The 133,226-nt window shown below is 41.7% G+C and overlaps 6 protein-coding genes across 7 annotated transcripts; 5 read left to right on the top strand and 1 right to left on the bottom strand.

Annotated features, from left to right (window-relative positions):
• Positions 1-5,993: 5,993 nt before the first annotated feature.
• LOC124259739 lies at positions 5,994-45,267 on the bottom strand. Of its 2 annotated transcripts, none has more exons than XM_046693929.1 (3): positions 44,958-45,267; positions 14,982-15,191; positions 5,994-7,816 (listed from the first exon to the last, which is right to left on the bottom strand). In XM_046693929.1, the coding sequence occupies exon 3, from the start codon at positions 7,787-7,789 to the stop codon at positions 6,500-6,502; it is 1,290 nt and encodes a 429-aa protein (XP_046549885.1). In that variant the 5' UTR covers positions 7,790-7,816; positions 14,982-15,191; positions 44,958-45,267; the 3' UTR covers positions 5,994-6,499. The 2 variants fall into 2 exon arrangements, with proteins under 2 accessions (XP_046549885.1, XP_046549886.1); XM_046693930.1 differs by lacking the exon at positions 44,958-45,267 and adding an exon at positions 38,052-38,134.
• Positions 45,268-68,534: 23,267 nt separating this feature from the next.
• On the top strand, positions 68,535-91,456 carry LOC124259724 (cys-loop ligand-gated ion channel-like). Its single transcript, XM_046693911.1, has 7 exons — positions 68,535-68,555; positions 72,129-72,323; positions 72,846-73,103; positions 87,890-88,045; positions 88,845-89,024; positions 89,520-89,567; positions 91,261-91,456. Exons 1-7 carry the CDS (start codon positions 68,535-68,537, stop codon positions 91,351-91,353), a joined length of 951 nt encoding a protein of 316 aa, XP_046549867.1. The 3' UTR covers positions 91,354-91,456.
• A 6,831-nt stretch (positions 91,457-98,287) lies between these two features.
• On the top strand, positions 98,288-108,826 carry LOC124259723 (cys-loop ligand-gated ion channel-like). Its single transcript, XM_046693910.1, has 9 exons — positions 98,288-98,346; positions 100,793-100,868; positions 104,797-104,925; positions 105,274-105,462; positions 105,602-105,859; positions 106,018-106,173; positions 106,928-107,107; positions 107,526-107,573; positions 108,146-108,826. The coding sequence occupies exons 1-9, from the start codon at positions 98,288-98,290 to the stop codon at positions 108,233-108,235; spliced, it is 1,185 nt and encodes a 394-aa protein (XP_046549866.1). The 3' UTR covers positions 108,236-108,826.
• A 3,154-nt stretch (positions 108,827-111,980) lies between these two features.
• Positions 111,981-117,624, top strand: LOC124259722 (cys-loop ligand-gated ion channel-like). Its single transcript, XM_046693909.1, has 7 exons — positions 111,981-111,989; positions 113,319-113,444; positions 114,062-114,256; positions 114,400-114,657; positions 115,054-115,209; positions 116,645-116,824; positions 117,535-117,624. Exons 1-7 carry the CDS (start codon positions 111,981-111,983, stop codon positions 117,622-117,624), a joined length of 1,014 nt encoding a protein of 337 aa, XP_046549865.1.
• Positions 117,625-119,495: 1,871 nt separating this feature from the next.
• On the top strand, positions 119,496-122,980 carry LOC124259727 (tubulin-specific chaperone A-like). Its single transcript, XM_046693915.1, has 4 exons — positions 119,496-119,699; positions 120,837-120,942; positions 121,493-121,579; positions 122,805-122,980. Exons 1-4 carry the CDS (start codon positions 119,578-119,580, stop codon positions 122,886-122,888), a joined length of 399 nt encoding a protein of 132 aa, XP_046549871.1. The 5' UTR covers positions 119,496-119,577; the 3' UTR covers positions 122,889-122,980.
• A 6,928-nt stretch (positions 122,981-129,908) lies between these two features.
• LOC124259721 lies at positions 129,909-132,485 on the top strand. The gene is made up of 2 exons (XM_046693908.1): positions 129,909-129,934; positions 131,930-132,485. The coding sequence occupies exons 1-2, from the start codon at positions 129,909-129,911 to the stop codon at positions 132,483-132,485; spliced, it is 582 nt and encodes a 193-aa protein (XP_046549864.1).
• The last annotated feature ends 741 nt before the right edge of the window (positions 132,486-133,226 follow it).

The raw sequence follows: 133,226 nt of genomic DNA, 5'->3' as shown, positions 1-133,226 counted from the left end.
GTGAAAGAAAGCTCTGATGAACACTGCCGTTGGTGATAATAAACGTTGATATAGATTAGTTACGAAACTGTTGCTGAAGATGTTGTCATTTCGTGACCGTACAAAGTGGGGATTACTTCAATCATGCAGGGTAGGCAGGGGCTAATGCAGCTTGTTTAGATATGTGTGTGTGTGTGTGTGTGTGTGCGCGCGCGCGTGCGCGTGCGTGCATGCGTGTGTGCGTGCGTGCGTGCATTTTTAGAAAGGTGTGTGTGTGTGTGTGCGCGCATTTCATTTTGACGAGTTTCAATGGTCATCATTCCATCAACTTTCAGGACAAAAAGCGCGCGCGCACGCACGCACGCACACACACACACACACACACACACACACACACACACACGACCCCTCTGTCTGGGATCCGCCTATGGTAGGCCATGGTTATAATGGTTATCATTCCATTCTTCACTAAGGATTAACCTAAACTGTTTGTGTGCACGAACCAACCAACCAATAAATAAATCAGTCAATGATAACAAGGAATGTAGGCCATACTTTTAATGGTTATCGTTCCGTTCTTTCCTAAGGATCAAGCTTAATATATAACTTTCCATGCCTGGCGTTTACCCATAATGCAGCTATCATCAAATGGACAGGAGCGGTGGGGTAGCCAAGTGGTTAAAGCGTTCGCTCGTCACGCCGTAGATTCGGGTTCGATTCCCCACATGGGTACAATGTGTGATGCCCATTTCTGGTGTCCCTCGCCGTGATATTGCTGGAATATTGCTAAAAATGGCGTAAAACCAAACTCACTCACTCACAAAAAGTGGACAGGTAAACGAAAACACTCATCCTCAATGGTGGATGCATGTGGTATTCTTCTTTGGGTATGATTTACCATGTCACTTCACAGGAAATGACACATGCTCTATCATTACGTATTTTCTGACTGACAGTTAGAACAACTCTCATTTGGCCATTAATATTAATGATTGTAGTGTTTCATCACGTAACGCATAGCCAGTGTCCTAAAATTGAACAAATATTTTGTAAAACTACTGTACTGGTATACACATGCTATGTCATAACCGTGTATATACAACTAGAAACACACCAATCACACAACGGTATAATGTTGACAGGGAAGCTCTATCAGGGATTATAACAGATGTGCAAACGATCGCTGGGCTTTTGAACGAATGACTCACAAATGTGATTGAGCTCACAGCCATTTTACGTTCGCTTCGTTAGATTCGTCAACTCACAACACTGTTGTACAAAACTGTATGTGTGGACTGGTTCCGTTCTTAGAGTATGGTCTCCCTGTCGTGATACGGAATTGGATGAAGGGATTGTATTAGAAGTAAGGGTCTTCTGTAAGCTTCTTGCAGATACATCTCAAATTTGCAGCACAGTGTCGGGCCGAAATAACGAAGTCAAAGTATGAGATCCTAGTCTATCAGGGCTTTGTCTCTCCTTTATACTCAATCTCACCAAGCGTCCTCTCAACGGAACTCACTTGTCACCGCTCGCATCTTTCCGTAACTTACTACAAGAGGTGGTTACATTGTGAGCACAATACTCATGATATTGCTCAGACAATGATAACATGAGGATGTATTTCTTTGCCATCAACACTGACAGACGCTTCAGTGACAACAATCCACTTTTCACAGCAACAGTCATATGGAAAAACAAACAATGTTTCACTAATTACTGTATTTTGCCCAGCAACTCACTTAATAAGTACACAACTCCCGTGAAGAACGCGATGTAGTCGATTTGAACGTAAACTCTTACGTACGGTTCGTAAGTTACTCGTTCAGGTAACAGAGTATTAAATATACAGATATGTAACAAGCCATGGATGCTTTTATGTGTCAAATGTGGACTTAATAGTTATAACAGACAAGTATGTCATTTTGTATGTTCGTTTGCCGTTTTATTAATGCCGTATTCAACAATATGTAAATATCGGAACAGACGATGCTGTGACTGACATCATCGACATCGATCTACGTATACGTAGTCGGCATACGATGACATGTGTAAACCAAGTCAGCGAGCCTGACCACCCGATCCCGTTAGTCGCCTCTGAAGGCTGGGCTGTTGAAGGCCAATTCTAACCCGGATTTTCCACTGGTCGTATATTAAAGTAATCAACTGTTAATCAATAATTAATAATGAATATTCAATGTTCATCATATCTTTCTGACTAACTTACTTTCACATGTTATATTTGGAATTACACTTTCTCAGTAAATAAATTCCCTGACATTGTCAAAGCGGTATCTTGAAATAGAAATTTAAGTTGACCAGTGGTCAGAAGAAGGATCAGCTTGGATAAAACGACTTTTTGACGGAGGATGATTTCTGAAGCAGCGCCAATAATTAATTGCAATCGTAGACTTCCAATTCTTCACGGCACGTGACGGTTTTAGTTATATATGCGTCAATGCAGTGTCGTCAAATCGACCTGAGACAACAAAGCACAAAAGTTCCAAATTTCCAGGCGGTAACGTAAATTATAGTAACGTAACGTAATGAATAATGTTATGGCAAGATGAATAAATACAGAATGCTTGGTAATGTATAACAACATACCGCCGGGCCCCAAATGTTATGAAGACTGTTACTGTCATACTAGATGAGTTATAAATATGATTACAAAATATCTCTACTGATGTCGATGTTCCATTGTAAGAAAAATCAATGTTAAAAAGGGTCACATGCAACCAAAAAATCAAACATAATTAAAACACAATATCACTTCTTCAACAATAATATGCAAATTATGAAAAACAAATAAACGCCGCGATAATCCCAAATCAAAAATGTACAGAATGCAGCCGGGATACCGAACCCAGTCACTGGGTGTGCATTAACTGTGGTTCATTGCTAGATTTTGAGAGATGTTAGGTTTTTGTAAATACATGCTCATTTTTGTGTAACGTTGCAATCAACAGACATTAACATGTCATGCAAATTTCATACCCGAATTACATATGTGACAGAGACCGAACTGTAAAATCAATGCGTAAGATATCGAGAAAAATATTGATGAACAGGCCAATCAGGTGTCAGAAAAATTATCTTGTGGGACATCTGTGACTGATGATGGTATCACAATTTACTGAAAAGCTGTAAACAAACATTATGAAAATAAAGCAACGTAACGTAAATTACCTCTGACTCTACCGACATAATCTAAAACGTGGGTTTTTTCATCGGGTTGAATTTTGGTTGGTGTACCACCGACATGCTAATATGGGCAGAATTTAACCCAAACTGTAAACGTACGCACTCTACCGACATAGCAAAATGCCATACCAACAGAACCAGATGTTTGCTTCTGACGCTGCAATATAACTTACTGCAGTCTTAATGAAGGTTGATACTTATTGTAAATTTAGTGTTATTTAGAATACCTGCACAGATACACCTAGATTTAATATTAAATTTGAAAGCACCGACAGCCAAAATGTCGGCGACAGCAATTGTCCCAGTTAACTGAGAATTAGTGAGATCTGCTCGGGCAACCGTCTTTGCACGGTGGATTAAATAAAATAGTCAATTAAGTCAAACAAACAAATTTTACTACACAGCTTCAATACTTCTTTTCTCGGAGGGTTTTCCTACACCAATGCTTAGACTTGTCATAGATCAAGTGCTGAAACTTGAAACAACTGAAACTTCCTCTCAGTTAAGCGGCTAACAGATCGAGTATTGGGGTCGTGCCCTAATCTGAAGTACGGTAATCCGATGTTTTCATAGCAATTCGCTTTCACGGCACTTCTAGCAGAACTTTGGTTTTCGCTTTACCGGGAATAGGGAATATTGAAATTTCGCTTTCCCGGGCCTACACCGATTGAATCGGGCTGTGTTTGATTATTGGTGGGGACAGGGCCAATTTTGACCAAGGCACCCGAAACGTTTATTATTTATTACACGTTCTTTCGTCCAACCAACGTGTTCTGTTGACAGTCATTTTGCACCAAGAACTTTCTTCTTTTGGTCTACCTTTTATCAGTCGAGGGTCACAGGGTCACCGTTCGACTTAAGCGTTACCAGCAAACGATGTTGTAGATCTTTCACAGCAATAGATTACAAGCTCATTCCTTACTGACTGAAATATTAGGGGAAGAAAAAGTGGTCTCAAGGCTATGACTATCGTAAACATATCAGTCTAAGTATACTTAGGCTCAGTATTATTCTTTACACTGCTATACTGAGTCTAACAAAACCTAGTAGAAAGTCGCGTCAGCTAACCTTTTGGGACTGACCAATCAGAACACAGCTTACCAAATCGCGAAAGTTAACATTCGCACATACCGTTTAAAACCTTTACCTCAAAAACTCGAACCATTCCGAATGCTATTTTCCGCACGATCGCTTCCGAGTGATACACGCAATGAGTAAACAGTCGCTGAAAATAGCGTTTTCGTCAATATTCAAGGATGTCATCTTGCTAAAATATAAGCAAATAGTAACCATATCATTAGAAACCCATAAGCGTATATAGTGAAGGTCAAATAGCTGTTTTATGCGGATTTTCGTTTGTTGTTAACAAGTAGTCGTTGTCTGATTGGTTAAATCCGTTCGGCCGTCTCGCGTTTGATTAGGAGGTCATATGTCACTCAAAGGTTAGCTGACGCGACCTTCTACTAGGTTTTGTTAGATTCAGTATAGCAGTGTAACGAATAATACTGAGCCTGCGTTTACTTAGACTGGTAAACATATATATTCTTGAGTATCGCAACGCTGATATAACTTTATGGAACGTTTCCTGGAATACATACAAGTGTTAACACAGTACCTATGTAATCGCTCAACCCTATCTCGAAATATCCTGTTTTTGTCTGTTGACATCAAAACTGATTGCTCCCAACATAAAATAACACTAAGTTGCTCAAAGATATATGTTAGATTATGATATAGTAATTTAGTATGTGTTAAGAAAACAAACATGTTTTCTTTTCGAAATCTGGTAAATTTGAAGATTTTGCCTGTCAATGATAGAACATAGTCTCTACAGTTCTCCCGAGGTAGAGAAGAGAGGAAAGACACCCAGTACACCCGTCAATGGATAGATCAGATATTGCAGAGAAGAGTGAGTGAGTGAGTTGTATTTTTTTACGCCGCTTTTAGCAATATTCCAGCAATATCACGGCGGGAGACACCAGAAAAGGGCTTCACACATTGTACCCATGTGGAGAATCGAACTCAGGTCTTCGGCATGACTAGCGAACGCTTTAACTATTAGGCTACCCCACCGCTCCTGTTGCAGAGAAGATGTCGAGGAACAAACACTCATCCCGTTGCAGTCCTAACGGTGGTCTGTTTGGACTGACTGACTGACTGACTGAGTTTGGTTTTACGCCGCTTTTAGCAATATTCCAGCAACATAACGGCGGGGGACACCAGAAATGGGCTTCACACATTGTACCCATGTGGGGATTCGAACCCGGGTCTTCGGCGTGACGAGCCAACGCTTTAACCACTAGGCTACCCCACCGCCCCGGTCTGTTTGGAACCCAAGCAGATATAGTCATAGTAAGTATGGGTGACGTTGTCATGTATGGGTTACAGACACACTCAGACTGATCCATAACACGTGACAGACATTACACACGTTGTAGTGTGATGTCTTGGTCTTTGATGTTTCCACTACGTCCATTTTGACGTGAAAACAGTGACTGTTTGTGTAGACGCCCAAGGAGCGGGCAGTGTACAGATTCCGAAGGGAACAGTGCCTGAACACTCGCTATCTCACTTGTTTGACTCAGTATTGATCCCTTTGGATCCCAGTGAGTCGATGATAACGCCGGTGTATGCGCCCACTGGAAATAACAACATGAGGGACAACCCAGTACACCCGTGTAATGTCACCACCTATAGGGAGCTCGGCAACAGTTAATATCACGGTTTGCTGCTTCTGTGGCAAAGCATGCGCACAGCACGGGCAAAAGCACTTCCGATTGAAATATTAAATATTAATATTAACAATGACAATCTATTTATATAGCGCTTTATTCCCTGCTTGTGCAGAAACGAAGTCCAAAAAACTTGAATTACCATTTCTCTGTGTTCAAACATAAAATATAATAAATTTTCTAATATATTAAGCGGCATGAACTACTGGACAAATACGTATTACCTGAACACAATTTAATTGTGTGCAATGAATTCCATTTATTGGTGTTATTAAAGTATATATAAGTACAGGAATGACGCATGTTGCATAGTACAAAAGTACATATAGGAGATAACATTCCTCTCGACTTTTGGAGAGATACTGACAACCTAAACTTCACTTATCTCATCACACCAATAATTGTGTTTAACAGGCAAAACTTCAGAAACTACCCCCTACAATCAACAGCCGAATCTAGATCTTTGTCGCTCACTCACAAATGCTGACATTTGCGCTATAACTTCGTGATTCGTCACTGTGTTTAGCCCATTTGCAATGTCCGGACCATGTTAAAGGCTGCATTCTGCTGAACCCCTCACCCCTCCTTCACAACTCAGCGGACGCCGTGAGTGAGTCTTGCTCAGCTTTGCGTAAAACCTCGAACAGCAGCATCTGGTCTTTAGCTAAAGTCTGGATCCCGGAGAGGTCTATTAGCTCCTCTGGTACACGAAGATACCGACACTTGTTCATGTCTGTCCATAAATTGAATAAACGCCGACGATAATCTGCTTCGGGAAGAAAAGTGGGCGTCTGGTCGAAATCCACTTTCATCTGTCTTCTCTTAGTGAGCCGTTTTCCATTTTTGGCTGAACTTACCCTCTCACTTACAATGAGACTTTTCAAAGATTCGGCTTTAGTGATCGCCACCTCGTCCATCTCCCCAAGGGAACTCGTTCGTCTCAGATAATCGTCTATTTTCTGAAGGAACTCCTCTTTCCGGAGCTCGAGCTCCTCAGTTCTGGCCAGCTCCTCCTCCAAAAGCTCCTGTCTCCGTTCTTCATACAGATCATCCCCCAAGTTGGAGTCTATTGAATCATCAGATGGGTACATGGATTTCAACTCCCGACTCTGACGGCGGTTGATAGAAGCTGAGGGGACACGTGCATCCTTTTCTGCCTGAGAGTGAGAAGAAAAGGGGGAATGTGTGTGCCCGTGAGAAACGCTGTTACATGACGCACCAGTCGTGGGTCGGGACACAAGCTTAGTCTTGTCAAAACCTACACATGACGATGTCGCGGGTCTTTTATTCACCTCATCGCCTTTTGTTTCGTGAGCGCTTGATTGTCCGATTGTGAAAGCACTGAAAGGTCTCAGCTTGTCATTATTAGGAATCACGTCTACAGACATTCTCCGCCTTGTGACCTCAGAGGCTGGGGCATCGATGAACACTCCGGTAACTGAGTTACTCCTACACAGACCAGGTAGAGTTGGAGTAGGGTGAGTGGTTCCTTCATTGCGCCCTGTGAGACGAGGATGGGCACTAGATGCTCGGTCTCGTAAAGGCCTCTGAAATTTAAGCCTCCTCGATGCTGCTGCGATTTTTAAAGCTCCACTGATGTTCACCGAGTTGTACGCCGGTCGCAGTTTGCCGTCTGCTTCAAGCTGTCGTAGATCTGAAATTTCGTCAGCTGATAGGTTGGACTTGATCCTGGATACCTTGTCCTTCAGACGCCGGTAGTTGACTTTGATGATTCTATGGTCAAGGTCGAGGAGTTTGAGGGAGTATGTTTTCTCCAAAGTCAGGGTTTGTAGGGATTTTTCGAGACATCGCTGTTCCTTCATGTTGAAGGTCACGGCCGCTACCTCTTTATCGCTCCCGTACTTCCGGCCAGACATAATACTTGTTGTTACTTAGCGAGACACCTGCAAAACGATATATATCTTATTAAAAGTGGTTACTTCAAATACACACCAAGAACAACAACAACAACAACAACGCACACACAAACACACACGTGTACATGCACGCACGCACACACACATACACTCGTAAAAATACACATATATGATGAAGTTTGATGATGGTACTCGAAGGAGTGTAATGTGTCATGGTACCGGACGTCGTGTCACGGTACTCGGTGGTATGTTACTCGACTGTGTACGATGGTACTCGACTGTGTGTCACGGTACTCGACTGTGTGTCACGGTACTCGACTGTGTGTCATGGTACTCGCTTGTGTGTCACGGTACTCGACTGTGTGTCACGGTACTCGATTGTGTGTCACGGTACTCGACTGTGTGTCATGATACTCGACTGTGTGTCATGATACTCGACCGTGTGTCATGGTACTCGACTGTGTGTCACGGTGCTCGACTATGTGTCATGGTACTCGACTGTGTGTCATGGTACTCGACTGTGTGTCATGGTACTCGACCGTGTGTCATGGTACTCAACTGTGTGTCACGGTGCTCGACTATGTCATGGTCATGGTACTCAACTCGACTGTGTCATGGTACTCGATTGTGTGTCATGGTACTGGATTGTGTGTCATGGTACTCGATTGTGTGTCATGGTACTCGACTGTGTGTCATGGTACTCGACTGTGTGTCATGGTACTCGATTGTGTGTCATGGTACTCGACTGTGTGTCATGGTACTCGATTGTGTGTCATGGTACTCGGATTGTGTGTCACGGTACTCGATTGTGTGTCACTGGTACTGACTGTGTGTCACGGTACTCGACTGTGTGTCATGGTACTCGATTGTGTGTCATGGTACTCAACTGTGTGTCAAGGTACTCTGTGAGTCATGTGTCATGGTACTACTCGATTGTGTGTCATGGTACTCGATTGTGTGTCATGGTACTCGACTATTTGTCATGGTACTCGACTGTGTGCCATGGTCCTCGACTGTGTGTCATGGTACCCGACGTGTGTCATGGTACTCGTCGGTGTGTCATAGTAGCTGATGGAGTGGAGAGTTCCTCGTGATATCATCCAATCAAAAGTATGCTTTGTCTATTCCAATTTCGATGTGTTATGGTTATAGGTCGCTGGTAGCAACACTGCGATAAAACACACAACCTGAAGTTACAAACCAGCACATCGATGTGTCACGGTTATAGGTCGCTGGTAGCAACACTGCGATAAAACGTCACGAAATACTGACACTAAAGACAAGTACGTAAAATCAGAAAGTTCATGTCATAACGGTAGCATGGAATCACCCCTCTACTGTTACAGAGTTCACGATAGTTTGTCACATAGTGAATTCTCTTGAAGAAACAAGAAACCCTTGACGTAATATGATTATATAGCAACGTAATGAAAATACAGTATAAACATAGCACAGTGTTATTGAGACAAAAGCAAGAATTATTTACCATGAAGCAGCCACACTGCCATCTTACAACGTCCAAGGTATCAGCGCCCTGTGATTCTTACCCTAATGCAATGCAGTTACTGGAGTAACTTAATCCAAATGCTACACCAGACTACAGGTGGCTAAAAGAAAGCATTGACCCTTCAGCTTATGTGATTCCACTTGAAGAGAAATGGCCATTTTGCATGTAAAGAAAACATACCATTACAATGGGCAAATATTTACCCCACCACTTCCATTCTGCCTGGGGTGTTCCCAATGCTGTAGCTGTGTTCTGGTTACCCCGAGTTAATAGTATTGTTACATGCCTATAGAGGGCTGGTACGTTCGGTCGATAGAGATCATTTACTTGGTTCGTTCTGCGCATTCGTTCTTCGCCACATCAGCGCTATTTGTAGCTCAGCGACTGTCGTAAGTAGACAATTACGATGTTCGTAGTGAAATGAAGCCTCGCTTAATGTCGACAGCCTGTAAATGATCGACAAACTTGTGATTTACCAGACCTGACGTGACAATATGAGGTGAGGTGAAATGGGGTTTAACGTCATACTTAAGAATATTTCGTTCATAAGGCGACGTGCATGCGTGTATATGTGTGGCTGCTTGTACTAGCCCAGACTTAAGATGGTTTTATAGTGCCAGCTCACTGAGATACCATGCCGCAGTGAAGCATGAATACCCTACTCAGACACATTATACTAACTCCGAGCCGACCAGTCCTTGTTATATCCATTAATGACGAGCGCCAAGCAGGGACCAACAAATACCATATTTTAACGTCTTTTGGTATGGCGCGGCCGGGGATCGATCCCGCGGCCTTCATCACTCTGGGCCGACGCTCTAACTACTACACCACGGAGGCAGTCGAGTGATACTGGTATGTGGTGATAGTAGTAGTAGTAGTAGTAGTAGTAGTAGTAGTAGTAGTAGTAGTAGTAGTAGTAGAAGTCAGTCAAGTTTATTCCGTATATTAGGCCACATGGCCCATAGTACAATTGTATTGTAAGGTACACAATCGTTGTCAGTAGTAGTAGTAGTAGTATTAGTAGTAGTAGTAGTAGTAGTAGTAGTGTATAGGATGGGTCAGGGTGTGGATTTGGATGGAATGGTGTGGAATTGAGGGGTCGGGGCAGTGGGAGATCGGATGGCACAGATGATGGGATGGAAGTGAGATGGGATTAGAAGGAGACATGATGTGGGGTGGAATAGGATGGGACAAACTGGGATATGTGCGGCAGTTATGTGACATCCAGCATACATATGTAATCAGGAATACTCGCAGGAACGCGGGCAGCAGTAGATCCCCGGATTGAGTGTGGCTATACCGTTTCAGGTGCATGGCGGCCATAATCTGTGTGTTATTGATAATATAGCATAGGTTTGATACGCTTTTCCTTGATTTATTCGGACAGGTAGTGGAAACACGTAGTGGGCTTAATAAACATCGGTATCTGCAGCTCAGGTAATCTGTTGGGCAATTATTTCACCCTGGACTTGTACCACGGTAGTTAATACTTGCAATTATATTGTACTATTATATACATGTATTGTACTTTAAATATCCCTTTATGAAATCATCAGCTTAACGTATACTGAATCAGATCACGGTGTTGATAGACATTTAGAAATCGCTGTGAAATTACGGACTGAATACGAATGTGGATTATCAATGTGCTTTTTGATCTGTGGTTAATGGTCTTACAACAACGCCAGCCAGATTGATATGTAAACTAAGTCGAAGAGATCCAGGGGTAAATCAGTTGACCAGGTCATTTGCATATAGTTTAGAAAACAATTGTATTCTTTTCATCAGTATACATATCATTTATTAGTTGTCTATTTTCAAGTTATTACTTTCACAACAAAAATGACCCCCTTTTTTAGAGCTTAAACAATTTGTCAAATAAATTATTGATCGCATACACAGGTGATCATCTAGGCTATACCTGCTATAGCTTAGGATTTCATTAGGCTCTTAAGGAAGAGTGAGTGAGTTTAGTTTTACGCCGCACTCAGCAATATCTCAGCTATATGGCGGCGGTCTGTAAATAATCGAGTCTGGGCAAGACAATCCAGTGATCAACAGCATGAACATCGATCTACGCAATTGGGATACGATGACATGTGTCAACCCATTCAGCGAGCCTGACCATCCGATTCCCGTTGGTTGCCTCTTACGACAAGCATGGGTGACTGAAGATCAATTCTAACCCGGATCTTCACGGGTCCGCAAAAGGAAGAATAGTGGTAACAATAATATGAATGGGTAATTGAAAATTAGCCGTGACACCAGGTGTTCTCAAAAAGGGTAAGTATGTCCTTCCACTCCCCACTCCTATAATTTACTTTGAAAAAGGGTCATTTTTTGTTTGTTACCTGCCGCGGTAAGCCGAGCCAGTCGACCAGCCAGGGACTCCTTTAGAAGTGCACTGTATAGGATGCCAATGTGATTACAGTTTGTGTATCATGCAAGAGATACAGATTGCATCTATTTGCAATATACACATCAGCAGAAAGTGGACATTGCATCAATCTCTTACACAAGGGTTAATATCGCAACGCATTTGTTTGGAAGATAAACGCTGTGAAGTACAAAGTGCACCAAAGCGTCTGTGACTGACGCTGCGATTTATGGAGATATTATGACTACCAATGGCCTGTCGATATAAGCCGGCAAAAATCCATCCATCAATTACGAGGCGGCCACTTTGTACTGTCTGTGCAGTTGGGTGGTATTTGTGTCTGGGATCTCAACATCTGTCAGGTACTTAAGTACTTAAACCGCTTACAGGTAGGACGAATTGATTTGCACTTGTAGAGATACTGCTATCTTTTCGTTTATGAATAATGTGAAATAGTGTGTGCACACATTTGAAGTACCTGTATAATAAGTTGATAAATGTAAGATAAACCTCTCTGTCATCGTTCAGTACAGATTGTAAAATAATTGCTCACATGGTATACAGTTGCATCCCGATATGTTTCATCTTTTCCTTTTATTATTTGCAGATGATATTGTTCTCATCTCGAGTACTATCATTGGCCTACAGAAGCAAATTAACGAACTAGAAAACTACTGTAAAATATCATGCCTAAGTGTAAATATGGATAAAACGAAAGTAGTTGTTTTTAAAAAAGGGGGAAATGATCAAAAAGGGAAAAATGGTTTTATAGGAAGTACTATAGAGACTACCACTTCATATAAATACCTTGGTGTATACTTCACTAATCATCTTTCATGGCTGGTACATGCAAAATATGCATCTATTCAAGCACTAAGGTATTGACAGGTATATTGAGAAATATAAAAATACTTGGGGATTTAAACTTTACGTCCTTTTTTAGAATATTTGATGTTAAAATCAAACCAATTCTACTGTATGGTGCGGAAATATGGGGATTTAAATACTTTGATTCCATAGAAAAGGTACATTTATTTGCTTGCAAGAAATGTCTCGGGGTAAAGATGAGCACATCAAATGTTACGGTATATGGGGAATGTGGCAGATACCCGCTCATCTTATCTTCACAAATCAGGGCTATCAAATATTGGATAAAGGTTATTAAGTATTCCATCCTACCGTTTACCAAAGAATGCTATAATATGATGTTACTATATGACAAAGAAGGTAAAAAGAATTGGGCAACACATGTTAAACACCTACTATTTTCTACAGGATTTAATCATTTATGGTAGAACAAAGCGTTGAATGTTCGTCATTGTTTCTAAATGCATTCACTCAAAGATTAAAAGATATTTACCAGCAGAAATGGTTGGAAACAATTCATTACCTACAAAATGTAATTATTATTCAATCTTTAAAACACACATTTATACTGAACGTTATTTATCATGTGTTAATGTTAAGAAATATAGAATAGCTTTAGCTCGTTTCCGTTGTTCATCTCATGATTTATTAATTGAAAGAGGTAGGTTTATGAATATCAAAAGAGAGGATAGAATATGTAGATGTTGTAATAATGATCTTAAAGAAGATCAGCATGTAATACTATAAGTAAAAAATATATTAAAGAACTCTATTTGTCCATCCATCAATTGATAAATTTTCGTCTCTATTGAATTCTTCAAATGAAAGTGTAATTAAAAATGTTGCGGTTTTTATTTATCAAGCCGTGTCGATAAGAAATTTGTATATATGAAATGTACTATAGGCCTGAAATAAAGAAAAAGTCATCGTTTGATCTTAAATGCGCTATCTTCAATATGTTTATACTTGCTAAACTTATAACTCTATGTGATCAATTATCACGCTAGACACGTTGTATAGCAATAAAAGAGTAATTATATTTATATTAAATGATATGGTGTTTATTGTTCTTTATACCATCATCTAAATCATCAACCCGACAACAAATTGAATGTACGGAACTATGATGACGTAAAACGTTATCTCTTAGTCTGACCAGCCATATCCCACAAACGGATACAGTCAATTATATCTAGCAGGTTACATGCTTCCTTATTCTTATTGTAGGTATGGTCCAAACGTTCGTACGTACCAGCCCCTATCGAGGATGTGTGAAGGAAGACACGTGTCAGTACTCAGCTGTCTATGTTTGGCAGTAGCGGCACACAATACAAAGTTATCATAGATATCTTGCTGAAAAATGGAGACCTTGACATTTATAGAAATGTCTTCTGCACAATTTCACAACTCAAATTAATCATTGTGTCCGATATTCAATACAGTAATTGAAAAAAAACAACGGACTGAATACAAGTATTGTTTATCCATACCTATCGATTCAACTGACAGCTCAATCACAATACTACACGCGTGCGTTGTTTTATCTGCTGCAGATATCTGCCTTTGTCTCTCGATGTGCACAGACACATGTATGAATAAAGTTTTGAGTAATTGTCAGTTTTGGAGACGACTTAACCTTACAATTCAGAATTTATTCATTTCGGGTCATCGAGTTCTATCAAATTTACGACTTCTGTTGTCTCGAGTTTGATTTACGACAATATGTCACGAACGGATTACGACATACAGGTGTGGCAGGCACTCAAGAGTGGTAGGCAGTATGGTGGGTTACTAGATTCTGTTTTAGCAAACCTTGCAGATAAAACGGGGACCATCTCCTTAATCGTGTACTCTGCTTACCCTGACAATGGACGTATGTTAACACACAACCACATTGTAAATTCCTACAGTGCAGACCTAGCAAATGGATTTTCAGATTACTCTTTACAGACGCCTTAAGCCGCGGGATTTACAGGGGCCTTAATGGCAGGGACATTTTATATACATAATCAAACATGGTTTTCATATTGAGACACAGAAGATACACCAGAAATCCTCACGAACGTATACTACACAACTACTGAGATATTACAAAACATAACGATATATGGAAATATGTTCAGTGTCATCCAAAACGCAGCAAAGAGCCTACTGTTCAATGAAAGTAAAATAACAAATTTAGTGAGTGAGTGAGTTTGATTTTACGCCGCTTTTAGCAACATTCCAGCAATATCACGGTGGGGGACACCAGAAATGGGCTTCACATATTTTGCCCATGTGGGGAATCGATCCCGGGTCTTCGGCGTGACGAGCGAACGCTTTAACCACAAGGCTACCCCACCGCCCCAATTACAAATTTAAATTCACCTGTGCAGAATATTAAGTTAATGACCTTCAGTGTTCGACATAGACTATTTTGGCAATGGTTTCAACCATACCTTCACAACGCCATGACAAGGTTTTTCGGGAACGTGCGAAGTCCGATTCAGGCCACCATTGAAGCAGACGGTTTGGATGTGGTTTTTCCCAAACCCTAATAACTTCTCAGCCAGGATACAACTTTACAAACTTTAAACTGTCTCCTGTAGAACACAAGTCAGAGCAACCTCAACTCAGCCCTCGCTTTCCGGGACCCTTTCCTCATGGCGCTGAAACGAGAATGGTTCTATTTCTTATTTGTGTAGTCTATCTGGATCCGTGACCTACAGCAGATACGTAATGTACTAGGTCAAATGTCGAAACGGATCCCTTATGGATTACAGGGCTTTATAGGTATGTCAACATTGCTACACGCTACTGGGAAGACAGATAAAGACTACAATTCGTACAAACATTTATTCACAACAGAATGCATTTCAGTGACCTATCCGATGAACAATATTTTGAAAAGGTAGCATGCAATCTGATTTCTTGTTATTCTTTTAGCTTCCATTGTCTTTGACGACTGGTGCCACGAAACTACCCATTCACCCGCATAGACTCTGGGATTCGTGGGTACCATCCACGCCCTTGGTAACTGAGCATTCATTCATCCATGGCATTCTCCGAATCTATCGGACTACTTCCTAAGGAGAGATATCGCGGGGGTCTGGAGGAGGCATTGGAGTGTGATGAGACGGAACTAGATTTGCTTGTTGATCAGTGTCCATGTCGGTAGTGTTGACAGAATCGGACATCTGATAGTTTGGGAATGTATTGTATATTCTCAATCATTTGTCCTTATAATCTTTAAATTGACTTTCGTGACCTTTTCAGGTCACATAAGACAGTGCCAGTCTCTGTAAGTGTCCTGCTACAAATAGACAACCTGATATGACAAGAACAAAGACTCTATACGAAAACCGTCAACTGGTGTGGCTTTTGCCTCAGTATTAATGTTTGGTACATGTCGATAGAATGTATGCAGAAATAAGGAGATGAAAATTATGGAGAAATATGTATTTGCAGTGTTGAGAAGAAGCAAAACCCGGAAGTCCTTAGCCAGGATGAAGCTCAGGTCCAGTCACTTCCCACTCAAAACCGTCACTATATGATTTTGCATCGAAATTGCATTATGAAAAGTAGATTGTGATGCGAATTAAAAGAGATGTCCAACACCTTGTCAATAAATGACCAGCGTGGCCGATCCTTACTGTCGACATCATACCTCTGGTTCTGACTTAAAGGTTCATCTATGATGCGACTCACAATGTGTAGAGTGCATCATGGAAAATGATGAACAATACATTGTTAAAAATAGTCCAGTACACAGATGTTGTTGGTCCGTATCATTTAAAGGGCCACTGATCCAGAGCGATTAATGTTTCCAGCCAACAGTCTAATTACGAAACCTAGCTGCAAACTGGTCAACCCCTGCTCCCTCGACCGCGACGAACACGGGGACTGGGCTACTGTCCACCTCGGCAGAATTTCTTCAACCTAATCAGTGGGACATTAGGAAGGGTGGATGCCCATCAGATGCCGTTATTTGAAAATATCCCCTACAGTTCTTGTCTGATTGTAATAAGTATCCCAGCAGTGTAGGCTTTTTCAGATTTTCAAATGTTTGGATGGTATAGTGACTGATCCAATTTCATCCTATTTCTGTGTTTTTACCTCAATATTTAATCATGTAACAATATGATGTCTATTACGTATGCTATGATATCAAAAACACACATTTGATATATTTGAATCCAAAACTAAACAACCCCACTTTGCCATTGCTAAAAAAATCTGAAATTTACTTAGGTAAATACAATCTTTAATTATAAGTACAGAGCAAATGCTTATATATATTTCTTATGTAACAATGAATTTCGATCCGTTCGTATCCTCAAAACAGTGTCGGACCATACGTTTTTTTTCAGACAATCAAACTTGCATGCAATACAGCGATTACTACTCTCATGCTGTAACCCTTGTTTGGTAGTAAACCTACACATGTTATTTGTCATCGTTCACTTGATGGTCAGTTAATGAGTTTATAACGGGTATAACACCACAAAGGTTGGCATTTATTGTGTCTGGAGTAAATACTCATCATTATAAATTGAGGTCTGATGTGGCAAATGTATTACATCTTATGTAATATGCGCATGGCAGTGCAGCAAGAGGAATAATCAGCTGAGTTACAAAACAAACATCGATCAAAAGATTAACCGACAACACGCTGATTGATTAATTTTTTTTATCCTGCACAGCGGATTTGACAAAAGGTAGTGTTTATGTATGTAATTTACTCATCTATACTGAATACACCCTGTCGTAAAGTCTCTTTGTAGGCTAACTAAATTACTTTTTAAAGCATGGCGGACATCATGCAATTAGTTGCCAGGCGTGCTATCTTGGGTGACCAATGGGATACACCAATGTGAAAAACCTGAAACGATAGATCACCTTTTCGCATATTAGACTGTTAAAAGACACATGACATGGAACAGGATACTTTGTCAGCTGCAGATGAATGGCATCTCATTCCTTTATGTGGATACTGATGGATACATTCCCCGAACAAGGTAATAGCCTGATATTGTTGCTATAACTTAATAGCCTGTTTTAATTTTAATATTTGCATTTTGTTTTAATTTTTTTGTTATGACATTCAACAGAATATTTTTTTTGCCGTGAAGTGAAATGACACAGACAACTTACACTAGGTCGCACTTAGGGCGTGTGTGTGAAATATTATACACGTTGGCAATCTATAAGATGTCTAGATATAACAGTCATGTTATATATTCACTAAGTATAAGCAGACCGTGTGCATTTTATTAAGTTTCAAAATGCATACAAATATGATAATAAACTAATTAGGATTCTAAGACAAAATATAAAGACGTACATTGACTTCGTTATTTCAGTCCTAACATTTTTTACCACTGGCAGATGGTTAAACTTAAATGTTTTCATTTGTTATCAAAATAATGCCATTTAATACAACATTCAGATTGACTAGAAGTGAACCCAAGCTCACTACTCTCCTCAAGACTCCCCATGTACTTAGTTAGCCTTACTTTCAAACAATGCTATTATATCAGGCTTCTCACCAAATTCAAGTTCAAACTATTTCTTAAATCAAATTCTACATCCATTTACGGTAACATTTTTATAAAGTCAACATTACTATGAAATCAAAATATTACATCAAAACCAGCATTTTTATCAAAGTGAATTTGTTTCTTATAAGAAACCAAATTATTCATCACAGTCTACATAATTTTACAACAAAATCAAGATTATCGAGTAAAAAAGATTTCATCTTTGTTGATCAGTCTATACTCATACTATCAATTGCGCATGAGGGTGGCGCAGCAGAGGTAACGAACCAGTCATGAATTCTGGGATATCATCCGGGTACTCACAGGAGAAAAACAATAACAAAAGCAGCAACCAGTCCACGGACATTGCTCTGGATCACTGGCCCTTTAATCATGTTCAATTTATTGCTTGTAATTTGGAAATGACAGACATCTCACGACTAAGAACTGTTTGCAATGGTCAGAGGATGGAAAGAAAGTAAACGTAAAGAATTGTTATAGTTCCCGAAATAGTGTGTATGCACAGAAAAAGATATAACAGAAGGCATGGACTACGGATGTCAGCGCTTACAGTGGTATGCATGGAATAACGACAACAAGTCACAATTGTCTCTAACCCTTCCTCGCCATAACCCTTTCTTGCCATACGTTAACGTATTGATGTTTGTATTCGTGTTGTATACCTGTTTCAGATGTTTGTATTCGTGTTGTATACCTGTTTCAGATGTTGGTATTCGTGTTGTATACCTGTTTCAGATGTTGGTATTCTTGTTGTATACCTGTTTCAGATGTTGGTATTCGTGTTGTATACCTGTTTCAGATGTTGGTATTCTTGTTGTATACCTGTTTCAGATGTTGGTATTCTTGTTGTATACCTGTTTCAGATGTTGATATTCTTGTTGTATACCTGTTTCAGATGTTGGTATTCTTGTTGTATACCTGTTTCAGATGTTGGTATTCTTGTTGTATACCTGTTTCAGATGTTGGTATTCGTGTTGTATACCTGTTTCAGATGTTGGTATTCTTGTTGTATACCTGTTTCAGATGTTGGTATTCTTGTTGTATACCTGTTTCAGATGTTGGTATTCTTGTTGTATACCTGTTTCAGATGTTGGTATTCTTGTTGTATACCTGTTTCAGATGTTGATATTCTTGTTGTATACCTGTTTCAAATGTTGGTATTCTTGTTGTATACCTGTTTCAGATGTTGGTATTGTGGTAGAGTTTAAGTCTGTACATAGTGATTATGTTTTATCATTTTGCTGTTTTACTTTAACATGTTTAAAATAATGTCATTTGTATATTTCAGGCAATACAGTAATTAATAACTATTTATTGTATTAATTTCAGATATATGAACCAGTCATCTTCACTGATTTATGAATAATCAAATCTCTTATTTCAGGCTGCATAAGATATTTAAGCAGTTGCAAATAAACTAGTATCATTAAAAGCTCATTTCTTTTGTTAAGTACTTTCATTGGGTAAGTCCACTTCAGTGTCGGGTAGATCAGCTAGCAATCAAAGTATAAGCCCAGGTATTTTAATGATTGGCTAATTTTGAATTAGGTGTCCCACTTTCAAACCCTTTGTTTTCCACATATGCATTCTTGTCACTGGCACTTACAACTTGCACTTGGACACTTGGAGAGACACAGGACCAGAAATTAAAAGGGTTAGTTACTATTATGTTCTTTTAATGCCATTGTAATGTATAAATCACTTCATGTAAACATATCTATATCAGGTTAATGCTGTGTTAAAAATGTCACATATACTTTGTGTGTGTGTGTGTGTATGTTGAGTGTATGTATATAAGAAATACCATATCTGATTGTATGTGTGGTTTTGGTTATCTGGCAGTAATTTGTATTGTTTATTACTGAATTGATAATAGTTTAGATGAAATATTTAGGTGTGTAAATAGATTCGTACTCATGGTATGCTTTATATCATGAACAGGTTCATACAAGATTATCTTGAATACGGACAACAACACCCCGTGGAATCACAGGGTACATATGTTTATATATATTTGTATAGTATAATTAATTGAATATAACATCATGCATGTCATGCCATATCCGTATTGCATGTGTAACTTCAACGACCGCAATATGTCAAGATTATATAAAGTAGAGATGTCTGTATCACTTATGATTATGTAGAATTGTTGCCTTTATATGTCAGATTGTGAGATGAAATGTATTCTTATTATCTCATTCCTTGTTACAGGGTGTCAGTTTGTCATCAGTTTGTCATCAGTTTGTCATCAGCAAATAAACAGTTCTCACACCCTAGCCTGTGTTATCGTGACCTCCACAAGACACTTTGATGGCTATTACAATGGAGCCCCCAGTGAGGAGCTGTTGAAGACTGATGTTGGAGTGAGTGACAAGCCCAGTGATCAACTGACAATCCAAGTGATCCAGTGAGAGACTGCATATGCACGTCAATACGTGGTAACTATAAACTGAACAATATGATCAACTTGCACCAAGATTGATTCAATCATGGACTGATTCCAAAGCTAGCTTAGAAGCAATTGCTGTATTTTGCCTCATCACACGAGCGTGTATTCCATTGCCGGCATATTTTCAGGTATCTAATTTCAGTGGATGCATCCAATATTCTGTGAAATTTCAAATGGTTTTCCCTGTTACTTAGTAACTGACTTTACACTGCAGTGTTATTCCTGTTGTAACAATTATTCTGTATTTTCAACTTTAACTGTTTATTTTGCCATTATTTAGTTGAATCACTTACTGAAGGTCAGCTGAATTTGTTTATTTATTAGTGATGACCACATGTACCTTGATAGACACCAGTTAGTGCTGCGTGGTATTTCGTTGTGATGTGTGGGTGTGGTGTGCTTTGTGTTTTATGAAGCTTCAATAGAATTTAAACCTTTGCTTAATCAATAAAGTGTGTAGGCGTTACTCTTTGGCGTTATGCATTAATTATACCCAAATTAGGTTATCAATAAACTTATATTGACTGTTTGACTGACTTACTATGTTCCATCACCCTGCACTCACGGCACATTGCACATACCCATGCACCCCAGGGTATAGCTTGTGGATTCAGTAGTGTCCTACTTGTGTTGTCGTCAGCATTACTGCAAATCAACATTGGTTTGTTTTCATCTCTCATTGATGATTCGTGATTGAACCTTATCTTCTCCCGAACTTTCGTATAAATTTGGTTGTCACATGTTCATATTCTTTCCAGGTGATCAACTCAGATGAACCCGCTGCTTCACTTTGTATATCACGACTGCTTCGTTGCCATTCATGTCGTTTTCAGCTGTTAGTGCCTCCTTCACAACTCTACTCTTGCCCTCGTGCATTTGACTTTTCAATAGTCAACCATATACTTAGTCATTTAGTCACAAACATTACAACAGCGCTGGCGCCACATTGCACTATCTCTTTCTCTTTTTCGCCTTCGGGTTTGTGTTTTTAGAAACACGTTTTTCTTTGGCTTCACTTACTCTAACCAATATGGAACTCAGTAAAGAGGACTTGGGTAACATGGTTCAATTGTTTAGAAAAATGGGGATGCATCCTAAAGATGATACTCCAGAGGATTTAAAGGCTTGGATACATGGAATGTCGCAGCAAGAAGGCACTTCTATCAAGATGGAAGACCCAGGCGATACATCACCACCACCTACAAGCCACAGTAATCCGACATCAGTGTCATACCAGCATTTTCCCAGACTGCCATTCTTCAGTGGAGAACATGGAAAGGACACAGAGTATGACCTTTGGAGATATGAGGTGGATTGCCTGCTAGAGAGTAAGACATACAGCCCAGATGTAGTATTGCAAGCCATTCGTAAATCCTTTAAAGGAGAAGCAGCCTTAGTTTCTATGAAGTTAGGTCACAAAGCAACTATAGCTGAGTTGTTGTCAAAACTAAGGAGCGCCTTTGGAACACTACGTAGTAGTTCATCCTTGCTATCCGAGTTCTACAGTACCAGTCAGCGGGATGATGAGGATGTGGCAGCATGGAGTTGTAGGTTGGAGAGGCTATTGTTCCAGCTTACTGAACTGAAGCATATCTCAAGAGAGGAACAGGATGAGATGCTGAGGTCACGACTTTGGGATGGTTTACACTCGTCTCTTAAGAGTCTAGCTGGCTACAAATATGATGCCATATCCAATTTTGATGACTTAAGACTATGCCTTCGAGAACTGGAATTTGATCTGCACCACGGGAAACAAGACAAATCCAAGAGCAAACCCAAGTCGGCAACACTGAAGATGGCCTCGACTGTTGAAACTGCAAAAGATCAAGACTTTTTTGGAACTAAAGGGCATGATGAAGGATTTGAAAGCAGATATTTCCAAGATTAAAGAACAACAGACAGAGATGTCCGCTCATGTATACCAGAGTCAGTCATTTATACCACCAACTATAGAGGGCTATGAAGACAGGCAGCCCCAGAGTTATTCATGGAGAGGAAGAGGCAGAAATCCCAGACGTGGACACGGTAATCAGTTTGGACAACATGCTTCTTGGAGTGAAGAACAGTCACGGGATGTCCAACAAGGTGCAGCTGCACCTCAGTATCAGTACCCAAGCTCACAGATGTCTCAGCCTTCAGGAAGATGTACCTCAGCACAGTGGAAAAGCACACAGCCTCAGGGAAGCACACCTATTTGCTACAGATGTGGGTACCCGGGCCATTTAGCTTATGGTTGTCGTGTTTTATTGGATCATCAGAGGCGACCTTTAAACTTGCCAGGGCCTATGGGGAGGGGTTACCATTAGGCACTTGTCAACGCCCCATACACAGGCAACCACCACAAGGACTAGTAGGAACTTCAAATGAAGTCGAAGTTTACATTGAGGACATTCCTGTTCGTGCCCTTCTTGATACAGGAGCAACTGTTTCAATACTTTCTCAATCTTTTTATGAGAAACATCTTTCTCATATCGCATTAGAGTCTTTTGATGAATTATTAGATATTGAATGTGCTGGAGGTGAGCAACTCCAATATCAGGGATTTATAGAGGTCTCAGTTAGGACTCCTGGAGGTGGCATTAACGAGGACCCTGTGCCTTGTCTTTTCCTTGTGGTATCTGATACCAGATACAATGGTAAGGTGCCAGCCTTATTAGGTACAAATGTGTTATCACATCTTCTTGAAGTATGCAAAAACCAAAATGGAGATAGGTTTTTTACAGAAAGCCAATTTGCATACCCCTTGGTACTTGGCATTCCGAAGTATTGTTTTACATGAGAAGGAATTAGTGAGAAACCATGGGAAACTTGCCTTGATTAGGAGTGCAGAACATCAGAGTGTCGTCATTCCTAGTAACAGTACCACAGTTATCAAGGGTCAACTCAATAAAGGATTGGCATACCCTCAGGTTTGTGCACTGCTACAACCAACCAATTGTTCAGCAGTACCTCAGGATCTTGACATTGCCCCTACTATTGTTAAATACAATCCTCAAGGACAAGATACAATAGAAGTGCACATTTCAAATGTCACTACCAAGGCTGTTATCATTCCAACTCGAGCTATTTTGTGTGAGCTGCAACCAGTCACCATTCAAGATTTACCACCCGGACGCCCTGTAGACTCTGACCTATTGCTAAATCAGATTGAGATGGACAAGGAAGGCCTAACACGTGATCAGATTGCCGAGGGAATAGACACCATACTTAAATTCAAGGACATCTTTTCTAAATCAGATTATGACTTAGGTCACTCAACACAAGTCCGGCATCGCATTGATCTTGATGACATCGCCCCTTTTAAGCAGAGACATCGTCGTATCCCACCAGCTATGTTTGATGAAGTAAGAAGTCATCTACAGGATTTGCTATCTGCAGGTGTAATACGACCCTCACATAGTCCATGGGCATCCAATGTAGTCCTTGCTAAGAAGAAAAATGGTCAGCTAAGGATGTGCATTGACTTTAGACAATTGAATCGTCGAACCATTAAGGATTCTTATGCACTGCCCAGGATTGAGGTAATGCTCGACTGTTTAGGCGGTATGACCTATTTTTCTGTCCTTGACATGAAGAGTGGCTACCATCAGGTGGAACTTGAGGAAGATCACAAGCAAAGAACTGCCTTTACAGTAGGTCCATTAGGGTTTTTCGAGTACAACCGGATGCCCTTTGGCTTGTCCAATGCTCCAGCAACCTATCAGCGACTAATGGAGAAGTGTTTGGAAGGCTTGCATTTGAATATATGTCTCGTCTACATAGATGACTTGATCATTTTCTCCAGGACATATGAGGAACATGTCGAGAGGCTTAAACTTGTCTTCCAGCGGCTGCAGGAATGTGGACTTAAGCTCGCCCCACAAAAATGTAAATTTTTCAAGAGGAAAGTGAAATATGTCGGGTACATCGTTTCTGCACATGGTATCGAAGCTGATCCTGAGAAGATTACCAAAATTCGCGACTGGCCTATGCCAACTACACCAGAACAAGTTCGACAATTTCTGGGGATTTGCAGGCTATTATCGAAAGTTTGTCAAGGATTTTTCAAAAATTGCCAAACCCCTATCTGAACTACTTCCAAGCACCACTTCCAAGAAATCAAGAGTCCAAAAGCTTGCCAAAAAGGACTGGACATGGGGACAATTGCAGGACAGAGCTTTCAATGAATTAAAGATGAGATTATCAACACCACCAGTACTTGGTTACGCTGATTTCTCCAAGCCTTTCGAACTTCATACTGACGCTAGTACCCAAGGTCTCGGTGCGGTTCTATACCAGGAACAGGAAGGTCATTTGAAGGTCATTGCTTATGCAAGTAGGGGGTTGAACCGTTCAGAGAGGAACTATTCAGCGCACAAACTTGAGTTTTTGTGTCTGAAGTGGGCTATCTCTGATAAGTTCCACGACTACCTGTATGGTAATGATTTTGTTGTAGTGACCGATAATAATCCGCTGACATATGTACTAACTACAGCTCGGCTTGATGCTACAGGACATCACTGGCTGGCAGCCTTGGCCAGCTACAACTTTAGTATCAAATACAGACCCGGAAAGGAGAATGTGGATGCTGACACTTTGTCACGGTTACCTGCAAAAGGAGACAACACAGAGGTGGATCAAATTACAGCAGATTCTATACGTGCTATCTGTGGAATGATCAATGTAAACAGCATGGTAGAAAGTCTTTGTATGTCCACGGATGTAATACAGGAGAAGGAAATCAACATTGACGAAGAGCAGTGTAACATGAATGCCAAGGATTGGAGCCATGCACAGGCCAGAGACCCTTGCCTTGCAACTATCATAGAGGGATTGGAGAACCGGATCAAGCCAGACAGAAAGTTATATATAGGGAACTCGGAGATGACAATATTGTTGAAGAACTTCGACCACTTCAGAATCCATAAGAGTGTTCTCTACCGTGTTGTCAAACAAGATGGAGTTGAACAGAAGCGACTTGTTCTCCCTTCAAGGTGTCGAGCTGCAGCTTTAAGGAGTCTTCACAAAAATGTTGGACACCCAGGCAGAGACAGGACGCTTTCACTACTCAAGGAAAGATTTTACTGGCCTGGTATGAACAAGGATGTTGAAGTTCACATAGAATCTTGTGGCAGATGTATGAAACGCAAGTCCTCTACTTCAGTTCGTGCACCTCTAGTTAGCATCACAACATCTCAGCCACTCGAACTAGTATGTATGGATTTCTTGGCACTAGAACCCTCCACAGGTGGTCAGCAATATGTTCTTGTGGTAACTGATCATTTTACTCATTATGCACAGGCATACCCATCAAAGAACACCTTCTGCAAGAACCACAGCAGAGTTATTCTTCAACAATTTTGTGGTTCACTATGGTTTGCCCAAAAGGATTCATTCGGACAAGGGAGCCAATTTTGTTGGCAAAGTAATGACTGAACTCTGCCAGATCCTGAAGATCGACAAATCCTCCACAACCCCTTACCATCCTATGGGTAATGGGATGTGTGAAAGGTTCAATAGGACATTATGCAACATGCTGGGCACACTTGAACCTGAGGCCAAGAAAGACTGGAAAACCCATGTTGCACCATTAGTGCATGCGTACAACTGCACACGACATGAAACAACTGGATACTCTCCTTTCTATCTAATGTTTGGTCGTCACCCTAGACTTCCTATTGATTTGGCATTTGGACTCGACATGGAGCCTGTCACCTCAACATCAATGCTCAAGTACACCAAGACCCTCCAGGGAAAGCTGCGCAATGCTTATGAGATAGCCACTAGACAAGCCAGCCAGTCTCAATCTCAGCAGAAGTCCTTCTATGATTTGAGAGCTAGAGCAGCTGTATTAGATGTCGGTGATCGTGTACTTGTTAAAGTGGTAGCCTATGATGGTCGTCACAAACTAGCCGACAAGTGGGAAGATAACATTTACATTGTCACAAGCCAGCCAAACCCTACCATACCATACCAGTATATATTGTGGAACAAGAAAACGGAGAGGGCAGGAAGAAAACTCTGCATAGGAATCTGTTATTGCCAATTGGTTCTCTTCCTAGGCCAGAAACACCTGTTCCAGTACCCAAGCCACGGAAAAGGAGGTACAGTCCACGTCTACAACCCACTACGAGACAGACAGTATTGCCCAGTATTAATCCAAGTACCACAGAGAGTGAAGATGAAGACTTTGAACTCGTCCCCATTTCTTCATCCGAGCCGTCAGTTTCAGCTGCAGATGTAGTTGATTGGCCAGCTGAGGCAGAAGCAGACATAGATAGTGCTGCTGTGGATGATGAAGATGGAGAGGACCAGTCTGAGGAAGTTGCTCCTGATCTACATCAGGATGTGGAAACTACTTCGGTACTTGATGATCCCAACAGTGAATCTGATACAGCTCCGACACTACAGGAGGAAGCAACATCTGAAGCTTTGGATTTAACTTCAGAACCTGTAGCACAAGATGTTAGTGTACCTCAAGAAAGATCGGTAACACCACCGGTACCTTGTCCTAGGAGATCCAATCGCTCCAGGAGTAGACCACAGTGGATGACCAGTGATGAGTATGTGATGTCAGCAGCCGTACCAAAACCTGATTGGAAGTCCAGGGCAGAGTACCTCACATCATTGATGCTAAGTGGGATTCTCACAAATGATTCTGCTCAAGACACCCTTCTCCACCTGATCTCCGGCAAATGATGAGGACATCATTTAGTCCCGAGGGGGAAGTATGTGGTAGAGTTTAAGTCTGTACATAGTGATTATGTTTTATCATTTTGCTGTTTTACTTTAACATGTTTAAAATAATGTCATTTGTATATTTCAGGCAATACAGTAATTAATAACTATTTATTGTATTAATTTCAGATATATGAACCAGTCATCTTCACTGATTTATGAATAATCAAATCTCTTATTTCAGGCTGCATAAGATATTTAAGCAGTTGCAAATAAACTAGTATCATTAAAAGCTCATTTCTTTGTTAAGTACTTTCATTGGGTAAGTCCACTTCAGTGTCGGGTAGATCAGCTAGCAATCAAAGTATAAGCCCAGATATTTTAATGATTGGCTAATTTTGAATTAGGTGTCCCACTTTTCAAACCCTTTGTTTTCCACATATGCATTCTTGTCACTGGCACTTACAACTTGCACTTGGACACTTGGAGACACAGGACCAGAAATTAAAAGGGTTAGTTACTATTATGTTCTTTTAATGCCATTGTAATGTATAAATCACTTCATGTAAACATATCTATATCAGATTAATGCTGTGTTAAAAATGTCACATATACTTTGTGTGTGTGTGTGTGTATGTTGAGTGTATGTATATAAGAAATACCATATCTGATTGTATGTGTGGTTTTGGTTATCTGGCAGTAATTTGTATTGTTTATTACTGAATTGATAATAGTTTAGATGAAATATTTAGGTGTGTAAATAGATTCGTACTCATGGTATGCTTTATATCATGAACAGGTTCATACAAGATTATCTTGAATACGGACAACAACACCCCCGTGGGAATCACAGGGTACATATGTTTATATATATTTGTATAGTATAATTAATTGAATATAACATCATGCATGTCATGCCATATCCGTATTGCATGTGTAACTTCAACGACCGCAATATATCAAGATTATATAAAGTAGAGATGTCTGTATCACTTATGATTATGTAGAATTGTTGCCTTTATATGTCAGATTGTGAGATGAAATGTATTCTTATTATCTCATTCCTTGTTACAGGGTGTCAGTTTGTCATCAGTTTGTCATCAGTTTGTCATCAGCAAATAAACAGTTCTCACACCCTAGCCTGTGTTATCGTGACCTCCACAAGACACTTTGATGGCTATTACAGTATTCTTGTTGTATACCTGTTTCAGATGTTGGTATTCTTGTTGTATACCTGTTTCAGATGTTGGTATTCGTGTTGTATACCTGTTTCAGATGTTGGTATTCTTGTTGTATACCTGTTTCAGATGTTGGTATTCTTGTTGCATACCTGTTTCAGATGTTGGTATTCCTGTTGTATACCTGTTTCAGATGTTGGTATTCTTGTTGAATACCTGTTTCAGATGTTGGTATTCTTGTTGTATACCTGTTTCAGATGTTGGTATTCGTGTTGTATACCTGTTTCAGATGTTGGTATTCTTGTTGTATACCTGTTTCAGATGTTGGTATTCGTGTTGTATACCTGTTTCAGATGTTGATATTCTTGTTGTATACCTGTTTCAGATGTTGGTATTCTTGTTGTATACCTGTTTCAGATGTTGGTATTCTTGTTGTATACCTGTTTCAGATGTTGGTAATTCGGTAACACGTATTGTATGAGTTTCATTGTGTTGAGGGATGTTGACCTCTGGAAGTTCATAAATCACAGTAATTGATGGCATGCTGTGAAAAGCAGAAATACATCTTTGTTTCCCCAGAGATGCCACCGAAGAGTTGTCCTATACCACTAGCAGCCACCACAAAGTAATAAATTCACACCGATATTGAAAGCAAGACCTGTATATTGTACACACCCAATTCAGACCGCCATAACAGAATTGGGTTGATCTCGGTACAATGTACACTTAGTATGTTTTAATATATTTTAATGAGTTGGCCAATTGTGTTGGGTTAGGACGTGTATCAAAAGCGCACAATATAGAGGCAATAAGTGTCAAAGTCGGTGAAATATGCAACGATAATGTGTAACGCGAGATAGAATCAAATGTTTGTAAGTTTGGAGTGACTGTTTGGTTAAGTTATCAGTTTCCCTGGTACAATATTGTAGCTGTTCTGTGCAGTTTACAACCTCGTCATAAAGATATGATGTGCCCTCTAGGGTGTACAGATTTAAACAAATGGCTTCTACGCAACACAATCCTGTTATCGAATATCGGTTTATGAGAGTTGTTGTATTCAGAAGAATATTCGGGACAAAGGGACATTTAGGCACAAACAGTGTACAGTCACTATCTCATGTTTGTATCCCCTACAACACGCAGCCATCAGCGGTACCCGGCTGTATCCAAATTAGGTTCCAACACTGTGAAGGACATGATAGGATTCAAGGAAATACTCCTGTTTTGAACCCCTCTACAATGATACAGTATGGAATGTCAAGAACGGTTAATTCTCGGAACAGCTAAATTGGTGACTGACCCAGAACAACCTGAAAACGTATGCATGCATGAGGTTATCCATTTAAAGACGAGATGCTCAATATTTTAACTGAGATATTCCATACATTAACTCTCTGGTGTTTCCAAGATCAACTTGGAATATCCCTTTTAATCATTAAGTAATATCTTTCTCCATTCAAGGGTAACAAAATGCCATTATAACACGCCTGATATACAAACACTAGGTACAATGAGTTTAGTGGGAGAGGGTCTCCGGGAGGTTGTGTCCACAAATATCAGTATACACCGCCAGCCGAGGGGCAGTCTGCAGCGACCTCGGGTACACCACACTGTTTCTTTGTCCATTGATCTATGCAGATTCCTTCTATCAGTTATGTTTTCCGTGAGTTCTTCCCCTCGCCTGCGACCTATGTTCTCTCGAAACACGTGGGCCGAGACTGCGACTTCCGGGACAACTGTTGTTAACACTGAAGTGAGTCAGTATCTGAATGACGGTCGTCTTTTTGTATGCATTGGCGGCTTAGTGATTTCTATAAAGGTTCAAGATCATATTCAGTTTATTTAAACTATTTCTATATATTTTCGTTCATTTCAGTTCTAATGTATATAAGAAAACAAATGTCAGAATATGGCTAGCATTACCTTGCGATTGTCCCGATGTATCTGCCCCCACTCCCCAAGATGTCCTGATGTATCTGCACCCCCCAAGATGTCCTGATGTATCTACCCCCCACGATGTCCTGATGTATCTGCCCCCCAGATGTCCTAATGTGTATACCCCCAAGTTGTACCGATGTCCTACTATGTCTGCCACCAAGATGTCCTAATACGTCTGCCACCAAGGAGTCCTACTATGTCTGCCACCAAGATGTCCTATTATGTCTGCCACCAAGATGTCCTACTACGTCTGCCACCAAGATGTCCTACTACGTCTGCCACCAAGATGTCCTACTACGTCTGCCACCAAGATGTCCTACTACGTCTGCCACTAAGATGTCCTACTACGTCTGCCACCCCCCCCCAGATGTCCTAATGTGTCTCCCCACAAGTTGTACCGATGTCCTACTATGTCTGCCACCAAGTTGTCCTAATACGTCTGCCACCAAGGAGTCCTACTATGTCTGCCACCAAGATGTCCTATTATGTCTGCCACCCAGATGTCCTACTACGTCTGCCACCAAGATGTCCTACTACGTCTGCCAACATGATGTCCTACTACGTCTGCCACCAAGATGTCCTACTATGTCTGCCACCAAGATGTCCTACTATGTCTGCCACCAAGATGTCCTACTATGTCTGCCACCAAGATGTCCTACTACGTCTGCCACCAAGATGTCCTACTACGTCTGCCACCAAGATGTCCTACTATGTCTGCCACCAAGATGTCCTACTATGTCTGCCACCAAGATGTCCTACTACGTCTGCCACCAAGATGTCCTACTACGTCTGCCACCAAGATGTCCTACTACGTCTGCCACCAAGATGTCCTACTACGTCTGCCACCAAGATGTCCTACTACGTCTGCCACCAAGATGTCCTACTACGTCTGCCACCAAGATGTCCTACTACGTCTGCCACCAAGATGTCCTACTACGTCTGCCACCAAGATGTCCTACTACGTCTGCCACCAAGATGTCCTACTACGTCTGCCACCAAGATGTCCTACTACGTCTGCCACCAAGATGTCCTACTACGTCTGCCACCAAGATGTCCTACTACGTCTGCCACCAAGATGTCCTACTACGTCTGCCACCAAGATGTCCTACTACGTCTGCCACCAAGATGTCCTACTACGTCTGCCACCAAGATGTCCTACCGTCTGCCACCAAGATGTCCTACTATGTCTGCCACCAAGATGTCCTACTATGTCTGCCACCAAGATGTCCTACTACGTCTACCACCAAGATGTCCTACTACGTCTGCCACCAAGATGTCCTACTACGTCTGCCACCAAGATGTCCTACTATGTCTGCCACCAAGATGTCCTACTATGTCTGCCACCAAGATGTCCTACTACGTCTACCACCAAGATGTCCTACTATGTCTGCCAACATGATGTCCTACTACGTCTGCCACCAAGATGTCCTACTACGTCTGCCACCAAGATGTCCTACTACGTCTGCCACCAAGATGTCCTACTACGTCTGCCACCAAGATGTCCTACTATGTCTGCCACCAAGATGTCCTACTACGTCTGCCACCAAGATGTCCTACTATGTCTGCCACCAAGATGTCATACTACGTCTGCCACCAAGATGTCCTACTACGTCTGCCACCAAGATGTCCTACTATGTCTGCCACCAAGATGTCCTACTATGTCTGCCACCAAGATGTCCTACTATGTCTGCCACCAAGATGTCCTACTATGTCTGCCACCAAGATGTCCTACTATGTCTGCCACCAAGATGTCATACTACGTCTGCCACCAAGATGTCCTACTATGTCTGCCACCAAGATGTCCTACTATGTCTGCCACCAAGATGTCCTACTATGTCTGCCACCAAGATGTCCTACTACGTCTGCCACCAAGATGTCCTACTATGTCTGCCACCAAGATGTCCTACTACGTCTGCCACCAAGATGTCCTACTACGTCTGCCACCAAGATGTCCTACTATGTCTGCCACCAAGATGTCCTACTATGTCTACTATGTCACCAAGATGTCCTACTATGTCTGCCACCAAGATGTCCTACTACGTCTGCCACCAAGATGTCCTACTATGTCTGCCACCAAGATGTCCTACTACTACCAAGTCTGCCACCAAGATGTCCTACTACGTCTGCCACCAAGATGTCCTACTATGTCTGCCACCAAGATGTCCTACTATGTCTGCCACCAAGATGTCCTACTATGTCTGCCACCAAGATGTCCTACTATGTCTGCCACCAAGATGTCCTACGTCTGCCACCAAGATGTCCTACTATGTCTGCCACCAAGATGTCCTACTACGTCTGCCACCAAGATGTCCTACTATGTCTGCCACCAAGATGTCCTACTACGTCTGCCACCAAGATGTCCTACTACGTCTGCCACCAAGATGTCCTACTACGTCTGCCACCAAGATGTCCTACTATGTCTGCCACCAAGATGTCATACTACTGCCGTCTGCCACCAAGATGTCATACTACGTCTTCCACCAAGATGTCCTACTATGTCTGCCACCAAGATGTCCTACTATGTCTGCCTACCTGCCACCAAGATGTCCTACTACGTCTGCCACCAAGATGTCCTACTATGTCCACCAAGATGTCACTACGTCTGTCTGCCACCAAGATGTCATACTACGTCTGCCACCAAGATGTCCTACTACGTCTGCCACCAAGATGTCCTACTAAGATGTCCTACTATGTCTGCCACCAAGATGTCCTACTATGTCCTACTGCCACCAAGATGTCCTACTATGTCTGCCACCAAGATGTCCTACTACGATGTCCTACTATGTCTGCCACCAAGATGTCCTACTACGTCTGCCACCAAGATGTCCTACTATGTCTGCCACCAAGATGTCATACTACGTCTACCACCTAGATATCATACTACGTCTGCCACCAAGATGTCCTACTATGTCTGCCACCAAGATGTCCTACTATGTCTGCCACCAAGATGTCCTACTATGTCTGTTATAGTGATGTACCACATGTACCGTACCCTTCAGTTATGCTTCGTGACTTATGGATCAAAATCAGTACAGAGAGACGTGAAAGTAAACCTCACTCAGTCCACTATTTATAGTGGAGGCAACTGTATGTTGGACAATATATCGACCACAGCAGTTCATATCGACTTTTCTTTCTCTACTTTATGCCTTTTGAACTGAACCCATTCAGAAGAACACACCGTGATTTATCCCAACACGCACGAGTGACTGCCCATCGTCCCACGGTGGCCACTAAACACACGTGGTCACTGAGCACACCATAACATCGTTCATCTCTATCAAATATCACTGACGTTAAGCAATAATCAATAGCGCCCAACAGGCCCAAGCACCCCGTTGTGTGTTGTTGGGCTCAACAAGGATTTCCTCGTCGCCATCACAGTCGTGTAGGCTGACAAGGTGCTATTCTGCCTAGCTGTTCCGTGGACCTCCCGTAACGCCGGTCATCGTATACGGTATTGTCACAACGCTTTCACTACCCTGTAAGGGCCGGAGAGGGCTAATAAATAGCTTTGTTTTATCTGGAAAGGAAATCGATATTGATTTTAACATCAAAGAAGTGTGCGATTACTCTTTGCTGTGTTCTTAATGCTGAGTGTGCCTGGAAGGTTGACGTGGGATCGAATGAGTGAGGGAGTTGGGTTCAACGACTGTTTAAACATTTTCCAGTTTATTATTACTCTGTGTTTGTTGTTTTACGCCGCACTGAGTGATAACTATATGACGGCGGTCTGTAATCATCGTGTCTAGACCAGACAATTCAGTGTTTGACATTAACATTCATCCACCATGCTGGGTAATGGTGACAATCATCAACCAAGTCAGCGAGCCTGACCACACGATCCTGTTAGTCGCCCTTAACGACCCATTCTAACCAGACCCAGATCTAACCCTGATCTTTGTGGATCTCAGTCACATTACGGCGCACCAACTCAGTTTAGGAGGAACGTCATCTGTGGGGTATGTGTTAGATGTTGACCACCTTGGGGAAGCATGACTGCTTGACAGTCAATATTGTACTTCCCAACTTCTAAAATGCCACTCAAAGACGCTATCCACGACCAGCGGATCCTGACGGGGCTAAGAGAGTAAATATTTCACAGCGGAAAACGGCAAGTTAGACGACTGGGCAACCACTACCTACAAAGCCCACTAATGGCGTTATATCGAGGCAATTGCTAAACTTCATCTATACAAGCTGTGACAGAGACACTGTAAGCCATTTGAAATCTCACAAAACTTTATAAAACTAGGAGGTGATTAGTCAATCCATGGCTGGGTTATTCTACCGACCTCACAAGGGGGCTCGCCCGGGTTACTGACAAAGCAAGCCGGAGACACCTTGGCCTCATGCTAAGTTAAGTTATCACAATCACAATTTTTAGATAGATGATGTATCACGGATCCATAGCGGGCGTATCGTCTTGCTCAACAATTACCATAATTTAGACACAATGGCTGTAATGTAGACGCAGTAAACATCCCCGGGAGTCGCATGTTTGCTGCAATGTATATTAGGGTGACAAAAACCCGTTGAAGCCACGAGGATGAAGTTAAATGATTAAAGCCATTTCAGGTCAATAACTTAATGATGTAAATATATGTGAGCTGAGGCGAGGAAACGAATTGTAACAAAGAGAGTTTCAAGAATATCTTGATGAAAATATTGTCTGACTAACTGAGTTTTGGTTTTACGCCGCTTTTAGCAATATTCCAGCAACATCACGGCGGGGGACACCTTAAATGGGCTTCACACATTGTACCCATGTGGGGATTCGAACCCGGGTCTTCGGCGTGACGAGCGAACGCTTTAACCATTAGGCTACCCCACCACCCCGAAAATATTGTCCATTGCATTCATTTGAATGAACGTTGTTCGGGAGAATACTTCAAACTGCCTACACAGACATTTGAATTATACTTTGATATGGTTATAAAACTGGAGGTCCTAGGTGAGTGAGTGGTCGTCTGAGGTTGAAACGTGAAAACGTGTGAAAATGAACTGTGTAACTTTAACCTCTCATCTTATTCCAAAATTAGGAAAACCTCAAGTATTATTCCAAATCCCATAAAGGAAATCAAAACTGATTACCGCCCTGTAGCATCCGCATCTGTAGTTATGGCATGCCCGGAAGTCATTGGCAAAAACATCCTCTGAGAGAGATAGAGCAGTTACCGGAATCCCCACAGTTTGCTGATGGACAAAGGCGGGGAGTTGACGATGCTACTGTTACCATATTACATCTCATTCACAGCCACATAGAACGAAATAGTTCCTGCGTTAGAATGTTTTATACCTCGGGACGTTTCCCTCTGCATTCAACACGATACAGCTACATCTACTATTGTCAACATTATCACATATATCAGTGTATGGTAATTTGATATTATGGATACTGACTGACTCGCCTCAGTTTGTAACATTCTACAATTACAGTACTGGACCCCGTTTCACAAAGCTCTCGTAAGCCTAAAGTCTCGTAACTTTTCTCGTAGCATTCGTACCTCCTTTACTGTAACATAGACGTACGACTGCGATCGCTTTGAAGAACAGGGCCCTGGATATGTGGGGTCTGATCAGATCTGACCAAGGCAATACATCTTTAAACGACAGTCATCATGCATCCACCTAAATTCTCCTTCCAGTGTCTCTTCAGACAAGGTAAACATACACCTGTGAATATCCGTGTGTTAAAAAATGCTGAACAAAACTTAATGCTTTAGCCTCACAACGACGCTGCTGTAACTAAGGTCTGTGACATAGTAAATACATTGTGTAAGGCTTTACAGCTGTTGTCTGTTGGATACACGCCTACATACCTGGCCAACCCTAATCCGCTGTACAAGTGAAGTAGGTTTAATGGCTTTAGATAACACAAAAGTATTACGTTTACTCACATATACATAAAAGGAATGAAATACTTGTCAAAGGGGGAACTGGGGGAATGATATCAAGTGAAATGACAGGATTGAGATTGGATTGAATTAGCGTAAAGACGAATCCCGCTATCTCCAACATTACGTCAACTGTACTACTACGTAGGACTGTCTGTCTCGATATTCCTGAGTGGCCCGCTGGATCGGTCCACACCCTTATTTCTACACGTGAAGTCTCCATACAGCCGAGCTTGATTAAACAGGTAGAATTTTACCCCCCTCTCACTGATTTGGAATCGATTGCCGATTAACAGATCCGTTGCAGATATCGATTGAGCCAATACTTCCCCTGAATATAACCAATCTGATGGTCACATTTCTCTTACCAACAGCACAAAGGAAACAATTTGTTAAAATATCGAGCCATCTTCAATTATTCGACGTTGGTTTTCTTTAGTCTTTGTGACTATTAACTGTCCTACAACCCATGTAATAGCACAAATAGTAATAAAGGCGTATTATATGTGTCTTTAATAGTTTCATGAGCTATATTGTCACGACACAACCCAACCTGGGGCCGTATCCCCACGCGTCAACGTCCCCGACATCACAAGACACACCACAGAAGTATTATGAACAGATGGGAAGCACGAAATACAATCAACATTTAACATGAAAAACATTGCATCAATAGCCACACTGTTCTGTATCGTCCATCATATATGTGGCAGTCATGTTGTTTTACGAGTGACACAAACAGAATTTAATACAGCCTTATTGGACCATTGCTCGATAGAGAAAAATCTTGACGCTAATTACTGCTGACGAAAAACGGATTCATCAAAGTTTGAGGGCTTTTACGTCATTAAAACTTGCAATAACCCTGCAGAAAGTGCATTGTTTGATTTGTGGCCGCGCCGTTATTGTTCATTCCTTGCGACTCCTGGTGTCTGAATTATCAGGAATGGGGATTATGAATGGTCTTTATTCCTTCCAAGACTTCACGGTAGTCATTCTTCTCCTGAATGAACACTCTCCATGTGTGTGGAAAAACACACGCTGCTTGAATATTTGATAGTATTCCCTTCGCGGGTGTGCGAATGTGGGAGATACACGCGCGAGACTCGGTTTCAGGAGTGGCACTGTTGTCGAGCTTTCAAGGTTTTGGTCTCGTTGCCAGTTCTGGTGTTTCCCTGCGCTCTCTACCATACATTGGAATAGGGAGACCAAGATATTCCTCAAGACTCCATACAGCCTCAGAGGACATGGGTGACCCAGTGGTCGTAGACATTGCTATTAACTGTGTTAAGTTATGCCCCTTGTCTACCGGGATCCGGTACTCTGAGTCCGTATCTCAGATTCGACAAGATTGTGATTCTTGATCAGACAGCACAATACCCATACGTGTACAGGTTTGAATACTGTGTCAGCCGTCTCCAACTCGCCACAAGCCGATATAACTAAAACAAGTTTGTTAAGCGTCGTTACCTTGCTATTATCTTTTGTCCTCATTTACTCGACGGTAACATATTTCACAGTCACTTTCTGGAAGAGGGAGAGGTTTAAACTTTAAAATGTTTATCAGAATGTTCAGACCACAAAGTCCCCTCTTATGTATCCCACTACAGCCCCCACCTATTGCACACTGCCTCCCGCTCAAGGATCGCGTGCAGGGAGGTGTTGTCTTTCTTTCCTGGGCAGATGTGGCAATACATTAATTATCTCCGCACTGTTCATAACCGCCGCGAACAATTCACCACAAATAATTCTGTAAGGGGCAGGTTTGAACTGAAATGACTGTGTTTAGTGAACATATACACCTTTATACGTTTTGATTAAGTTATATATCTATCGTATCTCTCACCTTAGGTAACCCCTGCTAAGTTCAGTAGCAAAGACACACAGTGTTCAGTCAACAGTACATCCATACACTATGACAAATACACGCTGACTGTGCCGGTATAGTCTGCGTACCACGCATGACGAGGTGTAATCTACAACCGGGATTGTACATCACAGACCTGTCATCACTCACCACTGCTGACAACGTGAAATATACAAAGTCAACAAGGAGATCAGTGTACATTTCACACTAACTAGCTCTGTATGCTCCCTGTTCTGACCATAATAAGTACGTTCAACTCAGTTAAGTGCGTGAAATCTCGAACAATAGATGTACCACCCCCAACCCCCCACCACCCCCTGTCACGATATAAATTCGATAAGGACTGTATAAAAGTAAATATATTTTCATTTGTTTCATCGTATCGGTTATGGAGTATATTATAACACATTTACTGCTCTTTAACAAGAAAATCGTTTCCTGAGTATTTGTCGCGGGTATATTCAGGACAACGTTGTTTGTTGTGTGAGCATGACTGTAGTGAGTGTCGGTGTCGTCATGGTACACAGTAAACATAAACAATACACACGACAGGATGTACACCGGTGCACGGGTCACACTGACATGTGCAGTGCAGCTGTTCTCTGAAGAGGTGCATGTGACGCATGCTATATTAGGGCTAAGTAACGTGACCACGTGGGAGTGAAAATTATCATCATGTATTTTTTGGGGAAATGGAATATTACACAAAATGTATACATATATTTATTGACTCTGTGTAAAGGTACTATTTTGAGGTCAAAGTTTCTTTTTTCTAATATACTGAACCACAAAAGAAAAGTCGCAACGATAGCGGTTTCTTAAAGCACACACTTTAATTCACTTTAATTAACAATCAAAACGGAGGACTGAGTTCAAACTTGACAGTTATGGTTAACACATTGTCGGGAATCACAATTAGAGTTCACACAAACAAAATCACCGAAAAAGATATTAAGATACCCCAAAGTCAGTATTGTGTGTGGCCTCTATGGGCATCGATGAAAGTGTTGCATCGTCTGTACATGGAATGAATTAGCCGGTGGGTGAAGGCCATAGGCACTTGGGTCCATACTCTGTGAAATGCCTGATTTAGTCAAGCAGCAGTTGTCGGCCTTGGGTGGAGGTCATTCAGTCTTCTTTGAATCTCGTCCCAAAGGTGTTCTATTGGACTCAAATCCGGACTGAGTACAGGCTATTGTAGGGTTTGGATGCCATGTCGTCTTAGGACGTGCAATGTTACTCTGGCAGTGTGGGCACGAGCGTTGTCTTGCTGGAAGATGTGATTTCTGTAACGTTCAAAGTGTGGCACAACGTGGGGTCTTATGCCTTGGTCAATATAGCGAGCAGCTGTCATGTGATTTCCTCATCATGGACCGAGATTCTGGAACACCACAGTTTCCACTATCTGGTTCAGACCGATTGCACCTCACACCATCATGCTTGGACCACCCCAAAAGTCTATTTTAACAATACACTAATTGGAAAACAGTTCCCCACGCCTTCACCATACTATCACTCCGCCATCGACTGTCGAAACACAATATCGGCTTTCATGAGAAAAAAGCACAGTTATCCATTGTTGATAACGCCAATGTCGATGCTGAGTTGCCCATTGCAGTCGGTTTTGGCGGTGATGAGCGGTGATGACAGGACTACGATATGGTCTGTGACAGCAGAGGTTTCTTCCGCGCAAACATCGACGCACTGTATCGGCACTGATAGGTCTGTTGTGAGTCCCAGTGGCCTGGCGTGCTGTTTCCGTCGCTCTGGGGAAGCGATCCTACTGATGGTGGCGCACAATCTGTCGGTCTTGACGTTGTGATGTTACTGAAGGTCGCCCACTGCGTGGACGGTCTTGGATGCTGTTAGTGACCTGATACCACTCCTGTAGTCGGTAGATTGTCCTAACATGAACATTAAAATGATGGCTTCTATCCGTGCAGTCTGGCCAACTTGTAATCTTCCCAAGACTTGATTCCTCTGATCTCTCGTAAGTCGTGCCATGGCAATTGATTCAAAACAAAAATGATTTCAGGCGAGTTTGAGACTTGCTTTCACTGGTAGGGTTGTCAAGATACGCACGTGCATTTTCATTTTCACGAATGTCATACGAAACCTTTTACCACGTCTTCCTTTTTAGGTGCGTTTGGTTGATATGTTTTTTCATCAGAAAACACACTGATGTTGGTAATAACTGTCAATTTGGATTGAAAAAACATGTTAACAAAATGATACAATCATAATAAAAACTCCATTTGCAAAAACAAAATCTTGCATTTGGTTTGGAAAAAGCGACGTTTCTTTTGTAGTTCAGTATACATACCCGGATGGACAAGATTATAAAAATATGCACAAAGTAATGATCTTCTTGTACATCATTAAACGATTGTTCCGATGCAATACACGATCAAACAAGGCTAGATCCGGTAGATAAACTCACAAAGAAACAAAAATATGACTTTTTGGCGAATTGGTATTCCTGCATATAATGTAGGAAGCCTAAACGAGATGAACGTGTCCAGGCCCCGGGGTCATGAAAGTGACTTAAGTCTAAAAATCGCTTAAATCTGTCATTTTGATCTTAAGTCCAAAAATGTTTTTGTCTTAAATCCTGAGACTGCTACCTACCAGTCTTAAACCCTTTTTGGTGCCAATTTTGTTTTCAGGCGCACATTTTGTCATGATCCCGGGGCCAGATCAGTAAGGTAACCGCCTGTTTTGCTTCATCGGTCGATACGCACGGTCGTCACTGCAGGACGTGGCCAGTATAGACATATGGAGATGAATATTTAAAGAATCGGAAAACAAATAAGAAAAAATAAGAATTTTCACTGACAGGTAAGCACGACACAAGTAATGGTTTCCGTGTGAGAGACGACCATGAAGGATATGCGACACAGCAAGCCATTACCTGCCGGAAGTACCAGACTGACGCCAGCCATTCTGTTCCAGGCACCAGCACACATCCAATAATCAATCAGTAATTACCTCATTATCTCAAGATTTGGGAAAACTAACAACATAACTAATCGAGGCGTGGATATTTCCCTACGTCTACTGCTGTGCGTGCGTACGTGCGTATGTGTTCGGTGTGTATTTGGTGTGTGTGTGTGTGTGTGTTTGGTTACTGTATGGTTTGTTTAGCGTACGTGCATGCGTGTGTGTGTTTGGTGTGCGTGCGCATACCACTACCACATACCACTACCCTGCCGCCCAGGCAAGGTTGAATCCCACTGAAGGCGGGCGCCAGGCAGGGGAACAACAATTACCATATTTTAACGTCTTTTGGTATGACGCATACACGGTGGGTATCCGGGGTCTTCCGTTCTTTAGACGGAGGATCTACACATCTGATGCGTTTATAGAAGTATAAATACAATAGGGCACCCGGGGTCTTCCGTTCTCAAGACGGAGGATCTTTACATCTGATGCGTTTATAGAAGTATAAATACATAGGGGACCCGGGGTCTTCCGTTCTCAAGACGGAGCATCTACACATCTGATGCGTTTATAGAAGTATAAATACAATAGGGCACCGGGGTCTTCCGTTCTCAAGACGGAGCATCTATACATCTGATGCGTTTATAGAAGTATAAATACAATAGGGCACCCGGGGTCTTCTGTTCTCAAGACGGAGGATCTACACATCTGATGCGTATATAGAAGTATAAATACAATAGGGCACCCGGGGTCTTCCGTTCTCAAGACGGAGGATCTACACATCTGATGCGTTTATAGAAGTATAAATACAATAGGGCACCCGGGGTCTTCCGTTCTCAAGACGGAGCATCTACACATCTGTATAAATACAATAGGGCGTCCGGGGTCTTCCGTTCTCAAGACGGAGCATCTACACATCTGATGCGTTTATAGAAGTATAAATACAATAGGGCACCCGGGTCTTCCTGTTCTCAAGACGGAGCATCTACACATCTGATGCGTTTATAGAAGTATAAATACAATAGGGCACCCGGGGTCTTCCGTTCTCAAGACGGAGCATCTACACATCTGATGCGTATATAGAAGTATAAATACAATAGGGCATCCGGGGCCTTCCGTTCTCAAGACGGAGCATCTACACATCTGATGCGTTTATAGAAGTATAAATACAATAGGGCACCCGGGGTCTTCCGTTCTCAAGACGGAGGATCTACACATCTGATGCGTATATAGAAGTATACATACAATAGGGCATCCGGGGTCTTCTGTTCTCAAGACGGAGGATCTACACATCTGATGCGTATATAGAAGTATACATACAATAGGGCATCCGGGGTCTTCCGTTCTCAAGACGGAGGATCTACACATCTGATGCGTTTATAGAAGTATAAATACAATAGGGCATCCGGGGTCTTCCGTTCTCAAGACGGAGGATCTACACATCTGATGCGTATATAGAAGTATAAATACAATAGGGCATCCGGGGTCTTCCTTCCGTTCTCAAGACGGAGCATCTACACATCTGATGCGTATATAGAAGTATAAATACAATAGGGCATCCGGGGTCTTCCGTTCTCAAGACGGAGCATCTACACATCTGATGCGTATATAGAAGTATAAATACAATAGGGCACCCGGGGTCTTCCGTTCTCAAGACGGAGCATCTACACATCTGATGCGTATATAGAAGTATAAATACAATAGGGCGTCCGGGGTCTTCCGTTCTCAAGACGGAGCATCTACACATCTGATGCGTTTATAGAATTATAAATACAATAGGGCACCCGGGGTCTTCCGTTCTCAAGACGGAGCATCTACACATCTGATGCGTATATAGAAGTATAAATACAATAGGGCATCCGGGGTCTTCCGTTCTCAAGACGGAGGATCTACACATCTGATGCGTTTATAGAAGTATAAATACAATAGGGCATCCGGGGTCTTCCGTTCTCAAGACGGAGGATCTACACATCTGATGCGTTTATAGAAGTATAAATACAATAGGGCATCCGGGGTCTTCTGTTCTCAAGACGGAGCATCTACACATCTGATGCGTTTATAGAAGTATAAATACAATAGGGCACCCGGGGTCTTCCGTTCTCAAGACGGAGCATCTACACATCTGATGCGTATATAGAAGTATACATACAATAGGGCATCCGGGGTCTTCTGTTCTCAAGACGGAGGATCTACACATCTGATGCGTATATAGAAGTATACATACAATAGGGCACCCGGGGTCTTCCGTTCTCAAGACGGAGGATCTACACATCTGATGCGTATATAGAAGTATAAATACAATAGGGCATCCGGGGTCTTCCGTTCTCAAGACGGAGCATCTACACATCTGATGCGTATATAGAAGTATAAATACAATAGGGCATCCGGGGTCTTCCGTTCTCAAGACGGAGCATCTACACATCTGATGCGTATATAGAAGTATAAATACAATAGGGCATCCGGGGTCTTCCGTTCTCAAGACGGAGCATCTACACATCTGATGCGTTTATAGAAGTATAAATACAATAGGGCATCCGGGGTCTTCCGTTCTCAAGACGGAGCATCTACACATCTGATGCGTATATAGAAGTATAAATACAATAGGGCGTCCGGGGTCTTCCGTTCTCAAGACGGAGCATCTACACATCTGATGCGTTTATAGAATTATAAATACAATAGGGCACCCGGGGTCTTCCGTTCTCAAGACGGAGCATCTACACATCTGATGCGTATATAGAAGTATAAATACAATAGGGCGTCCGGGGTCTTCCGTTCTCAAGACGGAGCATCTACACATCTGATGCGTTTATAGAAGTATAAATACAATAGGGCATCCGGGGTCTTCTGTTCTCAAGACGGAGCATCTACACACTGATGCGTTTATAGAAGTATAAATACAATAGGGCATCCGGGGTCTTCCGTTCTCAAGACGGAGGATCTATACATCTGATGCGTTTATAGAAGTATAAATACAATAGGGCATCCGGGGTCTTCCGTTCTCAAGACGGAGGATCTATACATCTGATGCGTTTATAGAAGTATACATACAATAGGGCAATACACACTTCTCTATTGGTCGTCATTTTCTGAGACATGAGATATTTCACACATAACAAAAGGTCACACAGTTTAACTAAAATAATACTATGAGTGGCTCTTGAGTCCTTTAAAGGAGCGAATCTCGAGGACGTGGCTTCCGATCAACAGGGCATGGCGTCAGCTAGGGGATGCCCATATTTAGGGCGACTCTGGTGTATATGTCTTATACTGGTCTGACGCCCCTGTCTTGATGTTCATCTCAGGTCTTGGCTGCAGCTAAATAACCACCAATAACGAAACCAATGAGAATTTTGTATGTGTCAGTTTCTGAAGGATCTATAGTTGAGCTAACCTCCTGGATCTCATGTGTGCCGCTTTCGCGAGACACATATCTTATACCTAAAGTCATTAATGGATGTATCAGTTTTAATTTGATTATGTTCATTATCTACTCAATATTTGAGTCGTCTCAATAACGATCGCTTTTCCTTTATAATATATTCCTTGCCATTTCCTCTTTGACAGTCTGATACAACACACGAGGCCTTGTAAGATTCAACACTACATTTCAGTAACTCTAAACATGTATATGACCCAAACTATGCCCAGAGATCAACGGCGACCGTATGCTGATTAGCAGATTAGATCTAGCTGACTAATAATTGTTCCACGCAATTGAAACGGTAACCACAAACCCATGTCAGTTATGTGTTTTTGTCAATAGCTGCCAAATCAAAGGGCAAGATTCATAAAACTTCCTTGATCTCATAAATCAATATCATGAACCAACAGGCAATCAGTTTCCTTCTAAACAAATACTTATATACATAAACCAATACAAATATAGGCAATCTAACGGTTTTAAATCTACATAAATACAATAAATCCTATCAGAATTCTACTCACGGTTGCATGTCTTCCGGCTCTTCTGGAATCCTCCCTCTGTTACCTGTGTTGTACCTGCTTCTACCTGAGCGTCATACACAATCAGTTGATCAATACTCAACTGACATGGCCCGTTGTTCCTAGGAGCAACACACAAATTATAACTTCTTGAGTATTTCAGTATTTAAGCGCCGTACGTAAGCTCAGACGGGTCACATGACTAATTTTACGTCCACGTCGCCTTGTGTTTTCATTTCAATTTCTTTGAAGCCGGTAGAAGCTTCGATCACAATGTTGTTGAAAATATGGCTTTTAAAGTGTTTGTCGAGAGTGAAGACTGTCCTATACAAAGGCTTATGTTGTCTGAGCGGCGTTGTGGCATATCGGTATCCCGACTGTGGAGTGTTTTGAGGGGGTCGGGTGGCACTATACAGTAACCTGATAGCTAGTTTTAGACATGGGGGAGGTGTGCAGGCAGGCTAGGGGGTGGGGCAGCACGTCACTAGGTTCGAACAGAAGGGATTTAACTCAGACGTGAAAGTATAGGAACTGTCTTTGCTGATCAGTACACACTTAAGCTCGTGTTGGTTGTATACTAAAAGTGGTCAACATACGAACAGTACGAGCAAGTTAGATATGTCAGTTATGATTACAATATTTATCTGTGATTACACAATGCCATTTAAAAGTGGTCTAATGTAACATATGGCATATTTGGGATTACATATTCCTAATAAAGTACAAATTCTAGTACCTTTTTGGGTTCAGTCCCATCCGGGATTCCGCCGCCTTGTACTTTACTAGGACAGTGTAATCACAAATATAACGTATGTTAATATTTGTCTGCTAACTCAAATTCTATTTTCTTTCAGTGAATGAATACCCAAATTACAACAAACAATATCTGAGCTTGATAAGTATCACAAAGTAGAGAGAGACAAAATGTCACTTTGACACAAGCCATTAACTTTCTGTCTTGACATACGATTACAGCAGACACGGCATACGCATACAACCCTGTATCCTCTTTATCGACATACGATTACCGCACACATACGACATACGCATACAGCAGACACGGCATACGCAGACAGCCCTGTATCCTCTTATCGACATACGATTACCGCACACATACGACATACGCATACAACAGACTAGACATACGCAAACAGCCCTGTATCCTCTTATCGACATACGATTACCGCACACATACGACATACGCATACAACAGACACGGCATACGCATAATGCCCTGTATCCTCTTATCGACATACGATTACCGCACACATACGACATACGCATACAACAGACACGGCATACGCATAATGCCCTGTATCCTCTTTATCGACCTACGATTACCGCACACATACGACATACGCATACAGCAGACACGGCATACGCATAATGCCCTGTATCCTCTTTATCGACCTACGATTACCGCACACATACGACATACGCATACAGCAGACACGGCATACGCATAATGCCCTGTATCCTCTTTATCGACATACGATTACCGCACACATACGACATACGCATACAGCAGACACGGCATACGCATAATGCCCATACGACATACGCATACAACAGACACGGCATACGCATAATGCCCTGTATCCTCTTTATCGACATACGATTACCGCACACATACGACATACGCATACAGCAGACACGGCATACGCATAATGCCCTGTATCCTTTTTATCGACAAACGATTACCGCACACAACGACATACCCATACAGCAGACACGGCATACGCATAATGCCCTGTATCCTTTTTATCGACAAACGATTACCGCACACATACGACATACCCATACAGCAGACACGGCATACGCATAATGCCCTGTATCCTTTTATCGACAAACGATTACCGCACACATACGACATACGCATACAGCAGACACGGCATACGCATAATGCCCTGTATCCTCTTTATCGACAAACGATTACCGCACACATACGACATACGCATACAGCAGACACGGCATACGATACAGCCCTGATACTCTGCACAGCACAATGAAATAAATAACGACAGACCACCCCACCCACCCGACAACGCCCGTATCAGGGCCCCACCTAGCCCCTTTCCCAGGGCAACAAAAGTGGCTCTCTCAGTTGATGTAGTTGTCAGGACTACTACTACTGTCAGCGATATTTGCATGCAATATTTCTCTCCAACATTGATCGAATGCTAGACTTCTATGCGAGACAGACCTTTATACAATACCACAAAAGAAACGGTTGTAAATAATGTTTTTTATCAGCAAACCTGTTGACAATAATGCCTCCATAAACATGGAGAAGAAAAGATTTACCGCATGACTCCACACATTCAAGGGTCTTTCTCGGGGTTTGAGGATTTACAACATAACATGCGAAAATATAGTTGAGCAGACAAAGTGAGTTTTATTGTCAGCGTGGAGGATATATTGCTTGGTCCTTGTAAGGTTATATTAATAAACACACACACGCACGCACGCGCACGCACACACGCACGCACGCACGCACACACGCACGCACACACACACACACACACTTCCAAGGAAACATTTGATGACAGATCTAAAAGCAAAAAGAAATAGAACGAAAAACTGTATTTATTCAGGAAAGCATACATGGCAAAGGATTGACTCAATTGTTAGTGCTGGTAACTATGGCCGTTAAAAAGTCATGTTCAAGATACCAACATAAAATCATCAAGCAATCGTACAAGTATCAATAACCGACCACAATGTCAACATCTGGTGTAACCTCCGGCAACTGCAATGACATTCCTGACCCTCCTCCTCATTGTATCAGACGCTGAATCTGACGTTGAGGTACTGCGTTCAAATAGATCCTGATTTTGCACTGGATCTCTCCAGAATTCTGGTACTAATAATATCGAAAACATGCTCTATTGGATTGAGATCTTGGCGGGACGAAGGTGGAGTTGCTACCGCCTCTTGACGTAAGAGATCACCAACGGTACGGTCGTGCGCGATTGGGCTTGGCATTGTCGTCCATGGCGACTGGCCTTGTGTTCAAAGGATGGTTATCGAAATGTGGTACAACAACTGTCTAAGATGTACCGTTGTCCATTAAAGTTTTGTCTCATCGTCCCAAGGTCATGATTGCAGCCATGAGAGGCATCAATAAACCCCTATCAAACCCCTGCTCCAAGATATTCCATATTTGCTTATCAATAACGAAATCAAATGATTTTCGAAGTTATCGAGCTGTATACTGAAATTTGATATTTCCTTAATGACGGATACACGTATTGTACATGATGTTCGCTTTGGATCGTAGCTAAAACCAATGTATAGCGCAACGGAAGGGTAAAAAAAAATCATGCAAGCACAATTGTGATATAAATATAAATGGATATATGGCGGTTAGAAATCGTGAAACGTTTGTGATACTTTTTTCAGGTGTATATAATTTGGTTGCTGCGATCTACTTGATAGTAATATTCCAGCAGTATCATCAGAAATGGGCTTCACACACTGTAGCCATCAGGGGAATCGAACCAAGGTCTTTAGCGTTACCAGCGAACGATTTAACCACTTGGCTTCTCCACCTCCCCCTTCAAAAAAGGACGCTGGATGGGGGATGGGACACCTGTGCAGTGTTGACGAGCTGCAATAGGTGGATTAACTATACACTGGTCTGAATCTGACACTGACATCTACAATCATGGGCAGGGATAGAACCAGAGATGAAGGTAATGAGGATAGTTCGGGATCCGAAGTTTCTTTAAGTGGTTTGTAAAGGATGTATTTTGCCTACGGTGGAGTTAGTGTAGACGTAACCATAATAATTACTTCAGCATTCTCTTCTCTTCTTGCGCCTTCAGCACAGATACGACATGCTCGTACTGATCACATCAATAGCAGGCAGCAGTGTGGTTACCTCCACAATTACATCACATGACTCCCACCACAGTTTTCTAATTTATGTTGAGCACTGCACGGGGCACATGGCAAACTTGAAGCAGTTGTACCATCTGGCAGCTGGTTGAATGTATGGATACAGATAATGCATCCTGATACATCCTGACACGGCAAGTGAGTACTTGAACATGAAACATCGTCGTTTATATCCCCTTACCTTTTCCACGCTTAAGTGACTGGGCATGTATCACGTTTACACCCTTCAGTTACTTCACTATCGCATACATATTTACATCTATGTCAACTCCCTTACATTCCCTGTGATTGAGACCGACGTGACATATTCACATCTGTATCAACTCCCTTACATTCACCTGACGTGACATATTCACATCTGTGTCAACTCCCTTACATTCACTGTGATGAGACTGACGTGACATATTCACATCTGTGTCAACTCCCTTACATTCACCTTGATTGAGACTGACGTGACATATTCACATCTGTGTCAACTCCCTTACATTCACTGTGATGAGACTGACGTGACATATTCACATCTGTGTCAACTCCCTTACATTCACCTTGATTGAGACTGACGTGACATATTCACATCTGTGTCAACTCCCTTACATTCACTGTGATGAGACTGACGTGACATATTCACATCTGTGTCAACTCCCTTACATTCACCTTGATTGAGACTGACGTAACATATTCACATTTGTGTCAACTCCCTTACATTCACCTTGATTGAGACTGACGTAACATATTCACATCTGTGTCAACTCCCTTACATTCACTGTGATGAGACTGACGTGACATATTCACATCTGTGTCAACGCACTTACATTCATCTTGGTTGAGACTGACGTAACATATTCACATCTGTGTCAACTCCCTTACATTCACTGTGATTGTGACTGACGTAACATATTCACATCTGTGTCAACTCCCTTACATTCACTGTGATTGTGACTGACGTAACATATTCACATCTGTGTCAACTCCCTTACATTCACTGTGATGAGACTGACGTGACATATTCACATCTGTGTCAACTCCCTTACATTCACCTTGGTTAAGACTGACGTAACATATTCACATCTGTGTCAACTCCCTTACATTCACATTCACTGTGTGTCATCCTTACATTCACTGTGAGACTGACGTGACATATTCACATCTGTGTCAACTCCTTACATTCACCTTGGTTGAGACTGACGTAACATATTCACATCTGTGTCAACTCCCTTACATTCACCTTGATTGAGACTGACGTGACATATTCACATCTGTGTCAACTCCCTTACATTCACTGTGATGAGACTGACGTGACATGACATCTGTGTCAACACTTACATTCACCTTGGTTGAGACTGACGTTATTCACATCTGTGTCAACTCCTTTACATTCACTGTGATTGTGACTGACGTAACATATTCACATCTGTGTCAACTCCCTTACATTCACTGTGATGAGACTGACGTAACATATTCACATCTGTGTCAACTCCCTTACATTCACCTTGATTGAGACTTACGTAACATATTCACATTTGTGTCAACTCCCTTACATTCACCTTGATTGAGACTGACGTGACATATTCACATCTGTGTCAACTCCCTTACATTCACTGTGATGAGACTGACGTGACATATTCACATGTGTGTCAACTCCCTTACATTCACCTTAGTTGAGACTGACGTAACATATTCACATCTGTGTCAACTCCTTACATTCACTGTTGATTGAGACGACTGACGTGACATATTCACATCTGTGTCAACTCCCTTTACATTCACCTTGGCTGAGACTGACGTAACATATTCACATTTGTGTCAACTCCCTTACATTCACCTTGGTTGAGACTGACGTGACATATTCACATCTGTGTCAACTCCCTTACATTCACCTTGGTTGAGACTGACGTAACATATTCACATCTGTGTCAACTCCCTTACATTCACTGTGATGAGACTGACGTGACATATTCACATCTGTGTCAACTCCCTTACATTCACTGTGATGAGACTGACGTGACATATTCACATCTGTGTCAACGCACTTACATTCACCTTGGTTGAGACTGACGTAACATATTCAGTTGTGTGTCAACTCCCGTACATTCACTGTGATTGAGACTGACGTAACATATTCACATCTGTGTCAACTCCCTTACATTCACTGTGATTGTGACTGACGTAACATATTCACATCTGTGTCAACTCCCTTACATTCACTGTGATTGTGACTGACGTAACATATTCACATGTGTGTCAACTCCCTTACATTCACTGTGATTGTGACTGACGTAACATATTCACATCTGTGTCAACTCCCTTACATTCACTGTGATTGTGACTGACGTAACATATTCACATCTGTGTCAACTCCCTTACATTCACTGTGATTGTGACTGACGTAACATATTCACATCTGTGTCAACTCCACATTTCCGATTTTTCTTTTCTATGTTTCACGTTCCTCGACCTGTGACTACCTCGGCGAAGATAACTTAGGTTTTAGATATACGATATGCTGACTCAACAATAACGTCATGATGCATCTCGGATTGGGAGACAAGTTATATTTTACGTCCACTTCAATAGTCTATACGAGTTATTAGTTTGGGGGATCGCATTGATTACGTGTACAGAATGACGTCAGTTTAAGAGGTTGAATTCTAAAACAGATTTCTATCCGATTTTAGATCTCCCCTAAAATTAACTCTCATTTATTTGAAGTAGTAGTAAGTGTCATAAGTGATTATTACGTATCAACTCACCTTGACACAATGGCGAGGTGTATTCGGCAAATCATTATGCCTTTCTGTTATGTTATAAGGGTTGTAGTATATAGGGAGACAGCTAACAGGCAACTGTTTCTCGTATTCTTTCTGTACAGATCTGTTCTGCCATTAGTTGTATTGTATTGTGATAAAACCTATGGTGGTAGAGTAATATATCTTTCTACTTAAACATTATGCAATGTCATTTAAGACGATGAGGTGATGTAATGCCATTTGGGCAGCATAATTCGTTTGATGCTAACACTTCTGATGTTGTCTATATAGTTATAGTGTAAGAGACAAAGGACGATACGTCTCGTCTGCTGGAGCTGGAGGCCAGGTAGTTGCTGGTGTTGCTGTCGTTGCTGGTGTAAATGGGTGTCGATGTTTGCGTTGCTGTTGTCCGTGTTGGTGTTACTGGAGCAGATGTTGTCCATGTTGTAGTTGCCAGTGAAGATGTGTCTCGATGATGGCGTTGCTGGTGTTGGTACGCCTCCAGACGCGCCTATCCAGAAAGACAACGGAATCAGAACATCTGGAAAGACAACAATGATCATCGTCGATTACCCGAGTCTCTACTCCCAAAACACCATCGGCGTCTGTATAGAATATGTGGATTAGTTAACGATGGGACAAGATGTGGTTCCTGAGTCTGCAGATTTAATGCATGCTCACAATTCCTTGGACTTATTTCACAAATCGATCGTAGCGGTAGGGTGATCGTAACTCCCATACTTAGCAGAGGCTTACGTCATTTGTTGCGCTACGATCGCGTTGTCGAACGGTGCCCTGTGTGTAATTGTATAAAACACTTCGCGCTAAGACTGTTTTAAGTCTAAGTTACGGTATTGGAGTTACGATCACCTTAACGCTAAGATGGCTGTGAACAGCATACCCTCGTCAGTAAAATGAACTCTGTTGTCCTCAAGCAAGTGGACATCGGTTTGATTGGCTGTATCTGAATATTCGATTCAGGACTTTTGATGTTGACCTAGGGCGCTGTGTGTTGAGATAGTTGTGTCTATATATTACAGAGCCTGACACACATTGAACATGCTGACTACCTGATGCCGAGTTCTGTCAGTGTAAAAGATGACAATAGACCTTACTCGTTCATTACCTTGTTGACGGCGATATTTGATTCTGATCATAAAAGCAAGAGTAGAGGGTTTACGAATAGTATAGACAATGAGAGGCCCTAGGAGACGGTGAGATTTGTTTTCCACCGCTACACATTCATCAGTCATGAGAGATATATGTGACATTCAAAGTCCAAGCATCATCTGATAATTTGAAACCCTATACCAGACGCGTATAAAAAGCGAATCCAGGCTTCTTTTACTCTCAAAACATAAATTATGAAACGGTTTTATTGAATCTATATCTAACCCAGCTTTGTCCTACAATGGGTGCAGAAACATACAACTTCATGTAAAATATATCCGGCTGACAAAACTCGTCACCTGACAACTATGTGTTCCATCATGGAGAGAATCTGGTGTGACATCCCACAAGCCTTCCCTGCTCTATGCGTCGTCGATGCACTGCTGTTCTCAATGCCGATGGTGGACATACCCGTTATTGTGACATGGTCGTTTGACCCATGTCCCGCTTGTGGACTCGTGACGTCATTGTGATTGACTTTTCAATTGAAATTCTCCCGACTTGTTATGATCTCATGATCCGTCCATTAAAGTTTATATGTACCTTTGAGATTGTTATCGTACTTATCAACTGGGATAATATGTTGACAATGCACAGTTTCTTTATGTGGCTAGTATATTATGGTACGACCTTTGGTGTGAGTTAAGGTATAGAACGTCTGTGGACTATGTGTCACTGGTGAATATGGGACAAAGAGCATAAAGTTAGGTCTGTCAAAGGGCGGTTACCCCAACATAAAGAACACCATTTCTTTACCCCAGTTATTACTTTTGTATATCAGGATATTACCATGGCTGGATCTTAAAGCAACACACGGAACGGAGGTCAAGGAATACGGAAGGGTGGAAATAAGATTGTGATGGTGAAATGGAGTCACTACCGATCCTAAGAATAAGAAAGGTATGCCTGTTTTGGTTTCGTTTGACATGTTCCAGGTTAACTAAAAAAAAGTTAACTAAAAGTAAAGTATTACGTTGATGATTCGTCTTTGTTGACGCTGTGATCAGGGATGGGGAGAGAAAGTTGTGTTAGAGACACACGAGAGTTGAATGTATACAGGGAGGTACACGGTTATATGACTACAGTGAGGTACAAAAGTAAGTCCCTAATAGTCCTCTAGTTACAGTGACCGCTCGTCGTGTTTCTGGAGACATGTATGGCTGCACATTTCTTGGCGCTGCAAAGGGGGCGTTTCAAACATTGAGTTCATGTGCGGTTTCTATAGTAACGTTATAACTGGCAGATGCAATATACATGATATCCATGATATCCAGAATAGATCTTTACGTTAGGTTTCTAAAAACAACAAAATTAGTCCAGGAGCTGTTGAATGTCTAATGAATACGTGAGCAAGGAGTGAGTGGGGAGACTTAGTGAGGTTGATACGCTCCCTAATAACAACATGATATGTTGGAGACTATGCCTGTTGTACCTGTACGTTTCATATCAAGTCCTACAATAACCGCCATACAACACTGTGATATCATGACATACTCACTAGAAAACTATGGCATGACATTTGGCCACACCTTTTTCATTACTTAGTTTACGGATTTTTACAGCAATATTCCTGTCGGTAGGTGGTTAATAAATCATTAAAAAATGCTATTTAAGCATTTTAACCCTATGTGGTTTTCATCCCAACTAGGCTGTTTACAAAGAATAGAATATGCCATCAGTTATTCAGGCGACCTGTTGTTCACATTTTCTACTATATTATGGCTTAAAAAAGAGGTAACGTTAATATGGCGATTTTAATTATTTCAATATTTAAGTTTTTGTTTTGCACCGATGCTAAATTCGTAATGGAAAGTCGATTTCAATAAAGTAGATTGTTAAAATATTTATTTGGATTTTATTTATCGGCTGTATTTAAAAATGGTAAAATTAAAATTATTTTTTTTCCACTTTAGCAAAAATTAAAGTCGGCGGATCTGTAAACCAAGTAATAAAAAGGGTATGGCCTTACTACATAGTCAGTGGTTTATGGGGCGTAATAGCATGTCATTATAACACGGTGGACTGTTGTGAAGACGTGATGTTATAACATGGCAGGTTCAAATGTATATCACCATCTTGTCATCTGAATAACTATGATAAACAGAATAGGACTAACATTACTGTTATCATGTTATCAGGAAACACACAACTTTACACTTTGCTAATAAAATATCTGTACCGTATACGTTTTAATTATCCCTCACATTCATAACAACTCCGTAATAAATATCTTCCTATCACCTGCTGGAGTCAGTTGTATCTGTATCTTGATGGAAGATAAAAGTAACACTGTTCGAACAATAAACATGTATTGAGCTGATTGTGGATCATGTATGTTTGAATGTTCGAAGACATTGATGTGTCTAAACTAGAAGGGACATTGTCGTGTTGTGTCCTTCACAAAACAAACACAAAGTGATAAAAATTAACCCATGCGCGACATTTTTGGCCAGTTATCGCATTTTATTTAGTCTATACAAAATTGAGACAATGGAACATATTTTGACCCAGCATTGTATTTTGGTCGATACAGCTGTAAAATATCAGGGTTTAACCTTTTGTTCCAACCAAGGCACTGTTTGTCCGTTGAAATACTATCAGCGTGTGGAATATTAAATATTGATAATATCCTCAACGGCGCGTTATATTCATAATCGTGAAAACAATACTTCCTTCAGCGCGTCTTCCGGTGGATTCATTCTGTCAGGGTTCTAGTTTTCATCTAGTCTGCGAGAGCATCCATGTGTATATTGTGTATCCATGACAAAGGATTGTGATTCCAAGAGGGCCGTAGTTTAATGCTTTCTTTCGTATGTGCGTGATTTCCAACTGCCAGCATCTTACCGCTCGACAATAATCGTCAACGGTATATCGTCGGTCTCTATACAGAAGCCCACAAGACTTAATATGGAATCGGTTTTCTATGTAGGAATTCAATGACGTCTCATTATACTCGTGTGTCGTCCCCGGGATGAAAACTCTGCAAACAGTCAACACTAAAAGCAAGTGGTTGATGGACGGTGACACCCTTCTTCTATGTTGGTAGTTATATAATGGCGTCCATCATTGTATGAAATTTTAGGCCTGACAGTTTTCCCTTTAGTGGTTTCACAGTCAGTCCTTGGTGTATCAGAGCCTTTAGTGGTTTACAGTCAGTCCTTGGTGTATCAGAGCCTTTAGTGGTTTACAGTCAGTCCTTGGTGTATCAGTGCCTTGGTGTATCAGAGCCTTTAGTGGTTTCACAGTCAGTCCTTGGTGTATCAGAGCCTTTAGTGGTTTCACAGTCAGTCCTTGGTGTATCAGAGCCTTTAGTGGTTTCACAGTCAGTCCTTGGTGTATCAGAGCCTTTAGTGGTTTCACAGTCCTTGGTGTATCAGTCCTTTAGTGGTATCAGAGTCAGTCCTTTGTAGTGGTTTTACAGTCAGTCCTTGGTGTATCAGAGCCTTTAGTGGTTTCACAGTCAGTCCTTGGTCCTTTAGTGGTTTCACAGGTCCTTGGTGTATCAGTGCCTTTAGTGGTTTCACAGTCAGTCCTTGGTGTATCAGAGCCTTTAGTGGTTTCACAGTCAGTCCTTGGTGTATCAGAGCCTTTAGTGGTTTCACAGTCAGTCCTTGGTGTATCAGAGCCTTTAGTGGTTTTACAGTCAGTCCTTGGTGTATCAGAGCCTTTAGTGGTTTCACAGTCAGTCCTTGGTGTATCAGAGCCTTTAGTGGCTTACAGTCAGTCCTTGGTGTATCAGAGCCTTTAGTGGTTTACAGTCAGTCCTTGGTGTATCAGAGCCTTTGGTGGTTTCACAGTCAGTCCTTGGTGTGTCAGAAACTGCATGTTGTTAACACTGGGTACAAATATGGATAATGAAGACAATAATGACCCCAAACGTCAGTCCACTTCCACGCTTCCTAACGGGGACTGTGACACCACACCGGATACTGAATTCACCGTGGCCCCGGAACAGTGGCCGGAAGCATTGCCGGAAGTATGGGACACCGGGGAAGATAATCATTGTCCACCTCCTATTCCGCAGCCTCAAGTCTACATCCGGGTGGTCTTTCTCAAAATCGGCGAAATTGACACCATGAAGGAACAGTTTTCTGCCGACGTTTTCATCCAGGCAAGATGGCGCGAACCCTCCCTTGATCACTCTACAGAGAGGGTGAGTATGTTTATGTCACATCGCGTTGCCAAACAGTTTTGACCGTGCATCGTTTATTTAGTAATCAGCATTCGTAAAGAAATTACCACATTTTCGAAATTGTTTCTGCCATGTCTGTCGGGGTTTTCTTCCGTCCGGTAATCTAATAACTATAATGATTTTAATAGTCTATGAGTCTCCACGCTAAGCCGATATGTACGCTTTCTTTACTTGCGTTGAACGTGTGTGTGTTGGATGTCACTGATGGGGCAGGATATGGCGACCTTTTGGCGTACTTCTGGTTTCACCAGTAATTGATAGTGATTCAAAAATGCTTGTTCATTAATTAGTCGGAATCATACACGACTATCTGCTTTCACAAGAATTTTTAAACACTTTACCTGCTTCTATTTGTTCCTTTGAACACCCTTCTCTTGTCTCCACATTGTCAAGATAATTGTCCATTTATTCTTCCCGAGTACGATACACTGCCCTACCCCACAAGCAAGTACACATGGGTCCTGCTTGAGTTGTGAAACAGCAAGTCGAGGTGTGTTTTTTTCAATTTGACTGTACAGACTCATGATGTGTAGGGGTATCCTCCGAGTATGTATTCGCCTATTCGGATGGCAAGTATTATGAACGTCTGTTTCGTTGATGTTGTTACTTAGCGTAGTGTACGAACAAACACCAAGTGAGCCTCGGTGAGCTACTACATGTACAGGCTAACACCGATGTGCCAACTTGAAGGGATGTACGTAACTACTTACTACTTAACCAGAGTTCCGACCCCACCACAAAGTGATTACTATATAAGGAACATTCAGCGACTCGGCTTTCAACCATAACTTGACACATCAAAATTCGTCACAACGATGTTTGACAGTATTGTAATATTTATAGAGAATATTTATCATGAACAAAGGCAAAAGCGTTAATATATCCTGGCCATAAAGTATGTTGTCACACACTGTTCATTGTCAGTATTCCTCGACTGTGCGACTGATGTAACTTGTCTGCCAAACGAACGTACATGCAAAGAGACGACTGTGTGCGTTTGTCAAGGTTCGCTAAATACAATGATTACCCACAGTACAGAATGTTTAGTATTTACCATCAAAATAATACGCTCGTTAAAACCTTTTTATTGTATAGTTCTCGAAAGCCCTCTGCTTATTGCCACAAACGTAAACAAAACATTCCAAGCTCCTGATCTGAGGGAATGTCGTCCGATCAGACGTCCCTTCCTCTCAGATAGACATCGGCAGGGAGGCCTCATGTTGTGCAGGCCCCGAGAAAAACTCAACTGAGGGAAGAGCAAATGACGCATTTACTGACGGCCGTTTTCGCGTTTGGACACTTCGTAACGAGGCGTATCACACGAATGTGATTCTTTCAGCTGAACATTTTGTGGTGGTGAATGAGTATGGTTTTACGCCGCTTTTAGCAATATTCCAGCAATATCAGGGCGGGGGACACCAGAAATGGGCTTTACACATTGCGCTCAAGTGTGGAATCGAACCCGGGTCTTCGCCTCTGTGGTGATGGTGACAAAATTTTTACAATACGTGGGACGCTCGATGCTCAATTCAGTCAGCAGGAACCAATGGATACCGCCTTCGTGGTACATATTGATAACCACCCTTTGCCAGTGGCCCGATATTCATGGATGACAATGCTTGACAGCTCCGTTCATCCGTTCGCCCATTTGTAGAGCAACGCCATGAGATCATTTCCAAAGGCCGATATGAACCCCGTCGAACATCTTTCGGAATGTTTGGGACTGTCTTGAGCGCCAAGTTCCAGCTTGACGTCCTTTTGATCCAATTGTGCAGGAATTTACAGGCAATCATTGAGGAACAGCAGAAGATTCGGATGCTGGATTGTCAGCATGAGGAGGCTGGTGGACCTGAGCGTGGGGTGGCTACATCGGTCATTGACGTGGTCACAAGTGGTGGTTCATACAATTATCATTTGAGAATTGTGTGACAATCAAATTGCTGGAGTAGTGATAGTGATGAACTTTTCGGAATTGTTGACAATCACGTTTTTGCGTATTCCTCTCACAGCGCAAGACTTCAAATTCAGTTTTGGATTTGGTTTAATCGGTGTACAATATGTTACAGGTACCATTTGCTACGCTGAATTTGGTTTTACTGCATATACAAACTTACATTATTCAGTCTTTTCGTATTTATCATATATATAAAAAGATGGGTTGTGCTTGATTAATGTCCAAGTATATACATAGTCCACAGTGGAATATCCTAAGGTCCTTTCAATTCAGCCAGGTGTTAAAACTTTAATCTGTGATAAACTGTATAGGGTTCGCTATTTTAATGTGGCTTAAGTCTGGGGGCCTGTGTCTTCCGTAAGCAGTAGTGTATTATTTCCAATACCAATACTTTGAGTTATCCACACAGTTGTTACCGACCGGCTCCTGAACATGACACCAGCGTCTTCTCTAACGTCGTGGCTCTCTTATCTCACGTATAAGTTATTAATGCTCACCATGTTCGTGCTATTACTGTAGAAATCCGATGCCTAAACTGATAAAGAGTGATTGTATCCCTTTCAACGGTTTTCTTCGTATGCCGTGATGTTAGTATGTCAATGGGTAAAGCCACCCCTGACATTTCTGATGTATACTAGCTGAAAGAAGAAACTGTGCATTGTGAAAAGTACTTCTAACGTCCTGGAAGTCCTAGAAAAGGTTATTCCACATCTGAGGAAGGATTTGCAGCGTTTAAGGAGGATTCTAATGACGTTGTAAACGTTGCTCCTTTTCATGCCAAACGTGTTGAGTGGGTGGCAGATCAGGGGGTCTTGCTGGCCATGGAAACACATCGACATTGTTCATATAACGATACCTCGGTACCTCACAGCCTGACCCCGTCAATCATAGAGCTGTCCTGGCTGCAGCTATTCTACCACCCCAGATTGTAACGCCCCCACCTCCAACACAATCCCGTATATAGTCCTCTGTAATAAACTACGTGTTTAATGAAATAAAACGTTGATATAAAAAATTAAAAACATATTTGGCTCACTCTTTTTCTGGTTCCAAAAAGAATTCCACTGAAAATGCTTCTGCGTATAATTTTGGCTTCTGATGTTTTATTTAAGGTCTCATTGTCAAATATGAATAAGATAGACAAAACGCAGCGTGGAACAATGGGCATGTGAATATTTAAGGAACAAGATCATGTCTGACGCATTTCTCATGAAGATTTCGTGAATCTATCGATTCCGGTGGTAGGGCATAAATAGGGGCTGTGTAGGAGCAGTTCAACCATGGGTTTTAACAGCGACTGTTCAAGGGCAGTAAGTCTACCGTGTATTATTTGGGCTTCCAGCGGAATCAATAGATTCATGAAACAATACCATTTTACAAAACAATTTCAGCACAAGTACAGTCCAAATAGAGAAAAGTACCGATTGTCGTGCTGCACTTTGAATATCTACATGCCAGTGTTCCGTGTTGTGTTTTTCATATTTTATTCATATACTCCAGTATGATATTGAGATAGATCTTACTCATATCGGAAGACAATCAGTTATACACAGACGCAAACGTTCTTCTGATCTGACATTTTATCATTGGTAATTGATGTGACTGAATGTCTGGATATCACTTTCGTCACCAGCACCGACGTCTCGGATGAATGATACAGAGTGGATTTAGAGTTGTTGGATAACGTTGTCATTGTCAAATAAAGAAGTTCATATCTAAAAACAGATATCTTTGACTCATGTTCCAAATGCCCTTCAAAAGGACTCAGAGAAATGATAGATTAAAATAATAGAAGACATGCAACCAAGCAGTTGCTGTTCGATGAAGCAAGAAGTAGATGGCATATAAAACTAGGAGCTAAACAACCATAACACTTTAACAAATCGAAAGTAGGAAGCCGTCACACATATCGCTCCAGCAATATGGAAGTAGGAGCAAGGCCAGCCAAGTTCGCTTTAACCTTTATCATACCGGTACTAGATCCCATTGTCAGAAACACTTCAAATTTACAGGGGAGTCTCATATTGTTGTAACTGAGAAAAATCCAAAATTTCCTACTGATGTCTTGAACTGTTCCAGACATACAGGTATGTTCCCATATGGAACAAAACTATATTTTTGTAAACGTTCTTTCACACATAAATCGATGATGCAGGAATGTTCCGGGAAGAGCTAGATAATGAAATGGTTGTGAAACGATCACATAAATCGATGATGCAGGAATGTTCCGGGAAGAGCTAGATAATGAAATGGTTGTGAAACGATCACATAAATTACGATGATGAGTATATAACGCTGCTGGATTGAGTTTTCTTCCCAAAATTTCAGCGACCAAAATCATGTGGCAAGTGTTCGAGGCCATCTGGTTCTAATAGAGGAGGGGCGGTGGGTAGCCTAGTGGTTAAAGCGTTGGCTCGTCACACCGAAGACCCTGGTTCGATTCCCCACATGGGTACAATGTGTGAAACCCATTTCTGGTGTCCCCCGCCGTGATATTGCTGGAATGTTGCTAAAAGCGGCGTAAGACCATACTCACTCAGTCACTCTAATATGGGATTTCAATATCCATGTTCATTCTCTGTCTGACTCCTTTGCTAAATCCTTCTGTGACATCTTCCAGTCTCCTACAGCACGTGTCTGGGCCAACTCATCGATCAGGTCATACACTAGAACTAGTCATAACCAAGGATAGTTGTGATATTCTGGATGTCGTTGATGTTTGTGACAAACAGATATCTCATCATCCACTTATTCAGTGCTCTGTCAAAAAATACTAAACCTAAGCAAGTGAGAAAAGAAATTAGCTACAGGAAGACTTGAAATATAGATACTTGACAGTTTTCCAATGACATTGAATCTTCTGGGCTGCTGCAGTCACACTCTGATTCGTGTGGAGTTGATGATAAGACTGATGTGTTAACTACTTGCTTATTACGAGTATTGGATAAGCATGCTCCCCTGAAGTATGATCTGTTGTCATACGTCCTTGTTCTGTTGCCATATATTCCTTGTTGAACAGTCTCTTGAAGCGGGATACAAATTGTACTCTACCCAACATATTTGCCGGGTTTCTACCACGCCAAGATATGGGATATACGCCAAGAACTTGACATTAGACGTACTCTGCAGAATCAGGTTTTCAATGAGTAATGTTTCAGTAGTACATATTTGTCTGAACTCTTCTTAACCTATCCGGAAGAAATAACACAGGTTATATCCAAAGCTAAAGCAGCTTCTAGCCTGGAAGCTATTCCAACGTGGCTATTTAAAGCAAGCTTGGATTCTCCCATCAGTCTATTATTCAATTGACGGATGCCACGGTTCCCAAAGTTTCAAACAGGCAGTCGTCACTCTTCTCATTAAAAAGGCCAATTATAATCCGGATGAGTTATAAAAAAAACCATACCGGCCAGTATCTAATCGGTCTCTCATTTCAAAATGTTTGGAGAAAATTGTTTCTCAAAGGCTTGGAAGAACACCTACTCAATAACAACCTGCTTGAACCCTTTCAGAGTGCTTACAAATAAAAACATAGCACATAGACTCCGCATGTTCATGTCCATAACGACGTCATGAGGGCAATGGACCAGCAGAATGTCACCCTGCTGGTGCTTCCTGATTTATCACCAGCCTTCGACACCCTAGACAACACCCTACTGCTTTCTCACTTGGAGGAAAGACTCAGTGTCACTGGAAAGGCTCTTTCTCTGTCCGCCAGAACAGGTTGTCAAGATTGGCGAGTTTACCTCACTTCCGACAGCAGTTAACGTTGTTGTTCCGCAGGGTTCAGTTCTGGGGCCTTTGCTTTTCAGCATATAGATCCTTCCAGTAGGTGATATAATCAGGAAACCCAGTTTGATGTTTGGTCTCTATGCTGTCAACAATCAGATCTACATATATCGATAAAGCCAGCTAATCCACCTACTGGAATCAGTCAAATTGAAGCCTGTGTGAGCAAGGTTAGATCATGGACTGTGAATTTTCCCAAGTTAAATGACAGTAAAACGGAATTTCTACTACTTGGTTCTAAACAGAGGTTCTTGAAAGTGCCTGCAGGTCTGTTGCTAACATTGGCACAACTGGATTATTGTAACTCCCTTTTCTTCCACATTCCTGTATCACTGATCACAAAGTTGCAGCGAATCCAGAATGCAGCAGCAAGGGTTGCAACGCGCACGACGCAAACTGAGCATATAACACCTATCCTGGAGGCCCGCCAATGGCTGCTCGTGAATTTCATGATTCAGTACAAGATATTTCTTCTAGCCCAAAACTGTCTATGATCAATCATCGTGTCACTATCTCAGAAGCCTTGTCAGGATATACCAACCAACCCGTTCTCTCGACCATCTTCGCCTATCAGTCCCAATCATGAAATCACCAATGGGTGATAGAGCTTTCTCTGCCTCAGCTCCTCTACTGTGGAACGAGCCACCTGTTCCTATAAGGACTGCCTCTTACAAACCTCATTTAAACCGTTCTTAAAGACACACCTCTTTGAGCAAGCCTTTGACTAGCTATTCTGAATGACTTTTTCTTATAGCTCCTGTACAAATTACCACTGAGCAACCTGTATGGATGGAGGAAGTTAGGCGCTATAGAAATATATTATTATTATGTTTTACAGATTGAAAATATACTCATGTCCAAAAGAAACGATACCAAATATTTTTTTTCAATATCTTTAAATTAATGATACCTTTTGGAGAAAAAACATATGTCTGTGTGTCCCACGTTCCTAACCAAACGTATTCGATCGAAAAAACCGGTAACATTTATTCACTTAAGAAGCAATCGCACGAATACTCAAAATGACGTTAAGTCGTGTAGCACGAAATGCACGTGCAGATGAACTGTATAAAACCGCTGGTCCACCACGTTGTGCCGACAGCAGTAAAAAGCACACAAAAGAAATGGCACGTTTGACAGCGATCGAGAGAGAAAGAGCCGTTGGAATGGTCCGACAGGGAGCATCACACGCCTGCTATAGCAAGAACGTTTGGATGCGCGCGCATAACCGTTACCAGGTTGATACGACGGTTGCGTCAAACAGGCCGAACAACAGACAGGCCGAGAAGCGGGAGACCCCGGGTGACCACGCCTATTCAAGACAACCACATCCGGTTACTTCACCTACGTAACCGCTTCGTTCCTGCGACGTTAACGGCGGCGACGGGACTTGGGACACCGGATCAGTTGACAAACCGTCTACAGGAGACTGCAGGCACATGGTATCCGTGCACGTCACCCCTACCGCGGAGTCTACCTGACACGTCAAAACAGAGTCAACCGATTGATATGGGCCAGGCGTGTTCGGCGGTGACAACGTCGAAACTGGGCGCGTGTCTTGTTTTCGGACGAAAGCCGGTTTTGCCTTTACAAGAACGATGGTCGGCAGCGAGTATACCGAAGAATTCGTGAACGTTTGGCTCCGAACTGCATCCATCAAGTCCATGCATTTGGAGTCGAAGGTGTAATGGTGTGGGGAGGTATCTGCGGTGATTTGAAAACGAGGTTCGTCATTATTCGGGGGAACCTGAATGCACAGCGTTACCAGGGTGAGGTTTTACGACCAGTCGTTCAGTCATTCGCCAAACAGCATCCAGGAGGAATCGTGTTCCAGCACGACAACGTTAGGCCTCATACGGCAAGATTGACCCAGAACTTCCTTGCCAACATACAGGTTTTGCCATGGCCAGCGTGTTCACCGGATTTGCATCCCATTGAGCACATATGGAATCACCTCAATCGGAAAATCAGAAAACGCCCTGCGCCCCCAGCGCAACCTCCAACAATTGGAACATTGTCTCCAGGATGAGTGGCAGCGAATCACCCCTAACGTCATTCGACGTTTGACGTCATCAGTTCGGAGGCGTGTCATGGCATGTATCGCAGCTGCTGGTGGACATATCCGGTACTAAAGTGGCCTTAAGACTGTTTTCAGAGACTACCCTCACTTGCCTCCCCCACTATGCTAAAATGAAATTTCAATTTTTGTGCACCACACTTCGTTTAAAGCCCTGTGTTAATGATTGTAAATCTTTGATTTTGATGACTATTTGTACACATGCCGTAAGTTCATTTATCTAATGAAAGATATCAATTTGATGTTGTCTATGTTGTTTTGTTTTAATTTAGTGATCTTTGAAACACGTGGTATCGTTTCTTTTGGACACTAGTTTAGTATGTAGCAGAGAGGGTTTTTTTTATCCTGGCACAGTCAGACTCGTAAGGTTCATCATCAGCTCAGGGCCCTTGCCCATTCTACATGCAGCCCAGACAGCGAATGGGACTTCTCCCAGGAAACGCTGCCTAGTCGAACCCACCAAGAACTTTCTGGAGAATATGTAGACTCCCCGCTCCCGGTTAAGAACCCGGGCATTCTCCTGATCTGCGCCAAAAGATCAGGAGGTCAGTATTCAATTCAAAATTTTGACCTTAATTCCTGCTACCATGATCAAATTTATTTTGCCATTTTATACCTACATCATTGGTTTGTAAGGACATGTGAAAAAAGTTTTAAAATAATGCAATTGTATTTGTCAATATTTTTATAGAACGTTTTCGGTTGAAATCCCGTTTTGGGGGCATTTTTTACGCTGGTCAGTTCTTTAAAAACAATTCAAAGTATGATTTTGAAATGTTAGAACATTGGCAATAATTTTAAGATCAATATTGTCCAAAAGCATTAATTTATCTTCACGCATAAAAAAGTTCCGAAACCTTTTATGACATGTTCCCATATGGGAACATTGGCATGACAAAGGTTAATAGCGCAACTAATCGCTTATCATTTGCCATTAAATGCAGTCGTAGGGGGTGCAAAAGTCAGAAAAACATCTCTATTTGAGGTTCTGCACGGAGTTTGACGTGCCACGCCTGGGGAAAAACGACAGATGGAGAGCTATAAATATGCTTTTACCTCGTTGATACAACGTGCACCGTTTGGCATTTTTGCGACGTTTTCAGAAAAAGTATCAAGTTATGGACCGTTCTCGCAGTGACCGCCTACAAGTAACGACCGATTGATTCGAACCATTCACCTCCGACATAGGTTCCAACCAGCAAACCTTACAGCCCGTACTATACCTGGCAACAGAAGTGTATCTAAGCCTTTATGGCATTCGTGAAAGACGCCCATCGAAAAGTCCTGGCCAATAGCCCCATCCCATCGGCCAATAGACCGACCAAGTCCTGGCCAATAGACCCATCCCATCGGCCACTAGACCGACCAAGTCCTGGCCAATAGACCCATCCCATCGGCCACTAGACCGACCAAGTCCTGGCCAATAGACCCATCCCATCGGCCACTAGACCGACCAAGTCCTGGCCAATAGACCCATCCCATCGGCCACTAGACCGACCAAGTCCTGGCCAATAGACCCATCCCATCGGCCACTAGACCGACCAGTCCTGGCCAATAGACCCCATCCATCGGCCAGTAGACCGACCAAGTCCTGGCCAATGGACCCATCCCATCAACCGAGTAATAGACTCCCAGTAGACCCCAAGTCCTGGCCAATCAGGCCAGTAGACCGACCAAGTCCTGGCCAATAGATCATCCATCGGCCAGTAGACCGACCAAGTCCTGGCCAATAGACCCCATCCCATCGGCCAGTAGACTGACCAAATCCTGGACCCATCCCATCGGCCAGTAGACCGACCAAATCCCAATAGACCCATCCATCGGCCACTAGACCGACCAAGTCCTGGCCAATAGAGTCCATCCATCGGCCAGTAGACCGACCAAGTCCTGGCCAATAGACCCATCCATCGGCCACTAGTAGTAGACCCATCCCATCGGCCAGTAGACCGACCAAGTCCTGGCCAATAGACCCATCCCATCGGCCAGTAGACCGACCAAGTCCTGGCCAATAGACCCATCCCATCGGCCAGTAGACCGACCAAGTCCTGGCCAATAGACCCATCCCATCGGCCAGTAGACCGACCAAGTCCTGGCCAATAGACCCATCCCATCGGCCAGTAGACCGACCAAATCCTGGCCAATAGACCCATCCCATCGGCCAGTAGACCGACCAAGTCCTGGCCAATAGACCCATCCCATCGGCCAGTAGACCGACCAAATCCTGGCCAATAGACCCATCCATCGGCCAGTAGACCGACCAAATCCTGGCCAATAGACCCATCCCATCGGCCAGTAGACCGACCAGACCGACCAAATCCTCCTGGTCAATAAGCCCCGTCCACATGCTCTCGTCATCTTTTTTAACGTTAGGGTTGGACAACCACTGCCTTTTCGTAATGGCGTCACAGCCAGCAAAATGAGATGAATTTTGCTCTTGAATTTTGCTACCCATCGTTTATCAAAATATCTAAAGAGGAAAATAATGCACGTTTTGATTTCGAACGAATAGTTGTCAGACTGTACGTGGCTGAGAAATGTGTCTGTATATGGCAAATGAAAATCGAGCTATATATATAAATCGTATTGATCAGTTGCTGAGCGCATATTTCTCCCACCACTTTGGTAGACAGGATACAGTTCAGTAGAGAAATATTACTCATACCAGAACACGGTAGGGTAACTGAGATATAAATAATTGTCAACGGTCACAATACTTAACACGTTTGTTTATACTTTGTAAACCAAAATGTAATCTTTAAACATGAGTACCTATCTTACTTAATTTAAATAAAAGAATCGTAAGTAAGAACGCAGAAAGTCACCTCTCTGCTGCCTTCTGAGTCCCATTCCTTGTTTTTGGTCTGTTTATTCTAACATAAACAAATCAGTCAAACCATATGCCTTAGTACTGGGCTTGTACACACCATGTCACCTGCTCTGAAGATAATATTAACCCCCGGATCTGCACCAACTGTCAGTGAAATTTCCCTCTTCAAAAGTCTTGACCTTTGCATACCATTCTAAAATCCTAAAATAACACCGAATTTAGGAATTTATAAGTTAACAAATTTCCATTTCTGAGCAAATGGTTCATTAGCAATGGTTTGGCAGCGGTACTTAAATTGGTATCCAAATATAGATACAAATCCCTGGTCCCACTATCAAAACAATGACTTTATCAACTGGCGGTATTTAGATACAGGTATGTCACAAATTAAGGTGGAAAATATTGTGAGGATCCAAAAGTCAGTCAGCACTTGTAGTCGGACCCATCTCCCAGAAAAAGGAAACCTATGATGACAAAATTATATGAACGGAGAGTTTGTAGTTTTCCGACCAAATAACTGGCACTAAATAAAATACAACACAAGTTATATCCTTATTATTTGTTCAAAAGACTTGTCTTGAATCTAAGATGTTTCACTGTTAACTACTGATGTATTTTAGTATATCTCCTAAGTTCAAAGTATTTATCAATACAATTACACATTTACCTAATTATTGCTTCTTAATCAATAATAGTCTTTGTTTTATTGCATCAGCGTCTGTATACCACATAACACCAATTAAGATTTTGTTTTGTCATGTTTTTAAAAACCGACACCACAGTGAAGTGCTAAGAATTACTCCCACATGAAATAGCAGGTGTCTAGATGCGAATTCTTAGAAGCTATACTAGTACTATTCATTAAATATTTAAAACAGATTCCAGGTAAGCTCCATAACTGCCGCTAAATAATGATATAAAGACATGAACACAGCAGATACACAGGTGGGTTTATTTTCTAAACGCTGCACCAAATACTGTGCAAGTAAATTTGAAGCTCATTTTCAAAGTAGTCCTCACAAAATCTTAAACAGTATGTTCAGGACGAACATCCTTAATAAGCTAATGATCTCTAAACTGACTGACTGAGTTTGGTTTTACGTCGCTTTTAGCAATATTTCAGCAACATCACGGCGGGGGGCACCAGAGATGGGCTTAACACATTGTACCCATGCGGGGATTCGAACCCGGGTCTTCGGCGTGACGAGCCAACGCTTTAACCATTAGGCTACCCCACCGCCCCTATTGATCTCTAAAAAGAATTACATCACATAAGGGCTTTATGCATTTCAATGTTCATCCCAGTAATATATCAAAACAACTAAGAAATATTTATATTCTTCTGTTACAGAACAGAACAGTGTCTGACGAGTTTGTGACAAAAGTTGGCCTTTTTCACAAATTGTCTGTATGTTGAAATATGTTTTACATGTCATTAAAAACAAATCAGCAAGATAAAAAAATTAAGCGAATGCCAAGTGAATAATGTACAATGAATAATTTAGTGTTTATGTGCTGTGTCCTATCTTTAAATCACATTTATCTGGCACCTCCTCCATTTAAACTAGGAATAATCAATAATAACTTGAATAGATTATAATTTATGTCATTACATTTCCACGTTTCCCTGATGGTCTTGTTGGTCGTAATAGCGGGATGGTCTTGTAAGTACCGTCAATTGTTACCGTAAACGTTTGGCAGTCATGCACAAAACCACTTGCTTTACAGTATACCGTAGTTATTCATACCGTACCAAATACGGTGAAATTCTGGTAGCCGGTAGAATTCCTGTTCATATAAAACGAGGTAACCATTTTAACAAGTTCAAATAACAATTTTGGTGCTACAGCATTTTAAAGTTGAGCAATGACATGGTTCCTATAACTACTGTAGTACAACAGCCACATTGTTAACTGGTTCAAGATACATGTCAGTCAGCCTGTAGTCATTTGTATGTCCGTTACTTGCTTAAGAGCACTATATCACACCACACTTCTCTAAAATATAGAATGTTTTTCTCTCAAAAATACAAACTATCAGCCTTCGGGGAAGTCACCATATAATTTATTCTAAAAACAAATTACGTATTTAGATAACAAGATTAAATTAAAAGTTCGAATGAATTAATGCAACGTTGCATTAAATCAACTCTCGCGCCCTCTACCGGCCGAACATTATTTGAAAATGGACAAACAATGGAATCTCTTCTGTTTAAATGGACAAACAATGGGATCCATTCTGTTTAAATGGACAAACAATGGTATCCATTCTGTTTAACTGGACAAACAATGGGATCCTTTCTGTTTAAATGGACAAACAATGGTATCTCTTCTGTTTAAATGGATCCATTCTGTTTACATGGACAAACAATGGGATCCATTCTGTTTAAATGGACAAACAATGGTATCCATTCTGTTTAACTGGACAAACAATGGGATCCATTCTGTTTAAATGGACAAACAATGGGATCCATTCTGTTTAAATGGACAAACAATGGGATCCATTCTGTTTAAATGGACAAACAATGGGATCCATTCTGTTTAAATGGACAAACAATGGGATCCATTCTGTTTACATGGATGACAAACAATGGGATCCCTCTGTTTTAAATGGACAAACAATGGGATCCATTCTGTTTAAAATGGACAAACAATGGGATCCATTCTGTTTAAATGGACAAACAATGGGATCCATTCTGTTTAAATAGACAAACAATGGGATCCTTTCTGTTTAAATGGACAATGGGACCTTTTCTGTTTAAATGGACAAACAATGGGATCCTTTGTGTTTAAATGGACAGATAATGGGATCCATTCTGTTTAAATGGACAAACAATGGGATCCATTCTGTTTAAAACCTGGACAAACAATGGGATCCATTCTGTTTAACTGGACAAACAATGGGATCCCTTCTGTTTAAATGGACAAACAATGGGATCCATTCTGTTTAAATGGACAAACAATGGGATCCATTCTGTTTAAATGGACAAACAATGGGATCCTTTCTGTTTAAATGGACAATGGGATCTCTTCTGTTTAAATGGACAAACAATGGTATCCTTTCTGTTTAAATGGACAGATAATGGGATCCATTCTGTTTAAATGGACAAACAATGGGATCCATTCTGTTTAAATCCTGTCGCCAATGGACAATGGGATCTCTTCTGTTTAAATGGACAAACAATGGTATCCTTTCTGTTTAAACAAACCATTCTGTTTAAATGAGAATTTCCATTCTTTTTAAATCCTGTCGCAAGAATCATCAAACAGAAGAGAATTTACTTTGGCAAGAATGTTTGCCTGCACACAAGATGTACATTCATCATCTGTGACTTACCATTGATTGCTCCCGACTGACCTCTGTTTACGTTATGTCCATGATCACGTAATACGCTATGTGTGAAATGTTCTTACACAAAGCTCTTGACAGCTATTTGGCATGTTTCCGAGTAAACGATAATGACATACTGCCGTAAAATACAGGTCTTGAAATTACATTCTGTTCAAAGATAATTCATTCCATTTGTCAGAACAAAAATATAGAAGCAAACAAAAGAATGCTTTAACAGCAAAGACGTGAACGCATTATCTGCATGCTATAGACACCGTATGTGTACAAATTAGCAACAAATGAGCTTACTCGGGATAAAATCGTCTCCGTGTAATCAAGCCCAACGCAAAATGGCGGCGACATGAGTGACAATATCCCACAATGCTTTGGCGTCACACGGTAGTCGTAATGCAGTAAAACGCCATATATTATTGACGTTAACGGCATTGCGTCGTGTCATAACTGATCGCTACCGTTGCATACGTGATGATACCGTATATTATACGTCAAAGTTTTAAAGTGTGACCGCCCCTGTCATCTAGTGGATAAAGCATCTGCCCAAGGACTGGAAGGTTACTGGTTCCTTATTCTGACTGCATGATGCCTTAAGACTGAAAGAGATCATGGTATTTATTATTACCTTGACTGGTGGTCGTCATGGGAGGGAGAAAACAAGGACTGGCTGTCTAAGAGTTTTGTGTCTGAATGGGGTGACTAGGTTGACTGGGACACGGTGTCTCTGTGGACTAGCACTGTAGAATCGATGTAAATCTCAACCACTGACACACATGCATGCACATCGCTATTAAAATGGGAAAGCCTTGAAGGCCACGTTAAACCCCATTTCACCACCTCATCCTGCTCAACCACTGACACACCAGACATCATATGAAGAATACGTTTTCATTGAAGTGAATAAACATGCATACCTGTGTGGTGTACTTGTCCATCTGACTATTTAAACCCTGGGTAACCTTCCTTGTCCTTGATAGAACATAACGAGACACACATGTCAGTCCCACAGACGTCCTGAACAATTGAATGAATGCGAATATCCCAAATGCACATGTACAACATCAGAAAGGTTTTAGACGAGTTTACTGTAATGAACACTACTGTTCATGTTACGCCAACGTGTAACTGTTTTATGGAATTGTAACGACCTGGACTCCTCTGATCTGTTTTCAGATCGTGGACGACCTGAACTGGGCGGAGCGCTGGAACCCCAAGCTACTTATACAGAATGTGGCCAGCGATCAGAAACAGAACGTGTGGTTTGACGTGCAGTTCAGCGAGGGGCAGGCCTTTGTCCTGGAGAAGAGGCGCCTCAAGGGCTGGTTCACAGAAAACCTGGAGCTAGAGGCCTTCCCGTTTGATATTCAGGTACGGTCCATAGCAGCAAGAAGTACCGAAGGTAGTTCTGGAGAATTCAGTTGACAATTTCTCTTACTCGTAGGACCTTTCTATCTGGAAACATTATATTTCTTCATTTTATTTCAAACAACTGTTAAAATGTGTTCCTTTCACTCCCAATCTTAACACAGGCTTATGACAGTCGTAGCCCTTAGGTATGGTGGCTGATTAGGGCCACCGCTTTCTCGCCAAATTTTAAGGCGAGAAAGCGATGGCCCTAATCAGCCACCATACTTAGGTGACCGTAGCTCCCCTACCTTGACATATACTTACTACAGTCGTAGAACTAAGGTAGCCATGATCCCACTCCAGACGTAGGGGACACAAGAAATAGGCTTCACACATGGTACCCATGTGGGGAATCGAACCCGGGTCTTCGGCGTGACACTTTTACCACTAGGCTACCCCACCGCCCCTGAAAACTGATGAGTGTTGTATATGACATCTATTATTTACACATATGCGTCATGTTTGCTATTGTTATTGTTCCAGCATTTGTCCCTCGTGATAACCTCTGACCTGTCAAGCAAGGAGGTCACCCTTGTAGAAGATGACCTTGAACTTAGCAGCGTCAATCGACTGAGTTTCATTGATGAACAGGAATGGGAGATGAGAAACTTCGTGGAGTTACTGCCTCAGGTGACGAGGCGGGAATACAGCAGCTCCAAACATGAGTTCCCCTCCATCTTGGTGAGGTGCTGTGCCTTCAGACGGCCAGGGTTCTTCATCTGGAACATCCTGTGCGTCATGGTATGTGAAGTTGCTACTTGTCTAAACTGTATATACTTTTTTCGTATCGTATCGTTTCTTTATAAGTTCGGTGTATAAATGCCAGTTTCGAAGTAGTGATTTCTGCACGAGGCCACAAGAACGGCGTCTGTGTCTTCGGGCATGTCAGTGTATCAAATATATTGCTACTACGTTTACACTGTTCCAGCTTTTCACGAGAAGGGCAAGAACACATTTCAGTTTCACACAGTAAAATAATTACGGCTAACTCATTTCATAAAAATTCTTCATTAGTGTCCTGTAAGTGTTAACTTAAACAGTTGTTAACTGAAGAGACCAAACAACAATGGACTTACATCAAAATGTTAAATTTTGCTCAGACTAAGGAGAGCCTGTGGCTGCTGCTAACTTGTATGTTTGTAGGTTGTTCAAAATATTTCAGCTTTATCATGGCAGCTTGTGATATTCGCGATGACGGGCTGTGAGCCCTGTTTCAGTCACAGACCTGCACCACTTCACCTTTGTTTAGTCACATACCTGCACCACTTCGCCCTGTTTTAGTCACAGGCCCGTTCCACTTCACCCCGTTTTAGTCACAGACCCGCACCACTTAACCCTGGTTTAGTCACAGACCTGCACCACTTAATCCTGTTTTAGTCACAGACCCGCACCACTTAACCCTGTTTTAGTCACAGACCCGCACCACTTAAACCTGTTTTAGTCACAGACCCGCACCACTTAATCCCGTTTTAGTCACAGACCCGCACCACTTTACCTTGGTTTAGTCACAGACCCGCACCACTTAACCCTGTTTTCACAGACCCGCTCCACTTTATCTTTTTTTAGTCCAGACCAGCTCCACTTTACCTTGTTTTAGTCACAGACCAGCACCTCTTTATCCGTGTGTTAGTCACAGACCAGCACCACTTAACCCCGTTTTAATCACAGACCCGCACCACTTTACTCCCTTTTAGACACAGACCCGCACCACTTAACCCTGTTTCAGTCACAGATCTGAACCACTTTACCCTGTTTTAGTCACAGACCCGCACCACTTTATCCTGCTTTACTCACACACCTGCACCACTTGAACCCGTTTTAGTCACAGACCCGTACCACTTAACCTTGTTTTAGTCACAGACCCGCTCCACTTTACCCTGTTTTAGTCACAGACCCGCTCCACTTTACCTTGTTTTAGTCACAGTCCCGCACCACTTAACCCCGTTTTAATCACAGACCAGCTCCAATTTACCTTTTTTAGTCACAGACCCGCTCCACTTTACTTTCTTTAGTCAAAGACCCGCACCACTTTACCCTGTGTTAGTCACAGACCCGCACCACTTAACCCCTTTTTAGTCACAGACCTGCGCCACTTAACCCCGTTTTAGTCACAGGCCCGCACCACTTTAATCTATTTGAGTGACAGACCCGCACCCCTTTACTCTGTTTTAGTCACAGACCCGTACCACTTAACCCTGTTTCAGTCACAGATCTGAACCACTTTACCCTGTTTTAGTCACAGACCCGCACCACATTACCCTGCTTCACTCACACACCTGCACCACTTGAACCCGTTTCAGTCACAGACCTGCGCCACTTAACCCCGTTTTAGTCACAGACCCGCACCACTTTAATCTGTTTTAGTGACAGACCCGCACCACTTTACTCCCTTTTAGACACAGACCCGTACCACTTAACCCTGTTTCAGTCACAGATCTGAACCACTTTACCCTGTTTTAGTCACAGACCCGCACCACTTTACCCTGCTTTACTCACACACCTGCACCACTTGAACCCTTTGTTAGTCACAGACCCGCACCACTTAACCTTCTTTTAGTCACAGACCCGCTTCACTTTACCATTTTTTAGTCACAGACCAGCACAAATTTACCCTGTTTTAGTCACAGACCCGCGCCCCTTAACCCCTTTTTAATCACAGACCCGCACCACTTAACTCTGTTTTAGTCACAGACCTGGGCCACTTCACACCTTTTTTTAGTCACAGACCCGCAATTCTTTACCCTGTTTTAATCAAAGACTAGCACCACTTAGCCCGTTTCAGTCACAGACCCGCACCACTTTACATGCTTTACTCACACACCTGCACCACCTGAACCCTGTTTTAGTCACAGACCCGCACCACTTAACCTTCTTTTACTCACAGACCCGCTTCACTATACCATTTTTTAGTCACAGACCAGCACAAATTTACCCTGTTTTAGTCACGGACCCGCGCCCCTTAACCCCGTTTTAATCACAGACCCGCACCACTTAACTCTGTTTTAGTCACAGACCTGGGCCACTTCACACCTTTTTTTAGTCTTAGATCCGCAATTCTTTACCCTGTTTTAGTCAAAGACTAGCGCCACTGAACCCTGTTTTAGTCACAGACCCGCACCACTGAAACACTATTTTAGACACAGTCCCGCACCACTTAACCTTGTTTTAGTCACAGACCTGCGCCACTTAACCCCTTTTTTTAGTCACGGACCCGCACTAATTTACACTGTTTTAGTCAAAGACCCGCACCACTGAACCCTGTTTTAGTCACAGACCCGCACCACTGAAACCTGTTTTAGACACACACCCGCACCAATTAACCCTGTTTTAGTCACAGACCCGCACCACTTAACCCTGTTTTAGTCACAGACCAGAACCACTTAATCCTGCTTTAGTCACAGACCTGCTCCACTTAACCCCTTTTTTTAGTCACAGACCCGCACTAATTTAGGCTGTTTTAGTCAAAGACCCGCACCATTTAACCCTGTTTTAGTCACAGACCCGCAATTCTTTACCCTCTTTTAGTCAAAGACTAGCACCACTTAGCCCGTTTTAGTCACAGACCCGCTCCACTTAACCCTGCTTTAGTGACAGACCCGCACCACTTAAACGTTTTAGTCACAGACCCGCGCCACTGAACCCTGTTTTAGTCACAGACCCGTACCACTTAACCCTGTTTTAGTCACAGACCCGAACCACTTAACCCTGTTTTAGTCACAGACCTGCACCACTTAACCCTGTTTTAGTCACAGACCTGCACCACTTAACCCCTTTTTTAGTCACAGACCTGCACCACTTTATCCTGTTTTAGTCACAGACCCGCACCACTTTACCCTGTTTTAGTCACAGACCGGCACCTCTTTACCCTGTGTCTTAGTCACAGGTTTAGTCGCGCCACTTTTACCCTGTTTTAGTCCACAGACCCGCACCACTTTAACCCTGTTTTAGTCACAGACCCGCACCACTTAACCCCTGTTTTAGTCACAGACCCGCACCACTTTACCCTGTTTTAGTCACAGACCCGCACCACTTTACTCTGTTTTAGTCACAGACCCGCACCACTTAACCCTGTTTTAGTCACAGACCTGCACCACTTTAACCCCTGTTTTATTCACACACCCGCACCACTTAACCCTGTTTTTAGTCACAGACCTGGACCACTTCACACCTTTTTAAGTCACAGACCCGCACCTTTAACCCTGTTTTAGTCAAAGACCTGCGCACCACTTAGCCCTGTTTTTGTCACAGACCTGCGCCACTTTACCCTGTTTTAGTCACAGACCCGCACCACTTAACCCTGTTTTAGTCACAGACCTGCACCACTTAACCCTGTTTTAGTCACAGACCTGCGCCACTTAACCCCTTGTTTTAGTCACAGACCCACCACTTAACCCTGTTTTAGTCACAGACCTGCGCCACTTAACCCTGTTTTAGTCACAGACCCGCACCACTTAACCCTGTTTTAGTCACAGACCCGCACCACTTAAACGTTTTAGTCACAGACCCGCACCACTGAACCCTGTTTTAGTCACAGACCCGCACCACTTAACCCTGTTTTAGTCACAGACCTGCGCCACTTAACTCCTTTTTTAGACACAGACCCGCACTAATTTACGCTGTTTTTTTCAAAGACCCGCACCATTTAACCCTGTTTTAGTGACAGACCCGCACCACTTAGCCCTGTTTTAGTCACAGACCTGCACCACTTAACCCTGTTTTAGTCACAGACCCGCACCACTTAACCCTGTTTTAGTCACAGACCCGCACCACTTTACCCTGTTTTAGTCACAGACCCGCACCACTTTACCCTGTTTTAGTCACAGACCCGCACCACTTAACCCTGTTTTAGTCACAGATCTGAACCACTTTACCCCGTTTTATTCACACACCTGTTTTAGTCACAGACCTGGACCACTTCACACCTTTTTTAAGTCACAAACCCGCAATTCTTTACCCTGTTTTAGTCAAAGACTAGCACCACTTAGCCCTGTTTTAGTCACAGACCCGCACCACTTAACCCTGTTTTAGTCACAGACCCGCACCACTTTAAACCCCTGTTTTAGTCACAGACCTGCGCCACTTAACCCTGTTTTAGTCACAGACCCGCACCACTTTTACCTGTTTTTAGTCACAGACCCGCACCACTTAACCCTGTTTTAGTCACAGACCCGCACCACTTAACCCTGTTTTAGTCACAGACCTGCACCACTTTTTAGTCCTGTTTTAGTCACACACCTGCACCACTTAACCCTGTTTTAGTCACAGACCCGCACCACTTTACCCTGTTTTAGTCACAGACCCGCACCACTTTACCCTGTTTTAGTCACAGACCCGCACCACTTTACCCTCTTTTAGTCACAGACCCGCACCACTTTACCCTGTTTTAGTCACAGACCCGCACCACTTAACCCTGTTTTAGTCACAGACCCGCACCACTTTACCCTGTTTTAGTCACAGACCCGCACCACTTAACCCTGTTTTAGTCACAGACCCGCACCACTTAACCCTGTTTTAGTCACAGACCAGCACCACTTTACCCTGTTTTTAGTCACAGACCCGCACCACTTAACCCTGTTTTAGTCACAGACCTGGGCCACTTCGCACCTTTTTCTAGTCACAGACCCGCAATTCTTTACCCTGTTTTAGTCAAAGACTAGCACCACTTAGCCCGTTTTAGTCACAGACCTGCGCCACTTAGCCCTGTTTTAGTCACAGACCCGCACCACCTAACCCTGTCTTAGTCACAGACCCGCACCACTCAAACGTTTTAGTCACAGACCCGCGCCTCTGAACCCTGTTTTAGTCACAGACCCGCACCACTTAACCCTGTTTTAGCCACAGACCCGCACCACTTAACCCTGTTTTAGTCACAGACCTGCGCAACTTAACTCCTTTTTTAGACACAGACCCGCACTAATTTACGCTGTTTTAGTCACAGACCTGCGACACTTAACCCCTTTTTTTAGTCACAGACGTGCACCACTTAACGCTGTATTAGTAACACACCCGCACAACTTTACCCTGTTTTAGTCACAAACCCACACCGCTTTATCTTGTTTTAGTCACAAATCCGCACCACTCAACCCTGGTTTAGTCACAGACCGGTACCACTTTACCCTGTTTTTGTCACAGACCGGCTCCTCTTTACTCTGTCTTAGTCACAGGCCCGCTCCTCTTTACCCTGTGTTCGTCACAGACCCCTACCACTTTATCCTGTTTTAGTCACACATCCGCACCACTTAACCCCGTTTTAGTCACAGACCCGCACCACTTAACCCTGTTTAAGTCAAAGACCGGCACCACTTAATCTTGTTTTAGTCACAGACCTGCGCCACTAAGCCCTGTTTTAGTCACATACCTGCACCACTTAATTCTGTTTTAGTCACAGACTTGCGCCACTTAACCCCTTTTTTTTAGTCACAGACCAGCAATACTTAACCCTGTTTTAGTCACAGACCCGCACAACTTTACCCTGTTTTAGTCACAGATCCGCACACTTTACCCTGTTTTGGTCACAGACCCGCACCACTTTATCCTCTTTCAGTCACAGACCCGCACCACTTAACCCTCTTTTAGTCACAGACCCGCACCACTTAACCCTCTTTTAGCCACAGACCCGCACCACTTAACCCTCTTTTAGTCACAGACCTGCGCCACATAACCGCTTTTTTCAGTCGAAGACCCGCACTAATTTATGCTGTTTTCTTCAAAGACCCGCACCATTTAACCCTGTTTTAGTGACAGACCCGCTCCACTTAGCCCTGTTTTAGTCACACACCTGTGGCTCTTAACCCCTTTTTTTAGTCACAGACCATCAATACTTTACCCTGTCTTAGGTCAAAGCCCCATCCACTTAACCCTGTTTTAGTCACAGACCCGCACCACTTTATCCTGTTTTAGTCACAAACCCGCACCACTTAACCCTGGTTTTAGTCACAGACCCGCACCACTTAACCCTGTTTTAGTCACAGACCCGCACCACTTTACCCTGTTTTAGTCACAGACCCGCTCCACTTTACCCTGTTTTAGTCACAGACCCGCTCCACTTTACCCTGTTTTAGTCACAGACCCGCACCACTTTACCCTGTTTTAGTCACACATCCGCACCACTTAACCCTGTTTTAGTCACAGACCCGCACCACTTAACCCTGTTTAAGTCAAAGACCCACACCACTTAGCCCTGTTTTAGTCACATACCTGCGCCACTTAACCCCTTTTTTTAGTCACAGACCATCAATACTTTACCCTGTCTTAGGTCAAAGCCCCATCCACTTAACCCTGTTTTAGTCACAGATCTGCTCCACTTAGCCCTGTTTCAGTCACATACCTGCACCACTTAACCTTGTTTTAGTCACAGACCTGCACCACTAAACCCCTTTTTTTAGTCACAGACCCGCACCACTTTACACTGTTTTAGTCACAGACCCGCACCACTTAACCCTGTTTTAGTCACAAACCCGCACCACTTAGCCCTGTTTTAGTCACAAACCTGCGCCACTTAACCCTGTTTTAGTCACACACCCGCACCACTTAACCCTGTTTTAGTCACAGACCAGCACCTCTTAACCCTGTGTTAGTCACAGACCCGCACCTCTTAACCCTGTTTTAGTCACAGACCCGCACCACTTTACTCTGTTTTAGTCACATACCCGCACCACCTAACCCTGTTTTAGTCACACATCCGCACCACTTAACCCCGTTTTAGTCACAGACCCGCACCACTTAACCCTGTTTAAGTCACAGACTCGCACCTCTTAGCCCTGTTTTAGTCACAGACCCGCACCACTTAACCCTGGTTTAGTCACAGACCCGCTCCACTTTACTTTGTTTTAGTCACAGACCCGCACCACTTTACCCTGTTTTAGTCACAGACCCGCACCACTTAACTCTGTTTAGTCAATGACCCGCACCACTTGACCCTGTTTTAGTCACAGATCTGCGCCACTTAGCCCTGTTTTAGTCAGAGACCTGCACCACTTAACTCTGTTTTAGTCACAGAACTGCGCCACTTAACCCCTTTTTTTAGTCACAGACCCGCACTACTTTACCCTGTTTTAGTCACAGTCCCGCGCTACTTTACCCTGTTTTAGTCACAGACCCACACCACTTTACCCTGTTATGCAAGGGGAACTTATTGAGCTTGAATGTTATCCTAAGTATACACTGTTTGAAGGAAATTGAATGAGAGACTGCTAATATCGCTTTATCAGAGTTTCATATCTTGGCTAACACGTTGCTGAAGAACATTTTTTAACATGATATATCAATATTTACCTGTGGATTATTTGACTCTATACTGAATGTTGAAGATAACATGTTGGTAGTATTTAGCATCGGTGGGTTTTTTTATGTACAACATTAAAAGAAGGAATGGTTTCAGATTTATTACAGCTAAAATGTATGATCCTTTCCGCTTCGTGAAGTCGTTTTAACTTTGTTAATGTTCATCGTCAACTTAAATATTTAACTATAAACGCAAAAGTTCGAGTTTTCATAATGCATGCATATATGTATTTGCATTAGGACATATGTTCTGGAGAAAGGCTGAAAGCATTGTTTGGGGGGAAATATATTTAACGGAATCTTTCCTGGCACCAATCCTCACGCACCTATAAATTAAATCCTTTACAATCATAACATAATTTGAACGTACGCAGGATGAGTAATGCCTGAAGCGTGTGCTGACTTTGTGTGTCAAGGTTGGAATGATGCACTAATGCCCCACAGATACCAATACTGTATGTTCTGTAAACGAGCATAACTGATACTCTAAGTGGCCGTTCTTCCCTGGGCTCAAAAATAGCCATGGATGATAACGTGTTTTTCGTTAAAAGTGTTTATCGTTAAAATGGATTTTATGCGTGTCCGCACGGAATCATTTCAAATATTTAATGGTAATGAGGAGGAAATTGCTATAGAAAATCCACTTTGTTATCATGTGCAGAAAACTTAAGCTAAGCAAGAAGACATTTTAATAGGGTAATGGGCTTTTATAGATCATATTCACAAAGGTCATCTTTGGTACCGTTGAATAATTAAGGATGTGGTGGCTACTGCTACCTCGTGACGCTATCTAGGGAGTTATGATCCGATCATTGATTCATGTTATTGTTACAAACACCCCCTCCATACTGATATGCATTCATGTCTACATGAATTTCGGGGAAGTGACCAGGGGCATTTCATGCCGTTTCATATTTACTGATAACTGTAGGGCGTTATAACCCCTAGATTCTACCAATGTCCCCGATGTCACGTAACAGAAAGATGGTGGAGCCATCCATATTCATATTTGTTTCTCATCTCAAGTCTCAAGCAGCAAGAGTACGAACATCGTCGATAATCCCCAGGGTATACGTTACGATCACTATAGTGGAGAGTGATCGTAACATACCCTGGAGATTATCGAGGATGGAGTACAAATAACTAATTGCGTAAATTATTTTATGAAATTTTGAAATTAAGAATACTTGGTAATAGTCTTTAACTTATTTCTATAAAGGTCGAACCGCTTTACTTCGCAATTGTTTTTTGATAAATATAGATTGAGAAATGTCAACCCTACCTAGCTTTATATTTTACTGTGAAAGGGTAGGTGTGTTGTGTCATATCAGGGCGTCCAGTCCAATTTAACATAATATATTTTGTTTATGATTTCACTTCGAAATAAATACAGTGGATAAGAAAGAACAATATACGGAAACCCTCCGTCGTTGCATTGTGGCAATGATCATCCGTGACGGTGACAAATCACAAGCCGTACGCACGATAGGTTACGTTCCGTACTGGATACATAATGTGGCCTTTTTTATGTGTAAACTTGACGTGGCTTGTGACGGTTGGTCAGGGTAAACTCATCTTTTCGCGAACACTTGGTGTCACAACTCAGTGATAGTGGTTGATAAACACGTGTTCTTGAATAGCATTTTTGTCATTTGCATAGGCATACCGTTGATCTTAAGAAAGGCCGGATCGTGGTAGAGCATAACCCAAGATCCTGGGCACATTGATTACCACTGTGATTGGTCAATTCAGATCATCAGGGTTGAAACCACAATGCAATGAAGTGGTCGACCTAAGCGCTGTTGACAGCTTCAGGATAACCTTGTACTTGCATTGGGATAGGCGTCAATATATATGAAGGAATCAAAGAATGGACTGCGCACAGGTTGGTAGCGTCAGGCATTTGGCGTCCATGGCGTCCATGGCGTCCTAAAATGTGCAGGAAGGAAGTTTACAGTATGGCGAACTGAGTAAGGCGGATATGGCATTGCCTGTGTGTCGTTAAATAGCTACATAATCTACAGTGACGAGGCTATAAGTACTCAATAGCGCAGAAAATAAGTATGGAAGAGTTTCGTGTAAAAATGTTTCCACCTACACAGAGGTGGATCTTGAGCAAACTGTGAAACACGGAAACTGGCAATGGCCAACAATTTTACCCGCATCACGGTGTTAAGCTTGATTCTGATAATATCGTTTTGTGAGGAGATAAATCCAGGACTAATTCAGCTGTTAAACAATGATAAACTTATGCTTAGTAAGCTTCAAATGTTTACTCATCACATCCAAACCATGCACTAGAGACTCAGCCATACAAGCACTGACTGAAATCGACCACGTCATAGAATCCAACAAGGCTCCACCCATCAGTTCGACAATGTTGATAATCAGAGATTTACAGATCAGTTAGGTTTTGTCGTTGTTGTGAATATTTAAAGTCGGAAAAGAGGAAAACGAAGTAATATGTATACAAATTGGAAGATAAACTTAACTCGTCAAAAACCAAAGCACAAGAGTGGTTCGGTTGACTATGTTCTGTGTTTATTTGATAACATTTTTTGTACGTATTCGGTGTGAATTACTTCGCTGGCCTATTATACTTATCCTTCATGGATGTGACAGACAGGTTAATAGGAACTATACAAGATCATGTAAATTAGATGCTCGTTTTCCATATCCCTTCACATACACTCAGAAATGAAATCGACGATTCCTTAACGTTTCTCAGTTATTGTCTGCGCTAAGTAGGTGAGTTTATATATTTTTAATCTTTTGACGGTGATTCAGCTGTTGAAGCCTTGACGAATGATAAACATTATGTAGCCATTTCACGCCCTTTATGCTGAAGTGCAAGGAAATGTTCCATCTGGAGGAAAATGGTACCATAAAGAGTGTGAGGATATGGAGACTAAATGTGTGATGCATTAGATAAGTGTAGGCGTACTGGTGATGTGTTGTAAATTAAGGATTGGGGTGGTAGTCTTTATTGGGGAGACGAGGATAGAATACGAAGAAACTTTGGTTCGTGAACCTCTTGATAGTAGGAAATAAAGTAACGATAAGTGCATTAAATATCGAACGGATGTGAATAAGAGTATATGCAGTCTTGACTATATCCAGAAACAAATTCTCTTTGCTATAAAGGAAGAATAGCTGTGAAAATTATATTGAATTCATCATTGGAAATTTGTAGTCCTGTCCCCAAGAAGATGAGCCAGACAAGAAGAAGGGTTTGGATATTTTAAGAATATACTAAGCCTAACTGATATTCCGTCTACTCTTTAATTATTTATCTGGTGAATTATGTTTTTAATAATTGGAAGGAACAGTTGTGTAATTTCTGTACCATTCTCTTCCCACAGAGGTTACTTGTCATATCTTCCTACGAACCTCTGTTCTAATACGGCCATATTTCCCGGTTCTTGTAAAATCCCCTAGCGGCAATAAATCGCAACACGAAGTATCTCCCTTCTTTCTATCCAATCAGAACAAGTGTTACATCGACTTCGATCCTACTTACTAATGCAAGCAAATGTGGGGCCACAAATACCCCTCTTCTGCCGGGGTGTTGATGTGACACACAAGACATTTAATGGCTAGCTTGTCCGTTGTCAACAAGGGCGATGGAGACACCATTGATCCGCCATTACATGACTGAGTTCTGTCTAGAAGAAATGTTTGCGCATCGTGCAGGGGAAGAGGTTCTAGTTTTCCCGAAGCATACGGAAATTACCGTGACGTTGCGAATGACCACTTTTGAAACAACGTCGCTGATTGCACAACTAAATCTGATTGCAACCAATCACGAATCCTGAATCGTATTAGAACAGAGGTTCGCAGGAAGATATGACAAGTAACCTCTGTGGGAAGAGTATGATTCTGTACTGGTGATGAGGATATTGGTAATAGTGATATTACAATGGAAGAAGTTGAAACACCAACAGGTCTGAAGCAAGGTAAAGACGCAGGTCCAGTATTAAAACGTATCTGGTCTAATGTTGCAGTACTGGTATTGTCCCATGTGTGTCAATTGTGTATAATATTTTGTCAACTGGAAAGTTTTGAATGGCATGGGCTAAGAGTGTCATTGGGCCACTCAAGCATAAAGACAGACAGACAGACAGACAGACAGACAGGTTTATTTCATAAATGTGGCCATGAGGCCAATAGTACAAAATGACAACGTGGATTACTTTTTACAGAGCGCATGGACATGATTTTGTTTTCAAAAAATGCTAGACGGAGTATGATACTATGGTTCTTAGTATTTAGAAGATGTACACTTTTACAATAATCGCACATAGCTACACTAATGTCATTGTCTTTAGATCTTCTATAGGAAACTATTTTCAGATCGGTGGAGCCCGCATCTGAATTATGTTAAAACTCTGCGCAGATGTAACGAAGAGAGTGCAATCAAATACAATTCTGGAACAATATCAGATTTAAAAGCAGAATACATGTGCAATGATTTTGAGTTTCTTATATCTTGCGTTTTTTGGTATTACATGTCTTTACAACTTTGTTTAAAAAGATTTAGAAACAATTCACAGTTTCCAACAGTTTGATATATCCATACATAGGCAAAGCAATGTTGAAGTAACATTGATCGTACTGCCGAAGCCCAGTTAATATCTCCATTGTCGTCTAAACGTTTCAGCATAGCATACGAGCGACGTGAGTAATGTATGTCTGGTTGCCGAAGCAGACGTATCCAGTACGAAACAACTCGTGTCATATAGTTTACATGTAAAGGGAATCTCCCACATTCGGCTGACACTGCCTTGTTCGGTGTACGATAACCAACGTTTAGAATGTTTTTACAAAAAGTTTGAGTGTACTTTTTCTATTCCATAGCGGATAGCAGTTCCGCAAATTTCTGATCCATATAATAATACAGGCTGGATTTTACAATACAAAAATTTGAAAAATATATCGAGCGGAATTGTTTCATATCTGTACATGAATTTCTTAATAGGAAATGAGGCTTTCTCTGCTTGCTTACACAAAACATCACAAGCTCTCGTAAATACATTTCTACAAGATAACGTTAATCCCAGATCCTTATAATAGGAGACAGTTACTAGTTTCTCTGTTCCAATTGACCATTTTCCTCTTTTTGCTATTCTGCCACCCTTTTAAAAACTATAACCTTTGTCTTATTTGTATTAATTGACAATCCCCATTTCGTACAACACTCTTCTAAGATATCAATCTTTTTCTGTAGGTTCACAGCGCTGTCTCCAAATATAGAGACATCATCCGCAAACAGAAGAATTGACAGTGCATTTATAGTCTCATCAATAAAAGCGCCACTGTAGTCGCCGTTTACAATATCGTTAACTAGTTCATCAATGTACATAATAAATAGTATTGGTGATAAGATACAACCTTGTCGTACTCCAGTCACTGAGTTACATATTTCAGACATGCTGTGCTTCGTACATCTAACAGCTGCTTTTGTATGAGTATACATTGAACGTAAAACAGTGCTAGTTTTACCATGTAGTTATTGTTGAGAAATATATGTAGAAGCTTATTTCTGTCAACGATATCAAAAGCTTTATTAAAATGAACTAAAATAAAGTAAGGTTTTCCACGTTTTTTTCTTATGTACTTGTGGATAATCGAATTTAATACAAATATTTAGTCAATGCCATTGTAGTCTTCTCTAAGCATTAAAACTTGGGTGGTCTAATGGTGCAGTACTGTTTTTGTCCCATGTGTGTCAATTATGTATCATATTTCGTCAACAGGAAAGTTTTGAATGGAATGGACTAAGAGTGTTATTGGGCCATTTTCTTCTATTCTAAATTCGGGGCAGAAAAGTTTCGGATCTATTTATCAGTATGTCTGAATCACAGGCAGGGCTTAGGAACGGCTATAGCACAACGGATAATATTTCCACTTCGCAATTTCTTGTAAACATTTATTAACCTAAAAGTGGGGACGCTTTTACTGTAAATATGTAGACTTAAGAAGGCATTTGATTCTATTGATAGGATATTGCTATAGTATTCAATAATGAATAAAGGTCCGTGGTAACCTATTCTACTGCATTCAAAGCAGAATGTCCAACACTACTATTACTGATTAGTTTAAGTGGAGTCAGATAAGGCTGTGTTATAAGCCGGTATGTATTTGCAATATTTATCTCAGAATTCCAATCCATGACAGAAGATGTAGATGTCAGCGGCATAATAATGAGCGCAGAATATTTGGAACTTCTAATGTTTTGGTATCCTGATAGTGTATGTATTTCTGATGACATTGTTATTGATAGCAATGAAAGATTGACATTATATGTAAAAATTGTAAGTAGTATACGTCAGTGCGAAAGAATATCCAGTTTGACTATCCTCAGAAACACATTCCATTTGATGTAAAGGGCAAACTATAGCAGTGAAAATCAGTGATGACACCAGGTGTTTGCGCCCTATCGGTAACATGGGACCTATGCATACATAAGGATAACACAAAAACAGTAGGTTTTTCATAACGGTGGTCATTTATGACATAATAACAAGTGATACTCTGATGCAGAACTACTACAACGTCAACGCATCATAATTATTTAGGTGTTGTGGTTTCTTCTATGTTATCATGGGCAGTGTGTATTGATACACTTGTATCAAATGCCGGTAAAGCTCCGTTTGTAAATAAGCAATTAAAACATGAATACCAAAATATTCTTGTTAACATTTTGTTTGAGCTGTTTGATTATAAAACTATAACTTGTTCTTCTGGTATATGGGGTGGAGGTGTGGGGCTTCCTAGAAAGAGTTTTTATAGATAGATTTCGACTTCTATCAAGCAGTGCAGCTTTAGTTGCTTTTGAATTTATATAGACTCATGTCATACTTGATTGAGTGGCATATGTATCATTGAAAATACATACGGAATTAGGATTTTTCATCATATATTCTAAATTACTCGCCGACTGTAAGTCCTTAAAATGTGCTAGGCCCTTTAAGGAAGATTTGATCTAAGTGTAAATCTGCTCTGTTTACATGGGGCGATGGCCTACAAAGCAGAAGTGTAAAGAGAATTTAAATTTAACTTTTTGCTTCGGGATTCCTTCCAAAGTTGGATTTTGGATTTTGAGAGAGTTTCATGATCGCGATCAGCATAAAAACATTCATGTGGATGCTCTGTGGTTAAAATTCAATTTAAAAATAAAATTTAGGCAAATGATAAAAATATTTCAGGGCCAACCCTCTACAATCCACATTTCTTTCTTTCAGTGTTTGATTAGTTCTCTCTCGTTCTCGACGTTCTCGGTGGACCAGACAAAGCCCCAGAACCGCCTCCAGCTTTCCTTCACACTCGTCCTCACCGGAGTCGCCTTCAAGTTTGTGGCTACACAGTCCTTACCTAAAATACCCTACCTTACATACCTAGTAAGTGTCACTTGTTCTATCGTATATATCTAGTAAGTGTCACTTACTGGTCTCTATCTTACATACCTAGTAAGTGTCCCTTACTCTATCTTACATACCTAGTAAGTGTCACTTGTTCTATCGTATATATCTAGTAAGTGTCACTTACTCTATCTTACATACCAAGTAAGTGTCACTTACTCTATCTTACATACCAAGTAAGTGTCACTTACTCTATCTTACATACCTAGTAAGTGTCCCTTACTCTATCTTACATACCAAAGTGTCACTTGTGTATATATCTAGTGTCACTTAATCTATCTAACTATCTTACTCTATCTTACATACCAAGTAAGTGTCACTTACTCTATCTTACATACCAAGTAAGTGTCACTTACTCTATCTTACATACCAAGTAAGTGTCACTTACTCTATCTTACATACCAAGTAAGTGTCACTTACTCTATCTTACATACCAAGTAAGTGTCACTTACTCTATCTTACATACCTAGTAGGTGTCACTTACTCTATCTTACACTTACTCTATACCAAGTAAGTGTCACTTACTCTATCTTACATACCAAGTAAGTGTCACTTACTCTATCTTACATACCAAGTAAGTGTCACTTACTCTATCTTACATACCAAGTAAGTGTCACTTACTCTATCTTACATACCAAGTAAGTGTCACTTACTCTATCTTACGTACCTAGTACGTGTCATGAACGTTTCAGACTAAATCGAGACGAGGCAGATGGCGAGATAAGTAGCTCCGCTTTGTATTTCTAGTAGACCTTCCTAACCCAACACCTCCTTTCAGGACAGGTACATCCTCATCTCGATGTGCATCATGTATTTTGTGTGCATCTGGCACGCTGTGATCACCCGCTTCCAGTTTGACGATAAACTCTCTCGGTCCATGGATTTTTGGGCTTTCGTGGGACTTGCCTGCTTCTTCTTGTGCTTCCAACTCTTCTTCATCGCCACAGCCAGAATCAATGTAAGACTCGTGAATACCCAGGAGTTATCTCGTGTCAGTGTTATTCCAACTAAATATTGATCACTCTTGAACGCTTTTTTTTGGCTTTATATAAATTAATCTGTTAAAAACGTTTGGGAGAACCTCGTTTCGTGCAATCTTTTCCTGATTTCTCAGGTCCCCAAGTTCTCACTTTGAGAAGAAACCTGCAAACATTTTAGGAAAGTACAATTTTCATACATTTTAGTCTTGTGTCTATGAACTCGTTGTCTCTAATGTAAATATTTATAGAACAAAGAATGAAATGCAAGTTTAATGTCCTATGAACGAAATCGATTGTCAGTTTTGATTCCTGTTTCATGTATTATATAGGTAACATGTATTATTTACATTTGGAAGCAAATGTCACTATTCACACTGATGCATAAAATATATATTTCGCTCCAATACAAAGTATCAGAATCCATACTGAACCTAACATTTATAGAATCAGAATACACAATCACCTTGTTTCAGAGCGCCAATAGAAAGATGGCGGTGTACGACGCTGAGAGGAAATATAGAGTAAGCAGAATTATTCAGAACCTCTTCTTTATTTCCCATTAAATTGTTTATGCACAGTGTTTTATACCTGACAGCACTCGGGGTCATGATAAGTGTGGGCGTACAATGAAACTGTCTGGCGAGGATAACCGATGTTTAACGGGGTGCAATCCGCCAAGCATAGTAGTGTCAATATATGCTGTGTATGTTAAGGCATAGTAGTGTCAATATATGCTGTGTATGTTAAGGCATAGTGTAGTTTTGTTGCATATTACTAGTACCGTGATCGGGGATCACAAGTGAAGTTTCATTAAAGTGCAGGTTTAGTGGGCTTCAGCCATTTAGTTCAGCAGTTTGTATCAGTCGGTTTGTGAGTGGTCAAGAAGTACCATCTGGTCTCCCAAGAAAGTCTAGCATGATTTGGCAAGTTTAAATTGCTTCGGATCCTGAAATTAAGCATTATTCTAGGATCCATCATGATTTCATTTTATTTTGAAGGTATGTATTTTGAAATGGTATGATTCTATTCATGTGAAAAGATGTTTGTCTGAATGTCACCGAGCGTTGGGAGAAATTAAGCATTATCTTAGGGTCCATCATGATTTCATTTTTTTTATTTTGAAGGTATGTATTTTGAAATGGTATGATTATATTCATGTGAAAAGATGTTTGTGTGAATGTCACCGAGCGTTAGGAGAAATGATTCAGTGTAGAAAGTTGACTTATGCAGGGTTTATGAGTAATTAGAATTATCGGCTAGGACATAATTTACTTACATGGAATAGAAATAAAGAAAAATTGGATATCAAATTGAATAAAATACAAAATTGGTATAAGTTAAGGAATATGGGAATGTATCAGTTTTTAAACATACGGTTCTATTTACCGATAAGATTATAAACCTTGATCGTAATGGGTTTTTTAACTTTGACACCGCGACTCAACCATGCGACAAACATTCACTTCCTAGCCTTCTCAAAAACGATGGTATTAAATAAATAATGTCACTTCAAATACAAAAATGAAATTGATTTTTGGCAAAGCTGACATATAGACTCCTGTGCAATACGGCAAGCATACCACTCATAGAGAGCGGTTATTCAGAGATACAAGGTTAACGTGACCGGACTGCACTGCTGCATACCTGACTTAAATGTGGCTAGTAATAATTAATAACTAAAGCTTTAAATATGTTTTTTTTTTTATATAAATAAATATATACATTATAAACTCGCAGAGATATATTTAAGCATTGAACTGGTTTGTTATTCTGTTTATATAAACGCAGTTGTTTGGATGATTAGTTTTGGTTAACAGTTGGTCGGGCTTATTGACCAAACTAAAACTGTCGTAGGAACTATGTTTAGTGTTAATCAAAGCACGAACTAGTCTGACAGAACGATGTTTATAGTCTAGTCGAGTGAGTGAGTGGATAAGTGAGTGCGCGAGTTGAATTTAACTCTTCCAGTTAACAACAAAATATTAATTGGGGAGGATCTGGGATTTAAACCTATGAACACCCGCTAACCATGACACACTCAAAAGAAGCACATCGTCACAACGATGGCTAATTCATAGCTTACAGCATAGTTCCACAGTGGGATTATAGATAGCTGGAAATCACCTCGGCGTAATAACATTCATTCAGTTTCCATAATATCAAATCCCCTGTGGTGACGACACTCCCTGTATATTCGGGTCCTCCATGTTTCAGAGAAAGGCGGACAGGCTGCAAGGTGCTGAAGCTGACAAGAAGCGCTGGAAGTTAGTCAGAGGAAAAACTAAGTTTAGAGTTGGTGTCATGTAACACAAAATCTCGTACATAGCCTCCGAGACTTTTCGATATCCGAGGATACCCCAGGAGGACGTCATGTAACACAAAATCTCCTACATAGCCTCCGAGACTTTCCGATATCATGTGAATCTCTTCCAATGAGATGGTGGTGGTGATTCTCTTGAAATGTACTTTACACAGAACGGTCTCCTTGAGTCTCCTGACGGCAGTCTGACACGCTTCTTCATGTTCGTGGAAGATCGATATACTGTTCATATCTTGTGATGTAATACTCGCACAAAATAATAACAAAGTCATAATTTAGATTGAGTTGCGCCATCACTGAGAGACTGCAATAACATACCATTGTGGTACCACATGCACATTGCAGTCACTAGATAGCCAAACTTTGGAAGAACGTTCAGCACCACCTCAGTTTGTACATTCCAGGATCATTGTGGGCAGAGGTCAGATATCGACTGCTGTGCGATATAGAATCCTTGACCATGTTGTTTGCGTAGAATCTTTTGTTTATCTTGTCAATAAACATTCTTGTCAAATACACAAATATACCATGTGTTATATACTGAACATCATTGAAAACGCACCAGTCTAAAATTGTCCATACTTTCATCAAGATGGATTTCAGCATGACAATGATCAATGAATATAACTAACATGAAGTCGAAGGGCATGTCCAGTTGAAAAAATGCTTTAGAAACAAATTCCTGTCCACAGTATGACTCTTAATTCCAAAATGCATCACCATGCAGCCACGCAATGAAAAAAGCGCGGATTTCATTTTGAAATCATGCTGACTGTGACATTAAATGCAGGTGTATGAGAAACGATTCTCATTGCTTCACTAACGATTGTGAAACGAGGAGAGAGATGCCGAGGTTAATACCTCACGAAAGAGAACGTGCACTAGGCATGATTCAGGTTGGCACCAGCAGCAGGGATATTGCTCGACAATTTGGACTTGGCAACTCCATAGACGACATCAGTAGACAGGCAGCACCCGTGACCTTCAATGACCTTGGCAACAACGTGTAACGACGCTCCATCAGGATCGCCATATTGACCATGTCCATATCAGTGACTGAACACTGCCGACTGCCAGGACTGCTGCACTAGTTCAAGGTTGACGTGGGGGTCATCAGCGCTGACTCCACGCGACGCCGGCTACACGCAACAGGGCTCCATGCTCAACGTCCTTACGTTGGACCAGTTCTGACTGACAGACACCGTAATGAGCGTATACAATGGGCTAGCAGGCATTTTCAGTAAAGGTTACAACAATAGCATGGTGTGGTAGTCACTGACGGGTCACGTCTTCATCTACGTAATGCTGACGGCCGATTACGTGTTTGGCGTAGACGTGGTGAACGTTATGCTGATGAGTGTGTGGTTCAGACAGACCTTTGGTTGGTGGGAGTGTCATGGTCTGGGGTGGAATAAATTACAATCACAGGACTGCCTTCATGTCTGTCAAGCGAGAGTTAATGCCCTTTATTACCGTGAGCAGATTCTTCAGAATCACATCGTATCTGTCTTTAATCACCACCAAGATGTCCAAACTTTTCAACAGGACAACGCACGGGCACACACAATAAGACTTTCCATGCAGTATCTGGTCCAGCAACACATCCAGGTTATTCATTGGCCAGCACAGTCGCCAGATGTATGCCCCATGGAGCACTTGTGGGACGAAATTGGTCAAAGTCTTTCGCGGCGACCACAGATGCGAAACATCCGGGAACTTGAGGCTGCACTACTGCAGAAGTGGAATGCCATCCTCAAGACCTCTATTCGGACGCTTATTGACTCAATGAGGAGACGTTGAACTGCATGTGTCAATGCAAATGGCGGTCACACGCGATATTGACTTTCGATTTGACCCCACGTGTGTTTGATCCTTTCTGACTGTGGAACATTTCAATGAATGAGCGTCTTTTCTGTGTTGTTGTTTTTGTCAGTCGTCCATCTGTTATAATCCACTCAAAAAATATCAATTCCTTACACGTGCTTTTAATAATCTGAACTTTTATAAGTGGTGCGTTTTCAGTGATGTTCAGTATATTTCGTCTTTCCTGTTGAATAAGTGATGCGTTTTCAATGATGTTCAGTATATTTCGTCTTTCCTGTTGAATATATCTGCATCGTGATGCTGCAGTGGCTTCTGGTTTTAAAGTTCCCTTTGAAAAGGAAACATAATGTCGACTGTTGAAGTGAAAACCTCTCTGCGGATATGGTATTTTACACGTGGACAACCTTGTATGTACGCTAAGACCCTGGTCATCTGTAAACAAAGACGTGCCAATGGCAAGACCTAGTTGTCCGTATGTTCTAAAATGTATGTTTTAAAATTTAGATCACTTGCCCATAGTCTATAATTCATTTATTATGTAGATCGGTATCAGAATCAATTTTATTGATAAATGTGTATAAAGAAAGATCAAGGTGGCCTGGGTTTCCTTATAGTGTGCAAGGATAAGATCCCATCGGGGCTCGGAGGGTAACATTGTGATAATAAACCTATATTAGTTCACCTCGGAATGATATTTAAGGACGTGATGGGACACACAAGACGGAAATTACGAACAGAATGGACAGCCTTGCACTCGTCGTCACCGGGAGAACTGGTTCGAATCCTGTAAGTGCATGACTTCATGGTGTGAAGGTATCCACTCCGACACATCGCTGAAGTGATCAAGTTGAACAAAAAGGAGCATTATTTCGAAATACACGTGGCAAGCATCAGCCAACATCTCACCGCTGTAGAACCGTTTATGATATGTCTTCATTTGTATAAAACGTAACAGAGACGGAAATTGATGTTCATTTTCCGAAACTGATCTTCACTGATCATGCCGCCCGAATGAGATCAAAATGTCATACCGAAAAGAACAATTACAGATCGATAATACTTGCAGGTACATTATATCCGGCCTCCCACCACACAAGCCTGTACTGACACACGGGAATGCCACGGGGTCTGTCAAGGTCAGTTCCCAGCTAGCCCCAAGATTATGGCAAAGTGACCCTTCCAGTCATCAGCTGTATTGAGACTGAGATGACTGGATGGGAATCCGCATTTTTGTTTTTATTCATCAACCTGAGTAGATACATATTATCATCTGTCAACAACGCTATGGGGAGCGAGTATCTATACCATTGGATTTACGGTATATTACAACAGGGTTAATGCGATTTGATTTGAGTGACATACCTGCAAATCCGAAACGATTGCCACAAATTCTGAAGTCATGGAGTAAGGGACATATACCATAAGAGAGATATTTTGTTAAAAGGTTCAAACGGGATTTGGAAAACAGGAGGCGTCGACTTCCATCTTGAAACAATAAGGGATGGTGAGGTAGCATCACAGGTACAGCGTTCACTCGCTGCGCTGAACACCCGGGTTCCATTCTCCACATGGGTACAAAGTGTGAAGTCCATTTCTGGTGTCCCACCCACCCCCGCGTGATATTGCTGAAATTAATAAAAACACTAACTCACTCAAACAATAACTTAAGCCAGAAACCTATACGCAAAAGAATAATTAATAATATAATATTAGCATTAACATTATCTAGGGTAAACCCTCATTACAACTGACTGCAGAATACCCACAATGCCTGCACACAGCAGAATGACAGTACAAACTCAACTGGCAGTACAAGCGCCTGTACAGAATACAATAAAGCAGCGTTAACAGCAATGACGTCATTGGTTGTAAGGTTCACCTATAATGGCAGCAACAAGGGGTCGAGCTAACATAGGCCTTAGGCTGGATATCTAGAGTAAAAGCATGATCTTTCCACAACTGGTCTTTACGAGAGCTATGCGTGTGCCCACTTACATAGTCGGAATGTAGAAAGTTCCATATACTGGAACAGCCTATAGCTGAGCACGAGTCCATATCACACCCTACTTCAGCATCATTAAAATGTAGTAAAGAGGCTGTAGACAAGGTGATCCTCTATCGCCATATCTATTTCTCATAGTCGCAGAAATCCTTGCTCACATGTTACGTCAAAATGACAAAATAAAAGGGATACAAATGTTTGACTTAGAATATTTGCTAACACAGTTCGCAGACGATACAACTATAATCTTAGACGGGTCTGAAGGTTCTTTTCAAACAACATTAGAAGTGCTTAAACAATACGCATCCTTCTCTGGTCTTAAAATAAACATTGATAAAACTAAAGTATTGTGGATAGGTTCTAAACAATTCTCAAGTACACAGTACTGCAGAGACTACAATCTGGACTGGACGCAAAGACCTTTCAAACTGCTAGGTATCATATTTCAACATAATAAGGCAGAAATGGTGGAAAGAAACTATAAAGATAAACTAAAGAAAATGGATAGATTAATGAAACTTTGGTCACTTAGAGATCTCACACCATTCGGCAGAATAACTATCCTGAAAAGCCTAATACTGCCCACACTCAATCATCTATTTTCCTCACTACCAAACCCCAAAATGAATACAATTCAAATGATCCAGAAAAAAGATCTTCGCATTTATTTGGAGAGGCAAACCAGACAAAATAAAAAGATCTCTGATAATCAGAAACTATAAAGAAGGCGGCTTGAAAGTTCCAGATATACTCGAAACTATAAAATCTCAAAAAATATCATGGATAAGAAGGCTGTTTACAACAAATTCTAAATTCAACAATATCTTAAATAACATGGTAAAAAATACAAACCCAATAGAAATGGGCTCAAATTACTTGAAAACACACATCATCCCAAAACTTAAAAACCTTTTCTGGAAAGATGTTCTGGATGCTTGGGCTGATTTACAAGAACGGTATCCTTACACGAAATCCGACTTTTGCAAACAGTATATTTGGGCAAATAACAATATAAAAATTGGAAACAAATCTATACTATATGAACACTACTTAAAAGCAAATGTAAAATTTATAAATGACGTACTAAAAGATGATGAATCCTTTCTGTCTTTCACTGAGTTTAAAGAGATGTATAGAGTAGAGACAAATTTCTTAGAATATGCGGGATTAGTATCTTCAATAAAACAATATTCAAAGCAAGAAGCTACGCTATTGACAAAGCAAAGACATTTACCCTTTATTCCCCCGAATGTAAAAATACTCTATGAAAATAAGAGAGGCTGCAATATTTTCTACACAACGCTACTAAACAAGGCTAAATCTATTCCAAGTTTAGGATATCAATGTAAATGGGAAAACGACCTTCATCACAATTTTCCACCTGACTTATGGAATACCTATCATTTTATACCATTCAGAGCTGTTCATAACACTAATGAAAGATGGTTTCAATATCGTATTGCCCACAGAATTCTCACAACCAATAAAGACCTATACAACTATAATATATTAGAATCACCACTATGTACATTTTGCAAGGCTGAAAAAGAAACCATTGTTCATTTGATGTTTGAATGCAGATACGTAATAGGCTGTGGCAAGACCTTTTAAATTGGATTGAAGATAAAACAGACACTACTATAAACCTGGATCTGAAAACAATCCTTTTGGGCTTTCATGAAAAACGTAACGATGTTCTGAACTTAATATTTATCATAACAAAGGAATATATATATTCCAGAAAACTAGCAAATATACGTCCAACCCTTGAAAGTCTCAAAGCCAAATTAAACCACAGTTACAATCTCCATAAATATAATGCATACTCGGTATGCAAATATAGCAAGTTCACGACTTTCTGGTCATCATGCCACAACTTATTTACATAATCTACTCGATCTCACTTATGCTTGTTACTTCATTGTGCTGTGTATTTGAAATAATGTTGTGTATGAATGATAAAACTGTACCAATGCGTAAAAAAGAAATAAAGTGAAAAAAAAAAAATGTAGTAAATTCCACGTTACTGCTTAAAATATGTAGGGATACATTCCGACAACTAATTATTGTTAAAACATAGCATGAACAGAAGGAATGTATTCCAATAACACATGTCGCTCTGCCATTTGACCCAAGTGAGACCATAACATTATGCATTGTTATTCGCTTTCCTGAATAAGTCATGTTTTCACTGAAACCAAACAATGTTAATGTAAAGCGTTCACGAATTAGTAAGATGATATATTCTGAAAGATTTTTGTCCTTACGAACTTTGGATGAGTATAAGCTAAATTTATATTTAAACATTTATTCCAATCTAGCTGTTATACATTTATTTAAAGTACTTTTAATGAATAATATGTCTTGAGTTTGTTTTTAAAACTAATTTCATATTTTCAACGAAGTATATCTCTTCAGGGATATATTAGAGATATATTTTTAAATTTGGCCTTTTCTATTTGTTATCGTGAATGTTTTTCATAACGTCTAAAGTTCTGAAGCAAAAACAAAGCAATTAACAGCAAGCAGTCCACTGTGATAATTTGTGATGTTTGAGTTGATTCCCGTCATTGTCTCGACTTTCCATACATCCATCGAGAAGCGATAACACGGAATGGAGGATCGACGGGTTTTAATCCCATGTCACACATTGCTCGCATCCATGTTGCTTGGCCAGATACATATGAACGCGGGTTCGAATCCGGACTTATTTACTTTCCGCCTAAATGTAAGATGCGTTGTAAAAGTAGAAGTAGTAAATGTGAATTAAGAAATCGTTATAAAAGGAGACATTGCATAAGAAAATGGTGAAACGACGAAATGATTTGTGTATTGACAGCTCTCTGCCTGTTGCGACAGAGCGAACAAGGTCACATTATCCTGCAGGAACAAAAACAAGGTCACACGAATCTGCACTTCATGTCAATGTGTTTGCCTTCCCCATTCCACTGCAAGATCTCGGGCGCTCCGAACATACAGATCGGTTAACTGTTAACGTGTTAGAAGGAGACACTGCTTCACCCACACGTATTGTGTTAATCGGATCTTGTCGCTGAGGAGAGAGTGATGGCCCGTTAGGGGAGACGTCCGGCATGATGGTGAAGAACGGTCAGGTGGACATCCCGCGTTGTCCTCATCACTCGTGTCGGAGTGGGTGAGAGAAGAAAAAATAATCACCAGAGCAAAGGTATCTGTGACACATCTGTGAACGTTTACTTCAAAACAACATTAAGAACACTGTCAGCCATATTGTGACGAAAAGACTGTTTCAATACCCAATCACGATATTTCTGATGCAAGAGATCACAGATTACAATGAAATTCGAAATATTTTAGGTAAATGAAACCTAATCTGCAGACTCTAAGGATGAGACAACACAACCTGTTGTTATTTATGTAGGGAAGATATCAAATTTGAGAGACTCGATCATTTATGAGATGACATCAGAGTGTTGCGTCGTTCGTCTTGTGAATCACCAGGAAAATATGACAGAAGCATGCCCAGGTCACTATGAAAGCAGATACGACAAACTACAGAACTTGGACCCTGTCCACAAAGTCTTCGTAGTATTACGCCATTCGTAAGCCCATGATAATGTATAGCGTGACGATAGGTCGTAACGTTACGAACACTCGGTGGATCGGGACCCTGTCTAGCATCCCGCATTACGGGAACAGTTTCTCATAGCTCGTACTGATGATCTCAACACCTCGGTAGACACAAGGGCCATATAAGCTCAGAATCAAGACGGTTTGTGTATTGATCACACCACGTAGACAAGTGACTTCCAAACTGTCGTTTCTTTACGAATACCGGTCACGTTTGATGTATTGGGTGAAACAGATTTTTCTACTCGGGACCAATTTATACCAGTCAAGTATATGCGAGGAGAAACGGTCTCAGGAGAAGAATACAACTCTGGGGCACATTTCATATAGTCAATAAAAGACATCAAAAAAATGATCTTGACTCTGGGCAAGCCTTTTCTGACCTATGTTAAGAGATGAAAGCAATTTTCAGTGGCAGTCATTGTGCCTTACAATGATGAAAAGACTAGGGTTTTCATGCTGTTGTTGAAGGCGATATATTGCGTGCATTGCATTCTTTAGTCTGTCATACAGACCCTGAAGCATATATATCCACGAAATCCCACGCAAGTCTAGAAAATGTGGCAAGTCTAGATTTCCACAGCTTCAGAAGAAAATCTCAGCGCTCCTTTTTATCATATTTTTTTTTCACCATGAGCCTTTTTTCTGTAAAATATGTTCATTTCAGAGACTAGTTGTTAGTCTATGCGTTATTATACGTCCCTGTATGTATACTGTGGTATAAACAGACAGGTCACCGACACATAGCGCAAACAGTGATACATTATATCAGTAACAAAATCAGTAACTCGATATGTCATATAAGGCGATGTCTTTTTAGCACAGGAAGAATCATTATCGCCATTGAGGACAGATATCGACACTTCCCTTGTCTCGAACTATGGAAAACTGTATAACGTATTGGGTCACAGAGCAATATTTTTCTTATGTATACGTACTTGAGTACGAGTAATTAGGAATACATATGATTTAACTGTTCTCGTGAAAGAACGAGGAAACATCCAATGCAAGTCAAAGACGGCATGTGCCTATGGCATCAGTTTGGTAACATCCTCTCTGTGTTGAACATGTTGATGGCTTCGACCTTCATAAGACAATAGATGCTCTGAAATCATCGTGTCTAGATAATGCTCGTATCTGTACCTAGTAATGGAAACGTCCTGAAATATAGAAAAGCTTGAGAAGTTGGAATAGTGTGTGACACAAAGGGAAAGTTGAAGTCATTCCTCTTGTCATACAGTCATATGGATGGTTGTTTTGTAACTCTCATATCTGAGCACCCTGTGCTAGGGGACCAACCAGTTGATTGTCTGTCACGTCTCCCGGCGGCGTGGTTCGCTGCTCATGCTGTCAGTCCGCTGTCTGAACCAGATTCGACCAGTGGCAGCTTGCCGTCATACGGCTGGGATATTGGTAAGTAGAACAGCTTGTATTGTTGTGTACAATTTATTCTCGCTCGTACAGTTGTATAATCATAAGAGTCTCACAAACGTCTTATGAGTGTATTATGACATTTACATGGTGGTGCTTGTTCGTTGTTGATCACGCCCTACACAAACGTCCTAATTACAATCGCCAGGAAACATGTGGTCGCTCCGTTATCAGATAACAGTGTGTTCCAGTCCACTGACCATCGGTTGTTTCTCAACAACGCATGAAACCCGAACCCGCAACTGGATTTGACATGGAACCACACTGGCTATGTGACCAACTCCTTAGATAGCTTTGTAATGCCTCTGTGGACAACCGTGACTCGCAGTAAGATTAACAATCACAGCCCGGTAGGTTGCGATCGATCAGTCAAGCGTTACGACCCAATTGACGTACCCTAATCTTACATGAATGGTGGTCGTTAGCCCCGACTTACTCACCGAGTCAATATGATCTGACGAAGATACTGAGTAACGGTTTCAAGGTGTCAACAGGGGACCTTGTCAGTCCACTATGTTAGACATTTAGATTGTGGATATTTTGGATGTTTGATATGGGAGACCAGTCAGTGCCACCGGCCTCTGCAGTTGCAGTAGAAGAGCTTCCACCTCCAGATGTGGGGACATCTCAAAAAAGGTAGAATTGTTTCTCTTTCTGTTTAATTTTCACGGTAGCATCAAGAATGTTCTTAAACATTTTATCTTTTCCGGGAGGGTTGTGTAACGTCAGAGGAACATAAGGGCCATTCGAAAATATGATAATGAGACATTCCAGGAGAGTCGTTATTAGAAGTACATTGACGCATCAAAACACTCTCAGAGCAAGCACACACACGAACATGCATCATTCACGAACATTTCACGTTTGGGCCCTCCCTCGTCTTTAATCAGGACACAACATAAATATTTAATCATTCCACGGCCTTCTTGCGTGGATAACAACGAGAACTCTCAGCGTGACGGGAAGCCTGGTTGGACAGGTGCATATGTGATATATAGGTATACTATGGTAGGTACTTTATTTATTTTCTGTTGAATACAGGAAAGTCCATCGATCATATTTCGCCACGATAGTCAACTGGGTTTGCGGGCTACGGGTGGCACAGTGGTCAAGGCGCCACGATTTGCGTTTTGGAAACGCCAGTAACGTGGGGTAGCAGGTTCGAATCCCGGTTCGTCCAAATTTTGTCAGCACCAGACCCGTAGGTTTCTCTAAGGTGGTACACGTGAGAGGCTGGCATGACTTCCTACAGTAAACAGACACTATGTTATAAGTGGAATATTTTATTTGTTTTTATTAACAATTTTATCAGCAGTCATGATACAGTCATCCTCGATAATCCTCCAGGGTATACGTTCCGATAAATCTCCACTAATCCAGGGTATACGTTCCGATAAATCTCCACTAGTGTTACGATATGAGACATTCATCCAGAGGAAATGCATGCCTCTTGCTGCTGGAGTAGATAAACTAAAAATGGTAGTTACATAAACATAATAAAAGATTTATATCCCAGACTGACAATAATTGTGAACATGTTTATACATCTGAGGTTAATATTATAAATAGAAGAGGATTGGTTGACAATGGGGCTCTATAAGTTATACATCCTTTAACACATCCTTTTACACTCTATTTGAAGAAACTGATGGGAAAATGCAAACATCCAGTAAGACAAATTAAAGACAGTCATGACTGGGCTAGAAATAAAAAAATAGAAGAAATCTAGTATATATTAATATGTTGAACCAGGAGTCTGGAAAGCTTCAAACAAAAAGTGAAAGAACGCCCATTCTGTTCACTTTTGGTACATATCTATTTTTGTAGTTCATTCTAAAAATTCTTTAGTGATTGTATTTTTTTTCAGTTTACATTTATAAATAACAAGTTTGGATAACATTAAAATAAAATCTAAAACACGACCAGTTACATTTTCCCCTTATTCCAAACAAAATTAGTCCTCCACTCAAGGTCACGTTTCAAATATGAACACAGCTATTTGTTATTCATTGAAGTAAATTATTCCAAAAAGCCTTGACTTCATGACACTCCCAAACGATATGTAAAATACTTTCTTTCTGTACTACAGAAACTGCACAATGAACTCTCTCCCTTACTAATTCTAAATAAGTATACATTTGTAGGTATCATTCTATGCAGCAATCTATATTGGAACCATCGTAATTTTGTGTCTTGAGTAGTCTTGAAAGGTTTGACAGGATTACTTGGTAAACTAAGTTTAGCTTTTTTCAGAAATTTCTTTACAGAACTTATCACGCCAAGATACTCTAAGACATTCACCTTCACATTATAACATTCCTTTTGTCAAGGACATAAAAGACTTACCATCAATAAGAATATCTATTATTTGAGTAACACCTTTTTCACTCCAACCTTTGTTAAAGACAGTTTGTTTACCAATAACGGTTTTAAGAGCTAAGAAAACAGGTTTTCTGCCACGAACTTTCAAATGCATTAGGTTATATCTGCTTTGAAAATTCTCCATCTGCATTAAGACAGCCTCTCCACAATTTATTCTTAATTCTATTAGCAAGTGTGTTAGGGAGAATATCGCCACAGGAATAAAGATTATGACAAGTATAGTGTTGTAACAAGAACAGAGGATTCATTTACAGTTTTCATTTGTAAATAGCTTTCTTATCCAAGTCACTACGTGACTTTCCATAATATAAGAAAATATCACACAAAATCAAATCCTCCTTCAGAGACTGACGTGCATGATGTTTCTGCTTTAATCCTTTCTCTTTTATTATTCCTCACAAAAGTTAAATAACATTTTGTTCAGTTTCACCAAGAAATTTGGCAAAGTGAGGAAAAGATAATTCAATTTTGATATAAGTAAAGATTTAAAAATTTGATAAGTGGATATTGTTACAACGGCGTTAACCCCATCTGGGGCTCTTACTTTCATCTCAAAGATCAATTCATGCTGCACATTGCCGCACATACATCACTTTGTGAAAACAACGGATGCACCAGAGTCTCAGTCCTGTTGTAGAGTTAGAAGCTAGAGGAGAACATCAAAACCTTTGGTTAGTACAGACTCAGAAAATAAACAGTTTCTAAAACTGATGTCAATATATCCGGTATCGAAGTATGCAGGAGTTTGTTTCATCGATGACAATGTGCTTGTTGCATGCAATGAGGAAAGAGGTTACAATATGCTGAGAAAAATCGGATGTATACCTACTACTGTATAGCATAAATTACGGGCCAGTGGCCTTCCGGCGTTATGAATATACAATGTGTAGATGCCGGGTACAAACAACAAGTACCCATGAAAACACCATGAACATTTAGTGCGGATACAATCAAATCGGAAAAAGGTAGTCCAGTAGTCCGTTTTCTAAAGGAGTGTGGAGAGGGTGCTGTATAGTACTAAACACAGTACCTTTCTGGTCTGATGTGACGAATACTTGCAGCATGCCTGCTAGAATATGACTGAGCCTTGTTACCTCACACACAGATCTGTCAACCAAGCAGGTCAACATGGGATATGTGTAATCTGTTGACCTTATATCTTAGCAGATCATTTCTGGTGTGATAGGCATGGACAAAGGAGACCAAATCTACAACAACGCCATGTTACATGCAGAAATATACAGCCCATGTGTACCCCACGATCCAAACCTATATGTCATCATATTGTCTTTGCTTTAACATAGACATTTTCATTCCTTTCTTTTCTTCCTCGCCTGTCTTGCTTATTTGTCCAACAAGAGTATAATAAGAAGTAACCCTCTGATCTTGCGGTGTTACAGTTGTAGGTACCATAACAACCATGTTATGACACGTGATTAATGGCGGCCAGCGAATGTAGTGTGTGGAGTCCATTCCACTAAAACTGCTCTTTGATCAAGAGAATAGCTCGTCGGTCTTTGGAAACATGGCGTCAGTTGGTGATGATACAGAAGACTTGATAGTGAGTAGTGTGATACAGTGGAACCCGGTCAATCCGGAAACCCTGTCCTCCGTCAGAATGTAGCGATAAATGCGCTGAACCTGAGATTCGATTATGAGGTAATTGTGTCCAGGTTAACGAACTTTCACGGATACGTGTTCTGAGGGCTGTCTATGGTGAGTGTTAAGAAGAGGTATAACGACAGGGTAATGTGATAACCACTGTCCTATATGTACACACTAAGGTAATACAGTTTGGACGACGTGTTTCTCAATTTGCAAGCATGCCTATGATTTTACAATTAAAGCTTGAGGAAACTAAAGGGTCCCTTCATGTGTCTATAGTTAACCTGTCAAACCGTAAGACTAAAACAGTTACCTCATGGAGATTTTGCTTGGAGGTTGCCTCTGGCCAGCATGCTTGACTACATCATCAGTCATCATACCCCCACAATGCCCTCAGACTTCAAAGACAATGATCATATGTAGAGAACCGCAACTGTATAAAACTGTCACTTGTAATTATATGTTGTTGTTTTTGTGGGTTTAGGGGTTGTTTTTTCTTGCTGTGATAAGATGCTGGGATGACTATAAATACCCGTAATGACGTCAAATATACTTAAGTACATGTCTCTCATTCCAGAGGCAGATTTCACTGAAGATCGTGTTTCTGAAGATCAGCAACATCGACACCATCAAGGAGGAGTATTCGGCAGACATCTTCCTCTCAGCCAGATGGAGAGAACCCGCACTAGACAGCACCAACAAGGTGGTGAGTACTCGGCAGACAACTTCCTCTCAGCTAAATGGAGAGAACAGGCACTAGACAACAACAAGGAGATGAGTACTCGGCAGACATCTTCCTCCCAGCCAGAGGGAGAGAACCCGCACTAGACAGCAAAAACAAGGTGGTGAGTACTCGGCAGACATCTTCCTCTCAGCCAGATGGAGGCAACCTGTCCCTCCCTCAGAGTGGCATGTTTCTCCAGTTCCACAGCATGACGTAAGTACTCGGTATCATTGCCGTGATGCAAGGTTGTGACTGATATACAGAATATAGTCGTAGGGGCGGTACGCGGGAGGAAATTACTTTTTCAAACAATGCATTCTTAACACACAGAAAATCAACTGGGAGTCGTACTTCGACCCCAAGCTCAACATTCAGAACAACATCGGTGAGTTGAAGCAGACGACATGGCGGGAGTTGCAGACGGAGGCGGGTGGGGAGACGTATGTGATGGAGAGACGCCGCATCAAGGGCAAGTTCTTCGAGAAGCTGGAGCTGCAGGACTTTCCCTTTGACATCCAAGTAGGTCTGGGAGTGTCCTGTCGATTTAGTACCAAATACTTTTTTCGTAGACAGGTTCAGAGTTGTCTACATAGGGGTCACATACATAGACTGAAATCTCACCTTGTCTGTAACTCGACCGTCCTTGTTCTCCCTATAGGACCTATCCATCCACATCACCAGCGAATCCCCGCCAACTGATGTGGAGCTGGTGGAGTTAAACTCCACCGTCAGCCACGTCAACGTGGACAGCTTTGTTGATCAGCAGGAGTGGGGGTTGTACGACTTCGTGGTGGGCGAGAAGCGTCTCACACCTAATGAATACAGCAGCGTCAAGTACAAGCGTCCTGCAATGGTCTTCCGGTGCTGCGCAGTGAGGAGGGTCGGCTACTTCACCTGGAACATCATGCTGGTCATTGTAAGCATACAGTTGGTCCTTCCTGTCGTAACTGAGTGAGTGATTTGGTCAACTCATGTATTTCCATGCGAAATGTACAGGGGTCGTTCATGAATCGACAGATAAAACTTTCACTTCTGACACTAGATTAGAAGTTTATTTCCCTGTCTCTTTTCCAGGCCATGATAAGTTCCCTGGCATTTGCCACTTTCTCCGTTGACCGGAAGCTGCCCCAGAACCGCCTCCAGTTGTCCTTCACCTTGGTCCTCACCATGGTGACCTTCAAGTTCGTGGCCTCGCAGTCAGTACCCAAGCTCTCCTACCTGACGTACCTGGTAGGTAAAGCATGACGTTGGAGGACACAGAACATATGTAGGAATACTGTTTCAGTTGCTCGGGGTTTTATAAAGCAGAAGCACCACTAGACAATTCTTGATGATAGAAAACACAGTTAGCCAGCTCCACTCACATTGTATCGGGCGAGCAGATACAGCATAATTATATCTAAGTTTCAATAATGCAATGATCCTGTGTTAATCTAACACGCCTGGATTACGGTCAGTAACATGGGGTCATTAGTTTTGGTATAACTGTCGTATGCACTTGATGTGCCGTATCAAAATTCACACTAATGTGATGATGTCATGACATCTTTTATTCAAGTCCCAGAAAATTAAACCACTAACAAAACATTCACATGTTTTGTCAACAAAAAAAAATGCAATCATCATAGCATATTTGCATCATATGTGACCAATAAATGTTCCCCTTCTCAACAACACAGTAGAGTTTGATCTGACCATACTTCCCTTAACAACATTGGGACCATTACAAGTGTCAGTCTGTTATTCGATAAAAAGAATTACTACTACGAAGTACCAAATGAGTTCAGCATTCCCATGGGTAACTCGCTTGTAAGCGGGGTACATTGAAAATAAAGGAGAGCGCTCAGCCAATCAGAAAACGACATTTATGTGTGAGGCAAGATAATTACACATATCACTACACCATTACACAGTGGGGACAGGAGTCTAACCTAAGTGACTTCATTTTCTATTGTAATCACCACATCACCTCATTCTTCCCCAGGACCGTTACATCCTTCTGTCGATGTCGTTCCTGTTCTTGGTCTGCCTTTGGCATGCCGTCGTCACGTTGTACAATGCTGACGCTGTCACCGCAGGCGTGATGGACTACTACGCATTCTTTACCTTTGTTGGTGTGTACCTGTTCGGGCAGCTGACTTTCATTCTCTTCGTGGGGACAAAGGTGAGTCTGACGACATCATGGGGATTTTTATAAGCTTTGGCTTAATGATATTTCAGTATGTGTTTGTTTTCTCTCTTGTGTCGATCGTCTCCATATTCCACAGAAACAGCATGTATATTAACCCATTTGATTGCTCGTCCTATGCAACTCGCCTTGGTTTGTTGAAACCCCTTATACTGATAAGCGTCGGTAGCAAAGCCCAGTTGTCCAAGGGTAGACTCGTAGGAACGATGGTCTAGTTCGATTCCCCATACTGTGTTTCAACTCACCAGCAGAATCCATTCCTTGTAACTTGAAAAGAGTAAATGTCCCCGTGTAAAGTGGGCCACGGTATGGAGATTTGGTTGATGTTTACATGTGTTCTACAAGGCAAGCATCGTCATGGTCAGCTTATACATTGACTCTTTGTCACTTTCAGTTCCTGATTAAAAAGAAACAGAAGGAACGTATTGAAGAAGAATATCAAGTAAGTTATGTTTCTGTTCAGAGAATCCCCGACAACCTGTGGAGATTTCTGGGTTATCTTGTAATACAGAATCTGTGTCACCTGTAATGATTTTCAGAAAAAGGGAGAAAATACTGGTTTGCCAGTCACAAAACAGAACCTGTGTCACCTGTAATGATTTTCAGAAAAAGGGAGAAAATACTGGTTTGCCAGTCACAAAACAGATATCGGCTGAATGGAACTATAGCTGGTACGCTACATACAATCCCTGTATCACCTGTGAGAAGACAACTTACAATGGACTTCTGTGAGAGCACATTGCTGACAGTCGCTTTTTCCACAATAAAAGCCAGTGGAAAGTATATCATGTGTAAATTTGCCAGTCAGCGGGGAGCTTGCTGTTTCAGTGTGACACAGTATTAGACCACATATTGCCAAGATCCTCCCACACTGCCATCGGTATAGGATAAATGCGACAAATCAAGTCCAATTGCAAACCGAAAATGGTCTTCTCCCTTTGTTTTCAATGTATCTGTGCACACTACCGTAAACCTTATGATCGTTAAACAGTGATGCCTTTGGGTTTTTTACAGAAAAAAGTTGAAAGCATGCCTGTGGAGAACCGACCACAACAGCGTAAACGAAGACGTAAGCATCTGATGAAGATCACGCCGTTCATATAAACAACGCCGCGTCAACCATCTGTTGGCGTTTGGGCAGACCCAATAGTTGAACAAAACTACATAAGTCATCTGCGTGAGTGAGTGAATGAGTGAGTGAGTGAGAGAGTGAGAGAGAGAGTCTAAAGTCATGACCAAGTTCCTACTCGTGAAGTTCCGGGTTAAAATTTGTCTTCAGCAACCCCTGTTTGTCACAGGCGACCAAAGTGATCGTGTGGTCAGGCTCGCTGACTTAATTGATGCACGGCATCGTATCCCAATTGCGTAGACCCTTCACTTACAGCCACTCTCGCCAGCCACACTGGACATGCGATTACCCTTGTTGGTCACTGGTGTGTCTGGCCCAGCGTTCACCTGGCAGCAACATCCCCCGTTGCCAGTGACCCCTCACGACACGTGTTGGGCATTGAAGACCTCAGACAGACCGAAGCAACATGGCCACCTATCTCGATCACCCATGCTGTCGTGAATAGCTGTACAGAGCCTGAAGAAGTCCATCTGTGGCATTCTGTTCTAACTTGATTAGTGCTGTCAGATTAGAAAACTGTGATAGAGGATACAAATATATATAATATATGTAAAACAATAACAGCCCACCAATGAGTTTGTCTTTTTTACCATGTCAATATTGTGGTTCCAGAGCTGAACGCCGTTTGATTCCGTGGATTGTGGTGCAACGGTTTATTGATCTGTACATGTATTATTGATGCAATGTCGAAGAATAGCTTATATACATCCTAAATAATATAACACAGGTATCAGTGCACCTACCTACACACGTATGTGAAGGGCAGTTTGTCTTGTGTACAGATCAAGTGAGAGAAAGGAACGTACACCGGTTTACACGATAGTATTCATGTATACACATTATGTCATACAAGTTCAAAGTGAATCTGAATTTGTCATGGTCATATGCCTTGGAGACGTCTTAAAACATCTGTGATGGGAGTTGACTGTCAACAACGCCAATCACTGGCTTACACGTAATCATAATAAATGTGCCTATCACGTGCCCACTAAGGAACCCAATATCAGGATTATTGGTTATGTAATATAAACTGTAGTACGTCATTATTCGAGCCCTGCAATCCTTGGTAGGCTGTTAAATTTGTGCCTCAACGAAATTGAACTTTATTTCCCCAAAGATAGCAAGACATAGCATTTTTACGGTTATCAGATGTCAATATCTACACATGCACATACAACGTTGAAATCATGGGATATAGTGAGTTTAGTTTTACGCCGCACTTAACAATGTTCCAGCTATATGGCGGACATTGGATAGACAATTCCTAAGTAAAAGTAATCCAATATATGGCATCTGTTACATCTGACCACTTTATGAAAGGTATTGTTGATTAATAGCTTCCGGCCATGGGGGGCGTGCCAAGGTACACCTGTGAGAGGGGTGCACCAAGTGAGTGGTCTCCAATACCATCTACAGAACTTCCATTTTGTGGAGGCCAATGGGGCTGAGTGGTTAGGTGGCTGACTGCTGGCAGATACCTGAAAGTGTCGACTCGAATCACAGATAGGACTCCACAAAAATGTACTAAAGTAATCCTAAATACAGCCTATGTTCCAGCTGAAAGCATTACCTGTATAATCAGGTGTCACGAGAATCTTACACGTGGCGCCATAATGTACGGGTATACCATAAGCCCATGGCATAACACATCATTGAGGGCTTAACGCAATATCTTGACCTTATATCACACAGATCATTTGTGGCACTATGACCATGGACAGCCTAGCTTTGATCTGAGCCTCTTATAGAGTAATCTCAGTCTTGTTGGTGCCATGGCGACCGTGTTGGGACACGTGATTAATGGCGGCCAACGAATATTGTGTATTGAGTCCCTCCATACGACATCGTTGACGAACAAAACGTCCCCCTCCGTGGAAACATGGCGGTAGTTAATGGCGGGGCAGACGACAATATTGTAAGTAAAATGATATGGTTAAACCTCGTTAATCCATACATTCCGACTCACTTTCGTCAATCCGTAATTATAAATCAAATTGATATGGACATATTCCGTTGAAACGGTAAAATCCGATTAAATAATTACTGTGGTCATATGGCGGCGTCCTATAGCATGTATAATATGTTCTTTATTCCTCCAAAGGACAGTTACAAGAAAAATGTGTTTATAGTAACTGTTATTTACAAGTGAAGATTAGAATGCAAGTTTAATGGTAATCTTTCTGGAATGAATACAGGTTTGTAATGACAGTCTGAGCGTAGAGGTGTAGATCGCACGTTTCTGGGGTGACAGGAGGTCTGCAGGACAACAGACATGCCACCATCTCTATGTCTGGTTTGGCGTGCAGTGCTACATTTACTTCTGGCGGGCTGACGTCAATGAGGGAGCACCACAGACTGTCTCTCTGGCACAGGTAGCTGGGACAGTGACAGATCACATAAGTCAGGAAATCATTATAATTCTGTCCACAGTTTGGGAAATCACCACACACAGCTCCTGGACGTCAAATCGCACACATGTTGACAACAAAGTTTGCAGCAGGCTTCAGCCATGGGTCGGACTTCGCCACATGCCATGCCATGTGGGTGGAGATCTCAGATTTTATCCACATAAAATGATGAAGGTCAGGGTCAGAGGAGATTCGATCTCGCCAGCTGCTCTCTTCTTTCTTCTTCACTGCGGTTTTGACGCAATTTTTCCACTTCGATTGACTTGGCAATGTCCTTGCTTTCAGGAATGAGTTCGGATAATGGGTTCATTTATACCTGTCCAGTATAGCGCATATGTCGGGCACATAACCCAACTGTGGGTATGTCTGAGTAGCGATAGGCGGGTTATGAACAACTTTTTGGGGGGAGAAAATCTGCTTTGAAATTTCATAACTGTCCTAAGAAGAACAGCTTTCTAGTATCAATTGATGCCTCAATGGAGTTCCAACCGGCATGTGCGTTACAGATATCAGTCCGTGTGTTTCTTGGGAAACGCTGAGCAATTGTCAGACAGAATATTTGAGCACGCTCGAGGGCAGTGACTTCTGCTTTAGAAAGCTCCGTCCACAGTTCAAACCCATACAAAGCTTTGGGTAAGTTGATTGTTCTTATTAATTTGAGGCTTGTCAGTGTGTTGAGTCCGTTTTGGTGTACACCAAACTTTATAAGAGCCATTGTCGTACCTCTTAATTTACTACATGCTTCGATAGTTCTGTTCCACGAGTTGAAACCAGCATCCAGTTGTATCCCCACACGTGTTATTTCAGTACAGCGTGGCAGGGATTTTCCATAAAGCGTCACTTCAGAATCGCGGGTCTTTGTTTTGGTGAAGGTAAGTATTTTACTCTTAGTAGGAGAAAACGTAAATTTCCACCGAGAGCTGTATCTCTCACAAGTGGACAGAAGATCCTGGAGGCCACCAATAAGAGGGCTGATTAGAGTGACGTCATCAGCCTGTGTTGGGACAGTTACATTGACATCGAAGACGACAGCTCCCATCTTGCTTGCAGATAGATTTCTCAACAGTTCATCAATGTACACTTAGTAAAACTTGGCAGATAAAATACTGCCCTGACGAACCCCTCTAATAAAGGGAACCACTGTGATTGCACATGATTAACCAAGACCCTACTTGTCATATCGATGTAGGCGTTATCTAGTAGTCTCCACAGGGAGTCCTTGATTTTCAGCTTTTTCAACTTCAAAAGGAGGCCAGGATGGTAGAGTGTATCGAACGCTTTAGAGCTGTCGAGGAATGCAGTCTCCTGGACCATGACTGATGTAAGGATTGATGACATGCCTTTCTGGAAACCAAACTGTTCAGGTCGTGGAAATGAACTTTCACACATTATCTGTGGCCTTCGTTTGCCTATAACAAGTTCAAATAGTTTAAACACCACTGGCAGAAGTGTTATACCTCTGTATGAGTCGACTGCAGATCTCGACTTGTTTCCACTTTTGAATATAGGTATTACAATGCCTCTCTTCCAGGAGTGAGGTATGTAGCCCGATTTCAGTGTGAGATTAAACAGGACAGAGAGACAGCGTGATAAACTTTACCTCCATACTTCAAATGTTCATATGTGATACCATCTTCACCAGCAGCTTTGTTGTTTGTAAGAGTTTGACACAAATCATATACTTCTTTGGGCGTTGTAAGCAGACCGCCAGCTGTAGGTTGTTGTCTAGACAACTCGTCTCTAATGTCGGCCACTTGTTTGTCGATCTCCGCTTTAAAGTTTTCGTCATAGTGGTCTTCTGTAACATTACTGTAGACATGTCTCAGGTGATCTGCCATTGTTTCAGCTAATTCTTTAGCGTCGCGAATCACTCCGTTTTTAGTTTTGAGGCTTGATATTTGTCTTTTCTTACTACAACGGTCTGGTGTTATTATATTATTAAATGTAATTATTGTAACCTTAACAAAAAACATGTGATCAACATAAAGGACCGTAGGTGTAAAAAATCACGCATGATTTGGAAGCAATCAGTGGTGCGTGCGCAATACACCAAACTTTCACATCAGACTGGCAACCAGGATGAAGAGATAACTAATCTATCAGAATCAACCTGTAAACGGTAAATGACATTTAGAATATGGGTTTTTTTCTGTTCATTCTCTGTTGTCTGGTAGACACGCTTTTCTAGCACTGAATAACTGCTTTCAACAAATCAATATCCCGTCTGTATTTATGTGTCTGGCAAACATCTACAAAACATTAAAATAATTGTTGTTGACTCGGAATACAGGTTTGAAATTTTTGGTACACATTGATACAAGTCATCAAGCAATTCTTTTGAATGAGATAGATGAAATTCTACTGAAGTACGAAGATATCTAAATTCACTATGTTGCTATGCAATCATGTCTGTTGTTTTACACAATGCTTTGCAAGACATTGAATAATATGTGGTGTTTCATCCAAGCTTCCAAAGAAAGAGACTAAATAGTGTCTTCAGTTACTATTGCAAGTCATGAAAGCAGGGGACGCTACTCTTTGTTAAATCTCACCCCATCCGCACCTGTCTTTGATATACAAAACATCCGGTATGTCACGACACTGTTGTATACAGATTCCACAGTACGTACATACATGTCTTCCATCACAGAGGTACGTCTCACTGAAGATCGTGTTTCTCAAGATCAGCAACATCGACACCATCAGGGAGGAATACCTGGCAGACATCTTCCTCTCAGCCAGATGGAGGGAACCGGCACTAGACAACAACAAGGAGGTGAGAGGGAGAGAGAACCGGCACAAGACAACAACAAGGAGGTACTGGGCAGACATCTTCCTCTCAGCCAGAGGGAGTGAGACTGTACTGGACAACAACAAGGAGGTGGGTACTGGGCAGACATCTTCCTCTCAGCCAGAGGGAGTGAAACTGTACTGGACAGACCCAACAAGGAGGTGAGTACTGGGCAGACATCTTCCTCTCAGCCAGAGGGAGTGAGACTGTACTGGACAGACCCAACAAGGAGGTGAGTACTGGGCAGACATCTTCCTCTCGGCCAGATGGAAAGAACATGCACTAGGTTAGATAGCGCAAAATATGGGTACATACTCGAGAGACATCTTCCTCTCTGCCCATGAAACATGCTCCACTATGTCGTGACATGAGGGTTTATTACATTCACACAGCCTGATCATCATCAGTCAGTTTTTGTTCTGTTTGCAACCCTCACTGGAGGGGAATGAGACATTGATCAGGGCATATATATCCAGGAATCATTTTTATTACATCTTGATCAATACTGTTTTGTAGAGATAAGGTCAACAAAAGAAGAAATAGTAATGTTGAGAAAATGCTTGTCGTTTGATATCAGTAAACACAACATGCATTGTTGACAGACCCAGAAAATCAACTGGGAGTCGTACTTCGACCCCAAGCTCAACATTCAGAACAACATCGGTGAGTTGAAGCAGACGACATGGCGGGAGTTGCAGACGGAGGCGGGTGGGGAGACGTATGTGATGGAGAGACGCCGCATCAAGGGCAAGTTCTTCGAGAAGCTGGAGCTGCAGGACTTTCCCTTTGACATCCAAGTAAGTCTGGGAATGTCCTGTCGACTTGGTACCAAACACATTTCAGAAAGGTTCAGAGTTGTCTACATGGGGGTCACATACATAGACCGTTATACTGAAATCTCACCTTGTCTGTAACTCGACCGTCCTTGTTTTCCCTATAGGACCTATCCATCCTCATCACCAGCGAATCCCCGCCAACTGACGTGGAGCTGGTGGAGTTAAACTCCACCGTCAGCCACGTCAACGTGGACAGCTTTGTTGATCAGCAGGAGTGGGGGCTGTACGACTTCGTGGTGGGTGAGAAGCGTCTCATGCCCAATGAATACAGCAGCGTCAAGTACAAGCGTCCTGGCTTCATCTTCAGGTGCTGCGCAGTGAGGAGGGTCGGCTACTTCACCTGGAACATCATGCTGGTCATTGTAAGCATATATTTGGCTTTCGAAATCAGAAACATAATTTCCAACCACGTGAGGGCCAAGTGACACGATGCCAAGGGTACACTCACAGATGTCTAATGGATTTCCGAATACATGTCCTGAAATTCACGTGCATTTCTCAGGGTGTGTTAAGTTAAGTTTTTAGGACCACTGCACTTTTCAACATTTTCCTTTGCTCAGAGGACATCAAATCGAACCAAATGCCGGAATGTTTGTTTGCCAGTTAGTCATGTTTTGGATACATCTCACCTGCAATGGCGAGGATGCTGCTTAGAACCCTCGTCGGGCGTTTTGACTTGACACTCCCATTTCTTATAGTTGATTATCCTTAATGTATGAAATTCCACGATAATTAGATCACACTTATCACATTTCCAGGCCATGATAAGTTCCCTGTCATTTGCCGCCTTCTCCGTTGACCGCGAGCTTCCTCAGAGACGTCTTCAGTTGTCCTTCACCTTGATCCTCACCATGGTGACCTTCAAGTTCGTGGCCTCGCAGTCAGTGCCCAAGCTCTCCTACCTGACGTACCTGGTAGGTAAAGCATGACGTCCGTGGACACATAGAGCGTACTGTGACGGTTCTTCAGGATGTTGTGAATTGTCACTTGGAGAATATTTCATACAATACCGAACATGCTCAACAGACACAATTCTTATAAATGACACTCCAGATGGCTGGACTCGAATACGTCAATGGTCATGACCAGAAGGTTTCGCCATATGGAGGTGATTGCCACAATCATGATGATAATGAGACATAATTATATATTATCCCAAAAAAGAAACGCATCGGCGTTTTGCATTTTTTTAATATGATCTATTAATTACCTATTGTGTTCAAACAATCGTCAAAATATGTGACAAAAGTGTTGATAACATGATTTTACACAGTTGCACAAGTAAAAAATCGACTTGACCTGAAATGTTGATTTTGATGAGATTTTCTTACAAGGATTAAAAACGCATCGCCACAACTCAACAAAAATCACCTTCCAGTTGAAATTGTGCAGCAAAAAGGCATGCACTGTCTGGCTATAAAAATCCAGATTACTTTCGGAAATCGGCATTCGTTTTTAAGGAGTTTCAAGGTCAAATCACTACGCCACGTCTTGACGCTGCGACACGGAACATCGCCATTGAAAGAATGAACGCTTGAGATTAACATTCTTCTGTTGCCAGGCGTCTGAATGTTAGTCTGAGCACGATATCACGGCTTGCAGCTCGTTACAACCAAACAGGTATAACAAATGACCGTCCCCGTACAGGCAGACCTCGAGTCACCACTGCAGCTCAAGATCGGTACATCCGGGTACTACATTTGCGTGATCGTACTGCCACAGGTGAGAGCACAGCAGCCAGGGTGCCTGGACTTCGGAGGATATCCGGTCAAACTGTACGGAACAGGTTGAGAGAGACTGGACTGATAGCTAGGAGACCCGACGTCGGGACCGTGCTACGTCGTCACCATGGCGCTCAACGTCTCCGTTATCTAAGATTATCCACTTGGTTGTAGAGACATTGGCTTCTTCTAAACTGATGTAAAAATTCATGCACTAAAGTCTATTTTATGGGAAATTAAGAAATGATATCTTCCCTAAATATTATCACATATATCCATCCGAAGTGAAATTAGCCCAGTTGTTTACATCAAAGAATACTTATATTATATATTGTCTTGTAAAATATTTATTTTTTGTGCAGCTCTCATGATGTTGTACGATGCTCTAATAATTGTATATTCTGTACACCTGATGTATAATGGGCCTGTGGCCCCTTTACTGAATAAAAACTCTCTCTCTGCTCTAAAGTCTATTTGTGGACGAGTTATACATGTTTGAAAATATACCATTTTCGCAACAGATATCTGGCCTGTGCGTTTCGTTTTGGGATAGTATATTTAAGTCAAAACTGTAAGTTCATGGTAATCACATCAACGTTTAAATGTGCGACCTTCTATTCTTCTCCAGGACCGTTACATCCTTCTGTCCATGTCGTTCCTGTTCCTGGTCTGCTGTTGGCACGCCGTTGTGGCGTTATATAAAAGTGACGACGACACCGCTGGCATGATGGACTACTACGCCTTCTTCGCCTTCGTTGGCGTGTATCTGTTCGGGCAGGTGATGTTCGTCGTCATCGTGGGAACCAAAGTGAGTCAGAAGACATTACATGTAGTGCACCCACAGCCACTTCCAACAGAATCGGGTAGTAGAAATATCCTTACTGGTTATTGTCCACGGAATCTGTTCATCTTCAACCCTTAGTATCTTGACAACACAATATCAATTATTTCAAATATCATTTTCAGTTCGTGTTCAAACGAAGACAGAAAGAACGTATAGAGGAAGAATACCAGGTCAGTTGCGTGTAGATTCAGGATGTAGAGCGAGATTGGAGGATTAACTATTACTAAGTTATAATACGGGCATAAAACCCAGTGTGACGTAAAACAACGTATGCGCCCATGTTTGATGATGGCTAAAGGTGAAACCAGCAAGCAGTATTTATTCGACGTTTACGTATTTCAGTCGGGTATCATGGTCCTGTTTTGAACCTTAAGTTTGCAATTTTTCAGTGACTTTGTTTCAGATAACGTTTTGATAACGTTTGTAATGCTGTGGTCAAATCAAGTTTCAAGGGTCTTATAACCACAGTTGAGAAATAATTGCCGAGAGAAAATCCTATGTTTGTGTGTGTGTGTTTTGGGGTAAGGCAAAGTCTGTGCCAAACCTCTTGTTTACCTCTAACAGACATATATTGCAGAGTTACATTTTGGGATATTTAGAAATAATAATTGATGTTGATCTGACCATGTCATTTTCCAAGATCTGATATTATGCAACTGTTATGACTTTAACAGAAAAAACTTGAAAGTCTGCCAACGTGGGATCGACCTGAAAAGCGTAAGAAAAAACACAAGCACTTCATGAAGATCAACCCTTTCACATAGACAACATATTCACGTCGTCGGCCTGTCCGAGTTATGTAGGTGATGGCAACAGATACCATGGACTGTTTTAACTGGAAAGTAATTTTACATCAATCAACAACACAACCAGTTTACAGTTGGGGATGGATTTCTTCAGGAAGCGGATCAACTCAGCTCAGTGTGTACCAAATGTGTAAGACCAGCGGTCCGGGTGGATTGCCACACAAACATTCACCACTCACACATCACCCGCACGCATCCTTAAACACTCACATGTGAGTGGATGTGACTGTTATTGATGCCATCAGTCGGGTTTATGTGAACCAGATGCAGTTACTTACACCTGTTATGTAGTTATTCATTCAACATTCAACTATAACATGATGACCACACAATAACTGACGTCACTCTCAGAACAACCATGTCTTCTTCTTGGTAACTTATCTACATTGTCGAAGTTGTCGTGTCTTACATTACCGACGTGGGCTGAAGCCTCGCCTAGCTGTGATGTGATGTGTTCTCTTCGAATAAAGACTGAACTAATGCGTTTGTGTTCGTTACATGTCCACACCGTGGTTCTTGAACTGGACGACGAAATGAAATATTTCCATACTTCCCGGGATTGTGGTACAACGGTTTATTGATTCGAACATGTGTTAATGATAGTTACAATACATCTGAACAAATATAACACATGCACCTATGTTCAGCCCTGAGTAGAGCAGACTTCCTAATGCCAGTCTCCACCATGTGAAACTAGGAATGTAATGTACAGAAGGGTTTGTAGGGCGGCAGGGCCTGACGTAGAGCCCCATGTAAACTGTACCGTCTTCAGGGATGTCGGAACTCACAGCTCAATACATGTCTTTGTTAGGCAGGTTGTTTTAAGGACCGTTCATAATTTATGGCAAGGGGGGTGATGATATTTATGCAAAAATCCTAAAATTTGCATACAAAGTAAGTACAGCGCACACATAGAGGACAGGGGATATCGTAACCGCTAGAAATGACTGTAAAACAATTCCTGCAGCAAGGGCAACGACAGAAGCGAGTTTGATAGACGCGGGTCTAGAAATAGCGATCTTAAAAGAAGGGTACAAATTACTGAAGCTTGTCTCTTTTAACACCTCCCAAGTGCCTGAAGCGTCTTTTTCTGTCCATTGACGAATGTGCACACCTGATGACATTGGTTAGGATAATACAGAATAAATAACAACACGGGTGTTATTCATGTCCTTCCTATTGAGAAATCTAAACAGATGTGTCGGGCATTGAGTTCACATCCAGCAAGCACATGCCGGAAGTATACCTTAGTTACCCAAGAATAGTACTGCGCATGTATGACACTGTAGACTGGTTTCCATGTTATCTGTCTCGGCTGGTCGTTATACATTTGAGTAAATCTCTAATTAGTCACTTAGCGTTATACGTGGACACTTACACTAACACACACTATACATTTGCACAGAAAGTTGTATGTAAGGTCTCTGAGCAAATTTGTTCGGTATTTCTTTCATAGATTTTGAGTTTCGTTGCATGAAAAGACGGGTTTTAGGGAATACACATTTTGATGCGTGAACATGATACTAAAGCCAGCGTCAAATATAAATGAAATCATTTGCTGTGAGCATTAATGAAATTTGTTACTTGTCAATGAAGTGGTACTGTTGGTGTTCTATACTTGTACTTGTACATTAGGCCGAACAATCACAGCCCTGTAGAAAAATAAGCAACACTTGGATATGTCTAATAATTTCTGTAAAAGCGCATAGGTGACAGCGCGTAGAAAGGCATAATTGGTCCAACCAATACGTGACGAAATTCAATGCTGATTGGCTACATTTCTATCCGTGACCGACGTCCTTGACAGAAGAGCTATTTCCGTGACAGGGAACCTGTCAAGTCACATTCAACTTCACCGGTCGGCAACGAATCTTAGTATTGAGGGCTTGTACAACCTATTCAGCAAAAATCATGTGTAAGCCCGGGCTTTTTCTTATAATGGTAGCTATCCCCCTGGCAACCGTATTACCACATAATACCGTTGACGACCGGAGAATAACGAAAATCAAGATCCACACTCGAGTTGTGAAAAGGCGAGTTTTAACGTTCTTTTCTTATGCATGCAGTACCCGGGGATATAATGCAAATTCATGTGAATCGACCCATGACGTTCGTTTGTGTAAACAAGAGGTCAGTTACCACGGGTGTTTGGTCGTATATGTTTGTGATTTCTGCTTTCATAGCGTCATTGTCTTACCGATGTGTCCTGAGATCGTTGGCAGACAATATCTACGACAGTATTAGCACGGTATAGCAATTACTGAATATAGGTCATTCTCAAAAGTCCCTTTTGACAGTTTTCAATGGTTTCTTAGAGTGTTATGACAACTATTTTCTTGTCATTTACACTCAACGTATGCTCTTTTTGTCACTCAATTTCAGTTTCTCTACGATTAGATGCCGAAAAAGTGTTGACATGGTGACTTGTCTCTCGATACAACCTCTGACTCATCCATCTAGAATCAAAATGATGAAATATAAATATGGTTCATAATGTTTATCTTTGACTTTACTTTACAAACAATTTTAGTATTCTTAAGCTTTGCAAGTTTAATGATTGCCTTTGTTACCAAGCATTCAGATATTAATTACCACTTCTGAAAGAGAAACAAACAAAATCAGTAATTATAATTGTTAATTGTGATAACAGATATGGGTTGGTACACGCTATCCAACCATATCAGCCCCAACCCACCGCTTCTCGATAAACTGAACCAAAATGTCACACTTAGGCAAAGGCATTTGACAGGTATAACACCAGTAATAATCTCTGGAGACAGTCAACAAACCACAACATTGAAGTGCTCTCAACAGAATGGCTTAGAAAGGCCTACTTTATTAGGATATGTAGTCAGTCTTAGTCCCTAGATCATATTTTTTTCATCCCACCAAGCTGTAGTTACTGCAAGAGCTCTCAATGAAGCTAGTCTAGATCTTAATCAATCAACCTCACTGCGGCTGCTTTCCAGAGTAAATGCAGTTCTTTATTTCCATCACAATCGTATATTTTCAGAGACTAAGTGTTTGCCTAATACATACAGAACATGACAAACACATCGTCCTGCTAGAAACAGCAACAGCCAACAAAAACATTGTCACAAATGCAAATGTCACATTGTGTTGTGTGAGTTGTTGTATATAACACCTTAATGCTGTGGTTTCTGTGGCAGACTGACAAAAGAGAAGTCGATGTATGAGAAGGAGGTGGAGACGCTGGAGGCCCGGGTCAACAAGCTGAAGGATGACGGAGCTGATGAGCATGATATCCGGAAACAGGTGAAATATTGCAGGGCGGTTGGCTTGCCCCTATCATTTCAAATAGTTAGTTACCTGCCTCACATCAGTGTATTATCCCCTAATACGTATGAACAGACAACTATATACAACAAACAAAAAGTATGGGAACACCCTAACATTTGATAGTCATATATAAACTTAAACGTGGTGAGGTCATTTATACCCTAAGGTAAATGCAACTTTTTGTGTGCTTAATGGTCACTTTAAACGACATGTTAGAAAATGCAGTGAAGCAACTCATTCAATATTCGTTGAGTTTGAGTGAAATGAAACATTGTCAAAAACAGTGAAAAACAAGGGTGCTGAAACACACCTGCGCCATGTTTGATTCAAACGCCCAAACACAACAGCCTAGTGCATATGGAAGACAAACGTCCCATGCAGCTTGTGGCAACGTTTCCTATAAAAGAAGCTACAGACAGTATTGAAGTCCCATAACTGTATTGATATGTGTGAGGTTAAGGAATGGTAATAGTCCGTACCTTCTCAAGCATGATGTATGTGACTTGGATTGTTACCATGGTTACAGACTGAGGTTCTGCAGGAGTCCCGTATGATGATCCCGGACACGAAGAAGAGGCTGAAGACAGCGTACGAAGAGCTGGAGCAGATACTTGTGAGTTCATCCATAACACAGTCATTAGAATTAACGTACAGCTTCGTTATCATGATTATGACTGAGATAGTTATGACATAAGTGGCCCAGTAGCACTAAAATGATGGACCTGGTGTTGAAAATATTTAGCCACAGATTATATATTGATATTATAAACTACAGCATCATGGATCGTGCATTGTTGACAAATATAGGGTCATGGCACAGTATTAGTCAGCTACATAGCATTATGGAGCCTTATATAGTTCAGGAATAGCTCCAAGTATTTATTGATGAGAAATATAGTATGATGGAACAGTATTGGTCAGACACAAAGTGTTATGAAGTTCATATTTCGTCAGATGTACAAATGTATACAGTTGCTGTGAGGTTTATTGCAGTAGGTTTATTGCTCATATTGGTCGGATATTTTGCATTATGAAGCTCATTTTGTTCAGAAATGTAGACTCTTGGGCCGCTGTTACTTAGGCCATGGATACGTTTTATCCAAAAAGGGAGGGACATGTGTGTTTGAAGGGGTCAATGACCCTGCCCAGATGTAGCCACCGGAATCCTGTCCATGCCATTGGCCTCTGCTAACTTTACCCTCTGGCCACAGTTCTAATGCCAGGTGTTTCCCTGATAGTGATAATTGATGTATCAATTAATCATGTGAATTACAGTGTTGCTCACACCTTCAACAACTTGTTTGCCAAGATTTAACTATGTGAGTGACTTTAGTTTTAGACCTCTTTTAACAATATCATGGCAGGGGACACCAGAATTGGGGAATCGAACCCTTCTCTTTGCCGTGATGAGCAAACATTTTAACACATGGCTACTTCAGTGATTCAACTATGTTCATTCCATGGGGCAACATTGAAAGATTGAAAATTGAGTTATAATGAGATTCCACGTGAAAAGAATTGTGAAATGAGAATTTTGTTTTGTCGAGATTAGATCTGACTCCAACTTATACTAAGCAGGTCCGTCCATCCGTTTCTCATGTACCCATTTTAAACAGCTGGGTGGACTGAGTGCAATTTGGTCGAGTGCCTTGCCAAGGGACACAACACAGTATGAGACACAGGTCACAAATGTTTGGTGTCTCCACCGGGATTCGAACCCGGGCCTTTAGCGTGAAAGACCAGCATGCTAACCACTACACCACTGTGCTCCACAGTGGATTACAGTATTGCTCTTGATTATAGTGTTGAACAAAGAGCCATTTTGTTTTTCTTTACAGCAAAACGACAGTGATTTGTCAGAGAGAGGGGAATTTGGACAAGCCAAGGATGCTTTGGAAGCAGCAAAAGCAGCTATAGCATAGTCTTGTCCTTCACATGTCTCTCATTCAGAAGTTTCGCTCTGCGAATGCATGTGGTTATTTGTATGAGCAGATAATAAAACCTGTTACAAATTCTTACAGTCTTACACATCTAATGTCTCCATATTGTTAGGGGTCAAGGACACTGTATTCACATATGCATATGGTGTGTATCAAAGCTCATTATTAGGGCTGCAACGATTCGGTTCAATTCATCGAAAATCGAAGCTGACACCTTAGTTTCGATTTTCGATAGCCAGTATCACTATTTCGATTCAGACGCATAGCAAGCCAATGTTGTTCGTGAAAGCCCGATAGGTTGCAAAGCATTATAATTAGATAGTATTGAGGGCTTGCTCAACTAACATGGTGATCTTTAGCAAATCGTGTGTAAGCGCGGTGTAACAGGCCAGAGTATGCCCCTGTCCCAGACTATACCCGGGGTTAAACTGGGCTAGTTTATCCCCCGGGGTATATTCTGGACTAGGCCATAGTATATCACACACACACACACACACACACACACACACACACACACACACACACACACACACACACACACACACACATTCGACGCCTACACACACACACAAAGCAGAGCGCTGAAATAATGCGAGACGGGATTGGTTAACTGCGGGCTAATTACCCAATGATAATTGTTGTTAGTAGACATCGCCAAGGGTGTCGTCCCATTACACACACACACACTTCGCAGGCGCCTTAAAACATTTACGGTTCAATGAACAGATTAGCTACTGCCTGTTACCTACACATTGCAATGGAATAGTCCAAATAAAAACAAGAAACAAATTGGAGCTATAATATTTACTTTAAAAGATGGCCGAAAAGACATTAATATGAACTTTGATTGCTGCAATGTACAAACAGTTTCATAAACATTTGGGTTTAACCTTCTCATCTAACGGGACCTTCCGGCATCATATCAAAAACACTGTCTAAAAGTCATCTAAACTTATTTGAGCATTTCAAAAACTAAATTTCCTACTACCTGTACACCTGTACATCATGTAACCATATTACTTTAAGCCGTATGTATCACGGCTTTGTATATCTGAAATATTTTAATCTTGGGAACCAATGATAAAAAAAAAGATAAAAAAAACGTTCCTACTAAATAGCACAACACCAGGGTTTTTTTAGGATTTACACCCACCTGCAGTAGGCAACTGGACAAGCTATCTCCAATAATTTGAGTCAACCATGTACAAGACTGAAGTACTCAACATCATCATATATTCCATCAGCAGTTAAAATGTGGAATAATATTCCCTCAGCTATTAGAAATTGCGACTCTGTTGCATAATTTAAAATTTCCACGTGAAAGAAAAACAAAGTTCTATTTACACACTATCAAACTTCTCAGAAACGAACCTGTTTTAGGCTCACACTGCTCTACTCACAAGACAGTGGTGTTGTGTCCATTATACCCGTAGGTGTTACCCTGATTAAACCTCTAGTTCAGTGTCTGTCAAATGGGAGATAACCCCGCCAAGTTGACGATGGATTTCACGCTAAACAAGCCGACTCGGAGAGATAAATGAAATTTGATGATTTTACATGAAGTCTGATGTTTCGATGAAGAATCGATTCGATCGAATCGAGGGTCCAATAACGAAAATCGAATCGAATCGAGGTGTGGGTGAATCGTTGCAGCCCTACTCATTATCAGGTTCAGTTCGAAGTGCAAGTAGTTATTTATTTTTATCAAGGGAGAGAACTCTTGAACAGAGGCTTGAGTATAATAATGTTTTCATTCAGTGATGGAATGATTGAAACACTGCGGTCCCTCCCTACAGAGAGTTAAGGTACTAAAATATAAATCACAAATTTCAAATCCATAAAATTAGTTTTGAATAAATGTTTTGCAGATTAATTTTGTTGTCAGACAAGCATTACAACACAGTGGAAAACTCAAGATAAGAACCTGTTTTGAGTAATTCTATTGCCCTAACAACTAATCTTTCAAGATATATGTGGCTAAAAAATATACAGTCAAGTCTCGTTAATCCGACATCGTCCGTTGCACAGCAAATTGTCGGATTAGCGAGGATGTCGGATTCTCGAATTCTGAGTACAGATAAAGTTCATGGTCAAAAACAGGACAATCATGATTCATATTAAGTGTGTGTGTATGTGCAATTAGTGCTGGGAATCGCCCTCTTAAACCATGTATTGTTATTGTTTGTTTTAACATAGTTCCAGCTGTTTCAGTATATTCTGAAACTGCTATGAATGCCAACCTGATGGGTTATATGTTTGACACTGAGGAGTAAACCACATTCATGGGGATAATAACTGTTATTGGCTGTATGCTAGAAAATAGTATGCTTGTGTACTGGTTCTGATTGAGATTGGGGGTCTGAAAGTATCACATCAAAATCTCTCCCGAAGTGATAAAACACTTATCCCCCTGCTGCCTTTAATCTACCCTGTGATGATATAACAAGAACACATGTCAGATAACATGTTTACATCATCGCATGTTGGAGACTCAAACAGAACAGATTTCCTCTATACATGGCATTTTACACTGGGTTGCTGGGAGGTTATTCATACGTCAGAGTTGACACCACAACTTAAATTCTTAAAACAAGACAAGAATAAAGAGTTTCTAGTTTCTTTGAAAGAAAATGTTATTTTAAGGTTATTTTCCGTTTCCTGAATAATGTCTTCTTTTGGAGGCATGTTGAAATTGCTGACTTTCTTGGTGTTGGTTGTTTGGGAATGTTAAGATTGGGTGTTGGAATACCAGTATCGTTTGTGGAAGTACATTGTGAATTACTTTGATGACAAGGCACCAATCGCTGACCCTAATAAGGATCTTCCAAATATGACCTTAAACAATAATAGTAAATATATGAGGAATTTATATCTTACAAAGCAGGATGTTGAAGATGTTCTATCATCGTTAAACATTACCAAAGCGACTGGACCAGATGGTATTGGAAACCGCTTCCTACGTTTGATATCCTCCTCCTTGTCACCAACATTAACTAACCTTTTTAACAAGTCACTTCAAACATCAGTTTTCCCAGACATATGGAAAGAATCATCAGTCATACCAATCCACAAGAAAGGTAATATTAACGATTGTTCTAACTATAGACCAGTTGCCTTAACATCTTGTTTATCCAAGGTTTTTGAAAAATGTATATTCAAATATGTCTTTAACTTCATGAGAGATAACAATTGCCTCTCAAATTTACAATCTGGATATTCATGTCAGGAGATTCAACAGCTTACCAACTCACGCATTAGTATAATTTTTTGCTAAAGCTATAGACAGCGGAAAGAAGTCAGAGCTGTATTCTGCGATATAAGCAAGGCATTTGATAAAGTTTGGCACAAAGGGATTATCCATAAACTAAAATCATGTGGGATAGATGGGAAGTTATTGAAATGTTTTGAAAGTTATTTGCAAAATAGAATGTAAACAGTAGTTATTCAAGGTTACAAATCAGAATTAAAACCGATAATGGCCGGAGTGACCCAAGGATCAGTTCTTGGACCCGTTTTATTCTTAGTATATATAAACGACATAGTTGATGGAATCGAAAGTAATATATCTTTTCGCAGACGACACATCACTCTGTGTAATAATCGACGATCCCCATACGAGTTCGTTTACTCTTAACTCAGATTTAGACAGAATATCTAAATGGGCGGAAACCTGGCAAGTAAAATTTAATCCAAACAAAACTGAAACTATTCAATTTTCACGCAAAACCAAACCTTCAAAGAAACCTCCCCTCTCGATGAACGGTACCCGTATAAATGAAATGAGATTCATAAGCATTTAGGCATTACTTTACAGCAAAACCTCCTTTGGCATTCCCACATTAATGAAATGATGAGAAAAGTTCGTTTTAGTAAAGGTAGAATAGGTCATGGACGGGAAGGCTAAAATCGTGACGCTTCTCTGTTCAATAAGTGTAGCCTTAGCGGTACTTGCAACAGAATGACCATTAACAGTGCAAAATCTATAGTGATTCACTTTAGATCACAGACTGTACCAAAAACAAGTACCATATTTATGTGTGGAGAGTGTGTTTTAGAAACTGTGGAGAGTTACTGTTACTTAGGTTTGCTTCTCACAGAATATTTAGATTACGCTAGGATGGCCATATCTACAGCTAATTCGGCCAGTAGGGCGCTTGGCCTTTTGATATCTAAATACAAATTGCTTGGTGGAATGGAATATGCTACGTTTACTAAACTGTATGATACAATGGTTTGGTCCATTTTGAATTATGGTTCATGTATATGGGGCTCTTATAATATGTCTTGTGTCAATACTGTCCATAATCGGACGTGTGGTGGCGCTGAAGTCACCTCGTGTGACCACCGTGGGCATCCAGAACTGCACGGCATCGCCTCGGCATCGAACGAATAAGTCTCAGAATCTCGTGTTGCCCAATCGCAGCCCACTCTGCCTGTAGTGCCTGTGCGAGTTGCTGAAGTGTCTGGGGCTGAGGGTTACGGCGTCGCACCCGTCTGTCCAGGGCATCCCACAGATGTTCGATCGGGTTCAAGTCCGGTGATCTTGAGGGCCAGGGGAGCACATTGATGTTGTGGTTCTGGAGGAAGTCTCTAGTGTGACGTGCTGTGTGGGGCCTGGCATTGTCCTGTTGAAACAACTCCCTCTGGCGATCAATGATTGGAAGGAGGTGAGGGCGTAGGATTTCGTCATAGTACCGTTGAGCTGTCAGGTTGCCCTGGATCATCACCAAATCACTTCTCCTACGGCAGGTGATCGTTCCCCACATCATAACACTGACCCCGGCCGAATCTGTCCACCTGGGGAACGCAAGCGTCGTCGAAACGTTCACGTCGACGTCGGTACACCCGCATTCTTCCATCGCGTCGTTCCAATAGAAATCGTGATTCATTACTGAACCAGATTCTACGCCAATTCGGTAGGTTCCAGGCCTGAACGTTGGTGCACCATTGAACTCGATGTCGACAATGTTGTTGTCGAAGCACAGGGCCAAAATAAGGTCTTCTGGCACGTAAACCAGCCTCTCTCAACCTGTTCCTGGCGGTCTGTGCAGAAAGTCTCCTCAATCCGCGTATTTGTCGTGCGGTACTGGTCGCCGTAGTTGTTCGATGACGCAGGTGATGTACCCGGATGTAGCGATCCTGCGCCGCAGTGGTCGCTTGAGGTCGCCCACTACGAGGGGCATCTGCTACCGCATTCTGCCGGTGCTTTGGTGAACATTCATGCGTCGTTCGTCAACAATATTCCATATACAATGAATAATCGACAGACAGCGATCAACCTTTTATACCCATCACTATCTGGTCCCCAACTTTCACGTACATTGCATGTGAATTGTGTATTCTGTGACAATACACGCTGAAATAGAAAATCATGCTGTTAAATACGGGTATTTTACGGATGGTGCGTTTTGTTGTGATGTTTCAAAACATAAACACCATAGGACTCATAAACAGAGCAAAACCTTTTGTAAAATGAATCACGTTTTAATTCATTGCTACATGATATTGCTATTTTCATGATGCGTTTCTTTTTGGGAGAGTACACATGTATGTATAATTTGTTTATTTTTGTAGATCTGTAAGTTTATTTACAACATACCTGACATAAACAAGAACGTCCTTGAGAAACGACGTATATATGTACACAGTTCACGGTAAGAGTCAGAACCAAAGTTCACAGATATTGTCACACACATCGTAAGAAACTTGCCGATGATTCGTGACGTTTGCCTCGGTTGACTTGATCTTGGAAGTTGGTTCACTCACATGATTGTTGGTTCGAGATGGAGTCGTCGATGATGTCCTGATTGTTGGTTACCGGATGACATCTTGATGATGATCGGGTTGTCGAGGCTTCTGCTTCTGTGATCCATGATGACGGCCGCCGTGACGCTAGCTTTGTCGTCCATCATGTCGACTACTATACCAGGTGCTTTACTGCGAAGTAGGCAGTGTAGACAGTGAGACCCCCACAGATAGTGACTGGAGGAATACCTGTAGTGTTGGGGCTTGGGGCTTTGGCTTGTGGGATCTTCAGGCTGCTCGACTCGTCTGCTTCACCCGGTTCTTTGGTTGAATCTTGGGCCTTCTGTGGATGGGCCGTCTGGGTCCTGCGTCCGGTGTTGCCATGTGTGTGGGTTGGTGTGTCGCCGTGGCCACTTTTGGTCCTCCGCCACTTATTGAGAACGAGCTGAAGTTTCAACTCGCTCAACAGAGGTACCAGTGGCACAACCAACCCACACAACACCCGAGACCTGAGTGAATTTACTAGACAGCCACCCCCTGGTTTGTGACTGTCACCGTAATATATACCTATTTTAGCTATCGCAGATAATCGAGTTTACAGATAAAACTTACGATAACGTTGTTATTGTGAATTTGAGATTATGTCATTTAGTTGGACCGAAGCATCGATGGCAAGTCGCGAGTATGCCACCAAGGTATTTGTGGCACGCACATGATTTGACCAACGTGGAATACAAACAGCCATAAAGACAGATAAACGTAATGCACCTTGGTCCTATTAGCTTTAGATATACTGGTCCTGGATTGTGTCCGATGTTTGTTATCAATGTGACCCTTAGCAGTTTTAAGATCGAGGAACGTGGTCAGTTAGTCTGTAATAATCCCAGGCTTCAATAAAGCATATCGTTATAAAATATTGGTAAAAACTTTGTCCAGTTTTTCCGTGTTAATATTCGTTACATGTCTACACCGTGGTTCTTGAACTGGACGAAGTAATGAAATTGTTCCTTACTTCCCTAGATTGTGGTACAACGGTTTATTGATTTGTACATGTATTAATAATGCAGTTTGGATGCATTATGTCAAAACTACATCTCAGCAAATATAACACAGGCACCTATGTTCAGCACTGGGTAGAACAGACGTCCATGATGCCGGTCTCCAACAGGAGAAACTAGAACTGTAACGTGAAGAAGGGTTTGTCGCAGGGTGTCATGCCAGATTTAAAACCCCATGTTAACTGTACAGCAGTTAGGAATGTCGGAACTTACAGCTGAATACATGTACGTCCTTGTTAGTCAAGTTGTTTTATCGCCGCTGTAGTTGACGGAGTGTCACCCTGATGTGGGAGGATACTTCAAGGTAGCAGGGGACGTTTACCACCTGGGGACAACTACACAGCTGTACCTGTCATACGAATACTGATAACCCGGGTAATTCGGGGACCGCCGGTGAGGCTTTTCGCACACTCGTGTGACGCATCGCCTGTAAAAATAATCATAACGACCCAGGGTCAGTACATGCACGTGTTCAAATCACATATTTTATACACCTGCTACATCAGATGGCCTGCACATGATGATTGATGACTGGTAAACCAACCAGTGGTTAAAACCATGAGTAAACATTCTTGTCAGTTGGCTTATACCCCGACACGCAATCACCCTTGTCCCCCCATATAGAGGTTTCCTTTGTTGGTTTCACTGCTGGGCAGCAAACTGACTTCATATGCACGTGTTTGCATTGGCCTCAACAAAGACACGATCATATTACTACGAAAGACAAAAGCACTTTAGATAAACATTCCACAGTTCTAAATCGGCTGATGAAGATAATATTGTTTGTTGTTTGTTTAACGCCGCACTTATTCCTGCTAAATGCCACGAAATTGAGTCAAATCCAGTGATCAACGTGAACGTGCCGTTGGCATGTTGCAAGCCAACAAAAATATTGGAAGATCAGTTATTGACGTCGCAAAAATGAGAAAAATAATGGATGCAGCCGTCGTACTGTGTATGACTTAGCGAGGCAGTCGTCTACAACAAACTGGCACCACTTCCACAGTTCTAACGATCGCCCAAGGTCGGGTCGTCCACCTGTGACGTCACGAGCAGAAGACGAGCAGATCAAATCGTCCTACGTCACCTACGTGACAGATTTCTGCCGGCTACACGAACCAGGGCTGAGATGTTTAGAGGTCGACTGTCCTCACAGACCATTCGAAATCGGTTGCGGGCTGCCAATCGCCATTCTCGACGTCCATATCGTGGGCCAATATTGACGCCGTTTCATCAACGTCAAAGTCTGCTGTGGGCCAAACGTCACCTCCGATGGACCCAGAGAGACTGGAATCGAGTCGTCTTTAGCGATGAATCCAGGTTTAACCTCACATTCGCGGACGGCAGGCACAGAGTCTGGAGACGACGTCGTGAACGGTATGCCCAATGTTGTGTACAGGAAGTCGACAGATTCGGAGGCGGAAGTTGCATGGTGTGGGGTGCTTTCTGTGGGAACAACCGTTCCCGACTTCTGGTCATCCGTGGAAACCTCACAGCTGCTGCTTACCGCGACCAGGTGCTCACCCCTGAACTCGTTCCTTTCATGGCAGCTCATGGCCCAGGTCTACAGCTCCAGCATGATAATGCTCGGCCGCATACCGCGATGTTGACACGAAATTTCCTTCAAAACGCTGGAATCAACGTCATAGACTGGCCATCGAGGTCCCCTGACCTTAATCCAATAGAGCACGTTTGAGATGCACTTGGGAGAAGGCTTCATGGTCTTAGGAACCAACCTCAGAATTTGCAGGAACTTGGCGCTGCCTTGCAAGAGCAATGGCGCAGAATGCCCAACCACGTGTTCACAAGCATCAGGCAGTCGATGAGGAGACGGTGTTTGGCAGTGGTGAATGCGCGGGGCGGCCATACATGATATTGAACTGAGAAATTTCGCATTTTTATTCTTGTGACTTGACATTCTGTATACCCATGTTTTGTAACGGCGGTGTAGCCTAATGGAACTGATTATGGCACTGTCAGTGTATCGAGTACATCACACAGATCTCAGCAATGAAATAATAACAATTTAACCATCTTACCATCTCTTGTTCTTTTATAGTGCCCTGAAGAAAGAATGTGAAGTTTCTTTTTTGACTCAGTATACTTCTATGGATAGTATGTTTTGAGTCTTCTCATCCAATAAAGACTACAAGACAAGTACAATGATATTGTTTTATTTTGTTTTGGGAAGCAGTTAACGTTGTTGAATGGTGTTGTTAGGGACAAAGTAGGGGTTGAACTTGCGCCTAGTGAAATCCAGATACACTTTGAGGTGTCAGCCATCAGGGCAGTGGAGGAAATCTATGAGGATTGTGAAGTGCGTGGATGCTTCTTCCACTTCACTCAGGCTGTGTGGCGAAAAGTGGCTGAGAAAGGACTGACAAACGACTACAAGGACATCCCACAGGTGCAGGCCTATATCAGGAGAGCAGCTGCCCTTCCACTACTTCCACGGGACATGGTGCAGGACACTTGGATTGCTGCCATGAACGAAGGTCCGGAGTCAGAGAAGGTCAGGAACTTCAACGACTACGTCACGAGTACATGGGTGGACTATGAGACACGTTTTCCAGTACGGATCTGGACGCAGTATGGCAACAACCACCTCGAGGGGTGGCACCTGAAGCTGAAAAACCTTATTGCCAAAGCCCACCCAAACATCTACCTCTTCGTCGCCAACATCAAGAAAATCGAAGTCATTGACAAAGCTAAACGTGCCCAGCTCGACTGTGGTGTCCTTCCCAAGTCACGCAAGCGTGTTTACAGAGACTTCTGAGACTGAAGGAGCACCTCCAGAGTGGCAGAAAAACGCCTCTTCAGTACCTTGATGCTGCTGGACATCTCATCAAGTTTGCCAAGTGATTGCCAGTTGTGTGTAATTGTGAAACAAGTAAAAGACTGTAAAACCACTGAAAGACTGTAAAACCACTGAAAGACTGTAAAACTTATCAGTTTTTCATGATAAATCCATGTCATAGGTCAGTTCATTAACTAGCTAACTAGTCAAGTTCATTTTAGCAGGGGTAGAACAGGTGAGATCGGTGTATTCACTTCCTGATCACTGGACCGTATCATGTTGTTTTAACCTGTAGGCAGTTTGGAACTGTGGGTAGTATGGGAATCAACCAAGTGTGCGAGCCTGACCACCCAATCCTGTTAGTCGCCTCTTACAAGCATGGGTTGATGAAGACCAATTCTAAGCCGGATCTTCACAGGTACTGAGGAAGATAGTAATTTGGCGGGTAGTTTCAGATCATGAGGACTTACAGGAATGGATTTATGGATTGGATGTTTGTAGCATGAATACTGGCATTCAACGTCTGTGAAGACAGAGAGTGGGCTGTATACATATAAAACACATGTAGGAATCAGGACCAGAGGCGTGTTCAGAACTGCGAACGCTCACATCGGCCCTGAACGGACGCGAGCGCTTGGTTACAATAAGCCATTCGTGACCAACTCGTGTTGTTCCGGGACAAGCCGAATAGCTTCTTTATTATATTCTTAAGGGTGAAAT

Source organism: Haliotis rubra, unplaced genomic scaffold (assembly GCF_003918875.1).
Source record: "Haliotis rubra isolate DU_JTF1 unplaced genomic scaffold, ASM391887v1 Scf734, whole genome shotgun sequence".
NCBI classification, from domain to species: Eukaryota; Metazoa; Mollusca; class Gastropoda; order Lepetellida; family Haliotidae; genus Haliotis; species Haliotis rubra.
This window is presented reverse-complemented; position numbering and strand designations above follow the sequence as displayed.

Bases quoted from the DNA above. Each gene is read 5' to 3' on its own strand.
- LOC124259739 (XM_046693929.1), bottom strand. From the start codon at position 7,789: ATGTCTGGCCGGAAGTACGGGAGCGATAAAGAGGTAGCGGCCGTGACC.
- LOC124259724 (XM_046693911.1), top strand. From the start codon at position 68,535: ATGAACACAGCAGATACACAG. The intron at 72,324-72,845 runs GTACGGTCCATA...TTATTGTTCCAG, and splicing joins CCTTCCCGTTTGATATTCAG to CATTTGTCCCTCGTGATAAC. The intron at 73,104-87,889 runs GTATGTGAAGTT...TCTTTCTTTCAG, and splicing joins GGAACATCCTGTGCGTCATG to TGTTTGATTAGTTCTCTCTC.
- LOC124259723 (XM_046693910.1), top strand. From the start codon at position 98,288: ATGGTGAAGAACGGTCAGGTGGACATCCCGCGTTGTCCTCATCACTCG. The intron at 100,869-104,796 runs GTAGAATTGTTT...CTCTCATTCCAG, and splicing joins GTGGGGACATCTCAAAAAAG to AGGCAGATTTCACTGAAGAT. The intron at 105,463-105,601 runs GTAGGTCTGGGA...TTCTCCCTATAG, and splicing joins ACTTTCCCTTTGACATCCAA to GACCTATCCATCCACATCAC.
- LOC124259722 (XM_046693909.1), top strand. The intron at 113,445-114,061 runs GTGAGAGGGAGA...CATTGTTGACAG, and splicing joins CACTAGACAACAACAAGGAG to ACCCAGAAAATCAACTGGGA. The intron at 114,257-114,399 runs GTAAGTCTGGGA...TTTTCCCTATAG, and splicing joins ACTTTCCCTTTGACATCCAA to GACCTATCCATCCTCATCAC.
- LOC124259727 (XM_046693915.1), top strand. From the start codon at position 119,578: ATGTGTAAGCCCGGGCTTTTTCTTATAATGGTAGCTATCCCCCTGGCA. The intron at 119,700-120,836 runs GCGAGTTTTAAC...TTTCTGTGGCAG, and splicing joins CACACTCGAGTTGTGAAAAG to ACTGACAAAAGAGAAGTCGA. The intron at 120,943-121,492 runs GTGAAATATTGC...CCATGGTTACAG, and splicing joins AGCATGATATCCGGAAACAG to ACTGAGGTTCTGCAGGAGTC.
- LOC124259721 (XM_046693908.1), top strand. From the start codon at position 129,909: ATGTCGGAACTTACAGCTGAATACAT. The intron at 129,935-131,929 runs GTACGTCCTTGT...TGGTGTTGTTAG, and splicing joins GAACTTACAGCTGAATACAT to GGACAAAGTAGGGGTTGAAC.